This window comes from Lampetra planeri, chromosome 61 (genome assembly GCF_965212315.1).
Source record: "Lampetra planeri chromosome 61, kcLamPlan1.2.h2, whole genome shotgun sequence".
Lineage (NCBI taxonomy): Eukaryota > Metazoa > Chordata > Hyperoartia > Petromyzontiformes > Petromyzontidae > Lampetra > Lampetra planeri.
Window position 1 is genome coordinate 1,428,174 of NC_136167.1, and position 107,500 is coordinate 1,535,673.

A 107,500-nucleotide genomic window follows, 5' to 3' on the forward strand; every position below is an offset into this window, starting at 1 on the left:
ACCATCATCACCACCATCATCATCATCACCACCAACACCATCATCACCACCACCATCATTACCACCATCATCATCATCACCATCATCACCATCACCATCACCACCACCACCATCATCATCATCACCACCACCATCATCATCATCACCACCATCATCATCATCACCACCATCATCACCACCATCATCATCATCACCACCACCATCATCACCACCATCATCACCACCATCATCATCACCACCACCACCATCATCATCATCACAACCATCATCATCATCACAACCATCATCATCATCACCACCACCACCATCATCACCACCATCATTACCACCATCATCATCACCACCATCATTATCATCACCACCACCATCATCACCACCACCACCACCATCATCATCATCATCACCACCATCATCATCATCACCACCACCATCATCATCATCACGATCACCACCACCATCATCATCACCACCACTACCAGCACCATCATCATCACCACCACCACCACCACGATCATCATCACCAACACCACCATCATCGTCGTCGTCACAACGTGGACATTCATAGCAGCCAAAACATTTTAATCGAAACAAATGTAAACACCTGATGTTGATTCTAAATATTGTTGGGGGGGGGACCCGAATCTTGTAAAGCTTTTGACCAGCCTCGTGCTGTGTTGTGGCAACATAAATAAATACAAATAAAAAAAATAAAAAAAAACATAATAAGACGCTGTCTTTCCGACAGTCCTGTTCTTCACCTGAGGACGGCTGCTTGCGTTGTGGCCGAAACGTCGTGAGAATTGTATAATTTTATTATGTTCTATTTTTATTATTTTATTATTTCCCTTCTACGTGACTTTACCGAAAGAACCAAGAAGATGAATCCCTGCAGTCACGAAAGCTTTAAATCGGTTGGTAAAATATTCATGGTTCTTTCGGTAAAGTCACGTAGAAGGGAAAGCCACAGTTTTATTGCCGTGGGTTTCACACCTGATGATGATTGCTTGTGTTGCAATCGAAACGTCGTGAGAATTTTATTGTTTTATTTGTATTATTTTATTATTGCCCTCCTACGTGACTTTACCGAAAGAGCCAAGAAGATGAATCCCTGCAGTCACGAAATCTTTAAATAGAAAAATAAATAAATAAACCACGCACGCCCGCCTTTGTCTCTCTCGCCGCAGCACCGGGGCGCTCACTTGGGAAGCGGTACCAACCTTCCACGGGCCGACTGCGACATCGCCGATGAGTGTTGGCCCTGGGGCGCTGGAATCAAACTGGGTTCCTAGCTCGCTCCGGTTCAGTTTCAGCCTCCGTTGAAGTACCCTGTGAGTTAAGAAGCTATGGAGTGGGGTTTCATCCGTAACAAGCACACACCTTGCACATCAGAGAGCAATAACACTGTTACTAATAGGGTTTTCCCCCCTTTTTTCTGGCAACAAAACTGACGCCTTTTGCAAGGAATCATGTTTACATTAACCATAATACTTGCAGTCAAATGCAAACAAAAACACAATACTCTGATAATGTATGCATTGTCTTTGGAACTGATTGGTCCACACCAGAGACAGCTTTCTTTGGAGCCTAGTCTCATACGGTGTTCGACCAGATGACGCCAAAAGGCGCACAGTTCAAAGACAACGCACCACCAGAGTAATGAGAGCTCGGGGTGAGCAGCTACTTCATGGGACCTCCTTTGCCAGTACCAACATCTACTCATAGGGGTTTTCCCCTTTTTTCTGGCAACAAAACTGACACCTTTTGCAAGGAATCATGCTTACATTAACCACAACACTTGCAGTCAAATGCAAACAAAAAACAACACTCTGATAATGTATGCATCGTCTTTGGAACTGCTTGGTCCAGTCGCTACCCACACAGGGGCAACCTCACAGAGCGTCTGGCGCGGGTCGCCGCTGAGTTTGAAAGTCGGCGGCTTCAGCACCACGGACAGCGCCGCATGCCGAGTCGGGTCTGCAGGGTCCACGGGGCAGTCTCGGCGAAGGGCAGCACGGGGAAGGGCTACGAAGGGCAGGGCAGCACAGGGCAGGGCAGCACGGGGCAGGGCTACACGGGGCAGGGCTACACAGGGCAGGGCAGCACGGGGCAGGGCAGCACAGGGCAGGGCAGCACAGGGCAGGGCTATACGGGGCGGGGCTACACAGGGCATAGCTACGCGGGGCAGAGCAGGACAAGGTGGGACAGGGCGGTGGTCGGGAGGGGATACTGATAACGGGGCCATTGAGAGTGACAGCGCTGGGGGAGGGGGAGGCGTGGAGGGGAGGGGGGGGGCAGATGTCGAGGGCTGGGCGAGAGGGTGAGGGGCGGAGGGGTACGAGGAGGGGAGGGGCTATAAAAGGGGGGGGGGGTAGATGATGCCGCGCTCACAATGGAGGCAGACGCGCCACGCCACGCCGAGACACAATGCGTGGGGCGGGTCGGTCGTTACCCACACTCAGCCATATACACACACAACCATACACACACACACAGCCACTCACTCACTCTCACAGCCATACACTCACTCTCACAGCCACTCACTCACACACAGCCACTCACTCACTCTCACAGCCATACACTCACTCTCACAGCCATACACTCACACAACCATACACTCAATCACTCTCACAGCCATACACACACACAGCCATACACTCACTCAGCCATACACTCACTCTCACAGCCATACACTCACTCAGCCACTCACTCAGCCATACACTCACTCAGCCACACATTCACTCAGCCACTCACTCACTCAGCCACTCACTCAGCAACACTCACTCAGCCACATACTCAGCCACACACACACAGCCACTCACTCACTCAGCCACTCACTCACTCAGCCACTCACTCACTCAGCCACACACTCACTCAGCCACACACTCACTCAGCCACTCACTCACTCAGCAACACACTCACTCAGCCACACACTCACTCAGCCACTCACTCACTCAGCAACACTCACTCAGCCACATACTCACTCAGCCACTCACTCAGCCGCACACTCACTCAGCCACTCACTCAGTCACTCACTCACTCAGCCACTCACTCACTCAGCCACTCACTCAGCCAGACACTCACTCAGCCACACACTCACTCAGCCGCACACTCACTCAGCCGCACACTCACTCAGCCACTCACTCACTCAGCCACTCACTCACTCACTCAGCCACTCACTCAGCCAGACACTCACTCAGCCACACACTCACTCAGCCACTCACTCACTCAGCCACACACACACAGCCACTCACTCACTCAGCAACACTCACTCAGCCACTCACTCACTCAGCCACACACTCACTCAGCCACTCACTCACTCAGCCACACACACACAGCCACTCACTCACTCAGCCGCACACTCACTCAGCCACTCACTCACTCAGCCACTCACTCACTCAGCCACTCACTCACTCAGCCACACACTCACTCAGCCACACACTCACTCAGCCGCACACTCACTCAGCCACTCACTCACTCAGCCACACACTCACTCAGCCACACACTCACTCAGCCACACACTCACTCAGCCGCACACTCACTCAGCCACACACTCACTCACTCAGCCGCACACTCACTCAGCCACACACTCACTCACTCAGCCACTCACTCACTCAGCCACACACTCACTCAGCCGCACACTCACTCAGCCACACACTCACTCAGCCACTCACTCACTCAGCCACACACTCACTCAGCCACACACTCACTCAGCCGCACACTCACTCAGCCGCACACACACAGCCACATACTCACTCAGCCACTCACTCACTCAGCCACACACTCACTCAGCCACACACTCACTCAGCCACTCACTCACTCAGCAACACACTCACTCAGCCACACACTCACTCAGCCACTCACTCACTCAGCAACACTCACTCAGCCACATACTCACTCAGCCACTCACTCAGCCGCACACTCACTCAGCCACTCACTCAGTCACTCACTCACTCAGCCACTCACTCACTCAGCCACTCACTCAGCCAGACACTCACTCAGCCACACACTCACTCAGCCGCACACTCACTCAGCCGCACACTCACTCAGCCACTCACTCACTCAGCCACTCACTCACTCACTCAGCCACTCACTCAGCCAGACACTCACTCAGCCACACACTCACTCAGCCACTCACTCACTCAGCAACACTCACTCAGCCACTCACTCACTCAGCCGCACACTCACTCAGCCACTCACTCACTCAGCCACACACACACAGCCACTCACTCACTCAGCAACACTCACTCAGCCACTCACTCACTCAGCCACACACTCACTCAGCCACTCACTCACTCAGCCACACACACACAGCCACTCACTCACTCAGCCGCACACTCACTCAGCCACTCACTCACTCAGCCACTCACTCACTCAGCCACTCACTCACTCAGCCACACACTCACTCAGCCACACACTCACTCAGCCGCACACTCACTCAGCCACTCACTCACTCAGCCACACACTCACTCAGCCACACACTCACTCAGCCACACACTCACTCAGCCGCACACTCACTCAGCCACACACTCACTCACTCAGCCGCACACTCACTCAGCCACACACTCACTCACTCAGCCACTCACTCACTCAGCCACACACTCACTCAGCCGCACACTCACTCAGCCACACACTCACTCAGCCACTCACTCACTCAGCCACACACTCACTCAGCCACACACTCACTCAGCCGCACACTCACTCAGCCGCACACACACAGCCACATACTCACTCAGCCACACACTCACTCAGCCACTCACTCACTCAGCCACTCACTCACTCAGCCGCACACTCACTCAGCCGCACACACACAGCCACATACTCAGCCACACACACACAGCCACATACTCACTCAGCCACACACTCACTCACTCAGCCACTCACTCACTCAGCCACACACTCACTCAGCCGCACACTCACTCAGCCACACACTCACTCAGCCACTCACTCAATCAGCCACTCACTCACTCAGCCACACACTCACTCAGCCACTCACTCACTCAGCCACACACTCACTCAGCCAGACACTCACTCAGCCACACACTCACTCAAACGCACACTCACTCAGCCGCACACTCACTCAGCCAGACACTCACTCAGCCACACACTCACTCAGCCAGACACTCACTCAGCCACACACTCACTCAGCCAGACACTCACTCAGCCACTCACTCACTCAGCCACACACTCACTCAGCCAGACACTCACTCAGCCACTCACTCACTCAGACGCACACTCACTCAGACGCACACTCACTCAGCCACACACTCACTCAGCCACACACTCACTCAGCCACACACTCACTCAGCCACACACTCACTCAGCCACTCACTCACTCAGCCACACACTCACTCAGCCGCACACTCACTCAGCCGCACACTCACTCAGCCACACACTCACTCAGCCACTCACTCACTCAGCCACACACTCACTCAGCCACACACTCACTCAGACGCACACTCACTCAGACGCACACTCACTCAGCCACACACTCACTCAGCCAGACACTCACTCAGCCACTCACTCACTCAGCCACACACTCACTCAGCCACACACTCACTCAGCCACACACTCACTCAGACGCACACTCACTCAGCCACACACTCACTCAGCCACTCACTCACTCAGCCACACACTCACGCAGCCACACACTCACTCAGCCACACACTCACTCAGACGCACACTCACTCAGCCACACACTCACTCAGCCAGACACTCACTCAGCCACACACTCACTCAGCCACACACTCACTCAGCCGCACACTCACTCAGCCGCACACTCACTCAGCCACACACTCACTCAGCCGCACACTCACTCAGCCACTCACTCACTCAGCCGCACACTCACTCAGCCACACACTCACTCAGCCACACACTCACTCAGCCGCACACTCACTCAGCCACTCACTCACTCAGCCACACACTCACTCAGCCGCACACTCACTCAGCCACACACTCACTCAGACGCACACTCACTCAGCCGCACACTCACTCAGCCACACACTCACTCAGCCACTCACTCACTCAGCCACACACTCACTCAGCCGCACACTCACTCAGCCACACACTCACTCAGCCACACACTCACTCAGCCACACACTCACTCAGCCACACACTCACTCAGCCACACCCTCACTCAGCCATACCCTCACTAAGCCACACACTCACTCAGCCAGACACTCACTCAGCCACACACTCACTCAGCCACTCACTCACTCAGCAACACTCACTCAGCCACATACTCACTCAGCCACTCACTCAGCCGCACACTCACTCAGCCACTCACTCAGTCACTCACTCACTCAGCCACTCACTCACTCAGCCACTCACTCAGCCAGACACTCACTCAGCCAGACACTCACTCAGCCACACACTCACTCAGCCGCACACTCACTCAGCCGCACACTCACTCAGCCACTCACTCACTCAGCCACTCACTCACTCAGCCACTCACTCAGCCAGACACTCACTCAGCCACACACTCACTCAGCCACTCACTCACTCAGCAACACTCACTCAGCCACTCACTCACTCAGCCGCACACTCACTCAGCCACTCACTCACTCAGCCACACACACACAGCCACTCACTCACTCAGCAACACTCACTCAGCCACTCACTCACTCAGCCACACACTCACTCAGCCACTCACTCACTCAGCCACACACACACAGCCACTCACTCACTCAGCCGCACACTCACTCAGCCACTCACTCACTCAGCCACTCACTCACTCAGCCACTCACTCACTCAGCCACACACTCACTCAGCCACACACTCACTCAGCCGCACACTCACTCAGCCACTCACTCACTCAGCCACACACTCACTCAGCCACACACTCACTCAGCCACACACTCACTCAGCCGCACACTCACTCAGCCACACACTCACTCACTCAGCCGCACACTCACTCAGCCACACACTCACTCACTCAGCCACTCACTCACTCAGCCACACACTCACTCAGCCGCACACTCACTCAGCCACACACTCACTCAGCCACTCACTCACTCAGCCACACACTCACTCAGCCACACACTCACTCAGCCGCACACTCACTCAGCCGCACACACACAGCCACATACTCACTCAGCCACACACTCACTCAGCCACTCACTCACTCAGCCACTCACTCACTCAGCCGCACACTCACTCAGCCGCACACACACAGCCACATACTCAGCCACACACACACAGCCACATACTCACTCAGCCACACACTCACTCACTCAGCCACTCACTCACTCAGCCACACACTCACTCAGCCGCACACTCACTCAGCCACACACTCACTCAGCCACTCACTCAATCAGCCACTCACTCACTCAGCCACACACTCACTCAGCCACTCACTCACTCAGCCACACACTCACTCAGCCAGACACTCACTCAGCCACACACTCACTCAGACGCACACTCACTCAGCCGCACACTCACTCAGCCAGACACTCACTCAGCCACACACTCACTCAGCCGCACACTCACTCAGCCGCACACTCACTCAGCCACACACTCACTCACTCAGCCGCACACTCACTCAGCCACACACTCACTCACTCAGCCACTCACTCACTCAGCCACACACTCACTCAGCCGCACACTCACTCAGCCACACACTCACTCAGCCACTCACTCACTCAGCCACACACTCACTCAGCCGCACACTCACTCAGCCGCACACACACAGCCACATACTCACTCAGCCACACACTCACTCAGCCACTCACTCACTCAGCCACTCACTCACTCAGCCGCACACTCACTCAGCCGCACACACACAGCCACATACTCAGCCACACACACACAGCCACATACTCACTCAGCCACACACTCACTCACTCAGCCACTCACTCACTCAGCCACACACTCACTCAGCCGCACACTCACTCAGCCACACACTCACTCAGCCACTCACTCAATCAGCCACTCACTCACTCAGCCACACACTCACTCAGCCACTCACTCACTCAGCCACACACTCACTCAGCCAGACACTCACTCAGCCACACACTCACTCAGACGCACACTCACTCAGCCGCACACTCACTCAGCCAGACACTCACTCAGCCACACACTCACTCAGCCAGACACTCACTCAGCCACACACTCACTCAGCCAGACACTCACTCAGCCACTCACTCACTCAGCCACACACTCACTCAGCCAGACACTCACTCAGCCACTCACTCACTCAGACGCACACTCACTCAGGCGCACACTCACTCAGCCACACACTCACTCAGCCACACACTCACTCAGCCACACACTCACTCAGCCACACACTCACTCAGCCACTCACTCACTCAGCCACACACTCACTCAGCCGCACACTCACTCAGCCGCACACTCACTCAGCCACACACTCACTCAGCCACTCACTCACTCAGCCACACACTCACTCAGCCACACACTCACTCAGACGCACACTCACTCAGACGCACACTCACTCAGCCACACACTCACTCAGCCAGACACTCACTCAGCCACTCACTCACTCAGCCACACACTCACTCAGCCACACACTCACTCAGCCACACACTCACTCAGACGCACACTCACTCAGCCACACACTCACTCAGCCACTCACTCACTCAGCCACACACTCACGCAGCCACACACTCACTCAGCCACACACTCACTCAGACGCACACTCACTCAGCCACACACTCACTCAGCCAGACACTCACTCAGCCACACACTCACTCAGCCGCACACTCACTCAGCCGCACACTCACTCAGCCGCACACTCACTCAGCCACACACTCACTCAGCCGCACACTCACTCAGCCACTCACTCACTCAGCCGCACACTCACTCAGCCACACACTCACTCAGCCACACACTCACTCAGCCGCACACTCACTCAGCCACTCACTCACTCAGCCACACACTCACTCAGCCGCACACTCACTCAGCCACACACTCACTCAGACGCACACTCACTCAGCCGCACACTCACTCAGCCACACACTCACTCAGCCACTCACTCACTCAGCCACACACTCACTCAGCCGCACACTCACTCAGCCACACACTCACTCAGCCACACACTCACTCAGCCACACACTCACTCAGCCACACACTCACTCAGCCACACCCTCACTCAGCCATACCCTCACTAAGCCACACACTCACTCAGCCAGACACTCACTCAGCCACACACTCACTCAGCCACACACTCACTCAGCCACACACTCACTCAGCCACACACTCACTCAGACACACACTCACTCAGCCACTCACTCACTCTGACGCACACTCACTCAGCCACACACTCACTCAGCCGCACACTCACTCAGCCAGCCACTCACTCAGCCACACACTAACTCAGCCACTCACGCACTCAGCCACTCACTCACTCAGCCACTCACTCACTCAGCCACTCACTCAGCCGCACACTCACACAGGCACATACTCACTCAGCCACACACTCACTCAGCCACTCACGCACTCAGCCACTCACTCACTCAGCCACTCACTCACTCAGCCACTCACTCAGCCGCACACTCACACAGCCACTCACTCACTCAGCCACACACTCACTCAGCCACACACTCACTCAGCCGCACACTCACTCAGCCACACACTCACTCAGCCACACACTCACTCAGCCGCACACTCACACAGACACACACTCACTCAGCCACACACACACAGCCACTCACTCACTCAGCCACACACTCACTCAGCCACACACTCACTCAGCCACTCACTCACTCAGCCGCACACTCACTCAGCCACTCACTCACTCACTCAGCCACTCACTCACTCAGCCACACACTCACTCAGCCGCACACTCACTCAGCCGCACACTCACTCAGCCAGACACTCGCTCAGCCACTCACTCACTCAGCCACTCACTCACTCAGCCACTCACTCACTCAGCCACACACTCACTCAGCCGCTCACTCACTCAACCACACACTCACTCAGCCACTCACTCACTCAGCCGCACACTCACTCAGCCACACACTCACTCACTCAGCCACTCACTCAGCCACACACTCACTCAGCCAGACACTCACTCAGCCGCACACTCACTCAGCCGCACACTCACTCAGCCAGACACTCACTCAGCCACACACTCACTCAGCCACTCACTCACTCACTCGTACACTCACTCAGCCACTCACTCACTCAACCGTACACTCATTCAGCCGCACACTCACTCAGCCACATACTCACTCAGCCACTCACTCACTCAGCCACACACTCACTCAGCCACTTACTCACTCAGCCACACACTCACTCAGCCACACACTCACTCAGCCACACACTCACTCAGCCACTCACTCACTCAGCCACACACTCACTCAGCCACTCACTCACTCACTCAGCCACACACTCACTCAGCCACACACTCACTCAGCCACACACTCACTCAGCCACACACTCACTCAGCCACACACTCACTCAGCCACATCCTCACTAAGCCACTCACTCACTTAGCCGCACATTCACTCAGCCACACACTCACTCAGCCACTCACTCAGCCACACACTCACTCAGCCACACACTCAGCCACTCACTCACTCAGCCACACACTCACTCATCCACACACTCACTCAGCCACACACTCACTCACTCAGCCACTCACTCAGCCACACACTCACTCAGCCACTCACTCACTCAGCCACACACTCACTCAGCCACACACTCACTCAGCCGCACACTCACTCAGCCACTCACTCACTCAGCCACACACACACAGCCACTCACTCACTCAGCAACACTCACTCAGCCACTCACTCACTCAGCCACTCACTCACTCAGCCACACACTCACTCAGCCACTCACTCACTCAGCCACACACTCACTCAGCCACTCACTCAGCCACACACTCACTCAGCCACTCACTCACTCAGCAACACTCACTCAGCCACTCACTCACTCAGCCGCACACTCACTCAGCCACTCACTCACTCAGCCACACACACACAGCCACTCACTCACTCAGCAACACTCACTCAGCCACTCACTCACTCAGCCACACACTCACTCAGCCACTCACTCACTCAGCCACTCACTCACTCAGCCACTCACTCACTCAGCCACACACTCACTCAGCCACACACTCACTCAGCCGCACACTCACTCAGCCACTCACTCACTCAGCCACACACTCACTCAGCCACACACTCACTCAGCCACACACTCACTCAGCCGCACACTCACTCAGCCACACACTCACTCACTCAGCCGCACACTCACTCAGCCACACACTCACTCACTCAGCCACTCACTCACTCAGCCACACACTCACTCAGCCGCACACTCACTCAGCCACACACTCACTCAGCCACTCACTCACTCAGCCACACACTCACTCAGCCACACACTCACTCAGCCGCACACTCACTCAGCCGCACACACACAGCCACATACTCACTCAGCCACACACTCACTCAGCCACTCACTCACTCAGCCACTCACTCAGCCGCACACTCACTCAGCCGCACACACACAGCCACATACTCAGCCACACACACACAGCCACATACTCACTCAGCCACACACTCACTCACTCAGCCACTCACTCACTCAGCCACACACTCACTCAGCCGCACACTCACTCAGCCACACACTCACTCAGCCACTCACTCAATCAGCCACTCACTCACTCAGCCACACACTCACTCAGCCACTCACTCACTCAGCCACACACTCACTCAGCCAGACACTCACTCAGCCACACACTCACTCAGACGCACACTCACTCAGCCGCACACTCACTCAGCCAGACACTCACTCAGCCACACACTCACTCAGCCAGACACTCACTCAGCCACACACTCACTCAGCCAGACACTCACTCAGCCACTCACTCACTCAGCCACACACTCACTCAGCCAGACACTCACTCAGCCACTCACTCACTCAGACGCACACTCACTCAGACGCACACTCACTCAGCCACACACTCACTCAGCCACACACTCACTCAGCCACACACTCACTCAGCCACACACTCACTCAGCCACTCACTCACTCAGCCACACACTCACTCAGCCGCACACTCACTCAGCCGCACACTCACTCAGCCACACACTCACTCAGCCACTCACTCACTCAGCCACACACTCACTCAGCCACACACTCACTCAGACGCACACTCACTCAGACGCACACTCACTCAGCCACACACTCACTCAGCCAGACACTCACTCAGCCACTCACTCACTCAGCCACACACTCACTCAGCCACACACTCACTCAGCCACACACTCACTCAGCCACACACTCACTCAGCCACACACTCACTCAGCCACATCCTCACTAAGCCACTCACTCACTTAGCCGCACATTCACTCAGCCACACACTCACTCAGCCACTCACTCAGCCACACACTCACTCAGCCACACACTCAGCCACTCACTCACTCAGCCACTCACTCACTCATCCACACACTCACTCAGCCACACACTCACTCAGCCACTCACTCAGCCACACACTCACTCAGCCACTCACTCACTCAGCCACACACTCACTCAGCACTCACTCAGCAACACTCACTCAGCCACTCACTCACTCAGCCGCACACTCACTCAGCCACTCACTCACTCAGCCACACACACACAGCCACTCACTCACTCAGCAACACTCACTCAGCCACTCACTCACTCAGCCACACACTCACTCAGCCACTCACTCACTCAGCCACTCACTCACTCAGCCACTCACTCACTCAGCCACTCACTCACTCAGCCACACACTCACTCAGCCACACACTCACTCAGCCGCACACTCACTCAGCCACTCACTCACTCAGCCACACACTCACTCAGCCACACACTCACTCAGCCACACACTCACTCAGCCGCACACTCACTCAGCCACACACTCACTCACTCAGCCGCACACTCACTCAGCCACACACTCACTCACTCACTCAGCCACTCACTCACTCAGCCACACACTCACTCAGCCGCACACTCACTCAGCCACACACTCACTCAGCCACTCACTCACTCAGCCACACACTCACTCAGCCACACACTCACTCAGCCGCACACTCACTCAGCCGCACACACACAGCCACATACTCACTCAGCCACACACTCACTCAGCCACTCACTCACTCAGCCACTCACTCACTCAGCCGCACACTCACTCAGCCGCACACACACAGCCACATACTCAGCCACACACACACAGCCACATACTCACTCAGCCACACACTCACTCACTCAGCCACTCACTCACTCAGCCACACACTCACTCAGCCGCACACTCACTCAGCCACACACTCACTCAGCCACTCACTCAATCAGCCACTCACTCACTCAGCCACACACTCACTCAGCCACTCACTCACTCAGCCACACACTCACTCAGCCAGACACTCACTCAGCCACACACTCACTCAGACGCACACTCACTCAGCCGCACACTCACTCAGCCAGACACTCACTCAGCCACACACTCACTCAGCCAGACACTCACTCAGCCACACACTCACTCAGCCAGACACTCACTCAGCCACTCACTCACTCAGCCACACACTCACTCAGCCAGACACTCACTCAGCCACTCACTCACTCAGACGCACACTCACTCAGACGCACACTCACTCAGCCACACACTCACTCAGCCACACACTCACTCAGCCACACACTCACTCAGCCACACACTCACTCAGCCACTCACTCACTCAGCCACACACTCACTCAGCCGCACACTCACTCAGCCGCACACTCACTCAGCCACACACTCACTCAGCCACTCACTCACTCAGCCACACACTCACTCAGCCACACACTCACTCAGACGCACACTCACTCAGACGCACACTCACTCAGCCACACACTCACTCAGCCAGACACTCACTCAGCCACTCACTCACTCAGCCACACACTCACTCAGCCACACACTCACTCAGCCACACACTCACTCAGACGCACACTCACTCAGCCACACACTCACTCAGCCACTCACTCACTCAGCCACACACTCACGCAGCCACACACTCACTCAGCCACACACTCACTCAGACGCACACTCACTCAGCCACACACTCACTCAGCCAGACACTCACTCAGCCACACACTCACTCAGCCACACACTCACTCAGCCGCACACTCACTCAGCCGCACACTCACTCAGCCACACACTCACTCAGCCGCACACTCACTCAGCCACTCACTCACTCAGCCGCACACTCACTCAGCCACACACTCACTCAGCCACACACTCACTCAGCCGCACACTCACTCAGCCACTCACTCACTCAGCCACACACTCACTCAGCCGCACACTCACTCAGCCACACACTCACTCAGACGCACACTCACTCAGCCGCACACTCACTCAGCCACACACTCACTCAGCCACTCACTCACTCAGCCACACACTCACTCAGCCGCACACTCACTCAGCCACACACTCACTCAGCCACACACTCACTCAGCCACACACTCACTCAGCCACACACTCACTCAGCCACACACTCACTCAGCCACACCCTCACTCAGCCATACCCTCACTAAGCCACACACTCACTCAGCCAGACACTCACTCAGCCACACACTCACTCAGCCACACACTCACTCAGCCACACACTCACTCAGCCACACACTCACTCAGCCACACACTCACTCAGCCACTCACTCACTCAGACGCACACTCACTCAGCCACACACTCACTCAGCCGCACACTCACTCAGCCAGCCACTCACTCAGCCACACACTCACTCAGCCACTCACGCACTCAGCCACTCACTCACTCAGCCACTCACTCACTCAGCCACTCACTCAGCCGCACACTCACACAGGCACATACTCACTCAGCCACACACTCACTCAGCCACTCACGCACTCAGCCACTCACTCACTCAGCCACTCACTCACTCAGCCACTCACTCAGCCGCACACTCACACAGCCACTCACTCACTCAGCCACACACTCACTCAGCCACACACTCACTCAGCCACACACTCACTCAGCCGCACACTCACTCAGCCACACACTCACTCACTCAGCCGCACACTCACTCAGCCACACACTCACTCACTCAGCCACTCACTCACTCAGCCACACACTCACTCAGCCGCACACTCACTCAGCCACACACTCACTCAGCCACTCACTCACTCAGCCACACACTCACTCAGCCACACACTCACTCAGCCGCACACTCACTCAGCCGCACACACACAGCCACATACTCACTCAGCCACACACTCACTCAGCCACTCACTCACTCAGCCACTCACTCACTCAGCCGCACACTCACTCAGCCGCACACACACAGCCACATACTCAGCCACACACACACAGCCACATACTCACTCAGCCACACACTCACTCACTCAGCCACTCACTCACTCAGCCACACACTCACTCAGCCGCACACTCACTCAGCCACACACTCACTCAGCCACTCACTCAATCAGCCACTCACTCACTCAGCCACACACTCACTCAGCCACTCACTCACTCAGCCACACACTCACTCAGCCAGACACTCACTCAGCCACACACTCACTCAGACGCACACTCACTCAGCCGCACACTCACTCAGCCAGACACTCACTCAGCCACACACTCACTCAGCCAGACACTCACTCAGCCACACACTCACTCAGCCAGACACTCACTCAGCCACTCACTCACTCAGCCACACACTCACTCAGCCAGACACTCACTCAGCCACTCACTCACTCAGACGCACACTCACTCAGACGCACACTCACTCAGCCACACACTCACTCAGCCACACACTCACTCAGCCACACACTCACTCAGCCACTCACTCACTCAGCCACACACTCACTCAGCCGCACACTCACTCAGCCGCACACTCACTCAGCCACACACTCACTCAGCCACTCACTCACTCAGCCACACACTCACTCAGCCACACACTCACTCAGACGCACACTCACTCAGACGCACACTCACTCAGCCACACACTCACTCAGCCAGACACTCACTCAGCCACTCACTCACTCAGCCACACACTCACTCAGCCACACACTCACTCAGCCACACACTCACTCAGACGCACACTCACTCAGCCACACACTCACTCAGCCACTCACTCACTCAGCCACACACTCACGCAGCCACACACTCACTCAGCCACACACTCACTCAGACGCACACTCACTCAGCCACACACTCACTCAGCCAGACACTCACTCAGCCACACACTCACTCAGCCACACACTCACTCAGCCGCACACTCACTCAGCCGCACACTCACTCAGCCACACACTCACTCAGCCGCACACTCACTCAGCCACTCACTCACTCAGCCGCACACTCACTCAGCCACACACTCACTCAGCCACACACTCACTCAGCCGCACACTCACTCAGCCACTCACTCACTCAGCCACACACTCACTCAGCCGCACACTCACTCAGCCACACACTCACTCAGACGCACACTCACTCAGCCGCACACTCACTCAGCCACACACTCACTCAGCCACTCACTCACTCAGCCACACACTCACTCAGCCGCACACTCACTCAGCCACACACTCACTCAGCCACACACTCACTCAGCCACACACTCACTCAGCCACACACTCACTCAGCCACACCCTCACTCAGCCATACCCTCACTAAGCCACACACTCACTCAGCCAGACACTCACTCAGCCACACACTCACTCAGCCACACACTCACTCAGCCACACACTCACTCAGCCACACACTCACTCAGCCACACACTCACTCAGCCACTCACTCACTCAGACGCACACTCACTCAGCCACACACTCACTCAGCCGCACACTCACTCAGCCAGCCACTCACTCAGCCACACACTCACTCAGCCACTCACGCACTCAGCCACTCACTCACTCAGCCACTCACTCAGCCGCACACTCACACAGGCACATACTCACTCAGCCACACACTCACTCAGCCACTCACGCACTCAGCCACTCACTCACTCAGCCACTCACTCACTCAGCCACTCACTCAGCCGCACACTCACACAGCCACTCACTCACTCAGCCACACACTCACTCAGCCACACACTCACTCAGCCGCACACTCACTCAGCCACACACTCACTCAGCCACACACTCACTCAGCCGCACACTCACACAGGCACACACTCACTCAGCCACACACACACAGCCACTCACTCACTCAGCCACACACTCACTCAGCCACACACTCACTCAGCCACTCACTCACTCAGCCGCACACTCACTCAGCCACTCACTCACTCACTCAGCCACTCACTCACTCAGCCACACACTCACTCAGCCGCACACTCACTCAGCCGCACACTCACTCAGCCAGACACTCGCTCAGCCACTCACTCACTCAGCCACACTCACTCAGCCACTCACTCACTCAGCCACACACTCACTCAGCCGCTCACTCACTCAACCACACACTCACTTAGCCGCACATTCACTCAGCCACACACTCACTCAGCCACACACTCACTCAGACGCACACTCACTCAGCCACTCACTCACTCAGCCACTCACTCAGCCACACACTCACTCAGCCACACACTCACTCAGCCACACACTCACTCAGCCACTCACTCAGCCACACACTCACTCAGCCACACACTCAGCCACTCACTCACTCAGCCACTCACTCACTCATCCACACACTCACTCAGCCACTCACTCACTCAGCCACTCACTCACTCACTCAACCACACACTCACTCAGCCACACACTCAGCCACTCACTCACTCAGCCACACACTCACTCAGCCACACACTCACTCAGCCACTCACTCACTCAGCCACTCACTCACTCACTCAGCCACTCACTCAGCCACACACTCACTCAGCCACTCACTCACTCAGCCACACACTCACTCAGCCACACACTCACTCACTCAGCCACACACTCACTCAGCACTCACTCAGCCACACCCTCACTAAGCCACTCACTCACTTAGCCGCACACTCACTCAGCCACACACTCACTCAGCCACACACTCACTCAGCCACTCACTCACTCACTCAGCCACTCACTCACTCAGCCACTCACTCACTCAGCCGCTCACTCACTCAGCCACACACTCACTCAGCCACAAACTCACTCAGCCGCTCACTCACTCAGCCACACACTCACTCAGCCACTCACTCACTTAGCCACACACACACAGCCACTCACTCACTCAGCCACACACTCACTCAGCCGCTCACTCACTCAGCCACACACTCACTCAGCCACACACTCACTCAGCCACACACTCACTCAGCCGCACACTCACTCAGCCACACCCTCACTCAGCCATACACTCACTCAGCCACTCACTCACTCAGCCACACACTCATTCAGCCACACCCTCACTCAGCCACACACTCACTCAGCCACACCCTCACTCAGCCATACACTCACTCAGCCACTCACTCACTCAGCCAGACACTCACTCAGCCACACACTCACTCAGCCACTCACTCACTCAGCCAGACACTCACTCAGCCACTCACTCACTCAGCTACACACTCACTCAGCCACACACTCACTCAGCCACTTACTCACTCAGCCACACACTCACTCAGCCACACACTCACTCAGCCACACACTCACTCAGCCACTCACTCACTCACTCAGCCACTCACTCACTCAGCCACTCACTCACTCAGCCACACACTCACTCAGCCACACACTCACTCAGCCACTCACTCAGCCACACACTCACTCAGCACTCACTCAGCCACACCCTCACTAAGCCACTCACTCACTTAGCCACACATTCACTCAGCCGCACACTCACTCAGCCACACACTCACTCAGCCACTCACTCAGCCACACACTCACTCAGCCACTCACTCAGCCACACACTCACTCAGCCACACACTCACACAGTCACTCACTCAGCCACACACTCACTCAGCCACTCACTCAGCCACACACTCGCTCAGCCACTCACTCACTCAGCCACTCACTCACTCAGCCACTCACTCAGCCACACACTCACTCAGCCACACACTCACTCAGCCACTCACTCAGCCACACACTCACTCAGCCACTCACTCACTCAGCCACTCACTCAGCCACACACTCACTCAGCCACACACTCACTCAGCCACTCACTCAGCCACACACTCACTCAGCCACTCACTCACTCAGCCACTCACTCACTCAGCCAGACACTCACTCAGCCACACACTCACTCAGCCACTCACTCACTCAGCCACTCACTCACTCAGCCACACACTCACTCAGCCACACACTCACTCAGCCACACACTCACTCAGCCACACACTCACTCACTCAGCCACACACTCACTCAGCACTCACTCAGCCACACCCTCACTCAGCCACACACTCACTCAGCCACTCACTCACTCACTCAGCCACTCACTCACTCAGCCACTCACTCAGCCACACACTCACTCAGCCACTCACTCACTCAGCCAGACACTCACTCAGCCACTCACTCACTCAGCCACTCACTCACTCACTCAACCACTCACTCACTCAGCCACTCACTCACTCAGCCACACACTCACTCAGCCACTCACTCAGCCACACACTCACTCAGCCACTCACTCACTCAGCCACACACTCACTCAGCACTCACTCAGCCACACCCTCACTAAGCCACTCACTCACTTAGCCGCACACTCACTCAGCCACACACTCACTCAGCCACACACTCACTCAGCCACTCACTCAGCCACACACTCACTCAGCACTCACTCAGCCACACCCTCACTAAGCCGCACACTCACTTAGCCGCACACTCACTCAGCCGCACACTCACTCAGCCACTCACTCACTCACTCAGCCACTCACTCACTCAGCCACTCACTCACTCAGCCACACACTCACTCAGCCACACACTCACTCAGCCACTCACTCAGCCACACACTCACTCAGCACTCACTCAGCCACACCCTCACTAAGCCACTCACTCACTTAGCCGCACATTCACTCAGCCGCACACTCACTCAGCCACACACTCACTCAGCCACTCAGCCACACACTCACTCAGCCACACACTCACTCAGCCACACACTCACTCAGCCACTCACTCAGCCACACACTCACTCAGCCACTCACTCACTCAACCACTCACTCACTCAGCCAGACACTCACTCAGCCACACACTCACTCAGCCACTCACTCACTCAGCCACACACTCACTCAGCCACACACTCACTCACTCAGCCACACACTCACTCAGCACTCACTCAGCCACACCCTCACTCAGCCACACTCACTCAGCCACTCACTCACTCACTCAGCCACTCACTCACTCACTCAGCCACTCACTCACTCAGCCACACACTCACTCAGCCACTCACTCAGCCACTCACTCACTCAGCCACACACTCACTCAGCCACTCACTCAGCCACACACTCACTCAGCCACTCACTCACTCAGCCAGACACTCACTCAGCCACTCACTCACTCAGCCAGACACTCTCACACGCTCCTATTTAATGCTGGCCCCAGCCTCGCACGTCGTCAAAATGTCAATCTTGGCAGCTGGAGCCGGTGTTGTTTGAACTCCCCGGACTATACACACGCAGAATAACTCGGCTGGGCCTCAAGAGATGTTCAGTATTTGTCTAAATGGTGGACACGCGTTCTGTCGGTGGCAATAGCGGTGGCTTCTGAACTACCTAGGAGGCTGGTTTTGGGGTGTCTGAATCCAGGTTTTTTTTTTAGGGTTAGGGGCCGTCCATAAATGACGTCACGCACCTGGGGGGGGGGGTCAGACATTTGTGACGATGTGTGACGAGGGGGGGGGGGGGTTGACAAATGTGACGTCACATAAAAACGCGCAACTTTTGATGTTTTCTCCGACAACATCAGAGTGCAGCGCCACATTAAATACGCACTACAATGACAATAGTTTAAAGCGATTTGAAGCGTGTTTTATTTTCAAAATTGAATATTGGTTTTCGGGGGGGGGGAGGGGCAGAGCTTTGTGACGTCATATTTGAGGGGGGGGGGGTCTGACTGTGACGCCGTGACGAGGTGGGGGGGTAAAAAATCGTCTAAAATCGCGTGACGTCATTTAAGGCCGGCCCCTTTGTAGAAATGTCACCTTTTGTTTTAGACCGCCGGCACTTGGCAAGTTTTCGCCACGATGGTTGTTGGCACGCCACGGTGAGTCATCACCACCACCACCATCACCATTACTATCACCAACACCACCATCATCACTATCACCACCACCACCATCACCGCCATAATCACTATCATCATCACCACCATCCATCACCATCATCATCACCATCACTATCACCATCACTATCATCATCACCACCACCATCACCACCACCACCATCATCATCACCACCACCACCACCATCATCACCATCATCAACACCACCATCATCACTATCATCACCACCATCACCATCATCACCACTACCAGCATCATCACCACCATCCATCACCATCATCATCACCACCACCATCACTATCACCACCACCACCATCATCATCACCACCACCATCATCACCACCACCATCATCATCATCACCACCACCACCACCACCATCATCACCACCATCACCATCATCATCACCAAGCGCCAGCTCTCGGCCCTCTGCGGCTGATCGTTTCTCGCGAACGGAGCAGCGGATATTCGCGCACGGAGCGTAGAGACCTCACCAACAACGACACACATCTCAGGGGTACATTTTTAATTAAGGACATTGCGTAGAAATTTCGAGAATGCGTACGTCAAGCTACTTAATACACAAAAACAAACATCAGCCTCGTAGCCTCTAACAGACTGCAGGGGCAAGTGCTGTTAGCGAGCACCTATTAAGGCCGGAACGGCACACGAGGGGGTGGGTTTCCAGCACCACGCCCGGCCGCCTTTGACTCCCTAGTGGCGATGTCTTTACACACCGCGCCAGGTACTCATTTGAGGCCGAGGCGACCTAGGGGAGGCCCAGGATCGGTTCACATCATCGTCACCAGTGTTGTTGGCCGTGAGCGGGACTCGAACTCGGATCGCCGGGTTTGTAGCGCAGCGTAGCGCTAACCGCTGCACTACCACTCCCCGCTTAATATACACCATCATATGTACACACACGCACACACGCACACACGCACACACACGCACACACACACACACACGCACACACACACACACACACGCACACACACACACACGCACACACGCACACACGCACACACACACGCACACACGCACACACACACGCACACACGCACACACACACACACACACACGCACGCACACACACGCACACACGCACACACGCACGCGCAGATCTATACCTGTCAACCCATCCGGTTTACCAGTCTTCTTGTGCAGCTCCATACGGCGTACAGCCGTTTCAATAGCGGCAAAAACATGTTCGTCTACTCGCCAGTGTTTCTCCCTTGTGATGGGACTTTAGTAGGAGGAACGCTGAGATGTAGAAGGCACACGGGGTGACCAATACGGTCTGTGACAAGGCAGAGGCACTGATAAGGGATTTGACAGCGAAGCGGATCCCTCTGTAAGCTCTAGAGAACGCAGTTGGCGAATGACGCGCCGAACGAATACACCGGTCAACAAAAAGCAAAATTGTTCTCTGGCCTGGACTTTTGCAGCTGTTCGAGACTAATTTCAGGGTGCCGATTCCAAATCTGAGCTCAGATTTGCTCCATCACATCTCGTTTTTATGCCATCGGCATACCCCATTTTCATTGATTTTACCCGAAATGAAACTCTGTCGCTTATGATTGCAAGTTGTTGCGAGTCGGTGACTGCTTTAGTGTTAAAATATGGTGCTGTATTTTTAGGATAGTGTGTTTATAATATCATTTTATGTAGATATCCACATTTATTTAATATGTTTCTTCTGCAGTTTTTATTGAAAATGCAATATTTGATATCTCAAAAACCTGATGTGATGGACAAAAACTGATGCCAGATTTGGAATCAGCACCCCAAAATTACCTTAAAAGCATTGGAATACCTTATGCCAGAAAGAAGTGTGTTGACCAGTGATATCTAACCAGATCGATCTCCCCATCGATGGCATTTACAAACTGCAGCGTGGTATACTCATTATTTTAGGGCTAAGTGGACCGACAAGAGGGGCTCACAAACAGGCGGAGACGTCACGGCGATGGTCACCGTGATGGTCACCGTGATGGTCACGTGATGGTCACGTGATGGTCACCGTGATGGTCACGGTGATGATCACCGTGATGGTCACCGTGATGGTCACCGTGATGGTCACGTGATGGTCACCGTGATGGTCACCGTGATGGTCACCGTGATGGTCACGTGATGGTCACCGTGATGGTCACGTGATGGTCACCGTGACGGTCACCGTGACGGTCACCGTGACGGTCACCGTGACGGTCACCGTGACGGTCACCGTGACGGTCACGTGATGGTCACCGTGATGGTCACCGTGATGGTCACTGTGATGGTCACGTGATGGTCACCGTGGTCACCGTGATGGTCACCGTGATGGTCACGTGACGATCACCGTGATGATCACGTGATGGTCACCGTGATGATCACCGTGATGGTCACCGTGATGGTCACCGTGATGATCACCGTGATGGTCACGTGATGGTCACCGTGATGGTCACCGTGATGGTCACCGTGATGGTCACGTGATGGTCACCGTGATCATCACCGTGGTGGTCACTGTGATGGTCACCGTGATGGTCACCGTGATGGTCAATGTGATGGTCACCGTGATGGTCACCGTGATGGTCACCGTGATGATCACCGTGATGGTCACCGTGATGGTCACGTGATGGTCACTGTGATGGTCACTGTGATGGTCACTGTGATGGTCACCGTGATGGTCACCGTGATGGTCACGTGATGGTCACTGTGATGGTCACCGTGATGGTCACGTGATGGTCACTGTGATGGTCACTGTGATGGTCACGTGATGGTCACTGTGATGGTCACCGTGATGGTCACGTGATGATCACTGTGATGGTCACCGTGATGGTCACGTGATGGTCACTGTGATGGTCACTGTGATGGTCACCGTGATGGTCACTGTGATGGTCACGTGATGGTCACTGTGATGGTCACCGTGATGGTCACTGTGATGATCACCGTGATGGTCACTGTGATGGTCACGTGATGGTCACGTGATGGTCACGTGATGATCACTGTGATGGTCACGTGATGGTCACTGTGATGGTCACGTGATGGTCACTGTGATGGTCACCGTGATGGTCACCGTGATGGTCACGTGATGATCACTGTGATGGTCACGTGATGGTCACTGTGATGGTCACCGTGATGGTCACTGTGATGGTCACGTGATGGTCACGTGATGGTCACCGTGATGGTACGGGGTGCGTGGGGCTCAAAGAGCTGCTGCTGTTGAACCCACGCCCCGGATACCACAAACAAAGATCCCCCGTGTAGCCTGAACAGACCGTTGGGGCAAGTGCTGCTATAGCGAGTAGCACCTGTGAAGGCCGGCACGGCACACGAGGGGGTGGGTGGCCAGCAGCACGCCCGACCGCCTTTGTCTCCCCAGTGGCGATGTTTGTACACCGCCCCAGGTATTCATTTGAGGCTGAGTCGACCTAGGGGAAGGCCCGGGACCGGCGCAGATAATCGTCGCCGGTGTTGGCCGTGACTCGGGCCGCCGGGTTCGTAGCGCTAACCGCTGCACCGCCGCTCCCCTCCAAGGCAAAGATCCCCCGTGTAGCCTTAACCGTCGGGGCAAGTGCTGTTAGCGAGCAGCACCTACTAAGGCACACACAACAACAACCGCCATTCGCCACTAAGTGGCGGTGACGTCACCACGACGCTTGTGTCAGGCCAAGTGCACCTTGAGGCTGCCACGTGAAGTGTCGAACGCCCGCTGGCAGGAGGTCACGGGGCAGACCCAGCAGGTGCCACGGGTCGACTGACCGAGATGACCGAGATGACTGGCTGATGCACCACGCGGCCTCACAAACAACGGGCCACCCACCGCCCCCAACGTACTGTTGACGCGCCGTCTGCGTGGGCCGTCAACGGCGCGCCAGGAGGTGGCCGTGGCCAGAACCACACCCGGCCGCCTTTGTCTCTCCCAGTGCCGACGACGTTTGCACAAGGCACCCGATGGTCACTTGAGGCCGAGTTGACCCGGGGAAGGGCGCCGCTCTGCCATCGGTGGCCTTGAACGGAACTTGGGTCGCCGGGTTCACGGCGCAGTGCGCTCACCGCTCATCCCACTCATCCTACGTACAAAGTTTAAAGGCCCGGCCCCCCACCCCCCGTATAAGCGACTGTCGGTGCGGTGCCCTCTAGCATGGGGGGGGGAGCAGGATCGCGCGGGGGTGGACGTGTGGGTGGGTGTGGGTGTGTGTGTGTGGGTGGGTGTGGGTGGGTGTGGGTGGACGTGTGGGTGGATGGGTGTGTGTGGGTGTGTGTGTGTGGGTGTGTGTGTGTGGGTGGGTGTGGGGTGGGTGTGTGGACGTGGGTGGACGTGGGTGTGGGTGGGTGTGTGTGGGTGTGGGTGGGTGTGGGTGGGTGGGTGTGTGTGGGTGGGTGTGGGTGTGTGTGGGTGGGTGGGTGTGGGTGTGTGGGAGTGGGTGGGTGTGGGCGGGTGGGTGTGGGTGGGTGTGTGGACGTGGGTGGACGTGGGTGTGGGTGGGTGCGGGTGGGTGGGTGCGGGTGGGTGGGTGCGGGTGGGTGGGTGCGGGTGGGTGTGTGCGGGTGGGTGGGTGTGGGTGTGGGTGGGTGTGGGTGGGTGGGTGGGTGTGGGTGGGTGTGGGTGGGTGGGTGTGGGTGTGGGTGGGTGGGTGGGTGTGGGTGGGTGGGTGTGGGTGGGTGTGTGTGGGTGGGTGTGGGTGGGTGTGGGTGGGTGGGTGTGGGTGGGTGGGTGTGGGTGGGTGGGTGTGGGTGGGTGTGGGTGGACGTGGGTGGGTGTGGGTGGGTGGGTGTGGGTGGGTGTGGGTGGGTGTGGGTGGACGTGTGGGTGGGTGGGTGTGGGTGGGTGGGTGTGGGTGGGTGGGTGTGGGTGGGTGTGGGTGGGTGTGGGTGGGTGGGTGTGGGTGGGTGTGGGTGGGTGGGTGTGGGTGGACGTGGGTGGGTGTGGGTGGGTGGGTGTGGGTGGGTGTGGGTGGGTGGGTGTGGGTGGGTGGGTGTGGGTGGGTGGGTGTGGGTGGGTGGGTGTGGGTGGACGTGGGTGGGTGTGGGTGGGTGGGTGTGTGGGTGGGTGGGTGTGGGTGGGTGTGTGTGGGTGGGTGTGGGTGGGTGTGGGTGGGTGGGTGTGGGTGGGTGGGTGTGGGTGGGTGTGGGTGGACGTGGGTGGGTGTGGGTGGGTGGGTGTGTGGGTGGGTGTGGGTGGGTGTGGGTGGACGTGGGTGGGTGTGGGTGGGTGGGTGTGTGGGTGGGTGTGGGTGGGTGGGTGTGGGTGTGTGGGTGTGTGTGGGTGTGGGTGGGGGCGGGTGGGTGGGTGTGGGTGTGGGTGGGGGCGGGTGGGTGGGTGTGGGTGGGTGTGGGTGGGTGGGTGTGGGTGGGTGTGGGTGTGTGGGTGTGTGTGGGTGGGTGTGGGTGTGGGTGGGTGGGTGTGTGGGTGTGTGGGTGTTGATGTGGGCAGGTGGGTGTGTGTGTGTGACGGGGGTGGAGTGGTGCCACAGCAGTCAGCGCGCTGCGCTACAAACCCAGGCAACCCGAGTTCGATTCCCGCTCGCGGCCAACAACAACCCCGGCGACGATCATCCGAACCGGCCCAGGGCTCACTCCGAGCTCAACTCGGCGAGCATCCGGTGCGGTGCGGTGCGGTGTAAACATCGCCACCGGGGAGACAAACACAGCCGGGCGTGGTGCTGCCCACCCACCACACCCCGCACGTGCCCCGTTCCGCCCTTCGTAGGTGCCGCTCGCTACCAACAGCCCTCGCCCCGACAGCCCGTCCAGGCGGGCGAGGGAGCGAGGGAGGGAGGGAGAGGCGGTTTGGGAGTGGTGGGGGAGCGGTGGGGGAGCGGTGGGGGAGCGGTGGGGGAGCGGTGGGGGAGCGGTGGGGGAGCGGTGGCGGAGCGGTGGGGGAGCGGTGGGGGAGCGGTGGGGGAGCGGTGGGGGAGTGCTGGGTGCGTTGTCCACTTCGGCGGGCCGCTCACGGCGCCGAGGCTCCGTCCGCGGCTCTTGGCGTGCGCCGCCGTCGCGCCGTCGCGAGCGTGCCCAGCAGCGCCGCCGTGTCGGCGAGGAGCGCGTCCAGCACCCCGTCCGCCAGCTGCAGCTTGACGCGCCGCTCCTCCGCGCGGTAGTCCACCCAGCCGCGCTCCTCCTGCTGCAGCTCGTTCGTCTGCGGCGCCGCGACGGGCGCACGGCCGCGACGTCATCGGCACGGTCTCGCGTGGGACTCGCCGCTGCCTGCTGCTGATGCCTCTGAGTCGGCCTCTCTCTGCTAGTCGTCCTCTCTCTTTCTCTCTCCCTGAGTCACCCTTCTCCCTATCTGATTCGTCCTATCTCTCTATCTCTGCTAGTCGTCCTCTCTCTCTCTGAGTCGTCCTCTCTCTCCCTCTGAGTCGTCCTATCTCTCTGTCTCTCTCCGAGTAGTCCTCTCTCTCTCTGAGTCTCTCTCTATCTCTCTGAGTCGTCCCCTTTCTCTCTTTCCGAGTCATCCTCCTCTCTGTCTCTCTCTCTCTCTCTACGAGAGCGAGGAGCGGACATCACGCGACGGCGAAGCAGGGTTACGAGTTGAAATGCTCGTTGTTAGTGGTGAGATGTTGTTGACTACCTCGCCGGGTGTGCAGGAGGTCGTGGGTTTGATCACGACCCTGACGCCTGCTGCTGCTGTATATTTGGAGTTTGCGTGTCTCTCTCTCTCATCATCACCATCACGGTGGCTAGGAGATGTTAACTACCTCGCCTGGTGTGCAGGAGGTCGTGGGTTTGATTACGACCCTGACGCCTGCTGCTGCTGCTGTGTATTTGGAGTCTGCGTCTCTCTTTCTCAAGTGCTGTGAGTGAGCACCTATGGGTGGGTGGCCAGCACATGGGCCACACACACACGTGCGTACGCGCACACACACACACACACACGCACTCGCGTACGCACACACGCACACACTCACACTCACGTACGTACACACACACGCACGCACACCCGCACACACACACACACTCACGTACGCACACACACACTCACGCGCACACACACACACGCACACACACACTCGCACACTCACGCACACACAGCCACACACACACTCACTTACGCACACACACACACCCACGCACACACTCACGCACGCACACACACACACACACACACTCACACGTACGCACACACACACTCACACACTCACACGTACGCACACACACGTACACACACGTACACACACGTACACACACTCACACACTCACACACACACGTACACACACACACGTACACACACACACGTACACACACACACACACGTACACTCACACACACACACACACGTACACACACACACTCACACACACTCACACTCACACACACTCACACTCACACACACTCACACACACACACACTCACACACACACACACACACTCACACGTACGCACACACACTCACACTCACACACACACACACTCACACACTCACACACACACTTACACACACGTACACACACACTCACACGTACGCACACACACACGTACGCACACACACACGTACACACACACACTCACACACTCACCCACACACTCACACACACTCACGTACACACACACACACACCCACGCACACACACGTACACACACACACACGTACACACACTCACACACTCACACACACACACTCACACACACACACTCACACACACACTCACACACTCACACACGCACACACACACGTACACACACACACGTACACACACACACGCACTCACACACACACGTACACACACTCACACACACACTCACACACGTACACACACACACGTACACACACACACACGTACACACACACACGCACTCACACACACACACACTTACACACTCACACACACACACACACTCACACACTCACACACACGTACACACACTCACACACACTCACACGTACGCACACACACACGTACACACACACACTCACACTCACACACTCACACACACTCACGTACACACACACACCCACACGTACACACACACACACTCACACACACACACGTACACTCACACACTCACACACGCACACACACACACACACGCACTCACACACACACACTTACACACTCACACACACGGCGCCCGCCTCACCAGGATGAGATCGACGCGGTCGCGATGGCGCCGTCGGAGCCGGGGCACACGGAGGGGGGAGTCGGTGCGCCCCTCCCCCCCCCCCCTGGGGTCCAGCCCCAACAGACGCGCCACCTCCTGCTGCACCAGCTCCTGCACACGCACACAAAGACAAAGATCCCCCGCGTAGCCTTCACGGACTGTTGGGGCAAGTGCTGTTAGCGAGCACCTACACGCAAAGACAAAGATCCCCCCGCGTAGTGAGTGAGTGAGTCTGAGTGCATGACAGGGTCTGTGTGAGTGAGTGAGTCTGTGCGAGGGTGAGTGAGTGAGTCTGTGTGTGTGAGTGAGTCTGAGTGTGTGTGTGAGTGAGTGAGTCTGTGTGAGTTAGTGAGTCTGTGTGAGTGTGTGAGTGAGTCTGAGTGAGTGAGTGAGTCTGAGTGAGTGAGTCTGTGTGAGTGTGTCTGAGTGAGTGAGTCTGTGTGAGTGAGTGAGTCTGTGTGAGTGAGTGAGTCTGAGTGTGTGAGTGAGTGAGTCTGAGTGAGTGAGTCTGAGTGAATGACAGGGTCTGTGTGAGTGAGTGAGTCTGTGCGAGGGTGAGTGAGTGAGTCTGTGTGTGTGAGTGAGTCTGAGTGTGTGTGTGAGTGAGTGAGTCTGTGTGAGTTAGTGAGTCTGTGTGAATGAGTGAGTCTGAGTGAGTGAGTGAGTATGTGTGAGTGAGTCTGTGTGAGTGAGTCTGAGTGAGTCTGTGTGAGCGAGTGTGAGTGAGTGAGTGTGTGTGAGTGAGTCTGTGCGAGGGTGAGTGAGTGAGTCTGTGTGTGTGAGTGAGTCTGAGTGAGTGAGTGAGTCTGAGTGAGTGAGTCTGTGTGAGTGAGTCTGAGTGAGTGAGTCTGTGTGAGTGAGTGAGTCTGTGTGAGTGAGTGAGTCTGAGTGTGTGAGTGAGTGAGTCTGCGTGAGTTAGTGAGTCTGTGTGAATGAGTGAGTCTGAGTGAGTGAGTATGTGTGAGTGAGTCTGTGTGAGTGAGTCTGAGTGAGTCTGTGTGAGCGAGTCTGAGTGAGTGAGTGTGTGTGAGTGAGTCTGTGCGAGGGTGAGTGAGTGAGTCTGTGTGTGAGTGAGTCTGAGTGAGTGTGTGAGTCTGTGTGAGTGAGTCTGTGTGAGTGAGTCTGAGTGAGTGAGTGAGTCTGAGTGAGTGAGTCTGTGTGAGTGAGACTGAGTGAGTGAGTCTGTGTGAGTGAGTGAGTCTGTGAGTGAGTGAGTCTGAGTGTGTGAGTGAGTGAGTCTGAGTGAGTGAGTCTGTGTGTGTGAGTGAGTCTGTGTGTGTGAGTGAGTCTGAGTGAGTGAGTCTGAGTGAGTGAGTCTGAGTGTGTGAGTGAGTCTGAGTGAGTGAGTGAGTCTGTGTGTGTGAGTGAGTGAGTGTGAGTGAGTGAGTCTGAGTGAGCGAGTGAGTCTGTGTGAGTGAGTGAGTCTGAGTGAGTGAGTCTGAGTGAGTGAGTGAGTCTGTGTGAGTGAGTCTGTGTGTGTGAGTCTGAGTGAGTGAGTCTGAGTGAGTGAGTGAGTCTGTGTGAGTGAGTGAGTCTGAGTGAGTGAGTCTGTGTGTGTGAGTGAGTCTGTGTGTGTGAGTGAGTCTGAGTGAGTGAGTCTGAGTGAGTGAGTGAGTCTGTGTGAGTGAGTGAGTGAGTCTGTGTGAGTGAGTGAGTGAGTCTGTGTGAGTGAGTGAGTCTGTGTGAGTGAGTGAGTCTGTGTGAGTGAGTGAGTGAGTCTGAGTGAGTGAGTGAGTCTGAGTGAGTGAGTGAGTCTGTGTGAGTGAGTGAGTCTGAGTGTGTGAGTCTGTGTGAATGAGTGAGTCTGTGTGAGTGTGTGAGTCTGTGTGAGTGAGTGAGTCTGTGTGAGTGAGTGAGTCTGTGTGAGGGTGTGAGTCTGTGTGAGTGAGTGAGTCTGAGTGAGTGAGTCTGAGTGAGTGAGTGAGTCTGTGTGTGTGAGTGAGTCTGTGTGTGTGAGTGAGTCTGAGTGAGTGAGTCTGAGTGAGTGAGTGAGTCTGAGTGAGTGAGTGAGTCTGTGTGAGTGAGTGAGTCTGAGTGAGTGAGTCTGAGTGAGTGAGTCTGTGTGTGTGAGTCTGAGTGAGTGAGTCTGAGTGAGTGAGTGAGTCTGTGTGAGTGAGTGAGTCTGAGTGAGTGAGTCTGTGTGTGTGAGTGAGTCTGTGTGTGTGAGTGAGTCTGAGTGAGTGAGTCTGAGTGAGTGAGTCTGTGTGAGTGAGTGAGTCTGTGTGAGTGAGTGAGTCTGTGTGAGTGAGTGAGTCTGTGTGAGTGAGTGAGTCTGTGTGAGTGAGTGAGTGAGTCTGTGTGAGTGAGTGAGTCTGTGTGTGTGTGTGAGTGAGTCTGAGTGAGTGAGTCTGAGTGAGTGAGTGAGTCTGAGTGAGTGAGTCTGTGTGTGTGAGTGAGTGAGTCTGAGTGAGTGAGTGAGTCTGTGTGAGTGAGTGAGTCTGAGTGTGTGAGTCTGTGTGAGTGAGTGAGTCTGAGTGTGTGAGTCTGTGTGAGTGAGTCTGTGTGAGTGAGTGAGTCTGTGTGAGTGAGTGAGTCTGTGTGAGTGAGTGAGTCTGTGTGAGGGTGTGAGTCTGTGTGAGTGAGTCTGTGTGAGTGAGTGAGTCTGTGTGAGGGTGTGAGTCTGTGTGAGTGAGTGAGTCTGAGAGAGTGAGTCTGAGTGAGTGAGTGAGTCTGTGTGAGGGTGTGAGTCTGTGTGAGTGAGTGAGTTTGTGTGAGTGAGTGAGTCTGAGTGTGTGAGTCTGTGTGAGTGAGTGAGTCTGTGTGAGTGAGTGAGTCTGTGTGAGTGTGTGAGTCTGTGTGAGTGAGTGAGTCTGTGTGAGTGAGTGAGTCTGTGTGAGGGTGTGAGTCTGTGTGAGTGAGTGAGTGAGTCTGTGTGAGTGAGTGAGTCTGTGTGAGTGAGTGAGTCTGTGTGAGTGAGTGAGTCTGTGTGAGTGAGTCTGTGTGAGTGAGTGAGTCTGTGTGAGTGAGTGAGTCTGTGTGAGGGTGTGAGTCTGTGTGAGTGAGTGAGTCTGTGTGAGTGAGTGAGTCTGTGTGAGTGAGTGAGTCTGTGTGAGGGTGTGAGTCTGTGTGAGTGAGTGAGTCTGTGTGAGTGAGTGAGTCTGTGTGAGGGTGTGAGTCTGTGTGAGTGAGTGAGTCTGTGTGAGTGAGTGAGTCTGTGTGAGGGTGTGAGTCTGTGTGAGTGAGTGAGTCTGTGTGAGTGAGTGAGTGAGTCTGAGTGAGTCTGTGTGAGTGAGTGAGTCTGTGTGAGTGAGTGAGTCTGTGTGAGTGAGTGAGTCTGTGTGAGTGAGTGAGTCTGTGTGAGGGTGTGAGTCTGTGTGAGTGAGTCTGAGTGAGTGAGTCTGAGTGAGTGAGTGAGTGAGTCTGTGTGAGGGTGTGAGTCTGTGTGAGTGAGTGAGTTTGTGTGAGTGAGTGAGTCTGAGTGTGTGAGTCTGTGTGAGTGAGTGAGTCTGTGTGAGTGAGTGAGTCTGTGTGAGTGTGTGAGTCTGTGTGAGTGAGTGAGTCTGTGTGAGTGAGTGAGTCTGTGTGAGTGAGTGAGTCTGTGTGAGGGTGTGAGTCTGTGTGAGTGAGTGAGTCTGTGTGAGTGAGTGAGTCTGTGTGAGTGAGTGAGTCTGTGTGAGTGAGTGAGTCTGTGTGAGGGTGTGAGTCTGTGTGAGTGAGTGAGTCTGTGTGAGTGAGTGAGTCTGTGTGAGTGAGTGAGTCTGTGTGAGTGAGTGAGTCTGTGTGAGTGAGTGAGTCTGTGTGAGGGTGTGAGTCTGTGTGAGTGAGTGAGTCTGTGTGAGTGAGTGAGTCTGTGTGAGTGAGTGAGTCTGTGTGAGTGAGTGAGTCTGTGTGAGTGAGTGAGTCTGTGTGAGTGAGTGAGTCTGTGTGAGTGAGTGAGTCTGTGTGAGGGTGTGAGTCTGTGTGAGTGAGTGAGTCTGTGTGAGTGAGTGTGAGTGAGTGAGTCTGAGTGAGTGTGTGAATGAGTATGTGTGAGTGAGTCTGAGTGAGTGAGTGAGTCTGTGTGAGTGAGTGAGTGAGTGTGAGTGAGCGAGCGAGCGAGTGATCACCGTGACGTCGTTGACGCTGTGGGTCTTCCTGGTGCGAGTGAGTGAGAGTGTGTGAGTCTGAGTCTGTGTGAGGGTGTGAGTCTGTGTGAGTGAGTGAGTCTGTGTGAGTCTGTGTGTGTGAGTCTGAGTGAGTGAGTGAGACTGTGTGAGTGAGTGAGTGTGTGAGTCTGTGTGTGTGAGTCTGAGTGAGTGAGTCTGTGTGTGTGAGTCTGAGTGAGTGTGTGAGTCTGTGTGTGTGAGTCTGAGTGAGTGTGTGAGTCTGTGTGTGTGAGTGTGTAAGTCTGAGTGAGTGAGTTTGTATGAATGAGTATGAACGAGTGAGTCTGAGTGAGTGAGTGAGTGTGAGTGAGTGAGTCTGAGTGAGTGAGTGAGTGTGAGCGAGCGAGCGAGCGAGTGATCACCGTGACGTCGTTGAAGCTGTGGGTCTTCCTGGTGCGTCTCACCGCGCTCCCCGGGCCCCACGGCTCGAGGGACGAGTTCGAGTCCCGTCCCACGAGCTTGTCGTACACCTCGCCCACCAGGTCCTGCACGGCCTGCGCAGCGTGCACACACTCACTCAGCTCCACCCTCGCTCGCTCAGCTCCACCCTCGCTCGCTCAGCTCCACCCTCACTCGCTCAGCTCCACCCTCACTCGCTCAGCTCCACCCTCACTCACTCAGCTCCACCCTCACTCACTCAGCTCCACCTTCACTCACTCAGCTCCACCCTCACTCACTCAGCTCCACCCTCACTCACTCAGCTCCACCCTCACTCACTCAGCTCCACCCTCACTCACTCAGCTCCACCCTCACTCACTCAGCTCCACCCTCACTCACTCAGCTCCACCCTCACTCACTCAGCTCCACCCTCACTCACTCAGCTCCACCCTCACTGACTCAGCTCCACCCTCACTGACTCAGCTCAACCCTCACTCGCTCAGCTCCACCTTCACCCGCTCAGCTCCACCCTCACTCGCTCAGCTCCACCCTCACTCTCTCAGCTCCACCCTCACTCACTCAGCTCCACCCTCACTCAGTCAGCTCCACCCTCACTCAGTCAGCTCCACCCTCGCTCACTCAGCTCCACCCTCGCTCACTCAGCTCCACCCTCGCTCACTCAGCTCCACCCTCGCTCACTCAGCTCCACCCTCGCTCACTCAGCTCCACCCTCACTCGCTCAGCTCCACCCTCACTCGCTCAGCTCCACCCTCACTCGCTCAGCTCCACCTTCACTCACTCAGCTCCACCCTCGCTCACTCAGCTCCACCCTCGCTCACTCAGCTCCACCCTCACTCACTCAGCTCCACCCTCACTCACTCAGCTCCACCTTCACCCACTCAGCTCCACCCTCACTCACTCAGCTCCAACCTCACTCACTCAGCTCCACCCTCACTCACTCAGCTCCACCCTCACTCACTCAGCTCCACCCTCGCTCACTCAGCTCCACCCTCGCTCACTCAGCTCCACCCTCGCTCACTCAGCTCCACCCTCGCTCACTCAGCTCCACCCTCGCTCGCTCAGCTCCACCCTCACTCGCTCAGCTTCACCTTCACTCGCTCAGCTCCACCTTCACTCGCTCAGCTCCACCCTCACTCACTCAGCTCCACCCTCACTCACTCAGCTCCACCCTCACTCACTCAGCTCCACCCTCACTCACTCAGCTCCACCCTCACTCACTCAGCTCCACCCTCGCTCACTCAGCTCCACCCTCACTCACTCAGCTCCACCCTCACTCACTCAGCTCCACCCTCACTCACTCAGCTCCACCTTCACCCGCTCAGCTCCACCCTCACTCGCTCAGCTCCACCCTCACTCACTCAGCTCCACCCTCACTCACTCAGCTCCACCCTCACTCACTCAGCTCCACCCTCACTCACTCAGCTCCACCCTCACTCACTCAGCTCCACCCTCGCTCACTCAGCTCCACCCTCGCTCACTCAGCTCCACCCTCGCTCACTCAGCTCCACCCTCGCTCACTCAGCTCCACCCTCACTCACTCAGCTTCACCTTCACTCACTCAGCTCCACCTTCACCCGCTCAGCTCCACCCTCACTCACTCAGCTCCACCCTCACTCACTCAGCTCCACCCTCACTCACTCAGCTCCACCCTCACTCACTCAGCTCCACCCTCACTCACTCAGCTCCACCCTCACTCACTCAGCTCCACCCTCACTCACTCAGCTCCACGATCACTCACTCAGCTCCACCCTCACTCACTCAGCTCCACCCTCACTCACTCAGCTCCACAATCACTCACTCAGCTCCACCTTCACTCACTCAGCTCCACCCTCACTCACTCAGCTCCACCCTCACTCACTCAGCTCCACCCTCACTCACTCAGCTCCACCTTCACTCGCTCAGCTCCACCCTCACTCACTCAGCTCCACCCTCACTCACTCAGCTCCACCCTCACTCACTCAGCTCCACCCTCACTCACTCAGCTCCACCTTCACTCACTCAACTCCACCCTCACTCACTCAGCTCCACCCTCACTCACTCAGCTCCACCCTCGCTCACTCAGCTCCACCTTCACTCACTCAGCTCCACCCTCACTCAGCTCCACCCTCACTCAGCTCCACCCTCACTCACTCAGCTCCACCCTCACTCACTCAGCTCCACCTTCACTCACTCAGCTCCACCCTCACTCACTCAGCTCCACCTTCACTCACTCAGCCCCACCTTCAATCACTCAGCTCCACCCTCACTCACTCAGCTCCACCTTCACTCACTCAGCTCCACCCTCACTCACTCAGCTCCACCCTCACTCACTCAGCTCCACCTTCACTCACTCAGCTCCACCTTCACTCACTCAGCACCACCTTCACTCACTCAGCTCCACCCTCACTCACTCAGCTCCACCCTCACTCACTCAGCTCCACCCTCACTCACTCAGCTCCACCCTCACTCACTCAGCTCCACCTTCACTCACTCAGCTTCACCTTCACTCACTCAGCTCCACCTTCACTTGCTCAGCTCCACCCTCACTCACTCAGCTCCACCCTCACTCACTCAGCTCCACCCTCACTCACTCAGCTCCACCCTCACTCACTCAGCTCCACCCTCGCTCACTCAGCTCCACCCTCACTCACTCAGCTCCACCCTCACTCACTCAGCTCCACCTTCACCCACTCAGCTCCACCCTCACTCGCTCAGCTCCACCCTCACTCACTCAGCTCCACCCTCACTCACTCAGCTCCACCCTCACTCACTCAGCTCCACCCTCGCTCACTCAGCTCCACCCTCGCTCACTCAGCTCCACCCTCACTCACTCAGCTTCACCTTCACTCACTCAGCTCCACCTTCACTTGCTCAGCTCCACCCTCACTCGCTCAGCTCCACCCTCACTCACTCAGCTCCACCCTCACTCACTCAGCTCCACCCTCACTCACTCAGCTCCACCCTCACTCACTCAGCTCCACCCTCACTCACTCAGCTCCACGATCACTCACTCAGCTCCACCCTCACTCACTCAGCTCCACCCTCACTCACTCAGCTCCACAATCACTCACTCAGCTCCACCTTCACTCACTCAGCTCCACCCTCACTCACTCAGCTCCACCCTCACTCGCTCAGCTCCACCCTCACTCGCTCAGCTCCACCTTCACTCGCTCAGCTCCACCCTGACTCACTCAGCTCCACCCTCACTCACTCAGCTCCACCCTCACTCACTCAGCTCCACCCTCACTCACTCAGCTCCACCCTCACTCACTCAGCTCCACCTTCACTCACTCAGCTACACCCTCACTCACTCAGCTCCACCCTCACTCACTCAGCTCCACCCTCGCTCACTCAGCTCCACCTTCACTCACTCAGCTCCACCCTCACTCAGCTCCACCCTCACTCAGCTCCACCCTCACTCACTCAGCTCCACCTTCACTCACTCAGCTCCACCCTCACTCACTCAGCTCCACCTTCACTCACTCAGCTCCACCCTAACTCAGCTCCACCTTCACTCACTCAGCTCCACCTTCACTCACTCAGCTCCACCTTCACTCACTCAGCTCCACCCTCACTCACTCAGCTCCACCCTCACTCACTCAGCTCCACCCTCACTCACTCAGCTCCACCCTCACTCACTCAGCTCCACCTTCACTCACTCAGCTCCACCCTCACTCACTCAGCTCCACCTTCACTCACTCAGCTCCACCTTCACTCACTCAGCTCCACCCTCACTCACTCAGCGCAACCCTCACTCAGCTCCACCCTCACTCACTCAGCTCCACCCTCACTCACTCAGCTCCACCCTCACTCAGCTCCACCCTCACTCACTCAGCTCCACCCTCACTCACTCAGCTCCACCCTCACTCACTCAGCTCCACCCTCGCTCAGCTACACCTTCACTCACTCAGCTCCACACTCACTCACTCAGCTCCACCCTCACTCACTCAGCTCCACCCTCGCTCAGCTACACCTTCACTCACTCAGCTCCACCCTCACTCACTCAGCTCCACCCTCACTCACTCAGCTCCACCTTCACTCACTCAGCTTCACCTTCACTCACTCAGCTCCACCTTCACTCACTCAGCTCCACCTTCACTCGCTCAGCTCCACCCTCACTCACTCAGCTCCACCCTCACTCACTCAGCTCCACCCTCACTCACTCAGCTCCACCCTCGCTCACTCAGCTCCACCCTCACTCACTCAGCTCCACCCTCACTCACTCAGCTCCACCTTCACCCACTCAGCTCCACCCTCACTCGCTCAGCTCCACCCTCACTCGCTCAGCTCCACCCTCACTCGCTCAGCTCCACCCTCACTCGCTCAGCTCCACCCTCACTCGCTCAGCTCCACCCTCACTCACTCAGCTCCACCCTCACTCACTCAGCTCCACCCTCACTCACTCAGCTCCACCCTCGCTCACTCAGCTCCACCCTCGCTCACTCAGCTTCACCTTCACTCGCTCAGCTCCACCTTCACTTGCTCAGCTCCACCCTCACTCGCTCAGCTCCACCCTCACTCACTCAGCTCCACCCTCACTCACTCAGCTCCACCCTCACTCACTCAGCTCCACCCTCACTCACTCAGCTCCACCCTCACTCACTCAGCTCCACGATCACTCACTCAGCTCCACCCTCACTCACTCAGCTCCACCCTCACTCACTCAGCTCCACCTTCACTCACTCAGCTCCACCCTCACTCACTCAGCTCCACCTTCACTCACTCAGCTCCACCTTCACTCACTCAGCTCCACCCTCACTCACTCAGCGCAACCCTCACTCAGCTCCACCCTCACTCACTCAGCTCCACCCTCACTCACTCAGCTCCACCCTCACTCAGCTCCACCCTCACTCAGCTCCACCCTCACTCACTCAGCTCCACCCTCACTCACTCAGCTCCACCCTCGCTCAGCTACACCTTCACTCACTCAGCTCCACCCTCACTCACTCAGCTCCACCCTCACTCACTCAGCTCCACCCTCGCTCAGCTACACCTTCACTCACTCAGCTCCACCCTCACTCACTCAGCTCCACCCTCACTCACTCAGCTCCACCTTCACTCACTCAGCTTCACCTTCACTCACTCAGCTCCACCTTCACTTGCTCAGCTCCACCCTCACTCACTCAGCTCCACCCTCACTCACTCAGCTCCACCCTCACTCACTCAGCTCCACCCTCACTCACTCAGCTCCACCCTCGCTCACTCAGCTCCACCCTCACTCACTCAGCTCCACCCTCACTCACTCAGCTCCACCTTCACCCACTCAGCTCCACCCTCACTCGCTCAGCTCCACCCTCACTCGCTCAGCTCCACCCTCACTCACTCAGCTCCACCCTCACTCACTCAGCTCCACCCTCACTCACTCAGCTCCACCCTCACTCACTCAGCTCCACCCTCGCTCACTCAGCTCCACCCTCGCTCACTCAGCTCCACCCTCGCTCACTCAGCTCCACCCTCACTCACTCAGCTTCACCTTCACTCGCTCAGCTCCACCTTCACTCGCTCAGCTCCACCCTCACTCGCTCAGCTCCACCCTCACTCACTCAGCTCCACCCTCACTCACTCAGCTCCACCCTCACTCACTCAGCTCCACCCTCACTCACTCAGCTCCACCCTCACTCACTCAGCTCCACCCTCACTCACTCAGCTCCACCCTCACTCACTCAGCTCCACCCTCACTCACTCAGCTCCACGATCACTCACTCAGCTCCACCCTCACTCACTCAGCTCCACCCTCACTCACTCAGCTCCACAATCACTCACTCAGCTCCACCTTCACTCACTCAGCTCCACCCTCACTCGCTCAGCTCCACCCTCACTCGCTCAGCTCCACCTTCACTCGCTCAGCTCCACCCTCACTCACTCAGCTCCACCCTCACTCACTCAGCTCCACCCTCACTCACTCAGCTCCACCCTCACTCACTCAGCTCCACCTTCACTCACTCAGCTCCACCCTCACTCACTCAGCTCCACCCTCACTCACTCAGCTCCACCCTCGCTCACTCAGCTCCACCTTCACTCACTCAGCTCCACCCTCACTCAGCTCCACCCTCACTCAGCTCCACCCTCACTCACTCAGCTCCACCTTCACTCACTCAGCTCCACCCTCACTCACTCAGTTCCACCTTCACTCACTCAGCTCCACCTTCACTCACTCAGCTCCACCCTCACTCAGCTCACCTTCACTCACTCAGCTCCACCTTCACTCACTCAGCTCCACCTTCACTCACTCAGCTCCACCCTCACTCACTCAGCTCCACCCTCACTCACTCAGCTCCACCTCACTCACTCAGCTCCACCCTCACTCACTCAGCTCCACCTTCACTCACTCAGCTCCACCCTCACTCACTCAGCTCCACCTTCACTCACTCAGCTCCACCTTCACTCACTCAGCTCCACCCTCACTCACTCAGCACCAACCCTCACTCAGCTCCACCCTCACTCACTCAGCTCCACCCTCACTCACTCAGCTCCACCCTCACTCAGCTCCACCCTCACTCACTCAGCTCCACCCTCACTCACTCAGCTCCACCCTCACTCACTCAGCTCCACCCTCGCTCAGCTACACCTTCACTCACTCAGCTCCACCCTCACTCACTCAGCTCCACCCTCACTCACTCAGCTCCACCCTCGCTCAGCTACACCTTCACTCACTCAGCTCCACCCTCACTCACTCAGCTCCACCCTCACTCACTCAGCTCCACCTTCACTCACTCAGCTCCACCTTCACTCACTCAGCTCCACCCTCACTCACTCAGCTCCACCCTCACTCACTCAGCTCCACCCTCACTCACTCAGCTCCACCCTCGCTCAGCTACACCCCCGCTCGTACGGAGCTCCGCTCCTCCACCCTAGCTCACACGGAGCTCCGCTCCTCCACCCCATGGAGCTCCGCTCCTCCACCCCCACTGAGCTCCGCTCCTCCACCCTAGCTCACACGGAGCTCCTCTCCTCCACCCCCACGGAGCTCCGCTCCTCCACCCCCACGGAGCTCTGCTCCTCCACCCACATGTAGCTCCTCTCCTCCACCCTCGCTCACACGGAGCTCCGCTCCTCCACCCCCGCTCGTACGGAGCTCCGCTCCTCCACCCTAGCTCACACGGAGCTCCTCTCCTCCACCCCCACGGAGCTCCGCTCCTCCACCCCCACGGAGCTCCGCTCCTCCACCCACATGTAGCTCCTCTCCTCCACCCTCGCTCACACGGAGCTCCGCTCCTCCACCCCCCACTCGCACGGAGCTCCGCTCCTCCACCCCCGCTCGTACGGAGCTCCGCTCCTCCACCCTAGCTCACACGGAGCTCCGCTCCTCCACCCACATGGAGCTCCGCTCCTCCACCCCCGCTCGCACGGAGCTCCACTCCTCCACCCTCGCTCACACGGAGCTCCGCTCCTCCACCCCCACTCGCACGGAGCTCCGCTCCTCCACCCCCATGGAGCTCCGCTCCTCCACCCCCGCTCGCACGGAGCTCCGCTCCTCCACCCCCACCTCCACGGAGCTCCGCTCCTCCACCCCCACTCAAGGATGAGTGGGGGTCGCGGGTTGATGCCGAGATGGAAACTTCCAGCACCTCAGCGGCTACCATCTACAGGCAGTCCCAAATCTGATCTCCAGATTGATCGACAGCAGCGGTTTCACTTTGGAACTAACCAAGCGGCGTCGTCTGTTAATGGGATGCGGGACGCTGCGTGAAAGCTCCGAACGACGGGTGTTTTGGGCGAGATCGTGACTGATAATGGTCGCGAAAGCCCACGTGTGTGAAAGCTCGCTGGCATATTGCTCCATCGCTGGAGAACCTCTGGCAGGCAAGGCTGCGTTGGCTGGGTCATGTAGCCCGCATCGAGGGGGCTAAACGGGCGCGGCACGGGCTAGAGAAGAGATGGAGTGATGTGGTACAGGAGGATGTGGAGCTGAGTGGACTTGCCGATGACTGGTACCAGCGGTGTCAAGATCGGCCTCAGTGGAGGAGGCTCGTGAAGGACGCTGCTACTGGGCAGTTGGAGGCAGTCGCCCTCCAACAACAACGGAGGGCGGAGGAGCGACGCTCACAACAACGAGCGGAGCGCCGGGTGGCTAAAGCACAGCAAGTTGGCACAGTAGGGGGCACAGGTGGTGCATCAGCCAGTCATCTCGGTCATCTCGGTCAGTCGACCCGTGGCACCTGGGTCTGCCCCGTGACCTCCTGCCAGCGGGCGTTCGACACTTCACGTGGCCTCAGGGTGCACATGGCCTGGCACAAGCGTCGTGGTGACGTCACCGCCACTTAGTGGCGAATGGCGGTTGTTGTTGTTGTTGTTGTTGTGAGTGTGTGTGTGTTACCCGCGTGTACGCTGCCTTGCTTGCCACCTCGATGTCAGATTCACTCTTCAGTTCGCCGCACTCCTCCCCGGCGGCGCCGGTGCCCGTAGTGCCGGTCCCGGTGGCGACGGCGGCGCCGGTGATCGTGGTGCCGGTGATCGTGGTGCCGGTCCCGGTAGTGACGGCGGCGCCGCCCGGCGTCCACCGTGCCTGCACCGCGGCATGCACCAACTTCTGCACGTCGGTGAGATTGTGCGGCACAAAGCTGCGCCGCTGCTGCTGCTGCTCACCACCCTCCTGCGGCGGCCGCTGTTGCCGCCGGTGCTGCCGGTGCTTGCCGGCGGGGAACTCGTCCTCCCCGCGCCCATCGCCGTCTTCGCCGTCTTCGCCCGGCCCGGCGTCTCTGCCGGGCTGGTGCCGGGAGGAAGGGGACGGCTCGTGCGGGGACCGGCCGCCCGCCGACTCGTCGGCGCGGCTGGCGCCGAACACGGGGCTGGCCTGGCCAAGCCGGGGCGCACGCAGCAGAGCGCGGCAAGTGAGCGAGCGCGCACGGCAAACGTTCTTAGCCTTAGCAGGTGGCTGGGGAAAGTGTTGTTAGCGAGCACCAACACGCACTCACGGCGTTCACCATGGGCGCGACTGACGGTGCGACTGTCGGCACCGCTACCACCGGCACCATTAGTGGTGAGCCGCGGTGAGAGTCTGGCTCGGTGAGCGACGTGGTGAGCGTCTGGCTCGGTGAGCGACGTGGTGAGCGTCTGGCTCGGTGAGCGTCGTGGTGAGCGTCTGGCTCGGTGAGCGACGTGGTGAGCGTCTGGCTCGGTGAGCGACGTGGTGAGTGTCTGGCTCGGTGAGCGACGTGGTGAGTGTCTGGCTCGGTGAGCGACGTGGTGAGTGTCTGGCTCGGTGAGCGACGTGGTGAGTGTCTGGCTCGGTGAGCGACGTGGTGAGTGTCTGGCTCGGTGAGCGACGTGGTGAGTGTCTGGCTCGGTGAGCGACGTGGTGAGTGTCTGGCTCGGTGAGCGTCGTGGTGAGTGTCTGGCTCGGTGAGCGACGTGGTGAGTGTCTGGCTCGGTGAGCGTCGTGGTGAGAGTCTGGCTCGGTGAGCGCCGTGGTGAGTGTCTGGCTCGGTGAGGGCCGTGGTGAGCGTCTGGCACGGTGAGTGACGTAGTGAGTGTCTGGCTCAGTGAGCGTCGTGGTGAGTGTCTGGCTTGGTGAGCGACGTGGTGAGAGTCTGGCTCAGTGAGCGTCGTGGTGAGTGTCTGGCTCGGTGAGCGACGTGGTGAGTGTCTGGCTCGGTGAGCGTCGTGGTGAGTGTCTGGCTCGGTGAGCTACGTGGTGAGTGTCTGGCTCGGTGAGCGTCGTGGTGAGTGTCTGGCTCGGTGAGCGACGTGGTGAGCGTCTGGCTCAGTGAGTGACGTGGTGAGTGTCTGGCTCGGTGAGCGACGTGGTGAGTGTCTGGCTCGGTGAGCGACGTGGTGAGTGTCTGGCTCGGTGAGCGACGTGGTGAGTGTCTGGCTCGGTGAGCGACGTGGTGAGTGTCTGGCTCGGTGAGCGACGTGGTGAGTGTCTGGCTCGGTGAGCGACGTGGTGAGTGTCTGGCTCGGTGAGCGATGTGGTGAGTGTCTGGCTCGGTGAGCGACGTGGTGAGTGTCTGGCTCGGTGAGCGACGTGGTGAGAGTCTGGCTCGGTGAGCGTCGTGGTGAGTGTCTGGCTCGGTGAGCGACGTGGTGAGTGTCTGGCTCGGTGAGCGACGTGGTGAGTGTCTGGCTCGGTGAGCGTCGTGGTGAGTGTCTGGCTCGGTGAGCGACGTGGTGAGTGTCTGGCTCGGTGAGCGACGTGGTGAGTGTCTGGCTCGGTGAGCGACGTGGTGAGTGTCTGGCTCGGTGAGCGTCGTGGTGAGTGTCTGGCTCGGTGAGCGTCGTGGTGAGTGTCTGGCTCGTTGAGCGTCGTGGTGAGTGTCTGGCTCGGTGAGCGTCGTGGTGAGTGTCTGGCTCGTAAGCGACGTGGTGAGCGTCTGGCTCGGTGAGCGACGTGGTGAGTGTCTGGCTCGGTGAGCGACGTGGTGAGCGTCTGGCTCGGTGAGCGACGTGGTGAGCGTCTGGATCGGTGAGCGACGTGGTGAGCGTCTGGCTCGGTGAGCGACGTGGTGAGTGTCTGGCTCGGTGAGCGACGTGGTGAGTGTCTGGCTCGGTGAGCGACGTGGTGAGTGTCTGGCTCGGTGAGCGACGTGGTGAGTGTCTGGCTCGGTGAGCGACGTGGTGAGTGTCTGGCTCGGTGAGCGACGTGGTGAGTGTCTGGCTCGGTGAGCGACGTGGGTGAGTGTCTGGCTCGGTGAGCGATGTGGTGAGTGTCTGGCTCGGTGAGCGTCGTGGTGAGTGTCTGGCTCGGTGAGCGACGTGGTGAGTGTCTGGCTCGGTGAGCGTCGTGGTGAGAGTCTGGCTCGGTGAGCGCCGTGGTGAGTGTCTGGCTCGGTGAGGGCCGTGGTGAGCGTCTGGCACGGTGAGTGACGTAGTGAGTGTCTGGCTCAGTGAGCGTCGTGGTGAGTGTCTGGCTTGGTGAGCGACGTGGTGAGAGTCTGGCTCAGTGAGCGTCGTGGTGAGTGTCTGGCTCGGTGAGCGACATGGTGAGTGTCTGGCTCGGTGAGCGACGTGTGAGTGTCTGGCTCTGTTGAGCGTCGTGGTGAGTGTCTGGCTCGGTGAGCTACGTGGTGAGCGTCTGGCTCGGTGAGCGTCGTGGTGAGTGTCTGGCTCGGTGAGCGACGTGGTGAGCGTCTGGCTCGGTGAGTGACGTGGTGAGTGTCTGGCTCGGTGAGCGACGTGGTGAGTGTCTGGCTCGGTGAGCGACGTGGTGAGTGTCTGGCTCGGTGAGCGACGTGGTGAGTGTCCTGGCTCGGTGAGCGACGTGGTGAGTGTCTGGCTCGGTGAGCGACGTGGTGAGTGTCTGGCTCGGTGAGCGACGTGGTGAGTGTCTGGCTCGGTGAGCGATGTGGTGAGTGTCTGGCTCGGTGAGCGACGTGGTGAGTGTCTGGCTCGGTGAGCGACGTGGTGAGAGTCTGGCTCGGTGAGCGTCGTGGTGAGTGTCTGGCTCGGTGAGCGACGTGGTGAGTGTCTGGCTCGGTGAGCGACGTGGTGAGTGTCTGGCTCGGTGAGCGTCGTGGTGAGTGTCTGGCTCGGTGAGCGACGTGGTGAGTGTCTGGCTCAGTGAGCGACGTGGTGAGTGTCTGGCTCGGTGAGCGACATGGTGAGAGTCTGGCTCAGTGAGCGTCGTGGTGAGTGTCTGGCTCGGTGAGCGACGTGGTGAGTGTCTGGCTCGGTGAGCGACGTGGTGAGTGTCTGGCTCGGTGAGCGTCGTGGTGAGTGTCTGGCTCGGTGAGCGACGTGGTGAGGGTCTGGCTCGGTGAGCGACGTGGTGAGCGTCTGGCTCGGTGAGCGACGTGGTGAGCGTCTGGCTCGGTGAGCGACGTGGTGAGTGTCTGGCTCGGTGAGCGACGTGGTGAGCGTCTGGCTCGGTGAGCGACGTGGTGAGCGTCTGGCTCGGTGAGCGACGTGGTGAGCGTCTGGCTCGGTGAGCGACGTGGTGAGTGTCTGGCTCGGTGAGCGACGTGGTGAGTGTCTGGCTCGGTGAGCGACGTGGTGAGTGTCTGGCTCGGGTGAGCGACGTGGTGAGTGTCTGGCTCGGTGAGCGACGTGGTGAGTGTCTGGCTCGGTGAGCGTCGTGGTGAGTGTCTGGCTCGGTGAGCGACGTGGTGAGGGTCTGGCTCGGTGAGCGACGTGGTGAGTGTCTGGCTCGGTGAGCGACGTGGTGAGCGTCTGGCTCGGTGAGCGACGTGGTGAGTGTCTGGCTCGGTGAGCGACGTGGTGAGCGTCTGGCTCGGTGAGCGACGTGGTGAGCGTCTGGCTCGGTGAGCGACGTGGTGAGCGTCTGGCTCGGTGAGCGACGTGGTGAGTGTCTGGCTCGGTGAGCGACGTGGTGAGTGTCTGGCTCGGTGAGCTACGTGGTGAGTGTCTGGCTCGGTGAGCGACGTGGTGAGTGTCTGGCTCGGTGAGCGACGTGGTGAGTGTCTGGCTCGGTGAGCGACGTGGTGAGTGTCTGGCTCGGTGAGCGACGTGGTGAGTGTCTGGCTCGGTGAGCGACGTGGTGAGTGTCTGGCTCGGTGAGCGTCGTGGTGAGTGTCTGCCTCGGTGAGCGACGTGGTGAGTGTCTGGCTCGGTGAGCGTCGTGGTGAGAGTCTGCTCGGTGAGCGCCGTGGTGAGTGTCTGGCTCGGTGAGGGCCGTGGGTGAGCGTCTGGCACGGTGAGTGACGTAGTGAGTGTCTGGCTCAGTGAGCGTCGTGGTGAGTGTCTGGCTCGGTGAGCGACGTGGTGAGAGTCTGGCTCAGTGAGCGTCGTGGTGAGTGTCTGGCTCGGTGAGCGACGTGGTGAGTGTCTGGCTCGGTGAGCGACGTGGTGAGTGTCTGGCTCGGTGAGCGTCGTGGTGAGTGTCTGGCTCGGTGAGCTACGTGGTGAGTGTCTGGCTCGGTGAGCGTCGTGGTGAGTGTCTGGCTCGGTGAGCGACGTGGTGAGCGTCTGGCTCGGTGAGTGACGTGGTGAGTGTCTGGCTCGGTGAGCGACGTGGTGAGTGTCTGGCTCGGTGAGCGACGTGGTGAGTGTCTGGCTCGGTGAGCGACATGGTGAGTGTCTGGCTCGGTGAGCGACGTGGTGAGTGTCTGGCTCGGTGAGCGACGTGGTGAGTGTCTGGCTCGGTGAGCGACGTGGTGAGTGTCTGGCTCGGTGAGCGATGTGGTGAGTGTCTGGCTCGGTGAGCGACGTGGTGAGTGTCTGGCTCGGTGAGCGACGTGGTGAGAGTCTGGCTCGGTGAGCGTCGTGGTGAGTGTCTGGCTCGGTGAGCGACGTGGTGAGTGTCTGGCTCGGTGAGCGTCGTGGTGAGTGTCTGGCTCGGTGAGCGACGTGGTGAGTGTCTGGCTCGGTGAGCGACGTGGTGAGTGTCTGGCTCGGTGAGCGACGTGGTGAGTGTCTGGCTCGGTGAGCGACGTGGTGAGTGTCTGGCTCGGTGAGCGACGTGGTCAGTGTCTGGCTCGGTGAGCGACGTGGTGAGCGTCTGGCTCGGTGAGCGACGTGGTGAGTGTCTGGCTCGGTGAGCGTCGTGGTGAGTGTCTGGCTCGGTGAGCGTCGTGGCGAGTGTCTGGCTCGTTGAGCGTCGTGGTGAGTGTCTGGCTCGGTGAGCGTCGTGGTGAGTGTCTGGCTCGTAAGCGACGTGGTGAGCGTCTGGCTCGGTGAGTGACGTGGTGAGTGTCTGGCTCGGTGAGCGACGTGGTGAGTGTCTGGCTCGGTGAGCGACGTGGTGAGTGTCTGGCTCGGTGAGCGACGTGGTGAGTGTCTGGCTCGGTGAGCGACGTGGTGAGTGTCTGGCTCGGTGAGCGACGTGGTGAGTGTCTGGCTCGGTGAGCGACGTGGTGAGTGTCTGGCTCGGTGAGCGTCGTGGTGAGTGTCTGGCTCGGTGAGCTACGTGGTGAGTGTCTGGCTCGGTGAGCGTCGTGGTGAGTGTCTGGCTCGGTGAGCGACGTGGTGAGCGTCTGGCTCGGTGAGTGACGTGGTGAGTGTCTGGCTCGGTGAGCGACGTGGTGAGTGTCTGGCTCGGTGAGCGACGTGGTGAGTGTCTGGCTCGGTGAGCGACGTGGTGAGTGTCTGGCTCGGTGAGCGACGTGGTGAGTGTCTGGCTCGGTGAGCGACGTGGTGAGTGTCTGGCTCGGTGAGCGACGTGGTGAGTGTCTGGCTCGGTGAGCGATGTGGTGAGTGTCTGGCTCGGTGAGCGACGTGGTGAGTGTCTGGCTCGGTGAGCGACGTGGTGAGAGTCTGGCTCGGTGAGCGTCGTGGTGAGTGTCTGGCTCGGTGAGCGACGTGGTGAGTGTCTGGCTCGGTGAGCGTCGTGGTGAGTGTCTGGCTCGGTGAGCGACGTGGTGAGTGTCTGGCTCGGTGAGCGACGTGGTGAGTGTCTGGCTCGGTGAGCGACGTGGTGAGTGTCTGGCTCGGTGAGCGACGTGGTGAGTGTCTGGCTCGGTGAGCGACGTGGTCAGTGTCTGGCTCGGTGAGCGACGTGGTGAGTGTCTGGCTCGGTGAGCGTCGTGGTGAGTGTCTGGCTCGGTGAGCGTCGTGGCGAGTGTCTGGCTCGTTGAGCGTCGTGGTGAGTGTCTGGCTCGGTGAGCGTCGTGGTGAGTGTCTGGCTCGTAAGCGACGTGGTGAGCGTCTGGCTCGGTGAGTGACGTGGTGAGTGTCTGGCTCGGTGAGCGACGTGGTGAGTGTCTGGCTCGGTGAGCGACGTGGTGAGTGTCTGGCTCGGTGAGCGACGTGGTGAGTGTCTGGCTCGGTGAGCGACGTGGTGAGTGTCTGGCTCGGTGAGCGACGTGGTGAGTGTCTGGCTCGGTGAGCGACGTGGTGAGTGTCTGGCTCGGTGAGCGATGTGGTGAGTGTCTGGCTCGGTGAGCGACGTGGTGAGTGTCTGGCTCGGTGAGCGACGTGGTGAGAGTCTGGCTCGGTGAGCGTCGTGGTGAGTGTCTGGCTCGGTGAGCGACGTGGTGAGTGTCTGGCTCGGTGAGCGACGTGGTGAGTGTCTGGCTCGGTGAGCGTCGTGGTGAGTGTCTGGCTCGGTGAGCGACGTGGTGAGTGTCTGGCTCGGTGAGCGACGTGGTGAGTGTCTGGCTCGGTGAGCGACGTGGTGAGTGTCTGGCTCGGTGAGCGACGTGGTGAGTGTCTGGCTCGGTGAGCGACGTGGTCAGTGTCTGGCTCGGTGAGCGACGTGGTGAGCGTCTGGCTCGGTGAGCGACGTGGTGAGTGTCTGGCTCGGTGAGCGTCGTGGCGAGTGTCTGGCTCGTTGAGCGTCGTGGTGAGTGTCTGGCTCGTAAGCGACGTGGTGAGCGTCTGGCTCGGTGAGCGACGTGGTGAGTGTCTGGCTCGGTGAGCGACGTGGTGAGTGTCTGGCTCGGTGAGCGATGTGGTGAGTGTCTGGCTCAGTGAGCGACGTGGTGAGTGTCTGGCTCGGTGAGCGACATGGTGAGAGTCTGGCTCAGTGAGCGTCGTGGTGAGTGTCTGGCTCGGTGAGCGACGTGGTGAGTGTCTGGCTCGGTGAGCGACGTGGTGAGTGTCTGGCTCGGTGAGCGTCGTGGTGAGTGTCTGGCTCGGTGAACGACGTGGTGAGGGTCTGGCTCGGTGAGCGACGTGGTGAGTGTCTGGCTCGGTGAGCGACGTGGTGAGCGTCTGGCTCGGTGAGCGACGTGGTGAGTGTCTGGCTCGGTGAGCGTCGTGGTGAGTGTCTGGCTCGGTGAGCGACGTGGTGAGTGTCTGGCTCGGTGAGCGTCGTGGTGAGTGTCTGGCTCGGTGAGCGACGTGGTGAGTGTCTGGCTCGGTGAGCGTCGTGGTGATTGTCTGGCTCGGTGAGCGACGTGGTGAGTGTTTGGCTCGGTGAGCGACGTGGTGAGTGTCTGGCTCGGTGAGCGACTTGGTGAGTGTCTGGCTCGGTGAGCGACGTGGTGAGTGTCTGGCTCGGTGAGCGACGTGGTGAGTGTCTGGCTCGGTGAGCGTCGTGGTGTGTGTCTGGCTCGGTGAGCGTCGTGGTGAGTGTCTGGCTCGGTGAGCGTCGTGGTGAGTGTCTGGCTCGGTGAGCGTCGTGGTGAGTGTCTGGCTCGGTGAGCGCCGTGGTGAGTGTCTGGCTCGGTGAGCGCCGTGGTGAGCGTCTGGCTCGGTGAGCGACGTGGTGAGTTTCTGGCTCAGTGAGCGTCGTGGTGAGTGTCTGGCTCAGTGAGCGTCGTGGTGAGTGTCTGGCTCGGTGAGCGACGTGGTGAACGTCTGGCTCAGTGAGCGTCGTGATGAGTGTCTGGCTCAGTGAGCGACGTGGTGAGTGTCTGGCTCAGTGAGCGACGTGGTGAGTGTCTGGCTCAGTGAGCGACGTGGTGAGTGTCTGGCTCGGTGAGCGACATGGTGAGTGTCTGGCTCGGTGAGCGACGTGGTGAGTGTCTGGCTCGGTGAGCGACGTGGTGAGCGTCTGGCTCGGTGAGCGACGTGGTGAGTGTCTGGCTCGGTGAGCGACGTGGTGAGTGTCTGGCTCAGTGAGCGTCATGGTGTCTGGCTCGCTGAGCGTCGTGGTGAGTGTCTGGCTCGGTGAGCGACATGGTGAGTGTCTGGCTCGGTGAGCGACGTGGTGAGTGTCTGGCTCGGTGAGCGTCGTGGTGTGTGTCTGGCTCGGTGAGCGTCGTGGTGAGTGTCTGGCTCGGTGAGCGTCATGGTGAGTGTCTGGCTCGGTGAGCGTCGTGGTGAGTGTCTGGCTCGGTGAGCGCCGTGGTGAGTGTCTGGCTCGGTGAGCGCCGTGGTGAGCGTCTGGCTCGGTGAGCGACGTGGTGAGTTTCTGGCTCAGTGAGCGTCGTGGTGAGTGTCTGGCTCAGTGAGCGTCGTGGTGAGTGTCTGGCTCAGTGAGCGACGTGGTGAGCGTCTGGCTCAGTGAGCGTCGTGATGAGTGTCTGGCTCAGTGAGCGACGTGGTGAGTGTCTGGCTCAGTGAGCGACGTGGTGAGTGTCTGGCTCAGTGAGCGTCGTGGTGAGTGTCTGGCTCGGTGAGCGACATGGTGAGTGTCTGGCTCGGTGAGCGACGTGGTGAGTGTCTGGCTCGGTGAGCGACGTGGTGAGCGTCTGGCTCGGTGAGCGACGTGGTGAGTGTCTGGCTCGGTGAGCGACGTGGTGAGTGTCTGGCTCAGTGAGCGTCATGGTGTCTGGCTCGCTGAGCGTCGTGGTGAGTGTCTGGCTCAGTGAGCGACATGGTGAGTGTCTGGCTCGGTGAGCAACATGGTGAGTGTCTGGCTCGGTGAGCGTCGTGGTGAGTGTCTGGCTCGGTGAGCGTCGTGGTGAGTGTCTGGCTCGGTGAGCGTCGTGGTGAGCGTCTGGCTCGGTGAGCGACGTGGTGAGCGTCTGGCTCGGTGAGCGACGTGGTGAGTGTCTGGCTCGGTGAGCGACATGGTGAGCGTCTGGCTCGGTGAGCGACGTGGTGAGTGTCTGGCTCGGTGAGCGTCGTGGTGAGTGTCTGGCTCGGTGAGCGACGTGGTGAGTGTCTGGCTCGGTGAGCGTCGTGGTGAGTGTCTGGCTCGGTGAGCGACGTGGTGAGCGTCTGGCTCGGTGAGCGTCGTGGTGAGTGTCTGGCTCGGTGAGCGACATGGTGAGTGTCTGGCTCGGTGAGCGACGTGGTGAGTGTCTGGTTCGGTGAGCGACGTGGTGAGTGTCTGGCTCGGTGAGCGGCGTGGTGAGTGTCTGGCTCGGTGAGCGTCGTGGTGAGTGTCTGGCTCGGTGAGCGACGTGGTGAGTGTCTGGCTCGGTGAGCGACGTGGTGAGTGTCTGGCTCGGTGAGCGACGTGGTGAGTGTCTGGCTCGGTGAGCGTCGTGGTGAGTGTCTGGCTCGGTGAACGTCGTGGTGAGTGTCTGGCTCGGTGAGAGACGTGGTGAGTGTCTGGCTCGGTGAGCGACGTGGTGAGTGTCTGGCTCGGTGAGCGACTTGGTGAGTGTCTGGCTCGGTGAGCGACGTGGTGAGTGTCTGGCTCGGTGAGCGTCGTTGTGAGTGTCTGGCTCGGTGAGCGACATGGTGACTGTCTGGCTCGGTGAGCGTCGTGGTGAGTGTCTGGCTCGGTGAGCGTCGTGGTGAGTGTCTGGCTCGGTGAGCGACGTGGTGAGTGTCTGGCTCGGTGAGCGACGTGGTGAGCGTCTGGCTCGGTGAGCGTCGTGGTGAGCGTCTGGCTCGGTGAGCGTTCCCTCCCACCCTGCTGCTCACCGGCCGCTCCACCATCTCCACGACGGCGCCACCGTCGTGTCCCGGCGCCCGGCGGCACCGCTTCACCGGCTCCCGCGCCAGCGCCTCCAAGCTGCCCTCCGAGTCGGACGATGTCCACCCCCCCTCGTCGCCCCCCACCTCGTCGCCCCCCACCTCGTCCCGGGTGTCGGGCGGGCGCAGGCGGCGCTCGCGGGCCGCCCTGAGGCGCCAGCACTCGGAGACGGTGGCCCCCACCATCTCCCCCAGGATGTCTCCGGCGACGGCGTCGGCCTGCAGCTCGCGCTCCTCCCTCCCCCGCCGCCGCGTGTCGCAGGCGGCGGCCTCCTCGCCCCCCGGGGCCTCCCTCTCCTCGGCGGCGGTGGAAGTCTCCCGCTCCTCCTCCTCCTCCACCTCCTCCTCCACCTCCTCCACCTCCGGCTCGCCACCGATTTGCCGCCGCTCGTCTGGCCCAGCGACGACGACGGCGGGCCGCCGCCGGCGGGGGAACCGGCGAGGACGACCCCTCTCCGTCCCCGCGCGCGCCCCCCCTCCCGCGGCGGTTCGTCTCGGACGTCGTCGTCGGCGCCGTCGCGGAGCCGCCGGACGCGGTCGGCCGGCGCGAAGACGCCGTGGCCGTCGGGGCAGCGGAAGTAGCGCACGCCGCGGCACGAGCCGTCGCCCGTGCCCTCCGCCTCGTCCAGCTCCACCCCGGCCCAGCGGCCCGTCGCAAACGCCGTGGCGCCGTGGAAGCGCAGCGTGCCGGCGTAGACGCCGCTCACTGCCACGCGCTCGCCCGCCCGCAGCTCCTCCTCCACCTCCTGCTCCGCCTCCTCACCGCCCGCCGGGGACCTCTGCCGCCCCCCGGCCCCGTCCTCCCCCGGCTGGGGCGGGGCGCTCTCGGTGGGGCGCGGAGATTCCCGCGGCGTCGGAGAGACCGCGAGGGCCGGGCCCCACACAGAGCCGTGGCTCCCCGAGAGGGAGCCGACCTCGTCCTCCACCTCCTCCTCCTCCACCTCTTCGACGATGCTGCCGGCATCCTCGGCCTGCTCTCGCCGGGACGAGGAGGAGTCGCCGCTCCGCCGGGGAGACTCCTCGGGCACCTCCTCAAAGTCGTCGTCGTAGGAGCAGCGGGGCGAGGGACTGCGCGGAGTGAGCGGTCGCGCCGCTCCATCCGGCCCCTCGCCTCTCCTAGCGAAGCTGCAGTCTGCCTCCTCCTCCTCCACCTCCTCCACCACCTCCTCCACCACCACCTCCTCCACCTCCTCCGGCACCTCCTCCGCCTCCTCCGAGCGTCGTCGCACGGATGACGAAGACGACGAAGACGACGCTGGCGCTGGCAGGGCCTCTGCGTCTCCACGCGGGGGAGTGGTGGCGGGCGCGCGAGCCGGGAGCGGCGCTTCCTGAAGCTCCGAGCCCTCGGACTCCGACCTTTGACCCGCGGAGTCTCGGCGGGTCCGCTCCGAGCCCTCGGACTCCGACCTGTGACCCGCGGAGTCGCGGCGAGTCCGCTCCGAGCCCTCGGACTCCGACCTTTGACCCGCGGAGTCTCGGCGAGTGCGCTCCGAGGGCGACCACGTGGGCGTCTTGATCTGGGGCTTCACGCCGAGCGGAGCGTCCGGCTCGGCGCTCAGCTCCGTCTGCGTGCGGCGGATGAACTCGTCGTACGCCTGACGCGCGCACAAAGACAAAGGTCCCCCGTGTAGCCTCCGGTCATCCTCGCAGCAACAGCGGCGGCGGATTTGGCTGGCCATCCGGCCAGATCTCGTCGAGAAAGCGTAAACCATCATCACGCGAACTCCGCTCATCATCGCAAGCAGCGGATTTTGGCTGCTCGGCCGTCGAACGAAGTCGGTGGTCACCGCTGCGTCGCGCGGCGCTTTCAGATGCGCTTCTGCGGCCGTCTGGAACGCTCTTCCCTTCCGATATCAGGAAGCCACTGGGAGCTAAGCACTTTTAAATCATCATCGTCTGGATTGAGAAACTCATTTATTGAGAACTGCTTTGTGTGTTTCTAGTTTGTTGTCCTTCCCCTCGCACCTAAGATGAGCACAGTTGGCTACGTACGGTGCGAAAGAAGGTCAACATTCATACATATGCATCTGCCGTGTGTTTATGAGTATTCGGCTGCTATAAATTGGTGTGATGTTATGCAGGAGGTCGTGGGTTAGATCCCGACCATGACGCCTGCTGTGTATTTCGAGTTTGCGGTGTCTCTCTCTCTCTCCCCGCGGTCTCGTGGATTTTTTTCCCTCCGGGTCCTCCGGTTTTTCCCTCCACATTTAGAATTTAGAATCGACGCGTTTAGATCATCCAGATTTTGCCGCGATACATTTCCACACGATGACAAGCCAACTCCGTCGAGCATATCAATTTGGGCCGCGAGGCTTCTGAAAAAACAGCCAGATAGCTCAGTCGTGGGGGCCTTACCGTGACCTCCTTCACCACCCAAATGCGAGTGTGGGTCTACTATTGTTGTGCCTGCCGAGGTCTCACCTCCATTCAATGGGTGACACTGGGGGGCCTTTTCCTCCGTGTTATTTTTGTGTTTTAGCAGTGTGTGTGTGGGGATGTGGGTGTGTGGGTATCTCAGTCATCTCAGTCAGTCGACCCGTGGCACCTGCTGGGTCTGCCCCGTGACCTCCTGCCAGCGGGCGTTCGACACTTCACGTGGTAGCCTCAATGTGCACTTGGCCTGGCACAAGCGTCGTGGTGACGTCACCGCCACTTAGGTGGCGAATGGCGGTTGTTGTTGTTGTTGTTGTCGTGTGGGTATTTGTATCCGTGGTTAAACCACGAGCCAGCTTTTACAAAACTGCGCGAGTGATTTACTTGCTCGTGCAGCGCCTTGCGACCTCCGGGTGCGACGCGCTTTCGTAAGCGTAAACGATTATCATTAATACCCTGGTAAAAAAAACAAAAAAAATTCCTAATAGCCGCCGCCGCTTTCGGCGTGCGAGCGCCTCACCTCGAGCTGCGTGCGCAGGCTGTGCTCCTGCGCGTGGAGGCGGTCCCGACGGCGTCGGCGCAGCTCGGAGCGCAGGCGCTCGGCCACGAGGCGGCGCTGGCGCAGCTCCTCGCGCAGGGCGCCGATGCGGCCCTCCACGTCGCTGTGGTCCGCCGGCGGCTCTGAGTCGGCACACGGCAGTGACGGAAAACCGAAGGTCGACCGAGATTTTTTTTTCTTTTTTTCCCCTCCCCCTTTCTTCTTCATCGCGGAGCTGCTACGTAGCTCTTTTGCAGAAGCGAAACTGGGCCCGCCAATGGTGGCTCAACGAAGCGGCTTCTCATCATCACGTGGAAATGTGGAGCAAGCAAATAGTCTGAACGCGCGGAGTTGATTCCAAATGCGGAGGGGAAAAAGGCGGAGGAACCCCCGAGAGAAAAATCCACGCGACCAGAGAGAGAGAGAGAGACTCAAACTCAAAATATACAGCAGCAGGCGACAGGGTCGGGATCGAACCCACGACCTCCTGCACACCAGGCGAGGTAGTTAACATCTCCTAGCCACCGTGATGATGATGATGAGAGAGAGACACGCAAACTCCAAATATACAGCAGCAGGCGTCAGGGTCGGGATCGAACCCACGACCTCCTGTACACCAAGCGAGGTAGTTAACATCTCCTAGCCACCGTGATGATGATGATGAGAGAGAGACACGCAAACTCCAAATATACAGCAGCAGGCGTCAGGTTCGGGATCGAACCCACAACCTCCTGTACACCACCCCTACCCCCTACCCCTACCACTACCCCGACCACTACCACTACCCCGACCACTACCACTACCACCACCACTACCCCTACCACCACCACTACCCCTATCACTACCACTACCCCTACCCCTACCCCTACCCCTACCACTACCCCTACCACTACCACCACCCCTACCCCTACCACTACCCCTACCACTACCCCTACCACTACCACCACCACTACCACCACCACTACCCCTACCCTGCGACGACCCGCCCCACTCACCGGAGAGCGACTCTGACCGGCGCCACGACTCCGCGGAGGTCTCCGCGGAGTCCACCCGCCGCCTCCGCCCGGGGCTCCTGGGCGACTCGGAGAGCGGGTCCTCCGTGAGCGACCCCGACTCCTCCTCCTCCTCCGCCGTGGTTGCCGAGCTCGCGACGTCCTCCGGCACGGAGCTCTCGCTCGGCGGCCGAGACGGGCGCCCCGGATCTGCGATGCGGCACCAATTTGTGTCGGGAACGGTCGATGGAGGAGACGCAAGCGGCCGGCATCAAACTGTAATAAGAGCCTATGTCGGATTCACGTGGCGATCGGCTTGGCCGGTCCCGCTTTACAGCCAATGGGGGGAGAGCCTGGGAGCACGGCCCCGGCGTGATCACGGGATGTCAGCTACAGTGATTGGTTTCGCTGGTCTTGGCCTCAGCCAATGGGAAGACAAGTCGGGGGGCGTGGTCCCGGGAGTTGATGGGGGATCTGGAACATTCGGCGCAGGCTGTTGAGGATTGGCTGGAGGGTACCACGTGACCCAGGCATTAAATAAGGGGAGAGAGGAGAGACACGGGGGAGACACAGAACGAAGAGAGCGAGAGGCCACGCACGAGTGGGGCTCTGAGTGCCACGTGGTGGTGGGTCTATGGGGACTGTCTGCCCGCTTCCCGTTGCCTGCCAGCAACGGGGAGTGTTTGTGAACTGCAAGAAAGTGAAATAAAAAGACCGATTCTACAAGCCGTCTCCAGCGTATTATTACAAAACTACCAGCTAACGCATCGACTGTTTTACTTTGACCAGGTTAGGCCGACAAAGCAGCGCTAGCGTCAGGTAGCTGTGATGGGTTAGGGGTGCAACACGTGTCTGGGATCGAGCGAGGCTTCTGTGAGATTTGGGGAACAGGGGATGGGAGGGAAATTTCCAGAGTGGAGCAGTCTGGTGAGTGCATGTGTGAGTGCATGGGTGGGTGAGTGGGTGGGTGAATGAGTGGGTGAGTGAATCGGCGAGTGAATGGGTGGGTAATTGAGTGAACGAGTGAGTGAATGAGTGGGTGAGTGCGTGAGTGAATGAGTGGGTGAGTGAATCGGTGAGTGAATGGGTGGGTAAGTGAGTGAACGAGTGAATGAGTGGGTGAGTGAGTGGGTGAGTGAGTGAATGAGTGGGTGAGTAAATCGGTGAGTGAGTGGGTGGGTAAGTGAGTGAACGAGTGAATGAGTGGGTGAGTGAGTGGGTGAGTGAGTAAATGAGTGGGTGAATGAATGTGTGGATGAGTGAATGGATGAGTGAATGGGCGAGTGAATGAGTGCGTGGGCGAGCGAATGAATTCGCGGCGACCAAGCGTTCACGACGAGACCCGGCGACGACGCTCACCGGGCGAGGCTCCGTCGCGACCCCCCCCCTCCCTCGCCGGGCTCCCGACCCCCGGCGCCACCGTCGCCGGCCGCCACCCCGACGCCACCGGCGGCACCGTCAGCGCCCGGCCCGTGCCGCCCGCGCTGGCCCCCGCGGAGCAGCGAGCGCTCGCGCTGCGTGAGGAACCGTCCGTGCAGACGCTGGCGCAGCTCACGCAGCGCGGGGCCCTCTCCGCCGGACACCACGGGGGAAGGCAGCGGGGAGTCGCCCTCGCTCGCCCACAGCGCTTCCTGAGCGGCGCAAACATCCACCACCGCCGCCGCGTGGCGCTTAGGAGATGGTAACTAGCTCGCCTGTGGTGCGCGGGCGAGGCTAGCGAGCCTTCGGCACTTCACGTGACGAAGAGGTGGAACGCTGCGTGAGGAGCTCACAAATCCTTGAAAGATCTGGGCAAAGTCCCAACGGTGAGCTCCTGCGGCAGGCAAGGCTGCGTTGGCTGGGCCATGTAGCCCGCATGCCCAGCCACCGCATGCCGAAACAGCTTTTGTTCGGCCGGATCGAGGGGGCTACACGGGATGATGTGGTACAGGAGGACGTGGAGCTGAGTGGCACTAGCCAATGACTGGTACTAGCGGTGTCAAGATCGGCCTCGTGAAGGACGCTGCCGGGCAGTTGGAGGCACTTGCCCTCCAACAACAGCGGAGGGGAGAGGCTCACAACAACGAGCGGAGCGCTGGGCAGCTAAAACACAGCAAGATGGCACAGGAGGGGAGCACAGGTGGTGCATCGGCCAGTCGTCTCAGTCAGTTGACCGATGACACCAAGGTCTGTCCCGTGACCAGCAGCGAGCCTTCGGAACTTCACGTGACGATCTCAAAGTGCACCGAGCCTGGCACAAGTGCCGTGGTGACGTCAGCACCACTTAGTGGGGAACGGCTGCTGCTGCTGCTGTTGTATACCCAGCGAAATATCTCGCCTGGTATACAAGAAGTCGTGGGTTTGATCCCGACCCTGATGCCTGCTGTATATTTGGATTTTGTGTTTCTCTCTCTCTCATCATCATCACGGTGGCTAGGAGATGTTAACTACCTCGCCTGGTATACAAGAAGTCGTGGGTTCGATCCCGACACTGACGCCTGCTGCTGTAAATTTGGATTTTTCTCCGGCTCCTCCGGTTTTTCCCTCCAAACCTCCACACTTGAGACACTGGTGCAAGGCGCCTCACGAATAACTGTGAATCATCATCGTCGTAATTATTAATCAACGTCACGCGTTGAGGGCATCTGGCTGCTAGAAATGCCCACGCGACGGCAAGCCACTTAGTGGAGCTGCCGTCTCCGATAGGTGGACCTGAGCCGCGTGGCTCTTTTTCAGGAGTATATTTAGTATACTGATGATACTATGTAGTTTATACTTTAGTTGTTTACGTGGTGGTTTAGTTATTGCAGCTACATACTATTAACATTCCTTCCCTTTATTAATGTTACCCCCATCCCCTCCCTTTGATGCTGCTAATCCTGCATAATGCACGGGCATAAGTAGTACTATTCACATACCTGCATTTCCCATATCACATACCTGCATTTCCATATCCCTTCCCTTTGATGCTGCTAATCCTGCATAATGCACGGGCATAATGACTTTAAACCCCCCGCCAAACCTCCTACGCATTTCACAAGTAGGACTAATCGCATATCTGCATTTCCCATAAATATGCTAAATTCCTCTTGATATGCAAATTATTTTGTCAAGGCGCCCTTCCCCCCTCCATCCCAGCTTAAATAGTCGCTCCAAGCCTGGAGTGTGTCATTCAGACTCTGTCTACTCGACAGACCTGCTCTCCACCTGAGGACGGCTGCTTGCGTTGTGGCCGAAACGTCGTGAGAATTATTGTATTATGTTTTATTTTTATTATTTTATCATTTCCATTCTACGTGACTTTACCGAAAGAACCAAGAAGATGAATCCCTGCAGTCACGAAAGCTTTAAATCGAAATTTAATTGCGTTTTTGTTCAAGTGCCGTTCGTGAGAAGGCGGTGCTCCCACTGAAGCGGGGTTTGGGTGACCGGTACCGCTCCCACCCGGCCAGTCTCCCCTCGTGGCGATGTTTACGCCGCCGTGACGGGTACTTCGTTTGAGGCCGAGTCGACCTAGGGGAGGCCCACGACCGGTTCGCCGCGCTCCGCACTCGCAGGTGGGGTCGGTGGCGGGGCGGTGGGGTTAGGGGTCGCGGTGGGGTTTGGGTGACCGGTACCGCTCCCACCCGGCCAGTCTCCCCTCGTGGCGATGTTTACGCCACCGTGACGGGTACTTCGTTTGAGGCCGAGTCGACCTAGGGGAGGCCCACGACCGGTTCGCCGCGCTCCGCACTCGCAGGTGGGGTCGGTGGCGGGGCGGTGTGGTTAGCGGTCGCGGTAGTAGAGTGGTGGAGTGGTGGGGTTATAGGTCACTTTGGTGGAGCGGTGGGGTTAGAGGTCACGGTGGAACATTGGGGTTATAGGTCACAGTGGTGGAGCGGTGGGGTTATAGGTCACTTTGGTGGAGCGGTGGGGTTAGAGGTCACGGTGGAGTGTTGGGGTTATAGGTCACAGTGGTGGAGTGGTGGGGTTATAGGTCACAGTGGTGGAGTGGTGGGATTATAGGTCACTTTGGTAGAGCAGTGGGGTTAGAGGTCACGGTGGAGCATTGGGGTTATAGGTCACAGTGGTGGAGCGGTGGGGTTATAGGTCACTTTGGTGGAGCGGTGGGGTTAGAGGTCACGGTGGAGTGTTGGGGTTATAGGTCACAGTGGTGGAGTGGTGGGGTTATAGGTCACTTTGGTGGAGCGGTGGGGTTAGAGGTCACGGTGGAGCGTTGGGGTTATAGGTCACAGTGGTGGAGGAGTGGGGTTAGAGGTCACGGTGGTGGAGTGGTGGGATTAGAGGTCAAGGTGGAGCGGTGGAGTTAGAGGTCACGGTGGAGCGGTGGGGTTAGAGGTCACGGTGGAGCGGTGGGGTTAGAGGTCACGGTGGTGGAATGGTGGGGTTAGAGGTCACAGTGGTGGAGTGGTGGGGTTAGAGTTCACAGTGGTGGAGCGGTGGGGTTAGCGGCGGTCGTGCGTGCGAAGCGGAGGAGGGCGGCACCTGGTGTTGCGCGCCGCGCGCCGCGCGCAGCTTGCCGTGGAGCCGTTCTGTGTGCAGCCGCAGGCGCTCCATCTCCTCCCGCTGGCGCAGCAGCAGCTGCCGCTCGCGCCCCGCCGAGCGCGCCGCCTCGCGCAGGCGCCGCACCTCGGCGTGCTCGGCCTGCGCGCGCGCCCGCACGCTCCGCTCGCGCTTGCGCAGCGCCGCCGCCGCCGTCCTCTCCTCCTCCGTGCGGCCCTCGCCGACGGGGCCCGGGCCGGCCCCATCCGCGGCGCCACCGCCGGCTCCGGCGCCGGCCGCCTGCGTCAGCCGCCTGCGGACGATGACGATTACCGCGGTGCCGAGCGAGTGAGCGAGCGTGTGAGAGTGAGCGAGCGAGATTGTGAGTGGGGGCAAGTGTGAGTGAGATTGTGAGTGAGTGTGAGTGAACGAGTGAGAGCGAGCGAGCGAGAGAGATTGTGAGTGAGTGTGAGTGAGTGTGAGCGAGTGTGAGTGAGTGTAGTGAGTGTGAGCGAGCGTGTGAGAGCGAGTGAGAGTGAGCGTGCGAGAGTTAGCGAGCGTGTGAGAGCGAGTGAGAGTGAGCGAGCGCATGAGAGCGAGTGAGAGTGAGCGAGTGAGCGAGCGTGTGAGAGCGAGTGAGCGAGCGTGTGAGAGCGAGTGAGAGTGAGCGAGCGTGTGAGAGCGAGTGAGAGTGAGCGAGTGAGCGAGCGTGTGAGAGCGAGTGAGAGTGAGCGAGCGTGTGAGAGTGAGCGAGCGTGTGAGAGCGTGTGAGAGCGAGTGAGAGTGAGCGAGCGTGTGAGCGTGTGAGAGTGAGTGAGAGTGAACGAGTGAGAGCGAGCGTGCGAGAGCGAGCGTGTGAGAGCGAGTGAGAGCGAGCGAGCGTGCGAGAGAGCGAGCGAGTGAGCTGCGCACTCCCGCTGGTGCTGGATCCAGGCGAGCTCGGCGCGAGCGTTCTGCCTCAGCGCGTGGTCGCGCAGCCGCAGCAGCGCCAGCTGGTGCCGGGCACGGACCTCCTCCTCCTCCTCCGCCAGCAGCTGCCCCAGGGCAGCGAGCGACAGTCCGCCGCCGGACCTGTCGGCGCCCCTCTGCGATGACGACAACGACAACAACAACACAAACATCAACAACAAATCGCAGGAAAAGTCAACAAACAACGACAAGCAATGACAGCACCCACTCAACACAACAAAGCAAACATCCACAACAAACCACAACCAACGTGACTAAAAACAGCGACAGCACCCACTCAACACAACAAAGCAAACATCAACAACAAACCACAACCAACGTCAACAAGCAACGACAGCGCCCACTCAACTAAAACAAATCAAACATCGTTGATAATTGGTTTTTTTACCCTTCTATCTGGCAACAAAACTGACACCTTTTTTACAAGGAGTCATGTTTGCATAGACCACAATACCTGCAGTCGTAATGCAAACAAAAAATCAACTTCAGGGACAGTGCATATATTATCAGAGTTGTGTTTTTCGTTAGCATTATGGCTGCAGGTATTGTGGTCTATGCAAACATGACTCCTTGTAAAAAAGGTGTCAGTTGTGTTGCCAGATAGAAGGGTAAAAAAACAATTATCATATTTTTACTGGCAAATGAGGTTCCAATGGTGTAAATGCTTAAATCAAACATCAACAACAAACCACAACCAACGTCAACACACAACGACAGCGCCCACTCAACACAACAAAACAAGCATCAACAACAAACCACAACCAACGTCAACACACAACGACAGCGCCCACTCAACACAACAAAACAAACATCGACAACAAACCACAACCAACGTCAACACACAACGACAGCGCCCACTCAACACAACAAAACAAACATCAACAACAAACCACAACCAACGTCAACACACAACGACAGCGCCCACTCAACACAACAAAACAAACATCAACAACAAACCACAACCAACATCAAGAAACGACGACAAGTAACGACAGGGGATTGCCCGAGCCAATGCCGTGAAGTCTTGGCTGGGTGTTCGGTGGTTAGGCCACCAACTAATTAGTGACCCGGCCCCAAAATCTGTGTGTTGTCAGGGTCGGGATAGAACCCACGACCTCCCGTATACCAGGCGAGGTAGTTAACATCTCCTAGCCACCGTGATGATGATGAGAGAGAGAGACACGCAAACTCCAAATACACAGCAGCCGGCGTCAGGGTCGGGATCGAACCCACGTACCTCCCGTATACCAGGCGAGGTAGTTAACATCTCCTAGCCACCGTGATGATGATGAGAGAGACACGCAAACTCCAAATATACAGCAGCAGGCGTCAGGGTCGGGATCGAACCCACGTACCTCCCGTATACCAGGCGAGGTAGTTAACATCTCCTAGCCACCGCGATGATGATGAGAGAGAGACACGCAAACTTCAAATATACAACAGCAGGCGTCAGGGTCGGGATCGAATCCACGACTTTCTGTATACCAGGCGAGGTAGTTAACATCTCCTAGCCACCGCGATGATGATGAGAGAGAGAGAGAGACACGCAAACTCCAAATACACAGCAAGCGTCAGGGTCGGGGTCGAAGCCACGACTTCCTGTACACCAGGCGAGGTAGTTAACATCTCCTAGCCACCGTGATGATGATGAGAGAGAGAGACACGCAAACTCCAAATACACAGCAGCCGGCGTAAGGGTCGGGATCGAACCCACGTACCTCCCGTATACCAGGCGAGGTAGTTAACATCTCCTAGCCACCGTGACGCGCTCTCTTTAAATCGAGGCAGGGAGTCGCTCGTCATGAGAGTGGATTTCCCTAAGATCTGTGACGTCGTGGGAGTTAAAAAGTTTCAGGACCACGCCGGCTGGAACTCCTTTACAAGTGCATCATTGCAGCAGCATTGGTTCAGCACAAGGGAGGTACGGACCCCCCCTGTCGACAGCGAGTGTCTCATCAGCAGACAGACGAGACACGGAGCAGGCACAGCGAGAACCGAGAGAAGGAGACAGAATAAGACGGTAGAGTCAAGGGAGACAGCAGTGAGACACAGACAGACACAAAGAGAGACACACACAGAGAGAGAGAGACAGACAAAGGCTGATACAGAGAGAGACTGACAGAGAGAGGCAGACACAGAGAGAGATAGACAGACACAGAGACACGCATAAAGAGACACACAGAGACAGACACAGAGAGACAGACACAGAGAGACAGACAGAGAGAGACAAACACAGACACACACAGAGACAGATACAGACAGAGACAGGCAGACAGACACAGACACAGTGAGAGACAGACACATACACAGAGACACAGACAGACAGATACAGACAGACAAAGACGGACACAGACAGAGAGACAGACAGAGACAGACAGACACATTCACAGAGACACAGAGAAACAGAGACACAGAGACACAGACAGAGAGATACACAGACAAAGACAGACACAGACGGACACAGACAGAGAGACAGACAGAGACAGACACAGTGAGAGACAGACAGAGACAGACACAGTGAGAGACAGACAGAGAGACAGATACAGACAGACACAGACAGAGAGATAGACAGAGACAGACACACAGAGAGAAACAGACACATACACATAGACACAGAGAGACACAGCGACACAGAGACACAGAGAAACAGAGACACAGAGACACAGAGAGACAGACACAGACAAAGACAGACACAGACGGACACAGACAGAGAGACAGACAGAGACAGACGCAGAGAGAGAGACACACTCAGACAAAGACAAAAACAGACGGACACAGAGAGAGAGAGAGAGACACAGGACAGAGAGACAAGCGCCGTCCACCTTGGAGGGCCCCGATCCCACGGCCTCCGTGCCCTCGTCGGACGTAGCGCCGTGCTCCCTCCCCGCCGCGCGGGACGTGCCCCTCGTGCCGTGCCGCCCCTGCTGAGCCACCTCCTCCTCCACCTCCTCCTCCACCTCCTCCTCCACCTCCTCCTCCACCTCGTCGTCAGTCCACGACTCGCTGGGCAGGCCGGAGGCGGCGCTGCTCTCCGAACGCGCTGCGAGGGAAACGGCGACACGGGCGTCGGGGCACGGTCGGAGGGAGGGGTGGTCGCAAGGAGCGCTCCCCGTTCGACGCGTGGGTGGGACTTTCGCGCCGGCATTGTGTGCACGAGGTTATTTTTAAATCCTTTATATTAAGTTCGCTCGCTTGCTTGCTTGCGTGCTTGCTTGCTTAGGACCGTGCAAATCTTTCGGTCGTTTTTTAACCCACTTCCCGTGATCCAATCGAGCTGACATTTTGCACACAGACTCGTTGTGCGTGACAACGCATTTTCGTGAAAAAAATTCTCAAAATTTTACACTTTTTAGGGAAAAAAATGTCAATATTTAATTACCAATTGTTTAATGCTGCCAGACAATCATCTGACCCATAGGTGGCAGCCATCTCAAGCCAGAGGACGAGACTACTCTAGCCGCCACGCATATAAAGGATTTATAGTGAAAAACTTAGTTTTTACGGGTTATACTTGTTTCTTCCCTTCGTCCCGTCGCTCCGCTTCCAAACGTTCGGCAAAGGATCCTAAACCGGTGCTCTTCATTAACTTTCAGAGGAGGGGGGGGGGGTGTGGGGGGGCGATTTTGCCGATAAACTATAGAACTAAAATGTAGATTTACATCAATGGAACTCCTTTGGCAGTACCAAAATATAAAAATTAACCCGTAAAAACAAAGTTTTTCACTATAAATCCTTTATATGCGTGGCGGCTAGAGTCCTCTCGTCCTCTGGCTTGAGATGGCTGCCACCTATGGGTCAGATGATTGCCTGCCAGCATTAAGCAATTGGTAATTAAATATAAAAAAAAAATCCTAAAAAGTGTAACATTTTGGAAAAAAATTTTCACGAAAAGAAATTGTCACGCACAACGAGTCTGTGTGCAAAATGTCAGCTCGATTGGATCACGGGAAGTGGGTTAAAAAACGACCGAAAGATTTGCACGGTCGTAAGCGCGCAAGCAAGCAAGCAAGTGAACTTAATATAAAGGATTTAAAAATAAGGGTTTTTCTCCCTTTTTTCTGGCAACAAAACTGAAACCTTCTAACAAGGATCGTTGTCTGCATTAACCACAATACCTGCAGTCAAATGCAAACACAAAACACACACAATGATAATATATAATGCATTGTCCTTGAAACTGATTGGTCCACACCAAGGGACGGCTTTCTTTTGAGCCTCGACGCAATTGGTGCTCGACCAGAGGACGCCAAAAGGCGTACAGCTCAAAGACGATGCCGCTATCAAAGTAACGAGGGCTCGGGGTGAGCATCTACATCATTAGACCTCCTTTGCCAGTACCACAATGTAATAATAGGGTTTTTCTCCCTTTTGTCTGGCAACAAAACTGAAACCTTTCTACAGCACCAATTGCTCTTCTTGGTTCTTTCGGTAAAGTCACGTGACTTTACCGAAAGAACCAAGAAGATGAATCCCTGCAGTCACGAAAGCTTTAAATCGAAAAAGCACCAATTGGGTCGAGGCTCAAAAGAAAGCCGTACCTTGGTGTGGACCAATCAGTTTCAAGGACAATGCATTTATTATCATCGTGTTTTTTTTGTTTGCATTTGACTGCAGGTATTGTGGTTAATACAAGTGACATGAATCCTCGTAGAAAGGTTTCAGTTTGTTGCAGAAAAAAGGGGAAAAACCCTATTATTATATTTTTATAAAATATAGATTTTTTTATTTTACCAGGTAAGGTGCCACTGAGCTATTATAACTCAAGCGACCTGGCCACCACAAACGAGAGCTCACAGAAGTGGCTTCTCACCACCACCGCGTGGAAATGCACAAGCGGCCAAACACTCTAAAACGCGCGATGCCGATTCCAAATGCCAGGAATCGAGCCCAGGCCTCGTCTTGCCGGGTGGCGCAGGCGGCAGAGGTCGCAAACGGGTTTTCATTCCTTACCCCCCGTACCCGGCCGCACCAGGGTCGAAAACGGGTACCAGTACCCGTACCCTAGGCGATACCCGGCTACCCGTACCCGGCTGGGTATCGGGTAGGGTACGGGTACGGGTACCCAATTGCGACCTCTGGGATGAAGCCATGTTGCAGGCGCGGGTGGGTTGATTCTAGGAACTTGAATTGTGAGACGAGACAAGACGTTGGGAAATGAGTGACAAACGGCGACTCACCAGTGACTCACGGCCTACCCGTACCCGTACCCGGCCGCACCAGGGTCGCAAACGGGTACCCGTACCCGTACCCGGCCGGGGTACGGGTATCGTGTAGGGTACGGGTATCGGGTACCCGGTTGCGACCTCTGGCGGCCGGTCGGCACCAGCCCCGGCGCCACCGTGCGCGGTGTTCACGTCACGCGGTGTTCACGTCACACGGTGTTCACGTCACACGTCACGCGGTGTTCACGTCACGCGGTGTTCACGTCACACGGTGTTCACGTCACACGTCACGCGGTGTTCACGTCACGCGGTGTTCACGTCACGCGGTGTTCACGTCACGCGGTGTTCACGTCACGCGGTGTTCACGTCACACGTCACGCGGTGTTCACGTCACGCGGTGTTCACGTCACGCGGTGTTCACGTCACGCGGTGTTCACGTCACACGTCACGCGGTGTTCACGTCACGCGGTGTTCACGTCACACGTCACGCGGTGTTCACGTCACGCGGTGTTCACGTCACGCAGTGTTCACGTCACGCGGTGTTCACGTCACGCGGTGTTCACGTCACGCGGTGTTCACGTCACGCGGTGTTCACATCACGTCACGCGGTGTTCACGTCACGCGGTGTTCACATCACGTCACGCGGTGTTCACGTCACGCGGCACCTCTGGAAGAAGCCGCCGGTGACTTCTCCGAGCTCTTGCCGTCGGGGAGATCCTCGGCCACGCTCGCGCTGCGCCGACCCTCCCCCTCCTCCTCCTCGTCCTCGTCGGCCGCCGTCGTCGCGTCCTCCTCCACGGAGCTCTCCGATTGGTCGGCGCGCCGGGATCGCGATCGCTCGGAGGCGGGGGAGCGGCCGCGAGGGGCGGCCGTGTCGGCGGAGCTTGACGCGTCGTCGGCCCTGGGAACGGACGCGGCGTCAAACGCCTTGCTCCCGCGCTCCAGCGACGGACGCGAATTTCCAATTGGCCGTTGTGGCCGCCAGGGCCGCCCCGCGCGTCGTCTCGCGAGGGCCTCGCCGGGCTTGACATGGGGCGCGGGTGGGGAGCCTTTTGTCTGCCAAGGGCCATTTGGATATTGATAACATCTAGATTTGAAGCTTTCGTGACCGCAATGATTCATATCCTTGGGTTTTTTCGGTAAAGTCACGTGGGTAGAAAATTTAAATTAATAAAAGTAAAATAAAAAATAATTTATTTTTTATTTTAAAGTAAAATAAAAATAAAATTATATTTTTATTTTACTTTTATTAATTTAAATTTTTTTACCTACGTGACTTTACCGAAAAAACCCAACAATATTAATAACATCATTCGCGGGCCATACAAAATGATCAACAAAAAAAATTAGCCCGTTTTATTTGGTCAAACATTTCATTAACTCGCCCCTAATGCAATGGCTGGAACTGACAAATTATTTCGCGAGCCTTATACGGCCCGCATGCCGGACGTTCCCCCACACCCTGACGTAAAGAAACCCCAAAGCATTCGCCGATGAAGCTGAATGGAACCCTCAAACGGATACGACTGATAATGGGACCTCCCTTGCCAGCGTCAAAATATAGTAATAGGTTTGATACCTCTTCTTGGTTCTTTCGGTAAAGTCACGTAGAATGGAAATAAAAAAATAATAAAAATAAAACACAATAAAATAATTCTCACGACGTTCCGGCCACAACGCAAGCAGCGAGTCTGAATGGATGAATCCATTAAGACTCTGTCGTCTCGACAGACCTGTTCTTCACCTGAGGACGGCTGCTTGCGTTGTGGCCGAAACGTCGTGAGAATTATTTTATTACGTTTTATTTTAATTATTTTATTATTTCCATTCTACGTGATGACTTTACCGAAAGAACCAACAAGATGAATCCCTGCAGTCACGAAAGCTTTAAATCGAAGGTTTGATACCCTTTCTGGCAATAAAACAGGAGGTGTGAACAAGTCAAAACACCAACACAGAAACCTTTTGCAAGAATTCATTTCTGCGTTGACCACATAAACTCGTGGCGAACAAATGTGGTGAACGCTTCGTGCAAAACGGGCGGCTTCGTGACACGGGTCAAAGCCCACCCCCCTGCCCCCCCCCCCCACCCCCACGCTCACCCCCCGCCCCGCTCACCCCCCCGCCCCGCTCACCCCCCCCCCCCCGCTCACCCCCCCCCCCACCCCGCTCACCCCCCGCCCTGCTCACCCCCCACGCTGCTGCCCCCTCCTGGGGCTGTCCGGGGAGCCGCGTGTCACTGTTGGCGGCGCGGCCCTCGGGGGAAAGGACCTCGCCAACTCCGCCACCTGCTGCACTCACCGCACAAAGACAAAGACGCCCCGTGTAGCCTCGACACTGTTGGGGCAAGTGCTGTTAGCGAGCACCCACACACAAAGACAAAGATCCCCCGTGTAGCCTTAACAGACTGTTGGGGCAAGTGCTGTTAGCGAGCACCTACACACAAAGACAAAGATCCCCCGTGTAGCCTTAACAGACTGTTGGGGCAAGTGCTGTGAGCGAGCACCTACACACAAAGACAAAGACGCCCCGTGTAGCCTTAACAGGCTGTTGGGGCAAGTGCTGTTAGCGAGCGCCTACACACAAAGACAAAGACGCCCCGTGTAGCCTTAACAGACTGTTGGGGCAAGTGCTGTTAGCGAGCACCGACACGCACGGTGCCACCACTGGCGCGATTGTCGGTGCGACTATCGGCACCGCTACCACCGTCACCGTCACTGCCACCGCCACCGCCACCGCCACCGCCACCACCGTCACCGCCACCGCCACCGCCACCGTCCCCGCCACCGTCACCACCGCCACCGCCACCGCCACCGCCACCGCCACCGCCACCGCCACCACCGGCGTACCAGCACGTGCTGGGCCCGCGTCTCCTCCAGCTGCCTCTGCGCCTCCATGGCCTCGCGCTCGGCCCGCAGCCTCAGCAGCGCCAGCTCCTGCTCGTGCTGCTGCTGCCGTACCTGGGGAGGGGGGGGCATGGGGGGTAAGGGGGGGTACGGGGGGGGTACGGGGTGGGGGGGCATGGGGGGTAAGGGGGGGTACGGGGGGGGGTACGGGGTGGGGGGGCATGGGGGGAACCGGCCAATAGTGCGGTCGGTGCAGCGTTAACCCTGGACTTAAAACGCCAAACGGTCATCAACAAACAGCACCAGCAAAGTCGTAAATGGGTGACCGTGATTAGTACAAGGACTTGGGGAAAAGAGACGATGACGATGGGGAGAGGGGGGAGGAGGGGGGAAGGAGGGAATTCCAAAGTGGATTCTACGAAGTTGCGGAGGTGCGGTCGCGATTCGACTCAAGCGTTCGGTGCGTCGTGTTTTTGGAGGATAGCCGATCCCGATGTGCTCGCACGATTCCGCGCCGGCGTGCAATCGACCTGCCGGCAACAACCCAAGACCCTCCTGCATACCAGGCGAGGTAGTTAACATCTTGACTTGAAGCTTTCGTGACTGCAGGAATTATCATTCAATAGATTTTCATTCTACGTGACTTTACCGAAAGAACCACAAAGAGTTCGCATCTTGTCACATTGGTGCCCCTATAGACCCGGGGCGAGAAAACGTCGGGGACTGTGGTCTGCGCTGTGCTAAAGTCGCCGGACCCCTTAACCACGACACAAAACCGCGACTCGCCAAATCGAATCGCGGTTCGGGCACGCAACCGTCGCGCGCCACGCAAGGGTCAGGGGTCAGGGGTCGGGGGTCACACCTTGAGGACCTGCGCCAGGGACACGGTCTCCTGCTGCGCCAGCGCGACCCCGCGGGCACGCTCCACCGCCCCCAGCTGATGCGCCGACTCCTCCACCGCCTGCAGCAGCTGCAGCTCGGCCGCCAGCCGCAGCGACAGCCCCCAGGGGGAGCTCCGTGCGGGGCCCCACGGCCCCTCCTCCTCCTGCTGCTGCCCACCGCCGCCCTCCCACCCGAGCCGCCCCCTTTCCTCGCGCGGTGGGGAGGGGGCGGAGGGGTCGGAGAGGACCGTATGCGCGTCCCGCGTGCCGCTCGCAACCTCCTCCGCCTCTTCCTCCTCCAGGTCGGGCGAAATCGTGGAAGTTTTCCGTCGGCGACCTCCGACCCCGTCCGTCCACGCGCTAGGAGAGTCCGGCCCTGCCGGGCCCCGGACTGGCGAGGGGAGCGCAGGCTCGGGGGGCGACGCCAGGCCGCCCGCGTCGTCGTCTTTCTCGCCGGCGGAGTTCGCAGGCGGGGGAGGTCCCTCCGCGGGGGGCAACGTCCGCTCCCTTGCGCCGCCGCCGATTCCTCGCCGATCGGCACCGTCCGGAGACCTGGCAGGGCGAGGGTCAGGGTCACGGCGCAGAGCCAGAACCGGTGGCAAAATTCGTCCAAGTTCTGCGGTCCTATTTATATAGGCGCCACGGTGGCTGGGAGATGTTAACTACCTCGCCTGGTACGCAGGAGGTCGTGGGTTCGATCCCGACCCTGACGCCTGCTGCTGTATATTTGGAGTTTGCGTGTCTCTCTCTCTCTCATCATTATCATGGTGGCTAGGAGATGTTGACTACCTCGCCTGGTACGCAGGAGGTCGTGGGTTCGATCCCGACCCTGACGCCTGCTGCTGTATATTTGCAGTTTGCGTCTCTCTCTCTCTTACCTGGAGTCGTGTGGATTTTTCTCCGGGTCCTCCGGTTTTTTTCTCTCTCCACGTTTCAAATCAACGTCACGCGTTCAGAGCATTTGGCTGCCACTATAAATTTCCACATGATGACGATGAGCCACTTCGCTCAGCTATCATTCGTGAAAGCCAGGTCGCATCTGAAAACGATCTATTTCACTCAGTGGGTCCTTAGCTGGTAAAATAACAAATATGTAAGTCAGTTTTTGTACCAGTTGAAAGGGTAAAAACCTATTACTATATTTTGCCACTGGTAAAGGAGATGTCTCATAGTGTAAATGCTTACCCCGAGCTCTCAATACTCTGATAGTGCGCTGTTTTTGAGTCGTACGCCTTTTGGCGTCATCTGGTCCAACACCAATGGAGACTAGGCTCTAAGAAAAGCTGTCTCGGGTGTGGACCAATCAACTTCAAGGACAGTGCATATCATTATCATTATTGTTTCTTTATGTTTGCATTTTGACTGCTTGTGTTGTGGTTATTGCAAACATGATCTCTTGTATAAAGGTGTCAGTTTTATACCAGTTGAAAGGGTAAAAACCTATTACTATGTAAGTTTCTATTCAGCGAGTGTTTCGACACGCGTGAATGAGAACGCGCACTTGAGAGAGGTCGCGTTCAGCGCCATCGTTACGGTCACCATCCTCGCCAGAGGTCGCAACCGGGTACCCGATACCCGTACCCTACCCGATACCCGGCTCCCCGTACCCGGCCGGGTACGGGTACGGGTACCCGTTTGCGACCCTAGTGCGGCCGGGTACGGGTAGACCGTGAGTCACTGGTGAGTCACCGTTTGTCACTCATTTCCCAACGTCTTGTCTCTTCTCACAATTCAAGTTCCTAGAATCAACCCACCCGCGCCTGCAACATGGCTTCATCCCAGAGGTCGCAATCGGGTACCCAATACCCGTACCCTACCCGTACCCGGCCGGGTACGGGTACCCATTTGCGACCCTGGTGCGGCCGGGTACGGGTAAGGAATCAAAACCCGTTTGTGACCTCTGACCCAGCGTGGGTTGGTTGGGCGGTGAGGTGGTGGGATAGACCCCCAACACACCGTCCCACGGACAGGCGCGAGTGGTAGCCACTGCCCCCCACAGGTTCCACAATGATGACAGGTCAACTCGGCGCAGCGCTCCGTTTCCCTTCGCCCACGGCGCGTAGTTTTCACGGCGCGTAGTTTTCACGGTGTGTGAACTGGACGCGATCGAGCCAACGGGGAGGAATAAGCGGTCGTAATACGGCCGCCTCGGCGGGGCGTCGTCATCGCGCGAGGCACTGGGATGCTGCTGGATGCTTCTAGATGCTACCCGCGCGCCTCGGTCTTTGTTCGGCCTGCGTACTCCGCATCTCACGCGTCACCGCGGACTGCGCTTCACCCCCTACGTTATATACGTTATTCATTACAACGCGATTTTATCCACGAAGCAGTGTTCTTCGGGAACGCAACCACTACCAACCACCGCCTTCTAGGAGAACATTCTCCCACCACCTCCCTTCACTCTCCTCCTCTCCCCGACCAAACACCGTGCGCGGGGTCTCGGGGCCCCGTCGCCCGCGCGACAACGGTCACCACCGCCACCCGCCTTGCCGGCTCACCGAGGGGCCGACGGCGGCGCGGTCACCGCCGGTGCCGCCCCGAAGCTCGTGCACGCCGTGCCGGAGGAGGAGGCGAAGCTGTCCTCGTCGTACGCGTCCACGGAGCGCTGCCCGGGCGACTCCGCTCCGCGGCTCTCCTCCTGCTCCACCTCCTGCTCCACCTCCTGCTCCTCCATGTCTGCGATATCCGCGTCGTCGCGGCCACCGCCGCGTCCTGAATATTGCAGGTGGGGCGGGCCACAGCCGGAGGCAATTCCACAGGGCCGGTGACTCGCAGTGGCCACACCGCACTGCCTCCCATCACACGACCGTGAGCCCCGGTAAACCCGCCCTCATCCGGCGTCCGGTTGCCGAACGAACACGCGCCCATTACGCTCGCCACAAACGGACCGCGACACCCTCGGACCCGATCTCGTCAAGAAAGCGTAAACCGTCGTCACGCGAACTCCGCTCATCCTCGCAAGCAGCGGATTTTGGCTGGCCGTCGAACAAAGACGGTCTCCGCATCGCGCGCTTTTAGATGCGCCTCTGCGGCCGTCTGGAATGCGATGTTAGGAAGCCTCTTTTAGAGTCATCTACATCGAAAACTCATTTCATTAGAACTGATTTTCGTGTTCAGTTTGTTGTCCTATCCCCGCACCTCCGATTAGCACGATTGGCTACGTACGGTGTGAAACAAGTTCAACATACGTACATCATCACTGTCGTCATCGATCGATCAACTGCTGGATCAAGCCCTCGCCAAGCCCTTAGCGAGCAGCACCTAACCAGGCAAGCACGGCACACGAGGGGGTGGTCTGGGCAGCACCACACCCGGCCGCCTTTGCATCCCCAATGGCGCCGACGCCCCCTTCCTGCCACGGGCCCCCCCCGCCACCCCCTTCCTTACCGGTCTCCACGACCGGCGCCGCGCCGGCCGACGGGCCCAGGCCTGCCGGCGCCGCGTGCCGCCGCACGTAGATGGCGATGGCGCTGTTGGGACTGCCCCTCGCCAGCTCCTCCCAGGCCGGCGCCGCCGCCTCCGCCCGGGGCATCGCGCAGAAGTCGACCTCGGCGAGCCGCGACGCCAGCGACGCCGGAAACGGGGGCGGCCGCGGGGCGGCTCCGGATCCGTCGAGCCGTCCCCGCCGGTCCGGCGGGGACGGAGACCTGGGCCGGGTCGTCGGCCGCTCGTCGTCGTCGGACAGCTCCCCCTCGCTCAGCAGGGGCCCCTCGCTCAGCGAGCCCGGGCTGTCGCTCAGAATCGACAACCGTTCCCCGCCGTCGTCGCCGCCGCCGAGGGAGCCGCCCGCGACCCCGAGGCCCGCGTCGGTGCCGACCGCGTGCGGTGCGCGGGCCGACGACCCGGCGGGGCGCGACGGGCCAGGCCGCTGCAATGCGGCGGACCAGGAGGCCGCTTGCCGTAGCGGGGCGGGTCCTGGCGAGCGGCCGGCCAGGCGGCGCACGATGGCCGCCACGCGTTCCTCGTAGCTCGACGGCGGCGCGGCGGCCGAGGTCCCGGCGGGGCCAACCGCGGAGCCCGGCAGGTCCCCCACGAACACCGCGTGCCCGTCCGGCGGGAAGCCGCCCGTCCAGAACGCCGGCGCCGCCTCGCCCCCTCGGCGGTGCTCGCCGCCGGCCCCCAGCATCTCCCGCACGCGGGCGCCGAAACGGTCGCCGGGCGACGCGGGCGACGCGGGCCCCCCGTCCCGTGCGCCGTCCGTGAAGTCCGTGCGCAGGTCCTCCAGGCCCAGGCCGCGGCCGGGGCCGTCCGGCTCGGCGGGGACGGAGCGGGCCAGGGCGGCCGCGGGCGACAGGAGGCCGACGCCGGCGAGGCGGCGCGTCTCCTCCTCCACGCGCAGCGACAGCGACGCGGCGGCGGCTACGGGCGGCGAGGTCGCACGCGCGAGACAAAGGTCGCCCCGTGTAGACTTTTTACCCCCCTCCACGTCAGAGTATTCGTCCGCAATACATTTGCACGCAGTGATAAGCCACGAAGTCGAGCTGTCATTCGTGATAGCCAGGTCGCTTATGAAATAGCTGAGTGGGCCTTGCTTGGTAAAATGTCAGTTTATATCTTCTTGGTTCTTTCGGTAAAGTCACGTAGAAGGGAAGTAATAAAATAATAAAAATAAAACATAATAAAACAATTCTCACGACGTTTCGGCCACAACGCAAGCAGCCATCCTCAGGCGAAGAATGAAACACCCCAAGCTTGGAGCGTATATTTAAGCTGGGTTAGAGGGGGGGGAGGTGGGAAGAAGAGCGCCTAAACAAAATAATTTGCATATCAAGAGGAATTCAGCATATGGAAAATGCGTAGGAGGTGGGCGGGGGGGGTTCCAAATCAATACTATGCCCGTGCATTATGCAGGATTAGCAGCATCAAAGGGGGGGGGGGAAGGGGGGGAGCATTAACAAAGGAAAGGAATGTTAATAGTATGTAGCTGTAGTTACTAAACAACCACGTAAAAAACTACAGTATAAACTGCATGACAAACTAAAGTATAAACTACATAGCATCATCAGTAAACTTACTATACTCTACAATAAGCTGAGTTACTAACAGTAAGTAATACATGAAAAATTCTACGTTGTAAAAAATTATATAATATGCTTCCATCTAAACTTTATTCTCTTACATCACACGCGTCTATACCGTACTATATACTTCCATAGGCAAAACCAACATTAAATTACATACTGTATTGCTATAAACCACCCTATACCTTATACATTTTTAATATAACACTATGTATTATTCTACCCACCCTAATGTGTATCAAAATGGTTTATTACGTCCTTCCAGTGATTGCTAAGCCAGAATCCATCTTCTCGGTTAAAATTGTCTCTGTGTTTGTAAATGTGGATCGCCTCATGTACGAATCTCTCATGATAGCCAGATGGCTTGCAGAGAAAATGTATAAGGTATAGGGTGGTTTATAGCAATACAGTATGTAATTTAATGTTGGTTTTGCCTATGGAAGTATATAGTACGGTATAGACGCGTGTGATGTAAGAGAATAAAGTTTAGATGGAAGCATATTATATAATTTTTTACAACGTAGAATTTTTCATGTATTACTTACTGTTAGTAACTCAGCTTATTGTAGAGTATAGTAAGTTTACTGATGATGCTATGTAGTTTATACTTTAGTTTGTCATGCAGTTTATACTGTAGTTTTTTACGTGGTTGTTTAGTAACTACAGCTACATACTATTAACATTCCTTTCCTTTGTTAATGCTCCCCCCCTTCCCCCCCCCCCCTTTGATGCTGCTAATCCTGCATAATGCACGGGCATAGTATTGATTTGGAACCCCCCCCGCCCACCTCCTACGCATTTTCCATATGCTGAATTCCTCTTGATATGCAAATTATTTTGTTTAGGCGCTCTTCTTCCCACCTCCCCCCCCTCTAACCCAGCTTAAATATACGCTCCAAGCTTGGGGTGTTTCATTCTTCGCCTGAGGATGGCTGCTTGCGTTGTGGCCGAAACGTCGTGAGAATTGTTTTATTATGTTTTATTTTTATTATTTTATTACTTCCCTTCTACGTGACTTTACCGAAAGAACCAAGAAGATGAATCCCTGCAGTCACGAAAGCTTTAAATCGAAATTTGTCAGTTTATAGTTTAGATTAGCCTGCAACAGGCTATTATTGCCTGTTGATTCACCCCTCGGTTGGCTACGTACGGAGCGAGAGGAGTTCAACATATTGTACACACATACTGCCCATAGTCTAACATTGCCTATAGACTCAACACTGCTACCCATAGACTTAACACTGCCCATAGACTCAACACTGCCCACAGACTCAACACCGCACCTCCGATTAGCGCGGTTGGCTACGTACGGTGCGAGAGGAGTTCAACGCACTGCACACACACACACACATCCAGCTACCCAATCTCAGTCGTGCCGCCCACGTGGTCGTCTTGCGTGGCTAACACCGCCGGCGAGCCAGGGGCCTCACCGCGAATGGCGGCGATCCGCGCCAACTGCCCGCCGATGATCGCCGGGGACGACGACGACGCCGTTTCCGCCACCGTCGCCGCGCCGGCGCCCGGGGCTCGAGACTCCTTCCCCGGCGTCCCCGCCAGCGCCAGCCGGTCTCCGCCGGACCTGGTGGGCATGCGCCCCGCACGCGGTCGGTCACTGTGGGCGCGCCGCCGCCGCGTGTGACCGCGTGGGGAGAGGCGGCGAAACGCTCACGAGAGCGGTGGTCATCGCTGCGTCGCGCGGCGCTGTCAGGATGCGCTTCTGCGGCCGTCTGGAACGCGAAGACCGAGGCTTCGTGGGGCGGCTGGGCCTAGAAAAGGATTCTCCAGGACGGGCCGTGTCGTGCGTCCCTCACCGTGTTTGTATGTGTGTGCGTGTGTGTGTTTCTGTGTCTTTTGGTGTATCGGTGTGTGTGTGTCTGTAACAACACTTGCACTAACAAGTCTGTTATTTTGTCTCACGCAAACTCCGGTCATCCTCGTCACGGCTTTTGGCTGGCTGATCACCGCATCGCGCACTTTCAGATGCGCTTCTGCGTGCCCTCTGAAGCACTCTTTCTTCCGATGAAGGAAGAAAGTTGACGTGAACGCACGCTGCAGGCAGTGCCGGATTATCGTAGTAGCACAAGTAGCTACTACACGTGTAGTAGCTACGGGCCCCGCACTTTCAAGGGCCCCGCGCAAAATGCTTTCAAGCTATCAACTCCGGTTCAGCGATTCTACATTTGCTCTATTACCCGGCCGGGTACGGGTATGGGTACCCGTTTGCGACCCTGGTGCGGCCGGGTACGGGTACGGGTAGGCCGTGAGTCACTGGTTAGTAACCGTTTGTCACTCATTTCCCAACGTCTTGTCTCTTCTCACAATTCAAGTTCCTAGAATCAACCCACCCGCGCCTGCAACATGGCTTCATCCCAGAGGTCGCAATCAGGTACCTGATACCCGTACCCTACCCGATACCCGGCCGGGTACGGGTAGGGTGCGGGTACGGGTATGGCCGGGTACGGGTAAGGAATCAAAACCCGTTTGCGACCTCTGGCAGTCGCCCTCCAACAACAGCGGAGCGCCGGGGCGGATAAAACACGGCGAGTTGGCATAGTGGGAACCACCAGCGGTGCATCTGCACCACCTGGTCAGCCAACCCATGGCACCTGGGTCTGTCCCATGACCCACGTGCCAGCCGTAATCCTTTGACCCTTCACACGGCCTCGAGGTGCACCTAGCCTGGCACAATCGGCGAACGGCGGCCGTTTGTCGCCGCGTGCGTGGTTGAGTGGCGGCCGCCTGCCGCGAGCTCTTGCGCACTCACCCGGCCAGCGGGCTCGTGGCGTCGCCAGCAGAGTCTCTCTCCCCCTGTTCCTCATCCTCCTCATCATCATCATCCTCCTCCTCGTCGTCGTCCTCCTCGTCGTCCTCCGGGCTGCTGGAGGTCACGGGAGGACGCGAGTCCCCGTCCTGCTGCTTCCTTCTCGGCCTCTCCTCCGAGATCTCGGGCAGCAGCCGCCTCTGCGAGCAGCAACGCGGCAAGACACTGAAGCACAGAGCACGGGCAGGAGCAGCGGCAGCAGCAGCTGTAGCGGCAGCAACAGCAGCAGTGGCAGCAACAGCAGTGGAAGTAGCAACGAAAGCCGCGGCAGCAGTAACAGCAGCAGCAGCAGCAGCAGCTGTAGCGGCAGCAGCAGCAGCAGCTGTAGCGGCAGCAACAACAACAGCGGTGGAAGTAGCAACGAAAGCAGCGGCAGCAGTAACAACAACAGCAGCAGTGACAGCATCAGCAGCGGTAGCAGCAGTAGCAGTGGTTGTGGCAGCAGCAGTGGCTGCGCCGGTCTGGTAGTCAAAGGGCAGAGAGCACTTCCCCTGTAGACCAGTGGTTCTCACCACAGCGCTGTGGTTCTCACCAGGCGAGGGAGTTAACATCTTGGTGGTTCTCACCACGGCGCTGTGGTTCTCACCAGGCGAGGGAGTTAACATCTCGGTGGTTCTCACCACGGCGCTGTGGTTCTCACCAGGCGAGGGAGTTAACATCTTGGTGGTTCTCACCACGGCGCTGTGGTTCTCACCAGGCGAGGGAGTTAACATCTTGGTGGTTCTCACCACGGCGCTGTGGTTCTCACCAGGCGAGGGAGTTAACATATCGGTGGTTCTCACCACGGCGCTGTGGTTCTCACCAGGCGAGGGAGTTAACATCTTGGTGGTTCTCACCACGGCGCTGTGGTTCTCACCAGGCGAGGTAGTTAACATATCGGTGGTTCTCACCACGGCGCTGTGGTTCTCACCAGGCGAGGTAGTTAACATATCGGTGGTTCTCACCACGGCGCTGTGGTTCTCACCAGGCGAGGTAGTTAACATATCGGTGGTTCTCACCACGGCGCTGTGGTTCTCACCAGGCGAGGGAGTTAACATATCGGTGGTTCTCACCACGGCGCTGTGGTTCTCACCAGGCGAGGGAGTTAACATCTTGGTGGTTCTCACCACGGCGCTGTGGTTCTCACCAGGCGAGGTAGTTAACATATCGGTGGTTCTCACCACGGCGCTGTGGTTCTCACCAGGCGAGGGAGTTAACATATCGGTGGTTCTCACCACGGCGCTGTGGTTCTCACCAGGCGAGGGAGTTAACATATCGGTGGTTCTCACCACGGCGCTGTGGTTCTCACCAGGCGAGGTAGTTAACATATCGGTGGTTCTCACCACGGCGCTGTGGTTCTCACCAGGCGAGGTAGTTAACATATCGGTGGTTCTCAGCACGGCGCTGCAACGCAACACAGTCGGACACTCGACAAAATTACCCATCAGCCACCAGCCCAGAGATGGAATAACGTGGGTGTGGCCATTGGCCGTGGTGGCTTGTTGTCTGCCCACCAAACGGCCTTGTGGAACCCGAATCGAGGTGTCGTTCGCGTCGATTCTGCCCACAGTCGATCCGACAGCCACGCCGAGAGCATCGATTCATCGGCGGGGGTCGATTGCCGCCGCGTCGATACGTTGGCAAGAGATCCGTGGATCGACTAATCCCATTGGTTGGATGCGGCAGTCGTGCCCCCCGCTGTTTTTGATCGGCCGATATCTGAGCGATCGGCGATTCGCGCGCAAGTTCGTTTTCATCGCACGACCAATCGAGTCCTTTCCCCATCGCTTCAAACTGCCGCTCCGGGAGATACGAGAACTATTCTTGTTGCCCACACAATGCACGAGCTTGGTACGCGGTGGTTTGGCTGCTGCAGCTCCTTACGATTAAAATTTCCCTCCCTTTATCACTGCTAATCCTACTTCCTCCCTTTATCACCGCGAATCCTATGTAATACACGAGAATAATATGACTTTGAGACCCCCCCCCCCACCACCACCTACACATTCCACAAGGAGTGACTAATCCCATATCTGCATTTTCCATCAATATGCTTAATTCCGTTGTTGATATGTAAACTTCTTTGTCAAGGCGCTCTCCTCCCCCCGACCCAGCTTAAATATACGCTGCCAAGCTTGGCGGTGTTCATTGGGACGCTGTCTTTGCGACAGACCTGTTCTTCACCTGAGGACGGCTGCTTGCGTTGTGGCCAAAACGTCGTTGAGAATTTAAATTTTGTGATGTTTTATTTTTATTATTTTATTATTTCCCTTCTACGTCACTTTACCGAAAGAACCAAGAAGATGAATGCCTGCAGTCACGAAAGCTTTAAATCGAAATTTAACTATTCCTTTTATACTATTGTTATTTTGCCAGGTAAGGGTCCCCCCCCCCCCCGCTTAGCTGTGTAGCTATTTTTCAGACGCGACCACCTGCCCATCGCACAATGACAGCTCGACAAAGGGTGGCGGCTTCTCGTCGTCGCGGGCAAATTCACAGCGGCAGAAAAATACTCGGTGGACGCGCGTCGATTCTAAAATGGAGGGAAAACCCGGAGGATCCAGGGGAAAACAAATTCCACGCGACCATAGGGGGAGAGAACACGGAAACTCCAAATATACAGGCGTCGTCGGGGTCGAACCCACGACCTCCTGTATACCAGGCGAGGTAGTTAACATCTCGGTGACGAGATGTTAAGTACCTCGGTGCGCCGTGACGGAATGCCGTAACGGAGCGCTGTTATGGAGCTCCGTGACGGAGCTCTGTCACGGAGGTCTGTGATGGAGCGCCATCACGGAGATCTGTGATGGAGCGCTGTGATGGAGCTCTGTGACGGAGCTCTGTGAAGGAGCTCTGTGATGGAGCTCTGTGACGGAGCTCTGTGACGGAGCTCTGTGACGGAGCTCTGTGACGGAGCGCCGTGATGGAGCTCCGTGACGGAGCTCTGTGATGGAGCTCTGTGACGGAGCTCCGTGACGGAGCTCTGTGCCGGGAATTTCTGGACAGGGAAGCAGGAAGTGCCGTCACCAGGAAGTGGTCGCGTGCCGCGTGGTCGAGGGGCGCCGCCGTGAAGGTGCTCGCCAGGTCCACTTTGTCCTGCTCACACACAGCGTGCACACAGACAGTACACACAGTGTACACACACACAGCGTGCACACACACACACAGCGTGCACACACACACACACAGCGTGCACACAGACAGTACACACAGTGTACACACACACACACACAGTGTACACACACAGCGTGCACACACACACAGCGTACACACACACACACAGCGTACACACATACACACAGCGTACACACACACACACAGTGTACACACACACACACAGTGTACACACACACACACAGTGTACACACACACACAGTGTACACACACACAGTGTACACACACAGTGTACACACACACAGCGTGCACACAGCACAGTGTACACACACAGCAGTGTACACACACAGTGTACACACACACACAGTGTACACACACAGTGTACACACACACACAGTGTACACACACACACACAGCGTGCACACACACACAGTGTACACACACACAGCGTGCACACACACACAGTGTACACACACACAGCGTGCACACAGCACACAGTGTACACACAGCACACAGTGTACACACACACAGCGTGCACACACACACAGTGTACACACACACAGCGTGCACACACACACAGCGTACACACACACAGCGTGCACACAGCACACAGTGTACACACACAGTGTACACACACAGTGTACACACAGTATACACACACAGCACACACACACACAGTGTACACACACACACAGTGCACACACACACACAGTGCACACAAACACACAGTGTACACACACAGCACACACATAGTGTACACACAGCACACGCACACATATAGTGTACACACAGCACACGCACACAGTGTACACACACAGCACACACACACAGTGTACACACACAGCACACACACAGCACACACACACAGTGTACACACAGCACACACACAGCACACACAACACAGTGTACACACAGCACACACAACACAGTGTACACACAGCACACACACAGCACACACACACAGTGTACACACAGCACACACACAGCACACACACAGCACACACAGCACAGCACACACACACAGTGTACACACACAGCACACAGCACACACACACAGCACACACACACACAGTGTACACACAGCACACAGTGTACACACACAGCACACACACAGCACACACACACAGCGTACACACACAGTATATACACATTGTACACACACACACACATACAGTGTACACACACATACAGTGTACACACACATACAGTGTACACACACATACAGTGTACACACACACAGTGTACACACACACACAGTGTACACACACAGTGTACACACACACAGCACAGTGTACACACACAGTGTACACACACACACAGTGTACACACACAGTGTACACACACACACAGTGTACACACACAGTGTACACACACACACAGTGTACACACACAGTGTACACACACACACAGTGTACACACACACACAGCGTGCACACACACACAGTGTGCACACACACACAGTGTACACACACACAGCGTGCACACACACACAGTGTACACACACACAGCGTGCACACAGCACACAGTGTACACACAGCACACAGTGTACACACACACAGCGTGCACACACACACACAGCGTACACACACAGCGTGCACACAGCACACAGTGTACACACACAGTGTACACACACAGTGTACACACAGTATACACACACAGCACACACACACACAGTGTACACACACACACAGTGCACACACACACACAGTGCACACAAACACACAGTGCACACACACAGCACACACATAGTGTACACACAGCACACGCACACATATAGTGTACACACAGCACACGCACACAGTGTACACACACAGTGTACACACACACACAGTGTACACAGACAGCACACACACAGCACACACACAGTGTACACACAGCACACACACAGCACACACAACACAGTGTACACACACACAGCACACACACAGCACACACACACACAGTGTACACACAGCACACAGTGTACACACACAGTGTACACACAGTATACACACACAGCACACACACACACAGTGTACACACACACACAGTGCACACACACACACAGTGCACACAAACACACAGTGCACACACACAGCACACACATAGTGTACACACAGCACACGCACACATATAGTGTACACACAGCACACGCACACAGTGTACACACACAGCACACACACACAGTGTACACACACAGCACACACACAGCACACACACAGTGTACACACAGCACACACACAGCACACACAACACAGTGTACACACAGCACACACACAGCACACACACAGCACACACACACACAGTGTACACACAGCACACAGTGTACACACACAGCACACAGCACACACACACAGCACACACACACACAGTGTACACACAGCACACAGTGTACACACAGCACACAGTGTACACACACAGCACACACACAGCACACACACACAGTGTACACACAGCACACACACAACACACACACACAGTGTACACACAGCACACAGTGTACACACACAGCACACACAGTGTACACACACAGCACACACACACACAGTGTACACACAGCACACAGTGTACACACACAGCACACACACACAGCACACACACAGTGTACACACAGCACACACACACACAGTGTACACACAGCACACAGTGTACACACACAGCACACACACAGTGTACACACAGCACACACACACAGTGTACACACAGCACACACACACAGTGTACACACACACAGCACACACGCAGTAGACCTCCTTCTCGCCCGTGCACCTCACCTTGCCACCAGGTGCCCTCCGACCGCCGCTGCCGTCGTTCTTCTTGTTGCCGCCGCCACCACCGCCGCCAGTAGCGGTGGCGGTGGTGGCGGTGGCGGCGGCGGTGGTGGCGGTGGCGGCGACCGCCGCCTGGCGCTGGGCCACGTAGAGCTCCCGCAGGCGCCGGCTCCTGAGCTCGGAGGCGGCGCGCCGGGCGGCCCGGTCGCGCGCCGCCGCCCGCCGCTGCTCGGCCCCGCGCCGCGCCATGTAGCACCGCACCTCCTCCGCGTCATAGTGACGCCGCTTCTCCCGCTGCGCCGGCGCCGCGCTCTGCTGCTGCTGCTGCTGCCGTGACGTCGGTCGCAGTGACGTCCGCGTCGCTGCGGGTGCCGGTGCCACCGGTGCCGGCACGTGGGCGTCTCTGCTCCTGGAGCGCTGCGCGATAAACACGTGATTAATGTAGAGTACGCGTGTGGGCGTGTTGAACTTCTTTCGCGCCGTACGTAGCCAACCATGCGAGCTGACAATGACAATCTGCGTGCTCGGTGCTGCGCAGTCGCAACGGAGCCGTGGCCTAGAACGCTCTCGTCGCCGCGGTTGCGAGATGTCAACCACCTCGCCCGGCAACGCAAGAGGTCGTGGCTTCGAACCCCGACTCTTGACGTTTGTGACCTCGAAGCAAACACCGCGACGGCGATTGCTGTTGGCGTCGTCGCTTTGATTCTGCGTCGTTTGCAAAGGTCCGGTTTACGAACGTGCCTGCGGCAAGCGCCAGTTCGTTAGAATCTCATCGGGGGGGACGGGGGGATCGGTACCGATGACGCCGAGACGCTGGGACGGCCCCTCTTGCCGGGCGGACGACGCTCGCCGCTGCCCCCTTCCCCGTGGGCCTCGCCTCCCTCGGCCTTCCTCTTTGGGGAGGTCCCGTGCTGCACTGCGGCCTCCTCCTCTCCGTCGTCGGCTCGCGCCCGACCCCTGACCTCGGGCACCGATCGACGGGGCGCCGGGCGGGAGGACGGGGACACGCCGGCTTCTACGCGCCGTCGGGAGAAGCGAGAGAGAGCGGTGGGCGCGGGTGAGCCAGCGGGCGAGCGATGGGACGAGCGAGCGAGCGTGCGACGGAGTGAGTGGGTGAGCGAGCGAGCGTGTGCTTGAGCGAGCGAGCGTGCGACGGAGAGAGTGGGCGAGCGAGCGTGTGCTTGAGCGAGCGAGCGTGCGACGGAGTGGGCGAGCGAACGAGCGTGTGCTTGAGCGAGCGAGCGTGCGACGGAGTGAGTGGGTGAGCGAGCGAGCGTGTGCTTGAGCGAGCGAGCGTGCGACGGAGTGAGTAGGTGAGCGAGCGAGCGTGTGCTTGAGCGAGCGAGCGTGCGATGGAGAGAGTGGGCGAGCGAGCGAGCGTGTGCTTGAGCGAGCGAGCGTGCGACGGAGTGAGTGGGCGAGCGAACAAGCGTGTGCTTGAGCGAGCGAGCGTGCGACGGAGTGAGTGGGTGAGCGAGCGAGCGTGTGCTTGAGCGAGCGAGCGTGCGACGGAGTGAGTGGGTGAGCGAGCGAGCGTGTGCTTGAGCGAGCGACGGAGAGAGTGGGCGATCGAGCGAGCGTGTGCTTGAGCGAGCGACGGAGAGAGTGGGCGAGCGAGCGAGCGTGTGCTTGAGCGAGCGAGCGCGCGACGGAGAGAGTGGGCGATCGAGCGAGCGTGTGCTTAAGTGAGCGAGCGTGTGCTTGAGCGAGCGAGCGAGCAGGTAAGCGGTGTAGTTCAGGCTCACCCTCGTCGACTCGCAGGTCGCTGACTGTGAGCGGCTCCTCTGCGACGTCTCCCTCCCCCACGTCGCCGCGTTCCCGCTCCCCGTCGCGACTGGCCGATCTCCGGGCCCCTCCGGCTCCCCGCAGCGGCGAGGGCCGCCCCCCGTGTGGCTGGGACGTCCGGCCGGGACGCCCTGCGGTAACGAGAAGGAGCAGGCGAAGGCCAAGGCTTTCTGGGACGACTGGGCCTAGAGAGGGCTTCTCTGGGACGGGCCTTTGGCGTGCGTCCCTCACCGCGTTTGTGGATGTGTGCGCGTTTGCCGTGCCGGCCTTCATAGGTGCTGCTCACTAACAGCATTTGCCCCAACAATCTGTTGAAGGCTATATGGGGGATCTTTGTCTCTGCTCTATACACACATCAAAGATCCCCCGTATAGCCTCAACAGACTGTAGGGGCAAGTGCTGTTAGCGAGCACCTATGAAGGCCGGAACGGTACACGAGGGGGTGGGTGGCCAGCACCACGCCCGACCGCCTTTGTCTCCCCAGTGGCGATGCTTACACACCGCACCAGGTACTCATTTAAGGCTGAGTCGACCTAGGGGAGGCCCAGGACCGGTTCAGATAATCGTCACAGGTGTTGGCCGTGAGCGGGAATCGAACTCGGGTGGCCGGGTTCATACCGCTACACTACCGCTACACATTATACACACACATACACACATACACACACGTACACACACACACACACACGTACACACACACGTACACACACACACACGTACACACACACGTACACACACACGTACACACACACGTACACACACACGTACACACACACGTACACACACACGTACACACACACGTACACACACGTACACACACACGTACACACACACGTACACACACGTACACACACACACACACGTACACACACACACACGTACACACACACACACACGTACACACACACACACGTACACACACACACACACGTACGTACCGTCCGTGGGGGGCTCCTTCTCCCCGCGGCTGGGGTCGTGGGTCGCGGGGCCCAGCAGGGCCCGCACCAGCCTCGCTCCGTCGCGCCACGACGACGTGGTGATGATGCGCGACCCTGGCAGGCGCACCACAAGCAACGTCACCTCCTCGCTCGCGACGCCGCCCACCGTCGCAGCGTCACCGTCGCAGCGTCGACGATGCTCCGGCCGCCCCTGTCCACCCTCCCTCACCCCCCCCCCCCCACCCACCCGGGGTCGAGGGAGCCACTCGACCGGGGCGCCTGGACAGGATCCCCGTTCGCGATCGTAGGTAAAAGAACCCGGCGGAAACTTCGGAAGAGAAAACGGAGCGGCGTGCTGCGTGCGACGCGGTGGTGGGGGGGGGAGACGCTCACGACTCTCCGCTGTTGTGAACACGGCCGGGCGTAGGGACCAGAGGCACAAACGCCAAGCGGCCTGCGACGAACGGCACCAGTGTCGAAGTTGTGACAGGTAAGAGTGTAACGGGCGTCTTGAATTGAGCGACGTTATTGTCAATAGAGTTGCGGGAAAGGCGATGATGGTGGTGATGGTGATGGTGGTGGTGGTGATGGTGGTGGTGGTGGTGATGGGAAGAAGCAGAGAGAGGAATGAGGTGGCCTGCAGTGTGGTGAGTCGGTGGATAATTGGGTGAGTGTGTAAGTGGTTGGGTGTGTGAGTGATAGCGTGACTGAGTGTGTGAGTAAGTGTGCGAGTGAATGTGCGAGCGAGTGAATGTGTGAGCGAGTGTGCGAGTGAGTGAGCGAGTGTGCGAGCGAGTGTGTGTGTGAGTGAGCGAGTGAGCGAGTGTGCGAGCGAGTGTGTGCGAGTCACCGAGTTGCTGTGACCTGCAGTGTGGTGGTGGTTTCGACGAAACAGCCTGGTATCAACCAAGTCCTCAACATGGAAGGAGGAGGAACTTCTACCTGCAATCTGTGCATCTGATGTAACTCCCAATATGCTGGCGGGATGCTCATTCCACGGAGACACCCCACGGCATCGCCCACTGGCCGACTGGGCATTGGCAACTCTTCACAGCGGCACCGTCACACGGCGCTGCCACCCCGGCCGCCACCCGGGGCAGCCGGGCCAGTTGGCTCGACGCGGGGCAGTCGGGCGACGCCGACATTATCACCGCGATCCGGCGCCAGCGTCGCACGGCGGTGCCGAGACGCTAACGGCCTCGCCCGGCGCGCAGGAGGTCGCGGGCTCGATCCCGACGGAACTCGCCGCAAGCGATGACCCCCCCCCCCCCACACGCGCGCCACCCACAGCCCCCCACGACGCCGCCGACGACCCCCGGGGCGGGGTCGACTCGGGCCCGGCGTTGGCGGACGAGTTAATCGCGGGGCGTCGCGTGCGGTCGCGCCGCTCGTCCGTCACGCGGAGCGCCAACCCTCGCTATACGCACGAGGGGGAGGGGGTGGGGGCAGGTGAGTTGGGGGGACGGTGGTGGGGGACGTGGGGCACGCCCACCACTGCACCGCTCCATCCATCAGACACGGAGCGATGAATTGGATTCCTGTCGGGCCGCGGAGAGAGAGGGCAGAGGGGAGAGCGAGGGGAGAGCGAGGGGAAAGCGAGGGGTGGAGCGGGGGGTGGAGTGTGGGGGAAATTGTGGAGCGAGGGGAGAGCGGGGAGAGAGAGGGGAGAGTGTGGAATGTTGAAACTTGTAGAGAAGTGGAAACCCTGTCCCCCCCCACTCACCCACTCACCCACTCACCCACCCGCTCACTCACCCACCCACCTCACTAACCCACCAGCCAATCGCCCACCCACACACCCGCTCACTCACCCACGCCGCTCACCCACCAACCCACCCACTCCCTCACCCACCCACCATCCACTCACTCACCTACCCACTCACCAACCCACCCACCCACCCACCTACCCTCTCACTCAACTCACCCACTCATGTATACAAGCACTGCTGGTGACCCATGCAGGTGTGAGCCAGGCTCTAACCTGCTTGGAATGTGTCAGATGCTTTGTCGAGGTCAGGGCTGGTGGATCACGCAGAGATTTGTGATCCTCCCACTGCAGCTCGGCTACAGGGTCGTAGCCAGATGGTGGCAGCACAGCAAGTGGTTTACGGAATAAGAATGATACATATTTCGATTTAAAGCTTTCGTGACTGCAGGAATTCATCTTCTTGGTTTTTTCGGTAAAGTCACGTAGAATAAAACATAATAATAATGATTCTAGATTTGAAGCTTTCGTGACTGCAAGGAATCATCTTCTTAGGTTTTTTCGGTAAAGTCACGTAGAAAGTAAAATAAAATAAAAACAAAAATCACGACGTTTCGGAGGCAACACAAGTCTCCGTCATCAGGTGGGACCGTCACAGCCAGATTAGCTGTATCAAGCTAATCTGGCTGTGACGGTCCCACCTGATGACGGAGACTTGTGTTGCCTCCGAAACGTCGTGATTTTTGTTTTTATTTTATTTTACTTTCTACGTGACTTTACCGAAAAAACCTAAGAAGATAATAATAATGATATGCACATCCTTTTGTTAAGGCGCTCTTCTTACACCCCCCAACTCAGCTTATATAGAAGCTCCCAGCTTGACAGGTTCTCATTCGTCACCTGAAGACGGCTGCTTGCTTTGTGGCCGAAACGTCGTGAGAATTATTTGATTATGTTTTATTTTTATTATTTTATTACTTCCCTTCTACGTGACTCGACCGAAAAAACCAAGAAAATGACACACATTAAGACAAAGATCCCCCATATAGCCTGGAACAAACTGCTGGGGCAAGTACTATTAGTGAGCACCTATAAAGGCACGCGCAATGCACCAGGTAGTCATTTGAGGCCGAGTCGACCTAGAGGAGGCCCGGGACCAGTTCATATAATCGTCACGGATGTTGGCCGTGAGCGGGAATTGAAGTGCTGTTGGCGAGCGTCTATGAAGGCCGGCGCGGCACACGAGGGGGTGGGTGGCCAGCACCACGCCCGGCCGCCATCATCTCCCGGGTGGCGATGTTAACTCCACACCGCACCAGGTACTCATTTGAGGCCGAGTCAACCTAGGGTAGGCCCAGGACCGGTTCAGATTATCACGGGTTGCTTGGTTCGTAGCGCGGTGCGCTAACCACACACACACACAGACGCGCATGCACACACACGCGTGCATGTTTTAGTGAAATTAAAACCCGGGGTGGCAATCGATGGAGCGTGCGGAGGGCAGGAGGTGCCACTAATCCCATAGAGGTCACCACACCACGCCCCCACTCATCCATCACCATCGCGGAGCCACGCTCGGCTTGCTCACTCGCACGGTCGCTCACTCGCAAACACGATCGCTCGCAAACACGATCGCTCGCAAACACGATCGCTCGATTAATCGCTCCCCGATCGCTTGCAAACACGATCGCTCGATTAATCGCTCCCCGATCGCTCGCTCGCAAAAACGATCGCTCCTCCATCGCGCGATCCATCGATCCATCACACGCACGATCCATTGCACGATCGCGCGTACGAGCGACCGCACGATCCATCGCTCCCAGTGAGCTAACAGAAGCACGTGTGTGAGGACTGCTCTGTGTGTTAACTACCTCGCCTGGTGTGCAGGAGGTCGTGGGTTCGATCCCGGCCCTGACGCCTGCTGCTGTATATTTGGAGTTTGCGTGTCTCTCTCATCATCATCACGGTGGCTAGGGGATGTTAACTAACTCGCCTGGTGTACAGGAGGTCGTGGGTTCGATCCCGACCCTGACGCCTGCTGCTGTATATTTGGAGTTTGCGTGTCTCTCTCTCATCATCATCACGGTGGCGAGGGGATGTTAACTACCTCGCCTGGTGTACAGGAGGTCGTGGGTTCGATCCCGACCCTGACGCCTGCTGCTGTGTATTTGGAGTTTGCGTGTCTCTCTCTCTCTCATCATCATCAGGGTGGCTAGGAGATGTTGACTACCTCGCCTGGTGTGCAGGAGGTTGTGGGTTCGATCCTGGCCCTGACGCCTGCTGCTGCTGTGTATTTGGAGTTTGCGTGTCTCTCTCTCTCTCATCATCATCACGGTGGCTATGAGATGTTAACTACCTCGCCTGGTGTGCAGGAGGTCGTGGGTTCGATCCCGACCCTGACGCCTGCTGCTGTAGATTTGGAGTTTGCGTGTCTCTCTCTCTCTCCCCGTGGTCGGGTGGTTGTTTCTCCGGACCTTAGATTTTTCCCTCCACATTTAGAATCAACGTCACGCGTCTAGAGCATTTGGATGCTGCTATAAATATCCACGTGGTGGTGATGATGATGGTAAGCCATCTTCTTGGTTCTTTCGGTAAAGTCACGTAGAAGGGAAGTAATAAAATGATACAAATAAAACATAATAAAATAATTCTCACGACGTTTCGGCCACAACCCAAGCAGCCGTCTTCAGGTGAAAACCAGGTCTGTCGGGGCGACAGCGTCTGAATGACGGACCTGGTTTTCACCTGAGGACGGCTGCTTGCGTTGTGGCCGAAACGTCGTGAGAATTATTTTATTATGTTTTATTTGTATTATTTTATTACTTCCCTTCTACGTGACTTTACCGAAAGAACCAAGAAGATGAATCCCTGCAGTCACGAAAGCTTTAAATCGAAAGATGGTAAGCCACTTCGTTGAGCGGCTATCATTTCTGATAGCCAAGTCGCATCTGAAAAAAAAGCTACGTAGCATCGCAGCGGAGCCTTACCTGGGGTCAAATAAAAATGGTTGAGAATGTATCTCCGCGCAATCAAAAATAAAACCACGCAACAACGAGCCCTTGAGCCAAAAACGCGAGCGGCCCCCCCCCCCCCGCGCCTCCCACGGGGCCTCACCTTTACCGGGAGCCGTGGGCGGAGGAGCGTCGCCGGCTGCGCCCGTGCCGGATCCTCCCCGTGCCGCCTGCACCTTCCTCACCGGCTTCCGCCGTGCGGGGGGAGGGGCCGCCGCAGTCCCGGCACGCTCCGGGCTCCTGGCCGGAGCCTTCCCCTCGCTCCCTGCGAACCAGCGCAGCGACAGCGCACGATAGCGCCGCACGGCCACGGGCGGCGCTATCATACTCACTCACACGCACTCACTCACTCGCTCACACTCACTCATTCACACGCACTCTCTCGCACTCACACTCACTCATTCACACGCACTCTCTCGCACTCACACTCACTCATTCACACGCACTCTCTCGCACTCATACTCACTCTCTCGCACTCATACTCACTCACTCACACGCACTCACTCACACGCACTCACTCACTCACACGCACTCTCTCCCACTCATACTCACTCACTCACACGCACTCTCTGGCACTCACACTCACTCACTCACACGCACTCTCTGGCACTCATACTCACTCACTCACACGCACTCACTCACACGCATTCACTCGCACACACTCATACTCACTCACTCACACGCACTCACTCACACTCACTCACTCGCACACACTCATACTCACTCATTCACACGCACTCTCTCCCACTTCAGACTCACTCACTCACACGCATTCACTCGCACACACTCATACTCACTCACTCACACGCATTCACTCACTCACACTCACTCATTCACACGCACTCTCTCGCACTCACACTCACTCACTCACACTCACTCATTCACACGCACTTACTCACTCACACTCACTCATTCACACGCACTCTCTCGCACTCACACTCACTCACTCACACTCACTCATTCACACGCACTTACTCACTCACACTCACTCATTCACACGCACTCTCTCGCACTCACACTCACTCACTCACACTCACTCATTCACACGCACTTACTCACTCACACTCACTCATTCACACGCACTCTCTCGCACTCATACTCACTCACTCACACGCACTCACTCATACTCACTCACACGCATTCACTCGCACACACTCATACTCACTCACATGCACTCACTCATACTCACTCACATGCACGCACTCACTCACACTCACTCGCACACACTCATACTCACTCACTCACACTCACTCATTCACACGCACTTACTCACTCACACTCACTCATTCACACGCACTCTCTCGCACTCATACTCACTCACTCACACGCATTCACTCGCACACACTCATTCACTCGCACACACTCATACTCACTCACACACACTCACTCATACTCACTCACATGCACGCACTCACTCACACGCACTCACTCACACTCACTCACTCACACGCACTCACTCACACACTCACACGCACTCACTCGAGGGTAGTGACAGGCCGGCCTCACCGCCCTGGTCAACGGATTTTGTGCGGAGCGAGGGAATGCGAGCACGTCACCGCCGACTCGTCGTTCCCCGCGTTGGCTTCCGCTAAAATACGCGATCGAATTTGCAAGTTCCTGTATGAGACTCACAAGGCCCCCCGAAGGGGGGTTAACGCCCCGTCCTATCTCGCCGATCTGCCGAGAGCGCGTGCCTCTGTCCGGCAACTTCGATCCACCAAATGCGGGCGCCTCGAGCGTACCGATGGGCGAGAGAGCGTCCCGGTAGTCGGCCGCCTCGCCTGTGGAAGGCCTCACCCCGGGTCCGTCAGCCGAGGTTTTTAGGGCTCGTCTGATAACGCGTTTATTTTCTTTCGCGCATCCCTCCTAAGTTTAACGCCGCGATGCCTCGTTGTCGTGAACGGCACCGCGTGAAACCGAGTTGTCCTTACGTACCTACCAATGCTGCTGCTGCTGCGGCTGCGTGCGCGTTAGCCGTGATCAAAACACGTACCTCCGTCACGACTTCAAAAAAAACGTTGTGCCAAGCTTAGAAAGCGCCGCCGCAAATGTCTCCGATCGGGATCACGCGACTACTGCCGGCGCGGTGGAGAGCGGGGGGCCTCACCGGAGGGGAGCAGCAGCGAGAAGCGGTGGCGCTGTGCGGGGTCCCGCGCCAGCGCCCGGAACTCGTGCTCCCGGTAGACGCTCCCGTCCGGCGCACGCACACTGCACTCCGCCTGGCTAAACCCTGCCACACCACCGCACAGCGGCAACAGCGTTAACAGACTGTTGGGGCAAGTGCTGTTAGCGAGCAGCGCCTATGAAGGCTAGAACGTCCACACGAGGGGGTGCGTGGCCAGCACCACGCCCGGCCGCCTTTGTCTCCCCGGTGGCGATGTTTACACTCCGCGCCAGGTATTAATTTGAGGCCGAGTCGACCTAGGGGAGGCCCAGAACCAGTTCAGATAATCCTCACCTGGGGTTGGCCGTGAGCGCGAATCGTAGCGCGGCGCGCTCACCGCTACACCACCGCTCCCCCCAGGGACAAACAACATGACACACGAACAACAACAACAACAACAACCACCGCCGTTCACCAGAGGTCGCAAACGGGTTTTGATTCCTTACCCGTATCTGTACCCGGCCGCACCAGGGTCGCAAACAGGTACCCGGGTACGGGTATCGGGTATCGGGTAGGGTACGGGTATCGGGTAGGGTACGGGTATCGGTTAGGGTACGGGTATCGGGTAGGGTATCCGGTAGGGTACGGGTATCGGGTAGGGTACGGGTATCGGGTAGGGTACGGGTATCGGGTAGGGTACGGGTATCGGTTAGGGTACGGGTATCGGGTAGGGTATCCGGTAGGGTACGGGTATCGGGTAGGGTACGGGTATCGGGTAGGGTACGGGTATCGGGTAGGGTACGGGTATCGGTTAGGGTACGGGTATCGGGTAGGGTATCCGGTAGGGTACGGGTATCGGGTAGGGTACGGGTATCGGGTAGGGTACGGGTATCGGGTAGGGTACGGGTATCGGTTAGGGTACGGGTATCGGGTAGGGTACGGGTATCGGTTAGGGTACGGGTATCGGGTAGGGTACGGGTATCGGGTAGGGTACGGGTATCGGGTAGGGTACGGGTATCGGGTAGGGTACGGGTATCCGGTAGGGTACGGGTATCGGTTAGGGTACGGGTATCGGGTAGGGTACGGGTATCGGTTAGGGTACGGGTATCGGGTAGGGTATCGGGTAGGGTACGGGTATCGGGTAGGGTACGGGTATCGGGTAGGGTACGGGTATCGGGTAGGGTACGGGTATCGGTTAGGGTACGGGTATCGGGTAGGGTACGGGTATCGGGTAGGGTATCCGGTAGGGTACGGGTATCGGGTAGGGTACGGGTATCGGGTAGGGTACGGGTATCGGGTAGGGTACGGGTATCCGGTAGGGTACGGGTATCGGTTAGGGTACGGGTATCGGTTAGGGTACGGGTATCGGGTAGGGTACGGGTATCGGTTAGGGTACGGGTATCGGGTAGGGTATCGGGTAGGGTACGGGTATCGGGTAGGGTACGGGTATCGGGTAGGGTACGGGTATCGGTTAGGGTACGGGTATCGGGTAGGGTACGGGTATCGGTTAGGGTACGGGTATCGGGTAGGGTACGGGTATCGGGTAGGGTACGGGTATCGGGTAGGGTACGGGTATCGGGTAGGGTACGGGTATCCGGTAGGGTACGGGTATCGGTTAGGGTACGGGTATCGGGTAGGGTACGGGTATCGGGTAGGGTACGGGTATCGGGTAGGGTACGGGTATCGGGTAGGGTACGGGTATCGGGTAGGGTATCGGGTAGGGTACGGGTATCGGTTAGGGTACGGGTATCGGGTAGGGTACGGGTATCGGTTAGGGTACGGGTATCGGGTAGGGTATCGGGTAGGGTACGGGTATCGGGTAGGGTACGGGTATCGGGTAGGGTACGGGTATCGGGTAGGGTACGGGTATCGGTTAGGGTACGGGTATCGGGTAGGGTACGGGTATCGGTTAGGGTACGGGTATCGGGTAGGGTACGGGTATCGGGTAGGGTACGGGTATCGGGTAGGGTACGGGTATCGGGTAGGGTACGGGTATCGGTTAGGGTACGGGTATCGGGTAGGGTACGGGTATCGGTTAGGGTACGGGTATCGGGTAGGGTATCGGGTAGGGTACGGGTATCGGGTAGGGTACGGGTATCGGGTAGGGTGGTATCGGGTAGGGTACGGGTATCGGGTAGGGTACGGGTATCGGTTAGGGTACGGGTATCGGGTAGGGTACGGGTATCGGTTAGGGTACGGGTATCGGGTAGGGTACGGGTATCGGGTAGGGTACGGGTATCGGGTAGGGTACAGGTATCGGGTAGGGTACGGGTATCCGGTAGGGTACGGGTATCGGTTAGGGTACGGGTATCGGGTAGGGTACGGGTATCGGTTAGGGTACGGGTATCGGGTAGGGTATCGGGTAGGGTACGGGTATCGGGTAGGGTACGGGTATCGGGTAGGGTACGGGTATCGGTTAGGGTACGGGTATCGGGTAGGGTACGGGTATCGGTTAGGGTACGGGTATCGGGTAGGGTACGGGTATCGGGTAGGGTACGGGTATCGGGTAGGGTACGGGTATCGGGTAGGGTACGGGTATCCGGTAGGGTACGGGTATCGGTTAGGGTACGGGTATCGGGTAGGGTACGGGTATCGGGTACCCGATTGCGACCTCTGCCGTTCACCACTAAAGTGTCGACGACGGCGCCGGTGCCACACTCGGTGCGGCTCCGACACGTGAACACACCGGCGCACCGGCGCGCACGTGAACACACCGCCACTCGCCTCGGTAGACGGGCGCCGGCGGAGCGCTGGCCACTTTGCGAACTTTGGCAGCGAGGAGCCGGGGGGGTTCGGAGAAGACGGGGAGGGCGGCTCGCTCCTCGCCGTGCCGGGGCTCGCCGGTGCCGGTGCCGCCCCGCTCGGCGCGCTGCCGGCTGACCACCTCCCGCAGGCGCCGCAGCTTCTCGTCGTCGCGGGGGACGCGGGGACGCCGGGACGGGGCCTCCGCCGGCGCGCGCAGAGACGCCTCGCTGGTGCCTGTCGGCGGCACCGTCAACGATGGCATCGGCGTCGTCACCGCGACGGTCGTAATCGTCGTCATCGTCGTCATCACAGATGTCATCATCACAGATGTCACCATCGTCGTCATCATCGTCGTCATCATCGTCATTACAATCATCATCATCATCATCACGAACATAATCATCATCGCCATCACAGACATCATCATCATCACCACCATCACAGACATCACCATCATCATCGTCCTCCTTATCGTCATCATCGTCATTACAATCATCATCATCATCACGAACATAATCATCATCGCCATCACAGACATCATCATCATCACCACCACCATCACAGACATCACCATCATCGTCGTCCTCCTTATCGTCATTATCGCCATCACAGACATCATCGCCATCACAGACGTCACCATCATCGTCATCATCTTCGTCCTCTTCGTCATTACAGTGATCATCATCATTATCACAGACATCATCGCCATCACAGATGTCATCACAGACATCATCGCCATCACAGATGTCATCACAGACATCATCGCCATCACAGATGTCATCACAGACATCATCGCCATCACAGATGTCATCACAGACATCATCACCATCACAGACGTCATCACAGACATCATCGCCATCACAGATGTCATCACAGACATCATCGCCATCACAGACGTCATCACAGACATCATCGCCATCACAGATGTCATCACAGACATCATCGCCATCACAGATGTCATCACAGACATCATCGCCATCACAGATGTCATCACAGACATCATCACCATCACAGACGTCATCACAGACATCATCGCCATCACAGACGTCATCACAGACATCATCGCCATCACAGATGTCATCACAGACATCATCGCCATCACAGATGTCATCACAGACATCATCGCCATCACAGACGTCATCACAGACATCATCATCGCCATCACAGATGTCATCACAGACATCATCGCCATCACAGACGTCATCACAGACATCATCATCGCCATCACAGATGTCATCACAGACATCATCACCATCACAGACGTCATCACAGACATCATCGCCATCACAGACGTCATCACAGACATCATCGCCATCACAGACGTCATCACAGATGTCATCACAGACATCATCGCCATCACAGATGTCATCACAGACATCATCGCCATCACAGATGTCATCACAGACATCATCGCCATCACAGATGTCATCACAGACATCATCGCCATCACAGACGTCATCACAGACATCATCGCCATCACAGACGTCATCACAGACATCATCGCCATCACAGACGTCATCACAGACATCATCGCCATCACAGATGTCATCACAGACATCATCGCCATCACAGACGTCATCACAGACATCATCATCGCCATCACAGATGTCATCACAGACATCATCACCATCACAGACGTCATCACAGACATCATCGCCATCACAGACGTCATCACAGACATCATCGCCATCACAGATGTCATCACAGACATCATCATCGCCATCACAGATGTCATCACAGACATCATCACCATCACAGACGTCATCACAGACATCATCGCCATCACAGACGTCATCACAGACATCATCATCGCCATCACAGATGTCATCACAGACATCATCGCCATCACAGACGTCATCACAGACATCATCGCCATCACAGACGTCATCACAGATGTCATCACAGACATCATCGCCATCACAGACGTCATCACAGACGTCATCACAGACATCATCATCGCCATCACAGACGTCATCACAGACATCATCGCCATCACAGACGTCATCACAGACATCATCGCCATCACAGACGTCATCACAGACATCATCATCGCCATCACAGACGTCATCACAGACATCATCGCCATCACAGACGTCATCACAGACATCATCGCCATCACAGACGTCATCACAGACATCATCGCCATCACAGACGTCATCACAGATGTCATCACAGACATCATCATCGCCATCACAGATGTCATCACAGACATCATCGCCATCACAGACGTCATCACAGACGTCATCACAGACATCATCATCGCCATCACAGATGTCATCACAGACATCATCACCATCACAGACGTCATCACAGACATCATCGCCATCACAGACGTCATCACAGACATCATCGCCATCACAGACATCATCGCCATCACAGATGTCATCACAGACATCATCGCCATCACAGATGTCATCACAGACATCATCGCCATCACAGATGTCATCACAGACATCATCGCCATCACAGATGTCATCACAGACATCATCGCCATCACAGATGTCATCACAGACATCATCGCCATCACAGATGTCATCACAGACATCATCGCCATCACAGATGTCATCACAGACATCATCGCCATCACAGACGTCATCGCCATCACAGATGTCATCACAGACATCATCGCCATCACAGATGTCATCACAGACATCATCGCCATCACAGATGTCATCACAGACATCATCGCCATCACAGATGTCATCACAGACATCATCGCCATCACAGATGTCATCACAGACATCATCGCCATCACAGATGTCATCACAGACATCATCGCCATCACAGATGTCATCACAGACATCATCGCCATCACAGATGTCATCACAGACATCATCGCCATCACAGATGTCATCACAGACATCGCTGTAATCATCGCTACTTGTCTATTTACTCCATGGCTGAAGATGAAAATGACAGTGGTGGTGATGATGATGATGGTGATGATGATGGTGGTGATGATGATGATGGTGGTGATGATGGTGGTGAGGATGATGGTGGTGAGGATGATGGTGGTGAGGATGATGGTGGTGGTGATGATGGTGGTGGTGATGATGGTGGTGGTGATGATGGTGGTGGTGATGATGGTGGTGGTGATGATGATGGTGGTGAGGATGATGGTGGTGAGGATGATGGTGGTGATGATGATGGTGGTGATGATGATGATGGTGGTGAGGATGATGGTGGTGAGGATGATGGTGGTGAGGATGATGGTGGTGAGGATGATGGTGGTGATGATGATGGTGGTGAGGATGATGGTGGTGATGATGATGATGATGGTGATGATGATGGTGGTGAGGATGATGGTGGTGATGATGATGATGGTGATGATGAAGGTGGTGATGATGATGATGGTGGTGATGATGGTGGTGAGGATGATGGTGGTGATGATGATGGTGGTGGTGATGATGGTGGTGGTGATGATGATGGTGGTGATGATGATGGTGGTGGTGATGATGGTGGTGGTGATGATGATGGTGGTGATGATGATGGTGGTGATGATGATGGTGGTGATGATGATGGTGGTGGTGATGATGATGGTGGTGATGATGATGGTGGTGATGATGATGGTGGTGATGATGATGGTGGTGGTGGTGATGGTGGTGGTGGTGATGGTGGTGGTGATGATGATGGTGGTGATGATGATGGTGGTGATGATGATGGTGGTGATGATGATGATGGTGGTGATGATGATGGTGGTGATGATGATGGTGGTGATGATGATGGTGGTGATGATGATGATGGTGGTGATGATGATGGTGGTGATGATGGTAATGGCAGCGATGATAATGGTGGTGAGGATGATGGTGGTGATGATGGTAATGGCAGCGATGATAATGGTGGTGATGATGATGGTGGTGATGATGATGGTGGTGATGATGGTAATGGCAGCGATGATAATGGTGGTGATGATGATGGTGGTGATGATGGTAATGGCAGCGATGATAATGGTGGTGATGATGATGGTGGTGATGATGGTAATGGCAGCGATGATAATGGTGGTGATGATGATGGTGGTGATGATGATGGTGGTGATGATGGTAATGGCAGCGATGATAATGGTGGTGATGATGATGGTGGCGATGATGGTAATGGCAGCGATGATAATGGTGGTGATGATGATGGTGGTGATGATGGTAATGGCAGCGATGATAATGGTGGTGAGGATGATGGTGGTGATGATGGTAATGGCAGCGATGATAATGGTGGTGAGGATGATGGTGGTGATGATGGTAATGGCAGCGATGATAATGGTGGTGATGATGATGGTGGCGATGATGGTAATGGCAGCGATGATAATGGTGGTGAGGATGATGGTGGTGATGATGGTAATGGCAGCGATGATAATGGTGGTGATGATGATGGTGGCGATGATGGTAATGGCAGCGATGATAATGGTGGTGATGATGATGGTGGCGATGATGGTAATGGCAGCGATGATAATGGTGGTGATGGTGGTGGTGATGATGGTAATGGCAGCGATGATAATGGTGGTGATGATAATGGTGGCGATGATGGTAATGGCAGCGATGATAATGGTGGTGATGATAATGGTGGCGATGATGGTAATGGCAGCGATGATAATGGTGGTGATGATGGTGGTGGTGATGATGGTAATGGCAGCGATGATAATGGTGGTGATGATGATGGTGGTGATGATGGTAATGGCAGCGATGATAATGGTGGTGATAATGGTGGTGGCGAAGGCAGTGATTATGGTGCTGGCAGTGATGACAGTGATAGTGGTGGTGATGATGGTGATTGCGATGGTGGTGGTGATGTTAACGGCGATGGAGGTGGTGGTGATGGTGACAATGATGGTGGTGGTGATGGTGGTGATGGTGATTGCGATGATGTTGGTGGTGGTGATGACGGTGGTGGTGGTGATGGTGGTAATGGTGGTGATGGTGATGATGGTGATGATGTTGGTGGTGGTGATGATGGTGATGGTGGTGATGACGTTGGTGGTGGTGATAACGGTGGTGGTGGTGATGTTGACGATGATGATGGTGATTGCGATGACGGTGGTGGTGGTGATGTTGGTGGTGATGGTGACGATGATGGCGGTGGTGATGGCGGTGGTGGTGGTGATGACGGTGGTGGTGATGGTGACGATGATGATGGTGATTGCGATGACGGTGGTGGTGATGGTGATGACGGTGATGGTGGTGATGACGGTGGTGGTGGTGGTGATGGTGACGACGATGTATGCGAACCTTGGCTCTCGATGGTCGACAGGGAGAGGCCGGGGTCAGGGGCCGCCTCAAACGCCGTGGAGGACACGGCCGCCCTGTCCCAGCCTCCCACAATCCTTTGCAGCGGCGCGGATTGGAAGAGCCGCCCGGGGTCTACGGACAGAGCTCCACGGGCCCCCCACTCCTCCTCCCTCGCCCCCCACTCCTCCTCCCTCGCCCCCCACGCCTCCCCCCCGATCCCCTCCACGTCGGAAGTAGGGGCGACGAGACCTGCGGGAACACGCGCGACGCAACGGCGGTGACCTCGCTCGCTCGCTTGCGTGCACGCACCTACGGACGTACCGTATGTTAGTTGAACTTCTTTCGCACCGCCGTACGTAGATAACCGCGCCAATCGGAGGTTTCGGGGGAAGGACAACAAACTAAAACACTAAAAGCAGTTCTAAGGAAATTGATGTTCGATCTAGACGATGATGATTTCAAATTGCGTAGCTCCAGTGGCTTCCTGATATCGGAAGGGAAGAGCGTTCGAGACGGCCGCAGTGCGTGTGTGTTTGTACGTGCATTCGTATTTTAAAGCTACGCGTGAGATCTTTGTCTTTGTATGTATGCAGGTGTAGGTGTGTGCATCGTTGTGTATAGGTGCGTGAACTATGTGTGTACGTTTAACTTCTTGCACGCCACCGTATGCCGTAGCCAACCGCACGAATCGGAGGTGCGGGGGGAGGATAACAAACTAAAACACAAAAATAAGTTCTAAAGAAATGAGATGATGATGATTTAAAAGTGCGTAGCTCCCAGTGGCTCCCTGATATCGGAAGGGAAGAGCGTTCCAGACGGCCGCAGAAGCGCATCTGAAAGCGCCGCGCGACGCAGCGGTGACCACCGCCTTCGTTCGATGGCCGAGCAGCCAAAAGCCGCCGCTGCTGCTGCTGCTGTGCGGATGAGCGGAGTGTCACGTGATGATGATGATGGTTTATCGCTCCTTGACGAGCTCGGCGAGGTGTCGCCGAGGTTCATTCAGTCGCCGAGGTTCATTCGAGCACTTTGTGTGTAACGAGCGCGACCCCAAGCGGCCCCACGCGACCTCACGCGACCCCACGCGACCCCACGCGGCCCCACGCGGCCCCACGCGACCTCACGCGGCCCCAAGCGACCTCACGCGGCCCCACGCGGCCCCACGCGGCCCCACGCGACCTCACGCGACCTCACGCGGCCCCACGCGGCCTGCGGGAATGCGCCAGCGCCTTGCGCCCCCCCTTGACGCACCGACGACGACGACGACCTCGCTCGGTTCTCAAGACTCGACACGTCCGCTGGCGTCTCTCACGACCTGCGACGACGGTGCCGTTTGTCGCCGGCCGCTTGCCGTTTCGGGGGCCCCCCTCGCGCCGGCCTGGGACCTCGCGGTGAGACCCCGTGAACGTGAAGGCTACACGGGGGATCTTTGTCTTTGAGGTCGTGTGTGTGTGTGTGTGTGGAGCGGTGGTGCAGCGGTTAGCGCACCACCGCTGAGTATGAGTGAGTGAGTGTGAATGTGAGTATGAGCGAGTATGAGTGAGTGTGAGTGAGTGAGTATGAGTGAGTGAGTGCGAGTGAGTATGAGTGAGTGAGTGCGTGCGAGTGTGTGTGAGTGAGTGCGTGCGAGTGAGTATGAATGAGTGCGTGCGAATGAGTGAGTATGAGTGCGTGCGAGTGAGTGAGTGAGTATGAGTGAGTATGAGTGAGTGAGTGCGTGTGAGTGCGTGCGAGTGAGTGCGAGAGAGTACGTGTGAATGAGTGAGTGTGAGTGAGTGTGTTCTGAGTGAGTACGAGTGAGTGAGTGCGAGTGAGTGTGTGCGAGTGAGTGCGTGCGAGTGAGTATGAGTGAGTGAGTGCGTGCGAGTGAGTATGAGTGAGTGAGTGCGAGTGAGTATGAGTGAGTGAGTGCGTGCGAGTGTGTGTGAGTGAGTGCGTGCGAGTGAGTATGAGTGAGTGAGTGCGTGCGAGTGAGTATGAGTGAGTGAGTGCGAGTGAGTGAGTATGAGTGAGTGAGTGCGAGTGAGTATGAGTGAGTGAGTGCGAGTGAGTGTGTGTGAGTGAGTGCGTGCGAGTGAGTATGAGTGAGTGAGTGCGTGCGAGTGAGTATGAGTGAGTGAGTGCGAGTGAGTGAGTATGAGTGAGTGAGTGCGTGCGAGTGAGTATGAGTGAGTGAGTGCGTGCGAGTGAGTATGAGTGAGTGAGTGCGTGCGAGTGAGTATGAGTGAGTGCGTGCGAGTGTGTGTGAGTGAGTGCGTGCGTGCGAGTGTGTGTGAGTGAGTGCGTGCGAGTGAGTATGAGTGAGTGCGTGCGAGTGAGTATGAGTGAGTGAGTGCGTGCGAGTGTGTGTGAGTGAGTATGAGTGAGTGAGTGCGAGTGAGTGTGTGTGAGTGAGTGCGTGCGAGTGAGTATGAGTGAGTGAGTGCGAGTGAGTGTGTGTGAGTGAGTGCGTGCGAGTGAGTATGAGTGAGTGAGTGCGTGCGAGTGAGTATGAGTGAGTGAGTGCGAGTGAGTATGAGTGAGTGAGTGCGTGCGAGTGTGTGTGAGTGAGTGAGTGCGAGTGAGTATGAGTGAGTGAGTGCGTGCGAGTGAGTATGAGTGAGTGAGTGCGAGTGAGTATGAGTGAGTGAGTGCGTGCGAGTGAGTATGAGTGAGTGAGTGCGAGTGAGTATGAGTGAGTGAGTGCGAGTGAGTGTGTGTGAGTGAGTGCGTGCGAGTGAGTATGAGTGAGTGAGTGCGTGCGAGTGAGTATGAGTGAGTGAGTGCGAGTGAGTATGAGTGAGTGAGTGCGAGTGAGTGTGTGTGAGTGAGTGCGTGCGAGTGAGTATGAGTGAGTGAGTGCGAGTGAGTATGAGTGAGTGAGTGCGTGCGAGTGTGTGTGAGTGAGTGAGTGCGAGTGAGTATGAGTGAGTGTGTGTGAGTGAGTGCGTGCGAGTGTTGAGTGAGTGCGAGTGAGTGAGTGAGTGCGTGCGAGTGAGTATGAGTGAGTGAGTGCGTGCGAGGTGAGTATGAGTGAGTGAGTGCGTGCGAGTGAGTATGAGTGAGTGAGTGCGTGCGAGTGTGTGTGAGTGAGTGAGTGCGAGTGAGTATGAGTGAGTGAGTGCGTGCGAGTGTGTGTGAGTGAGTGCGTGCGAGTGAGTATGAGTGAGTGAGTGCGTGCGAGTGAGTATGAGTGAGTGAGTGCGTGCGAGTGAGTATGAGTGAGTGAGTGCGTGCGAGTGTGTGTGTGTGAGTGAGTGCGTGCGAGTGAGTATGAGTGAGTGCGTGCGTGCGAGTATGAGTGAGTGAGTGCGTGCGAGTGAGTGCGGTGTGAGTGAGTGCGTGTGAGTGCGAGAGAGTACGTGTGAATGAGTGAGTGTGAGCGAGTGAGTGTGAGTGAGTGTGTTCTGAGTGAGTACGAGTGAGTGGGTGCGTGCGAGTGAGTGAGTGCGAGTGAGTAGGAGTAAGTATGAGTGAGTGTGTGTGAGTGAGTGACTATGAGTGAGTGTGTGTGAGTGAGTGCGTGTGAGTGAGTGAGTATGAGTGAGTGCGTGTGAGTGAGTGCGTGTGAGTGAGTACGTGTCAGTTAGTGAGTATGAGTGAGTGAGTACGTGCGAATGAGTGAGTGTGAGTGAGTGGGGTGAGTGAGTGAGTATGAGTAAGTGTGAGTGAGTGAGTGCGTGAATGAGTATGAGTGAGTGCGTGAGTGAGCGTGGGAATCAATGTGAGTCGTTGAATCTGGCACTGCCCCGTGCCTCACAGTAGACGTAACCGAGCGGGACTCACCGGGACTCACCGGGACTCACCGGGACTCGCTCACCAGACTCACCGGGACTCACCGGGACTCACCGGGACTCACCGGGACTCACCGGGACTCGCTCACCAGACTCACCGGGACTCACTGGGACTCACCGGGACTCGCTCACCAGACTCACCGGGACTCACCGGGACTCACCGGGACTCACCGGGACTCACCGGGACTCGCTCACCAGACTCACCGGGACTCACCGGGACTCACCGGGACTCACCGGGACTCACCGGGACTCGCTCACCAGACTCACCGGGACTCACTGGGACTCGCTCACCAGACTCACCGGGACTCGCTCACCAGACTCACCGGGACTCGCTCACCAGACTCACCGGGACTCACCGGGACTCACCGGGACTCACCGGGACTCACCGGGACTCGCTCACCAGACTCACCGGGACTCGCTCACCAGACTCACCGGGACTCACCGGGACTCACCGGGACTCACCGGGACTCACCGGGACTCGCTCACCAGACTCACCGGGACTCACCGGGACTCACCGGGACTCGCTCACCAGACTCACCGGTGAGGGAGAGTGCTCCGCGCGGGCCGCTGGGAGTCGGCGTCGCCGCTGCCGGCGAACGCGGATCCCGTGCGGGCGCGGTGCGGCGGGCTCCACCGTGGCCCCGCCAACACGTCCACCTCCTCGTCATCACCCGGTGGAGCAGGAGGTGGAGCAGGAGGTGGAGTGGGGGGAGTGGGGGGAGGGGCGACTCCGGCAGAGGGAGACGGCACCGAGGAGGAAGAGCCACGTCCAGCGCTGAGAGAGAGAGAGGGGGGAGAGCGTCACACACAGAGAGAGGGGGGGGAGCGTCACACACAGAGAGAGGGGGGGGAGCGTCACACACAGAGAGAGAGAGGGGGAGAGCGTCACACACAGAGAGAGAGAGAGGGGGGAGCGTCACACACAGAGAGAGAGAGAGAGAGGAGGGAGAGTGTCACACAGAGAGAGAGAGAGGGAGAGGGGGGAGAGCGTCACACAGAGAGAGAGAGAGGGAGAGGGGGGGAGAGCGTCACACAGAGAGAGAGAGAGGGAGAGGAGGGAGAGTGTCACACAGAGAGAGAGAGAGGGAGAGGGGGGAGAGCGTCACACAGAGAGAGAGAGAGGGAGAGGGGGGAGAGCGTCACACAGAGAGAGAGAGAGAGGGGGGGAGAGCGTCACACAGAGAGAGAGAGAGGGAGGAGAGTGTCACACACAGAGAGAGAGAGAGGGGGGAGAGCGTCACACACAGAGAGAGAGAGAGAGAGGAGGGAGAGTGTCACACAGAGAGAGAGAGAGGGAGAGGGGGGAGAGCGTCACACAGAGAGAGAGAGAGGGAGAGGGGGGAGAGCGTCACACAGAGAGAGAGAGAGGGAGAGGAGGGAGAGTGTCACACAGAGAGAGAGAGAGGGAGAGGGGGGGAGAGCGTCACACAGAGAGAGAGAGAGGGAGAGGGGGGAGAGCGTCACACAGAGAGAGAGAGAGAGGGGGGGAGAGCGTCACACAGAGAGAGAGAGAGGGAGGAGAGTGTCACACACAGAGAGAGAGAGAGGGGGGAGAGCGTCACACACAGAGAGAGAGAGAGAGGGGGGAGAGTGTCACACACAGAGAGAGAGAGAGGGGGGAGAGCGTCACACACAGAGAGAGAGAGAGAGGGGGGGGGAGAGTGTCACACACAGAGAGAGAGAGAGAGGGGGGAGAGTGTCACACACAGAGAGAGAGAGAGGGGGGAGAGCGTCACACACAGAGAGAGAGAGAGGGGGGAGAGTGTCACACACAGAGAGAGAGAGAGGGGGGGAGAGCGTCACACACAGAGAGAGAGAGAGGGGGGAGAGTGTCACACACAGAGAGAGAGAGAGAGGGGGGAGAGTGTCACACACAGAGAGAGAGAGAGAGAGGGGGGAGAGCGTCACACACAGAGAGAGAGAGAGGGGGGGAGAGCGTCACACACAGAGAGAGAGAGAGAGGGGGGAGAGCGTCACACACAGAGAGAGAGAGAGGGGGGAGAGTGTCACACACAGAGAGAGAGAGAGGGGGGGGAGAGTGTCACACACAGAGAGAGAGAGAGAGGGGGGAGAGTGTCACACACAGAGAGAGAGAGAGAGGGGGGAGAGCGTCACACACAGAGAGAGAGAGAGGGGGGGGGAGAGTGTCACACACAGAGAGAGAGAGAGAGGGGGGAGAGCGTCACACACAGAGAGAGAGAGAGGGGGGAGAGTGTCACACACAGAGAGAGAGAGGGGGGGGAGAGTGTCACACACAGAGAGAGAGAGGGGGGGAGAGTGTCACACACAGAGAGAGAGAGAGGGGGGGGGAGAGTGTCACACACAGAGAGAGAGAGAGAGGGGGGAGAGTGTCACACACAGAGAGAGAGAGAGAGGGGGGAGAGCGTCACACAGAGAGAGAGAGAGAGGGGGGGAGAGCGTCACACACAGAGAGAGAGAGAGGGGGGAGAGCGTCACACAGAGAGAGAGAGAGGGGGGGAGAGCGTCACACACAGAGAGAGAGAGAGAGAGGGGGGGGAGAGCGTCACACAGAGAGAGAGAGAG

At 57.6% G+C, this 107,500-nt stretch overlaps 2 protein-coding genes and 1 long non-coding RNA gene across 3 annotated transcripts; all 3 read right to left on the bottom strand.

Annotated features, from left to right (window-relative positions):
• Window positions 1–26,398: 26,398 nt before the first annotated feature.
• On the bottom strand, window positions 26,399–52,874 carry LOC144736544 (uncharacterized). Its single transcript, XM_078619093.1, has 7 exons — window positions 52,845–52,874; window positions 52,136–52,746; window positions 51,725–52,013; window positions 41,943–42,419; window positions 33,610–33,741; window positions 29,142–29,273; window positions 26,399–27,197 (listed from the first exon to the last, which is right to left on the bottom strand). Exons 1-7 carry the CDS (start codon window positions 52,872–52,874, stop codon window positions 27,009–27,011), a joined length of 1,860 nt encoding a protein of 619 aa, XP_078475219.1. The 3' UTR covers window positions 26,399–27,008.
• On the bottom strand, window positions 52,794–76,211 carry LOC144736545 (uncharacterized). The gene is made up of 14 exons (XM_078619095.1): window positions 76,205–76,211; window positions 73,385–74,356; window positions 72,496–72,709; window positions 69,979–70,549; window positions 69,120–69,230; window positions 68,461–68,561; window positions 66,936–67,171; window positions 63,931–64,148; window positions 61,052–61,224; window positions 60,143–60,452; window positions 57,038–57,309; window positions 55,682–55,888; window positions 54,669–54,829; window positions 52,794–53,370 (listed from the first exon to the last, which is right to left on the bottom strand). The coding sequence occupies exons 1-14, from the start codon at window positions 76,209–76,211 to the stop codon at window positions 52,892–52,894; spliced, it is 4,032 nt and encodes a 1,343-aa protein (XP_078475221.1). The 3' UTR covers window positions 52,794–52,891.
• A 266-nt stretch (window positions 76,212–76,477) lies between these two features.
• Window positions 76,478–83,873, bottom strand: LOC144736504 (uncharacterized). Its single transcript, XR_013588764.1, has 4 exons — window positions 83,686–83,873; window positions 80,846–80,914; window positions 77,783–77,979; window positions 76,478–76,597 (listed from the first exon to the last, which is right to left on the bottom strand). It is a non-coding gene; the product is annotated as an uncharacterized LOC144736504 (long non-coding RNA).
• Between the last annotated feature and the right edge of the window lie 23,627 nt (window positions 83,874–107,500).

What these genes read in the sequence shown, in the direction of transcription:
- LOC144736544 (XM_078619093.1), bottom strand. Translation starts at nt 52,874, where the DNA reads ATGGAGCGGCGCGACCGCTCACTCCGCGCA. An exon ending in GCGACCGCTCACTCCGCGCA is followed by an intron (nt 52,747 to 52,844) that starts GTCCCTCGCCCC and finishes CGGCGAGAGCAG; the next exon opens with GCCGAGGATGCCGGCAGCAT. An exon ending in GCAAGGCAGCGTACACGCGG is followed by an intron (nt 33,742 to 41,942) that starts GTAACACACACA and finishes CACGCTGCGCAG; the next exon opens with GCCGTGCAGGACCTGGTGGG.
- LOC144736545 (XM_078619095.1), bottom strand. An exon ending in AGGGGGCAGCAGCGTGGGGG is followed by an intron (nt 67,172 to 68,460) that starts GTGAGCAGGGCG and finishes GTCCGTTCCCAG; the next exon opens with GGCCGACGACGCGTCAAGCT. An exon ending in CGCGCGGCGCGCAACACCAG is followed by an intron (nt 57,310 to 60,142) that starts GTGCCGCCCTCC and finishes TGCGCCGCTCAG; the next exon opens with GAAGCGCTGTGGGCGAGCGA.